This window comes from Accipiter gentilis, chromosome 36 (assembly GCF_929443795.1).
Source record: "Accipiter gentilis chromosome 36, bAccGen1.1, whole genome shotgun sequence".
NCBI lineage: Eukaryota > Metazoa > Chordata > Aves > Accipitriformes > Accipitridae > Astur > Astur gentilis.
This window is the reverse complement of record NC_064915.1, coordinates 505,912-609,644: the sequence shown is the minus strand read 5'-3', so window position 1 is coordinate 609,644 and position 103,733 is coordinate 505,912. Positions and strand designations below refer to the sequence as shown.

The 103,733-nt window shown below is 47.7% G+C and overlaps 2 protein-coding genes across 2 annotated transcripts; both read left to right on the top strand.

Moving 5' to 3' along the window:
* The first annotated feature begins 2,657 nt into the window (after positions 1–2,657).
* LOC126034831 (uncharacterized) lies at positions 2,658–75,302 on the top strand. The gene is made up of 8 exons (XM_049792687.1): positions 2,658–2,734; positions 3,218–4,344; positions 71,180–71,251; positions 71,717–71,788; positions 71,989–72,060; positions 73,671–73,778; positions 74,584–74,731; positions 74,918–75,302. The coding sequence occupies exons 4-8, from the start codon at positions 71,785–71,787 to the stop codon at positions 75,300–75,302; spliced, it is 717 nt and encodes a 238-aa protein (XP_049648644.1). The 5' UTR covers positions 2,658–2,734; positions 3,218–4,344; positions 71,180–71,251; positions 71,717–71,784.
* On the top strand, positions 15,990–27,751 carry LOC126034963 (uncharacterized). The gene is made up of 12 exons (XM_049792992.1): positions 15,990–16,397; positions 17,794–17,853; positions 18,327–18,398; positions 18,864–18,935; positions 19,136–19,207; positions 20,816–20,923; positions 21,729–21,876; positions 22,063–22,674; positions 23,164–24,171; positions 26,019–26,085; positions 26,173–26,230; positions 26,858–27,751. Exons 1-8 carry the CDS (start codon positions 16,235–16,237, stop codon positions 22,445–22,447), a joined length of 1,080 nt encoding a protein of 359 aa, XP_049648949.1. The 5' UTR covers positions 15,990–16,234; the 3' UTR covers positions 22,448–22,674; positions 23,164–24,171; positions 26,019–26,085; positions 26,173–26,230; positions 26,858–27,751.
* Positions 75,303–103,733: the final 28,431 nt, after the last annotated feature.

Here is a 103,733-nt window from a genome sequence, read left to right as displayed (position 1 = left end):
AGTGCAGGCCCCATGCCAGTCCCAGAAGAGTGCAACTCCTGGCTCCCCAGCACCAGGTTTTCATCTTTATTTTTGGCCCAAATTCTGTTGCCGAAAAGCTCGGAATAAAGAACTTATCAACACCAATTTAGTGTAGATAAGCAGACACTTCTTTATTGACGGCCGGGTGCGCGGGCGAGTCCCCCCACGAACCACGCACACCTGAACACCAAAATCATACACCTTATGTTAAACTTATTCATTCATATTCATTAGGTTTCCGAGAAAGGTTATGCATATTCATTAGATTTCTGGGAAGTTATTAGCATATACAAATGTCCTTCTATGCAGGCGTGGTGAAGCCTCTGGTGGTCTTCCGTAGTCTTCCTCACTTTGTCCGATAGTTGACCTCTCAGGTGATTCTGCGCAGTACGATTCTCACCATCACTTACATAAAAATGCATACTATGTCTATTCTTAAATATAACCTTTCTAATGATTGGTCCTTCAGTCACACCATCTTCTTAATATTCTTATGTTAAAACAATCATTGGTTAATCTCACTTAACTCTACTGATTGGAATCCTCGATAATTAGATCGAGGTGGGAAGGGTAAGGGGGTTCCAAGCAGCAAACTGGTGTCCATAACGGTTTCCTTAGTTTCTTAAAACAAAACACTACTGATCAACAAATCTTTGTCAAAGTTTCTGTGCTTAAATGATTTTAGACAATACTTGAATTCTTATGGTTACACATAGTACATTCTCTAAAGTTCCCAAGTTCCTATGACTATATATTTCAAAGTTAACACTCCCATACCTATGCTTCACAATTTTCTACTTCTTAATCAAACTGTTGGTTGTTGGTTAAATGTGTAAAATGCAATAGGTATATATAGGTTTTTGCTAAAATATTTCTTATAGTTCTACGTTCCTATTAAAATTAAATATGATTAATTCTAACTAATAACAAATCAATAACAAATCAGTAACATTCTGCCAAACAAGACACAAATCTTGGATCTGTTGGTAAAAATCCTGTTGGGGATGAGGGGGGGGGCAACAGGTGGTTGGTAGTAAAATAGGTGAAAAATCAGGTTTAACATTCACTGTCAATTTGTAAAAAAAGATTTTTAAAAATCGGTGTACAGAAAGTAACAACTTTTTGGATGTATTTTTATTAGAGCATATAGAAACCGAAGTTGTACATAAAGTAACAAACTTTTGGATGTATTTTGTTTTGGACATACAGAAATTGAGGTTTCATCCTGCCATGCTCCAAGGACTGTGTTCAGGCCCTAAACAGGAAGCTATGGACTGTGTGGTCCAGGGTCAGGAAAGGGGCAGGGGACCCCCAGACCCCTCGGGTCAGGTCTAGGACAGGGGCAGGACAACTGCAAACCCTGCAGGTCATGGACCAGACAGGGACAGGGCACCCCAAACCCCACGGGTCAGGGCCAGGACCGGTGCAGGGAAAGCCCAAACCCCGTGGGTCACAGCCATGGCAGGGCTAGAGAGCCCCAAACCCCACGAGTCAGTGCCTGGACAGGGGCAAGAAACCCCAAACCACACAGGTCAGGGCCAGGACTGGGGCAGGACACCCCCAAACCGCAGAGGTCAGGGCCAGGACTGGGGCAGGACACCCCCAAACCACACGGGTGGGTGATGGCCGTGACAGGGCACGGCACCACCAAACCCCAACGGAGAGGGTCGGAACAAGGGCCAAGAACCCCCAAACCCCACGCGTACCGGCCCAGAGAGCGGATCAGGTCCAGAACAGGAGCAGGGCACCCCCCGAGCCAAGTTGCTTTTGGGAAGGGAGCGGGCCAGGAAACCCCGAACCTCAAGGTTCAGGGCCAGGACAGGGGCAAGGGTCCCCCAAACACCGCAGATCAGGGCCAGGACAGGGGCAAGGGTCCCCCAAACACCGCAGATCAGGGCCAGGACAGGGGTAGGGTGCCCCCAAACTGCACCCGTCGTGGCCAAGTCAGGGGCGACCAACCCCACACCTCGCCCCTCAGGCCACAACAGGGACGAGGCAGCTTGAAATCCCCGCGGGCCACGGCCAGGGCGGGCAGGGAACCCCAAGCCTCACGGATCGCAGCCCATACAGGGGCCAGGCACCCCCAAAAGCCTGGATCGGGGCCAGGACAGAGGCAAAGCACCCCCAAACCTGCGGATCAGGGTGTGGTGGGTCGACACACCTGGGCAAGGGGCTGTCAAGATTTGGCTTTATTCCTCAGGGCCCTGCTCCGATTCGGTTGGCGCTAGATGACATTCATTTCCCCAGGTCGAGTCCCTTTTGCCCGCGACGGTAACTGCTGAGCGGTCTCCCCGTCCTCCTCTCGACCCACCGGCCCTTCGTTCTATTTTCTCTCCCGCTTCCAGCTGAGGGGGGGCAGCGACAGGGCGGCTCTGGGGGGCCCCTGGCGTCCTGCCAGGGTCAGCCCACCGCAGCCCCCCCGCCCCCTCTCCGGCCAGCCCACCGCCCTGTCCCCCCTCTCTCTGCCGCTCCGTCCCGCCTTCGTCTTCTCCTCCTCTTCTTCCTCCTCCTCCTCCCCCGGGGATGGTGTCCCTGCAGCGTCAGGCGGCAGGAAGGAGCGCCCCGGGGCATGCCGGGAGCTGTAGTCCTGGGCCCTGCGGGGCTGCCGGGGGCCCTGGTGGTGCCCGGGGCATGCCGGGAGCTGTAGTCCTGGGGGCTGCCGGGCGGCCATGTTGGTCTCTGCAGTCTCTGCTCCGGCTGCGGCCCGGCTGAGGTGAGGGCTGGGGCTGCCCGTGAGGCGAGCGAGGCCCTTGGGCGGGCGAGGGGTGTCTCCTGCCCGCTGCCCGCTCGGCTGGAGCCGGGCCCGGCCGGGGCAGCCCCGGCAGGGACCCGGGAGCTGGGGAGGGGAAGGAGCCGGAGACAGAGCCCCCCCCCGGGCACAGGCAGCGGGCGCCCCGACTGCCAGAGCCCCCCTGAGGCCTGTCCCGGCAGCAGCGAGCCGGGCCTCGGGGGCCCTCGGGCCTCGGGCGGGGAAGGAGTGTTACCGAAATCCGGAATAAAACTCCTTAACAGCAAGGAGAAGTTAAGGAGCGGGCACGCGGGGGATCGCTCCACCTATGGTGTGCACCTGTCTGGTCTAACCGTGCAGGTTAAATACACACCAGTTATACCTAGTCACTAAACTTCTGGAAAATGCTGTACCTAATCATCAACTTGCTGATAAATCATTAGCATATGTAAATGCCTCTTCACACAGGCGCAGTGAAGGTCTCTGGTGGTCTTCCGTAGTCTTCCTCACTGGTCCGCTTCTTGACCTCTCTTGGGCGATTCTGCGCGGTACGATTCTCACCATCATCTATATTAGTTTACATAAAAATGCATACTATGTCTGTTCTTAAATTTATCCTTTCCTAATAATTGGTCCTTCAGTCACACCATCTTCTTAATATTCTTATGTTAAAACAATCATTGGTTAATCTCACTTAACTCTACTGATTGGAATCCCTGATAATTAGGTCGAGGTGGGAAGGGTAAGGGGTTTCCAAGCAGCAAATTGGTGTCCATAACGCTTTCCTTAGTTTCTTAAAACAAAACACTACAAATCCACAAATCTTTGTCAAAGTTTCTGTGCTTAAATGATTTTAGACAATACTTGAATTCTTATGGTTACACATAGTACATTCTCTAAAGTTCCTATGACTACATTTCAAACTTAACACTCCCATACCTATGCTTCACAGTTTTCTACTTCTTAGTTAAATTTTAATTTCTTTATCAAGATATTTGCAACGGGAGAGGTGTCTGCAGGAGCTCCTGCAGCAGGAGGGACTCCAGCCTGGGGCCGGCTGCAGGAACCCAAGCTGCTGCTGCTTTCCCTCTCCCAGAGGCCACACTGAAGGCTCAGGTGTCCGTGGACTGCATCTGGCTGAGGTAGGCGTGGGCTGTCTCTGGCTGTGTTTTCCTGGCAGCGGGTGGACGCTTGCTGCCTTTGGCGAGGAGCTGCTGCGGCTGAAGCCAAAGAGATCAGAAGAAGGTGAAGCAGCTGGAGAATGAGGACGGCCGTCCCTCTGTCTCTCTCCAGCTGCAAGCAAGAGAGAGCCGACCTCTGCGGGGGAGGAGGGATCCCTCTGCGTAGTCCTCGGCAGACCAGATCACCAACGTGCACTGTGGGCTCTGTATGTGCAATGGCAAATATAGGGCGGCCCCGTAGTGGGTGGCTGCATATCTACGAAGCCTCATGTCAGACACCAACGCGTTCTCTTAGGTGGAGGACAGGCAAGTGACTGGAGCTGCAGAAGGGGAAGGCAGGAAAGGACACGCAGACGGAGAAGGAAGTGCCAGAACTGTAAAGTTTGCCTGGTCATGCAGAGAGTCAGAGCTCCGGTGAGTCCCAGGCCCTTGGGACCATGTCACCCCTCTTCTGTGCCCCTCACTACCTCCCTGTCCCCTCCCCTTTCTCTCTGTGTAACTCTTTCTCACTTCCCTGTACCTCTTCCTCTATCTCTATTTTTGTATCCTGCTCCCTGTCCCTCTCTTCAGGTCCCTCTTTCTCTTTTGCTCTACTTGTCCCTTTTGGTTCCTTGCTGTCCCTCTCCCCTCCTCCCTGCCCCTCTGGTTTTTTATTCCTCTCTCTCTGCCCTGCAGCCCATTGCTGTTGTTGTCTTCTCTGACTCTTTGTCCAGATCTGCATCGCGCTCTGATTTTCACAGTCTCTCTGGCCTGTTCCTTGTCCTTTGTCTCTCTCTGCTTGTATGTCTCACTCTGTGTCCTTATCTGCCTGCCCCACCCTCCGTCCTTCTGCTTCTCTTTCTTTCTCTCTGTCGCTCTGTCCTGCTCATCCCTGTCTTTTTTCATTCTCTATGCCACTGTCCCTGTCCTTCTTCCTGTCCATCTCTTATCTCTCTGTCCCTCTCTGCTGCTCCCTGACACTTTGGGTTTTTTCCCCTTCCTCCACCTCCCTGCAGGGCTCCTGATACCTCTTTTGCTTTCTCCATCCTTCCGTGCTGCTCACCGTCCCTGTCTTTCTCTTTGTTGTCATTCTCGTCTGTCACTCTGGCCTGCTCCCTGCCCCAGTGTTTCTCACTATATCCTTCTGTCCTGCCCCCTACCCCTATTCTTTTCTGCTCCCTCTCCATCTTGCTGCCCACACCAGGCTTTTTTTGCAATCTCTATCCTGCCCCCAGTCCTTATTTTTCTTTCTCTCTCCTGCCCACCCCATTTCTGCCTCTCTTCCTCTTCCCCTGCTGCTTCTTTTTCCATCTCTGTCCAGACCCCTGTCCCATTTTTTCCTCTTGCTGTCCCTCTGTCCTTTTTCTTGTCCCCATCTTGTCTGTTATTCTGTCCCGTTCCCTGGCCCATCCTTTCTCGCTATATCCCCCTGTCTGTCCCTTCTTTCCCCTCTCTCTTGCGCAGTATTTTTCTTTTCTCCATCTCTCTGTCCTGCTGCCCATCATGGTTGGTTTTTCCTCCCGTGCTGTCCTGCTCCCTGTTCCATTTTTCTGTCCCTGTCACTCTGGCCTGCCCCCTTTGTCTATTTTTTACTTCCTCCATCTCAGTCCTGCAGCACATCACTATTTGTTGCCTCTTCCACCCCTTTGTCCTGCTCCCTGCCCCTGTCCTTGTCTCTTTCCTTTTGTTCTGCCACCCATCTTTTCCCCCTGCTGCTCCATCTCTCTGTCCTGCTCCCTACTCCTCTCATTCTCTCTCTGGCTCTCTGTTCTTCTCCCCGAGTCTTCCCCCTGCCCTCTACCTTTGTGTCCTGCTCCCTCTTCAGGTTTTGCCCTCTCTTAGTCACTCTCTCCTGCTCCCTGTCACTGTTGTCTCACTCCATCTCTGTCCTGCAGCCCAATGCTCTTTTTTCCTTCTCCATCTCTCTGTCCTGCTGCCCAACCCCGGCTTTTTTGCCTCCGTGTCCTCCTCCCTGTCTCTTTTTTTGGCCTGTCTTTCTCTGTGTCCTTCCTCCCTGTCCCTTTTTTCTCTCTCTATCGCCTTGTCCTGCTCCCTGTCCCTGTCTTTCTCTGATGATCCATGTACGTACTGCTCCCTGTTACCGTCTTGCCCTGTCCCCCACCCTTCTTCTTGTCTTTTTCTTCTCTCTGTCCCTCTGTCCCTGCTGCTTCTCTCTCCACCTCTGTCCTGCTCCCTGCCCCCATCTGTTCTGTCTTTCTTTCTCTGTCCTGCTGCCTGTCCCATCCTTTCTTGCTATACACCACTGTCCAGCTGGCTCTCCCTTTTATTTGTCCCCTCTTCCTCTTTCCTGCTTCTCAGCCCTCTTGTCCTCTTCCCCTGTCTCTGTCCTCCAGCCCATTGCTGGTTTTGCCCCCTTCTCAGTCTCTTTGTCCAAATCTGACCCTCTCTTTATACTCTCAGTCCCTTTTTCTTTCTCCCTGTCCTTCGTTTTCTCTCTCCGTCTGTACGTCCTACTTCCTGTCCCTGTCTGTCTCCCCTTCCTTCTTCCTCTTTCTGTCCCCACCTCTCTGTCCTGCTCCTCACCCCTACTTTGTCTTCCTCCTCCTCTCTGCAGGGCACCTCGTCCCTGTTTGATTTCTCCATCTCTCTGGCCTTTCTTTCTCGGCTCCTCAGTCTTCTCCCTCGTCTTAGTGTTCTCCTTCTAGTCCTTTGTCCTCCCCATCAGCTTAAACTGAATGACCAGGTGTCCCTGTGCTCTGGTATTTCCTTAGCATTGCCCTAGGGAAGATCTGTGGTTTCAGGGCTAGGGATCATTAGGAGCTGGTCTCCTTGTGTAGGTGGCAGAGCTAGGTGTAGGTAAAGCAGAGGTTGTTCTCAGCCGGTGCTCTCTGCCTCTTGCTCAAACAGCAGGCTGCGGGCCTTCACTTGAAGGAAGGTTTCTTGTTCTGCGCTTCTTGCTCCTCGGGATGCTGCACAGGAGTTGGTGGCAAGTCAAAGCACTTGCAGTTGGCTTTTTTATGCAGTCTTCCTATTGTTGCCGAAATCCGGAATAAAACTCCTTAACAGCAATGAGAAGTTAAGAAGCAGGCACTCCTTTATTGCAGCGCTGGGCACACAGGGGATCGCTCCACCTAGTGTGTGCACCGGTCTGATTTAATCATGCAGGTTAAATATACACCTGTCATACATATTCACTAGATTTCTGGGAAATATCATACATAATCATCAATTGTCCGAAAGATCATTAGCATATGTAAATGTCCTTTTACGCAGGCGTAGTGAAGTCTCTGGTGGTCTTCATAAGCCCTCTGGTGGTCTTCCATAGTCTTCCTCACCTTGTCCGATAGTTGACCTTTCTTATACGATTCTGCGCAGTACAATTTTACCACTTACATAAAAGTACATTCAATGTTAATTCTTAAATTTATCGTTTCTAGTGATTGGTCCCCAGTTACATCACCTCATCAATATTCTTATACTATGACATCCATTGGTTAATCTTACTTATCCCATTAACTGGTCTTTTGATCAAAGTAGGGTTTGTAAACCACAGAGCTAAGGTCCATAACGATCTCTCTCTTTGCTCTTTAAAGCAAAACACTACAATCTAACAAATCTATCTAAATTTCTATGGTTAACCGATCTAAGACAATACTTATTCTTTTATAATTCCTTACTGGACATTTTGTATGTTCCTAGGTTTCTATAACTATTGGAAGCTTCAAACTCCTATTCTACAGTCTTTTTCCTTTTAACTAAGCCTGACTCATGTTAAATTCTAATTTTTATCAAATATTGGTAACATTTCCCCCCTTTGAAAGTTTTGAAAATTATTTTCAATGCTTTCACATTAACTACATAACATTTCTCTACTAGTATTTTGAAAATCAATATTCGTTTCAGCATATTGTGGTGGTGGACTATATTCTGGTGGAATAGTTGGAATCTCTCTCATGATCATGCGATTGACTGCAATTTTATTAGTAAATTGTCTCTTTAGACAAACATATGTCAGCACGATCATCAAAAAGACAATTAGCAACAGAAACAAAGTTTTAATCATGGATTTTAACCAAGAACTCAGATTCCACCCTAATCCGCTAAAAATTGTTCCTAGCCAATCTTCTGACATATTCTCTCGAATGGTCTCGGTTTCTTTTTCAGCTTTGCTCAATAGCTCCAGATCATGTTCTACGTCTTGAGTAACATTAGGAATATGAATACAACAATGATCCAATCTACCCTTGAGGTATCCACACACTCCATGTTCTTTAAGTAGGAGTAGGTCTAAGGCCATTCTATTTTGAAGAGTCATCCTGGAAGTTGCCTGCAGCTGAATATTTAATTCCTTAAACCCTCTCTTTGTAATGTTTGCCAATTTTTCTACCTGACTTGTTAAATGATAAAGCCATTCTCTATTTCTATATGAAGCTATTGGGTTCAAAAGGGATTCAAGAGCCCAGACAATTTTTACTCCTGTTGATGGTTCGTTCCATATTTCGTCATCTGTTTCAGATCTCTTGGTCCGTTTTAACTTTAAATTCTCTAAGGGTCCTTTAAATGGTGATTTCTTCCAAATCGGGCACAATGTTGGCATGCCTAAAATAATTTGTTTTACCGTACCATCTAGTGATAACTGAGTAGTCCAGGTTCCATCACTTAATGCCCAAACCAAATGTCCTGGACTCTCAATGGTAGTTTTTCTGCAACTGAAAAAGGTTCCCCTTTTAGGCATGAATGTCTCAGTTAATTTGAGATCATTTTTAAGTCCCCTACACAAGCAGCCGTATTTCAAGGCCGCAGCTAAAGGGGGAATTCTTTCTATTGCTGGGTCTGTAGTACTACAATCGTAAATTTTTTCACATTTCCACCAAGATACTATTTTCTCTTTTATCCGCAATGTACTTTTTCTGTCATTTACAGATGGCCAAACTGTAAAAACTGATCCGTCCCAAATGATACACCACGAAGTTTTGGCCATATATTGAAATTGAGATATTATGGCCATAGACCATATTGAATCCCAACTTTCTGTGTTTTCTGGGATAGTCTGATTAGTCTCATCACATTTCCATTCCATAATGCTCCGACTCCTGTTAGTTTTGACTTGTACATCATACGAACACCAACCCCTCAGACTACCTACAACAAACGTCCCCTATAGAAGAGGCCGGTGTAAACTTATGATTCAATAATTTCAAACAATCTTCTTCTCTGCCCATCCATTTCCATTGTTTTCTGATGACCTTTACCTGCTCGGACCATTGTGTCACTGGCACTTGTTTACAATGAGTGGTTCCGTTTTTATGTTCCAGGGTGGTTAAATTCATAGTTAGAATTCCCCAAGGGATAGTTTCCCCCACTGCTCTTGGTATTGGTAAACAAGCAGTGATCTGAGTAACATTTTGTAAGTGGGCAAATCCTTTAATCAATCCTAACATCAAATTTTCCTCAGCCGATTTTTTTGGAATGCCAATCAATTGTTCTGTTTCTATTTGTCTTTTGTTCCTATTCATCGGTTCCGTCCAGGTTTCCACCAACATCATCTACCAAACCAATATAAAAAGAACAATCACAAACTGATATGAAAAATTAGACATGTTTCAGAGTCAGTTTCAAAGTCTCTGGGTCACGGCTAATCATTTTCCATGTAACAGGTGCCTTCTTTACTCGGGTGTAGTGTATCCAAGCATCTGATTCGGCAATCTTAACAGCAGTGAAGGTAGTCAACAATATTTGAAAGGGTCCTTTCCAGCGCTCTCGTAGAGGTTCAGAAGCCCATGTCTTCACATAGACATAATCACCTGGCTGGAAGTCATGTACTGGATTTTCCAAAGACAGAGGTCTGCTCCAAACAACCGCACTCCACAGCGCAGTTAAAATTTTCCCTAAAGAAAGTAAATAGTTATACACATCTTGTTTTCCTTTTAAATGTGTGCTCAAATTTGGTTCGGGAGATTCATAAGGTTTTCCATATAATAATTCCTAAGGACTAATTAGTGTCCCACTCTTTGGTTGGATCCGAACTCATAAAAGAGCTAATGGGAGTGCCTGAGGCCATTTCAAATTGGTTTCTTGACAGATTTTACTAATTTGTCTTTTTAGTGTTTGATTCATTCTTTCCACCTTTCCGCTAGATTGTGGTCTCCAAGGTGTATGTAGATCCCACGTAATTCCCAAAATTCTACTAACACTCTGGACCACTTCTGCAACAAAGTGGGAGCCTCTATCAGAAGAGATTCCAATAGGTACTCCAAATCTCGGGATGATTTCTTGTAATAACCATTTTATGACTTCCTTTGATTGATTGGTCCGACAGGGAAAAGCTTCTGGCCATCCTGTAAAAGTTATCAACCCCCACCAAAATGTATCGATACCCATTTTGTCGAGGTAACTCTGAAAAATCTATTTGCCAGTAGTCCCCTGGTTCCATTCCTGATTTCACTATCCCCATTTGGACCTTTTTCTTTACTACTGGATTGTTTTTCAAACATATTTCACACTTAGCAGTTGTCATTTTAGCTATTTCTAGCATTTTTACTGATACCACTTGCCTTCTCAAAAAGGTTACTAATGCTTCTGCTCCCCAATGGCACTCTTTATGTTTTGTCTGTACTATTTCCCTCATCACAAATGGTGGGACTACTACTTGTCCTTTTGATGTCACCCACCATCCTTCCAAACTTTTCTTTGCATTTAATAGTTTCCCCAATTTCTCATCCTCTTCCGAATATTTAGGCTTTTCCTTTGGTAGTGCAACAGTTTTTGTGGGGATTAACGCCAATTGTAAAGTTTTCCTTTTGGCTGCTTCTCTAGCTGTTTTATCTGCTAATCTATTCCCTGTAATTTCTTTTGTGTTCCCTGTTTGATGTGCTTTACAGTGCATGATTGCTACTGCAGTAGGTTTCTGTACTGCTTGTAGTAAATGCAAAATCTCCTCTTTATATTTAATGTTGGACCCCTGAGAGGATAATAATCCTCTTTCTTTCCATAAAATCCCATGGACATGGACCACACCAAATGCGTATTTTGAATCAGTCCAGATGTTTACTTTCTTTCCTGTACTCAATTCTAGAGCCCTTGTCAAAGCCACTAATTCCGCCTTCTGGGCTGAAGTTGTGCTAGGCAAGGTATTGGCTTCTATGACTGATTTTTCAGTTGTTACCGCATATCCTGCGTAGCAAACTCCACTTTCAACGAAACTGCTACCATCTGTGTACAACTCCCAGTCTGGGTTGTCCATAGGTACATCCTTTAGATCCTCTCGACTGGAATACACATATTCAGTAGTAGTCAGGCAATCATGTTCCAGTTGTCCTTCCTCCTGTACAGAACTTAGAAAGACTGCAGGATTAGTCAGGTTAGTAGTTCTCAAAATCACATCATCTTGCTCCATTAAAATTACTTGATATTTCATCATTCTGCTTGGGGATAGCCAATGGCCCCCCTTTTGCTCCAACACTGATATCACCATATGTGGCACATATACCACCATCGTTCTTCCCAGAGTCAATTTTCGAGCTTCCTGTATTATCATCATGGTGGCTGCTACCGCTCTCAAACAAGCAGGCCAACCTTTACTTATGAAGTCCAATTGTTTGGAAAAATATCCAACCGGTCGCTTTCAACTTCCCATCTTCTGGGTCAACACCCCCAGTGCCATGTGTTGTTTCTCATGTACAAATAACTGGAAATCTTTAGTCAAATCCGGAAGTCCCAAGGCTGGTGCTGTCATCAAGGACTGTTTTAAACTCTTGAAAGCTCCTTGCTGATCTGGACCCCATTCGAATGGTGGGCCTTTAAGAGCTTCATACAATGGCTTAACCAACAGACCATAATTCATTATCCATAGCCGACACCACCCAGCCATTCCCAAAAAGGTTCTCAATTCATGGGTATTTCTTGGCTCCGGAATACTGCAGATTGCTTCTTTCCGCTCCATTCCCAACTGTCTTTGTCCTTGGGAGATTTCAAAACCCAGATATATCACAGTCTGTTTTGCTATCTGGGCCTTAGTTCTAGAGACTTTATATCCTCTTAGCCCCAAAAAATTCAAAAGATCAGTTGTTACCTTTATACACGCTGATCTCTCTTCCGTAGCTATCAGTATGTCATCTACGTACTGAAGGAGCAAATGTCCAGATTTGGGACCATCTTGTTTCCACACCTCAAGTTCTTTTGCTAATTGGCTTCCAAAATTGTTGGGCTGTTCTTAAATCCTTGAGGCGGTCTTGTCCATGTCAGTTGCGTTTTTTGCCCTGTGTCCGGATTTTCCCACTCGAAAACAAATAATTTTCGACTTCCTTCTTCCAGGGGTATACAAAAGAAAGCATCTTTCAAATCAAGCACTGTAAACCACTGATGATTCTCCCCTAGAGCCGTTAACAGTGTATATGGATTAGCCACTACAGGGTGTGTATCTTTCACTATCTGATTTATTGCCCTCAGATCCTGTACTAATCTGTATTCTCCTGATGGCTTTTTCACTGGTAAAATTGGAGTATTATATTCAGATTCACATTCCTCTAAAATTCCGTATTTCAAAAATTTATCAATTAATTTCTTGATTCCCAGTCTAGCCTCCAGTTTAATTGGATATTGCTTTAATCTCACTGGCCTCACATTCTCTTTCAGTTCCACCTTAACAGGTTGTGCCATTTTAGATTTTCCAGGTATCTCTGTGTTCCAAACTGTAGGAATCACCGCATCATCAATTTCTTGTGGCACCTCCTGAATCTTAACCTTTTCCTGTATCATCAATATTTCTCCTGTCTTTGATTCCGGGATCTTTAAAAGAATTTCTCCTCCTTCAAAAACTATTTGTGCATTTAATTTGGATAACAAATCTCGACCCAACAAGGGTATCGGACATTCTGGCACATACAAAAATTCATGCGTAATCGCCTTATTTCCAAATTTTAGATCAAGGGGTTGAAAGAATGGCCTATTTTCCTGTTTCCCTGTCGCTCCAATTATGGTTGCTGTTTTATCTCCTAATTTTCCTTTACGAGTATTTAAAACAGAATATGCAGCTCCTGTATCTACTAGGAATTCAACTTTATCATTTCCCAGCTTAATTGTAACCAGAGGTTCAGCTGGGCTCCCCTCCGGTCCCCTTCATTCATCCAGGGTCATCATTTTCACGACCTCTTGCTGATTTGTTTGCAGCTGAGGACAATCCTTTTTCCAATGTCCGTTCTCTCTGCAATAAGCACACTGGTTTATTCCTAAAGGTGCATTAAGATCCCGGTTACCAAAGTTTTTAAAACCTCCTCTTCCTCGGGTTCGTCCCCTTCCTCTTGCTGTACCCCCTGTTAAAACAGCTATTAACCTACTTTCTCTAACTTTTTCTTTCTTTTCTCTTCTTTGTTCCTCCTCCTTTTCCCGATTATTATAAACTTTCCATGCTGTTTCTAACATTTTATTCAGATTTCTTGAATCCTCCCCCTCCAATTTTTGGAGCTTTCTCCTTATATCAGGTGCCGACTGTCCCATAAAAATCGAGGCCAGCTGTTGCTGTTCTGCCTCTGTTTCCAGTTTTAAATCAGTATATTTTCGGGCAGTTTCCTTCAATTTCTCCAAGAACACAGAAGGAGATTCATTTTTGTCTTGTTTTATCTCATATAATTTGGACCAATTCAAAGCTTTTGGCATTGCATGTTTTACTCCACACAATACCCACCTTTGGTACCGAGTTAACCTTCTCCTATCTACAGGGTCATTTGGATCCCACTGAGGGTCTCCTGAAGGAAAACTCTGTTCCAAAGTTCCAGAGAGTGTTTCATTCATATGTGCTGCCTCTGCTTGAGCTTTTCCGGTTTTTAATACCATCTGTTTCTCAGTGCTGTCCAATAAATTATCCAGTATTACTTGCAAATCATTCCAATCAGGATCCTGGGTTCTAATAATTGTTTCTACAACCCTTCCTACTCTCTCCGGATCTTCCCTATAGACCCCTGCTGCCTGTTTCCACGCCATCAAATCCGTAATAGAAGACGGCACCTTAACATATACTGGTCCATGCTCTCCCACTCCCTGTCTTAAAGGAGCCAACAAATGAGATTGCTGCCGAGTTCTCCGAGACACTGGAGTGTGGACTATTACCTCTGGTGTTTCATTAACTTCTTCCCCTGTCCTAGTACTATCTGGTTCTATTATTCTCCCTGATTCAATACTCCTTTCCCATACATGTGAGGAAGAGGGATCCCGATCCTCCCTTGGTGGGGCTATTTCTAACTCTAGTTCTATTTCATCCTCTTTTGGTACCGTACATTTAATGCACCTTCTTCCAATATCACAAGCCGAACAGCAACTCTTAGTTTTCTTATTTTCTGCAGTCAATGACATCACCAAATTGTCTCGACTAATTAACTTGCATTCCTTTTGCCAATCCGTCCTCTGTCTCAAGTAAAAGAACAAATCTACATATGGCACTTCATTTACCTTCTCTTCTACAAAATAACATTAACTGTAATATAGTATTATAACTTAAATTTCCAGTTGTTGGCCATTTTTCCTGATCTTCCAAAACATACAAGGACCACCAGTGATTACAATATTCAGTCATTTGATTTTTACGTAAATCATCATGCAGTTCACCCCAATATGCCAACAAACATCCCAACGGGGATGTTTTCGGTATCTTTCCATCAGTGGATAAATTTCCCATACTCTTACTCTTAAATAATTTGGTCAATGCCATTATGTTTATATCCAATACCGAATATCTACTGAATATGTCTAATATCAAATACCGACCCAAATATCAAATGCCAAGTATCAGATACGAAGTTTCAAATACCGAATGCATGCATCAAATACCAGGTATCAAACGAATACAAATAACAATTGTTGCCAGGTAATGGAGTCCACCTACTTGTCTAGGGCACGGACAGAGCCGAGTTCCGTAGGCAAGAGTCATAACCAATATCCCCTGGCAAGATTATTAACCAACAAAATATACTCCACACTTTAAAACTTCCAACCTCAGTTGGAGGTACTACCTTCGAGAACTCTATAGCATATAGGTTCCCTTGTTTCCCAAAATTGTCCAATCCTGCAATAGCTTTCGCTTATGACTTACGGGCAGATGCCTAGGCTTCTACACAAACGGGTACCCTCTCAGCCCCAACCCTGCGAAGCTTTCGCCGCGCCTTACAGGCAGGCTATCCAAACAAGTTTCAAAGAAGAAGTGCCTTACCCTTTTTTTCCAGAGAACGTTGCGAGGAGCTTTATGAGTCGAGAGCGGTGGTTCTCCCCGAGAATCCCTTGGTGCCGGTCGGAGATCGATCAACACTCGATCTCGTCCAGTCTCACTCGCAAGGTCCCATCTGGGTCGCCAAAACTGTTGCCGAAATCCGGAATAAAACTCCTTAACAGCAATGAGAAGTTAAGAAGCAGGCACTCCTTTATTGCAGCGCTGGGCACACAGGGGATCGCTCCACCTAGTGTGTGCACCGGTCTGATTTAATCATGCAGGTTAAATATACACCTGTCATACATATTCACTAGATTTCTGGGAAATATCATACATAATCATCAATTGTCCGAAAGATCATTAGCATATGTAAATGTCCTTTTACGCAGGCGTAGTGAAGTCTCTGGTGGTCTTCATAAGCCCTCTGGTGGTCTTCCATAGTCTTCCTCACCTTGTCCGATAGTTGACCTTTCTTATACGATTCTGCGCAGTACAATTTTACCACTTACATAAAAGTACATTCAATGTTAATTCTTAAATTTATCGTTTCTAGTGATTGGTCCCCAGTTACATCACCTCATCAATATTCTTATACTATGACATCCATTGGTTAATCTTACTTATCCCATTAACTGGTCTTTTGATCAAAGTAGGGTTTGTAAACCACAGAGCTAAGGTCCATAACGATCTCTCTCTTTGCTCTTTAAAGCAAAACACTACAATCTAACAAATCTATCTAAATTTCTATGGTTAACCGATCTAAGACAATACTTATTCTTTTATAATTCCTTACTGGACATTTTGTATGTTCCTAGGTTTCTATAACTATTGGAAGCTTCAAACTCCTATTCTACAGTCTTTTTCCTTTTAACTAAGCCTGACTCATGTTAAATTCTAATTTTTATCAAATATTGGTAACACTATGGAGCTCTTGGTCTTGACCGGTTTCTGGGAAGCAAGACCTGAGTGCCTGTGTGCTCCTAGACGCTGTGCTGCCTCCCCAGATAGGTGCACCCTCCTCCACTGCTGCTTCTTCCACACTTGTTTAGAACCAGGAGATGCCATAGTGTGCCGATTCAGTAATGCCCTGGCAGTGGGGCTGCGCTGGGGAGGCCTGGTGGAGGGGGTGGCCGACAGGGCTGTGAGGTCACAGAGCCCCGCTTTGACATGCTGTGCTGTGCCAGCTGCGGGCAACACTGCGGCTGCGGCGGCGGCGGCGGCGGCAGCAGCATGGTGCGAGCCTCGGGGGCCATGGTCCTCACCTTCCTCCTCCTGCTGGCCCTACAAGCCTGGGACGCCCAGGCTGCTCCAAGGCGAGCGCAGAGAGCAGGTAGGCAGGCGGGCAGGGGTCCAGCAGCCAGCTCCGAGCAGGGCAGCGTGGCATCCACCGCACCGCAGTGGGGCCAGGGCTAGGGCTGGGGCTGGGAGAGCAGCTGGGCCAGGCTGAGCGAGCCAGGCAGACACCCTGTGGGGAGGCATAGAGGGGCTGCAGCTGCTTCGGGGGCATTTTCTGGGCGAGCAGGGGAGCTGGGAGCGGCGGTGCGGGGTAAGAAACCTGGCGCTGAGTCCCTGCCGCCCGGCCCAGTCTGCCCCCTGTATGTGTGTTGGGCCGGGGGTGGCGAGTAAGTGGTGCTGCGGGAGCCAGGCGACAGCCCGTGGCAACACTTCTCCCTGGGCTGGCTGCAGCCGTGCCCAGAGCTGTGGGTCTGGCCTTCAGCCTCGGGGACGTCCCGGAGGGGCGTGCTCAGGACTCGTCCGCTCGGGAAAATGGGAGCATTTCTGCTCTAGTCCTGCAGCCCTGCTCCCCTTGGATGACCCGCAGGTCCCCGGCCCGGAGGAACACGCAGGGGTAGCGCTGGCGCAGCCTTTCACAGGCTCTTGTCCCCAAGAAGCGTGGGCAATCGCTTTTTCCTCCAGTTCGTTGGTGTTGGCTTCCTCAGCCAGTTTAACAGAGTGATTCAATGGAATTTGTTACAATGAAATCTGTGACTTAAAGATTCAAAAATGGCAAGGATCGCCTGAAACTTGCAGCAGGGTTGTGCACAGGTGGAGGTTAAATCAAATCACACATGGGCACAGACGGAGAAGACGGTTCTGAACCACACACAGACAGGCGAAATAGTTCCGAACCAAACTCCAAATGCACACGCACAGATACAACAGTTCTGAACCAAATTTTACGTCCCCCCTGCCCCCCCCAGAGGTTAACCTATGATTAAAATTTCCTTTTCATGAGTTTCATGAATTACTCGCATTTATGTGCCAGCATTTGTCAATGGACGGTCAGTAAAGCTCGCGCAATCAGGCCCTTAAGTCCTCGCGAAACCGTCGATGGACGACAATCTTTCAATCCTCGCAAAATCTACCCTGGGCGGCGTCCCAGCTCAGGGGGGATGCTGGGTCACACAGCCCGCTGCAGTCCCAGAGAGCTCCAAAGGTCTCGCCTTGGATCGCTGTTTATAGGGTCTCGAGGTGATTGGCTCTGGTTATTATTTTACATTCTGGCCACAATTTGTGCCGAGTCATTCTGATACATAGTTCGGGCAGCAGATGGCCCAGGGGTGGCCAGGGGCTGCCTGGTGCCCTAAAGGCGCTGCACTTCCAACCAAGATAACAGCACAACAGGGGGGTTCCCAAAGCATCCGTGGTTTATCCTGAGGTCTCAGAGTGGCTCGGGGGCAGCAGCACCACACACGTGTGTTTGATTACCTGTTTGGTTCCCGCAGTCCTTGTTGATCAAGATGCTCAGTGGAATCCTGTTCCTGAGGTTGGGGGCAATCCCAGAGGTAAGAAGTATTCAGTCTTCATTTGTTATTGGCCGTTTGTATTTTTTAATATTTGGTTTGTTATTTGTTAATGTTTTGTTGTGGTAGTTCAGCCTTCCAGGCTGAAGGCTCTTCTCTGTAAGAAGGCCAGCAGGCTCTTCTCAGTAAGAATGGTGAATGATCATTTTTTCCTCTGGGGCTACATGCTCCCACTTTAGTGTGGGCTCCATTTGTGTGTGTGAGAGGTCTGGTGAGAAGGCCCTGAGAGGCCGTATGTTTGTCCATCTGGTCCTTGAGGGGTGTTGCACATGGGCTGGAGACAGGGATTTGAAAGCTTCCAGGTCCCAGCCAGGTCCCTCTGCAGCTTTGGACATCTCAGCCCGCGTCTGGGTCCCGTGTTGTTGCCTGAACCCCTTCCAGTCCCTGCGGATCACTGAGGAAGAGGAAGATCACAACATGCGATGGGAACGTTTTTCGTCTCTGCTTGGTTACAGCTGTCCGTGGAGACAGGGGCTACTTCACTTCTCAGCTTGAGCCTGTCCGTGAGCCTTGGGGCGATCCCACAGGTAAGGCCCTTCAGTGAATGAGCATTTACATTTTAATTTTCTGTTCCTGTGAAATGTAGCTTACTACTTTCTTGGCTGATGCTCAGGCACACAGAAGAGCAGAGAGGGAATGGGTCTGGCTCAGTGATGTGCCCCAGGGCGCTCTGCCTTGCTAAACTGTCTTTGACAGCCTCTCCGCCCCTGCACTGCTTCTAGGGCTGGCCGCAAAGCCAGCGGGCACATCGGGGTTGAGCTTTGGAGCTGGTGTGAGCTCCAGGGAGTCGTGTCGTGTCTCCTGACAGTTCCATGCCTGGTTAGTGGCCACTGCAGGCACCTGGTAAATGTTTGCAAGATGCTCCTGAGTGGAAGGGAGAGAGGAGTGCTCTGGAGGAATCCTGTGTTTGAATTGCATTCACTGTCATTCAGATCTGAAGAAGTATGTTGAAGTATTTCACGGGAGCTGCTCTGTCCTATGTTCATTTACAGATGTGGCTGCAGGCGATGGTTATCCAGCTTCCTGGCTGGGTTCCAGGGCTGACCCACAGGCAGGTCGCATGGGTACGTCATGGCTTTTCACTTCTTTGAGAGCTGCCAGCTCAAAGTCCGAATGTCAGCCAGGTGCCTCTGCAGGTGTGAGAATACAGACCTGCACGTGCGTGCCGTGACATTACGTGATCCCCTTGCATGTTCTGCTACTCGGTTATGACGATGTAGATCAGAACACGTGATGGTAACCTCTCATGGGTGTTTGCTTGCAGGTGTGGCTGGATGGAGGGCTTTTCCAGCTCCTTGGCTGAATCCTGGGCTGAATCCCAGGTGGCATCCCAGGGGTGAGTAGTCAGTCTTTATTGACTTGACAGAATAAGCGCTCATTTTCCATATTTTATTCATGTGACATTTACCTTCATACTTCCTGTTAATGTCCTCAAAGACAAAAGTATAAAGCTAAAATAGGGAACTATTCCCAAAAGATATCTGCAGTTCCAAAGGAAATCCCAAAAGACTTGGAGAAAGCAGCACCTGGTTAATGTATTTCACTCTGTTAACCGTACAGCTCGGGAAGCTGAGGTTTTCGATTCATGTGTGGACGTGCTGTAGCCTGCACAGCAGGAAGGGATCAGTCAGAGCCTCGCTGCAATGGCACTCGATTTCATGCCTTGCCTGGGCTGATGAGCCACAGAGATGGCCCAGCACAGCGTCTGCTACCCGTTGTGGTTCTGGCTGAGTCCCAGAGGCAGCTGCTGCCCCAGTTGTACCATTACTGGTCAGAGCTGCTTTGTGCAGATGCTGGTATCCAGATGTCAGGAACCAGTGTGTGCTGAATTTGTGTTCAAAATTTGTGTTCAACACAGCCCAGTTTGCGGCTGGGCAAGTTCAAAGCAGGAATGATGTCCCAGGAAATCTTGGCCGCCCTTTCCTAATGTTGGAAGTCAGGTGCAGACGCTGATTCTGCAGGCGTTTGTTTGTGATTGACATTCAGCCTGCAGACTGACAGCTGTGGTAGGATGAGTGTGACTGTTGATGCTGCTCCTGGAGTGTGTGAGGCACGTGCGGAGGAGCTAATTGCTCATGAGCCATGAGAGGGCCAGCACCCTGCCAGTTGCTGGAGGGGAGAGGGCCCTTGGCTTGTGGAGCCAAAGCGCAGGCAGATTTCAATCGCTGGGACCAGCAGGCTTTGCCTGGGCTGCAGGCAGGATTGATCCTCCAGCCGGGATTGGAGCAGCCCAGGCTTCACAGCCTGATCCAGCCCCTTTGCTCTCCCTGATGTCTGAGGACTCTCGGTGACACCTTGGAGTCAGGGGTGGGTCGCAGCCGGACACCCAGCTTGAGGCCGGACACCTCACTTGAAGGTGTCCTTAAGTGGATTGTTCAGTTAATTCAGTCTTGGGTGGTTTAGCTCTCCATTTCTAGTTGTGTTTCAGAAAACTAGGCTGTGGTTTCCCTCTTGTTTTGGGGGACTTCACTGCCACTTGTCAGAGTGCCCAGAACATGGTTGCAAGAGCTTGGGGTTCAGTCCACCATGTGTGTCTGTTCCCCTTCCCGTGTGCTGGAGTTGGCATGGTGGGATGTGCTGCTCAGAAGGCCTCTTTCCCCAGCTGAGCTGGGTGCGGCTTTTTCCCATCCTCTTTGAGGAAGCAATTTAGCATCATCTTGCAGTTTGCCAAAAATGCAGTACATGTAATGTGAACAAGAAGATCACATGTGCAATTTCCCGTTTTCCCAGCAGGTCAGGTTTTGCTGTCTATCGGTAGAGTGAAAAGTGTCATGTGCTTAATTTTTTCTCTGTGAACGTCACATTCTTGGGACTAGATGCACTCCCAAAAGCCCAGGGTTTGTTTCTCAGCTTTATTAATGTATTTGGAGAGTATTGCCTCCTGAAGGTATCATCTTCCTGATGAGGAATGGTTGCTTCTAATTGTCCCGCTTTCTTTCTACAGAGACCAGCCGTGAGACTGTGCAGAAGGAGGCCTTTCAGAAGGGAAGCAGGCACACCGTGCCAGTCTCCGATGAAGAAAGAGAGGCAATGCAAGAGACTGGCGTGCCAGGTAATTGCTGTCCCGTGGTCATCCGGTGTCACCAGTCAGAATCACTGTGTGCCTGCAGCCTCTTCCCCCGGAGCCCGCTCTTGCACATCATGTCAGCAGCCAAACCTGGAAGTGTTAGTGCAGAGAAGGCGTTGTCAAAGAAGCCAGGAGTGGCTCTCTGACGACGACTGTCGTCTCTGGTGTGTGGAGGTTATTGCCAGCAGCGTACCAGAGAGATGCTTTTAGACCTCTCTGGATGTGGTTAGAGATTGCTCACCTCCTGCCGCACCCAGTTCCCAGGAATTTAGGAACTTTGCCCTTTGGGGCATGAGGCCATTTGAGGGCTACAACCCAGCCCTGCACCACGCTCTCCCGGGGCCAGCCTTCCTGCAATGTGTGCATCGGGGCCGGGGGTGACAAGCAGGTGGCACTGCAGAAGCCAGGCCATAGCCCGTGGGCTGGATCCCATCTTTCAGCCTCTGGGACGTCCTGAAGGGGAGTGCTCAGGAGATGTCCACTTGGGAAAGCAGGAGCATTTCTGCTTTACCCCTGCAGTGCCGTTGGTTGGTTGAACTGCAGGCCCCCAGCACACAGCCCTGGCCTGCAGCCCGGAGGAACAGACAGGTAGTGCTGGTGCAACTGCTCGCTGGCACGTGGGCTCTTCTCCCCGAGAAGTTTAAGCGATCCTTCTTGTCCTCTGGCGCTAAGACACCAGAGCCGAGGCACCAACCCCTGAAAAAAAAATCTCTTGGGCATGTGAAGCACACTGTGAGACTATCCATAGCGCAGAGCACAGTAATGTGTGGCGTTGTCCTTTCTCCTGCAGGGGCAGATGCTGGGAGAAGGTCTGAGGCTGCTGATCACGAATTGCTGCGCAAGTACTATATCCCAGTGACCGCAGTAGCCTTGGCTGTGGTGCTGTCTGGGCTAGTTGGATCTTGCGTAGTCATTTCACGGCTGAGGAAGAGAGACCCGTGAGTTGGCTTTTCCCCAGAGTTAGTTATTGCAGCAGTTGGGAATGGGGTATTTGCAGTTAGAGTATCCTGGAGTGCCAAGGCAGTTGCTGGCAGTACTCTGCTGAGATTTCTGCTGTAAGATTTTTTTACCTGGCCTCTTAATTCATATCAATGAGTAGTCTTTTCTGAAACCCATTTCTACAGAAGGAGCCAGGGAGAGGAAGCAGCACTGGGACAAGCTGATACCGACTCTGCCAGGAAAAGCGAAGATCCAACTAGAGATAAAGGCAGAGCAGAGTCAGGAGAAGGAACAAGAAAAGCTGAGGTTGCTCAAGAAAATGGGACTTTCAACAACAGCTCCAGCCCATCACCACGGCCTTTTGTGGCAGAGCTCATGCAGCTGTACAGGAGCGCGAGCGCAGACCCATCACCTCTGCCCGCTTGTCCCAGCTGCTCTTTCACCGATGATACCACTTCACTGGACACTTCGATTTCTCTCGACTCACCTCTGCCTAACCCCTTCTGGTGTCCCTGTCACCAGTTCCAACAGGGATACTGTACCTCAGAAGATGAGTCTTTTTTAGAGTAAATAAAAAAACTATTTTGGCCAAAAGCAGTGCGTCCTTGGCTGTTTTGGCCGTTTCCGTCAGGGTATAATGCACAGAGCTGGGACCAGCGCTGGATCTGTGAGAGAAGCTGTCAGAGACCTGCGCTCCAGTGAGGGACCCTTTGTCCCAGCATCAGCCTGGTTTCCCAGCTGGGGCTGTCAAGAAGGGTTTCACCCACCAGAATGGGGACGTGCTGGTGGGATGTGAGGTGTGAAGGGTTGTCCTTGAGCTGACTGGGGATGCTGCCCTGAATGAGGATGGACTGGGCAGAGAGGGAAGGGGGTGCCAAGAGGAAAGGATGGCCAACTAGCGCTGAGCGCATCAAGGAGGGCTGACGGGGTGGCAGAGGCTGCGGGGCTGGAGCAGTGTTGGGATGATAAATGAGCGGAAAGCTGGAGTGGGGCTGGGTGGGAGAAGGAGTGGAAGGAATGTGATATTGGTAACCAGGCTGGCATTAAAAATGGGACAGAGTATAGCGAAATATTAATAAAACTGTAAAAAGAAATGGGTTAAGCTTTGCAGACTGTCAGCAACGGGGAGGAACACCTTTGGAGTACATCTAAAGTCACGCTGGCCAAATACACAGATCCCGTTAAGGCTGACGTGGAGGCCTGGCTCGCGAGGGTCTTCTTTGAGCGTGTCAGATGATGCACAGGACGGACCTCAAACCCAGTCTTACCACAATTCAGCTCTGCAGTTGCGACTGAATGGTACAGCAGCCAGGCAGAACATCGTTCTAGGCTGCCTTGCTGGGCAGTACGAGCACCTCCTCCCAGCGCTCCTCCCCCTGTGCAGAGCAACGAATGGCCAGCCCCAGGGAAGCCCACCACGCCGGGATGTATGATTTTTTTCAAAAGAATCCAGGTACTGAGCAGTCTTGCAGGGAGCCATAAGTGGGAGACAAGTCCTGAAAACTGGGGGTGTGCAAGCGGTGCCCGTGCTGGAGAAAAGGCAAAGGGGGAGAGCGAGGTTCAGGTGTCTCCTGAGAGGGCCTGACTCTGTCCCCTCGGGGCGTGGGTGCTGGGCTTGGGGGGAGAGCTGCGGGTGGCACTCTCTGATGCAGGGATGGTTTTTGTCGGTGTGGTTCAAAGGAGCGATTGGTCAAAAGAGCTGCGCTCCCCTACGTGCTGTCCATCTGGCCTCCTGAGTTCTGTTCAGAGGGACAGCTTGTCCCAACGGGTCAGTGAGAGCCTCCAGGCAGCAGCACTAGCGAGCCTCGGAGAGTGAACGTGGGCGAGCGGAAAAGAAATTGCACGCAAATGTGAAGGGTGGCCGAGAAGGGGGAGCAAAGCCATGATGCTGGGAAAACTGGATTACGGCCGTCCCAGGGTGATAGCAAAGCTGACAGGAGAAAGAGAGGCTCCAGAGTGCATTGATTTGCAATGGCTTTGCAAGGTTCCTTTGTTTCTGCTGAAACCAAGGAAATGTTGCAGCCCCAGGATGTTCGCTCATTTGGAGATGCTAACAAAGTGAGAAAGAACATTTCCTGGCAAGGTCAGACCTCCTGTGAGATCACCAGTAGTGCGCAGGACCCACTAACGTGCAGAATTGTTCCTCCAGGTGTGGATGGCAAGAGAAACGCAAATGCCGCAGACGCTAAGGATTTCCAGAAGTACTGCACAGAAGGTGCCACGGTGGTCTTGGGCTCCGTGCTGCTTGGCATGGTCTTGTGTTGCGTGGTCCGTCTGTGGAGGAAAGGAAGACGGTGAGTTGAGGGGAGTGTCTTTTGCTAAACTTGTGTGTTAGATGGCTGAGATGTATTAGACATGAAGCATTTAGAGGTAAGGTATTCCGGAGCACTGAGTTATTTACTGGCCAGACTCGACTGAGTCGGTTTCTACTGTATCATGTTTCAAGTGACCTCTCAATTCATGGGCATTCTTTTCTGAAACGCCTTCTTTCTGTGGGAATTGTTAGTTAAAAGTGACCCTGCCTGGACAAGAGCAGACCCAGCAACAGACGTAGGCAGAGCAAGGTCAGAAAGTAAAACCAGCAAGGGATGAGAGGGCCATAGAAAGTGAGACCTGCAAGAGTGCCATCTCCCTACCATGCCCAGCTTTGGTCCCCTCGGTCTGCAGGGTCAGGTCTCCTTCCCGGCACGTGTAGAGCAGGCTGGTCAGGATGGCCAGGGCCGAGAGGAGACGAGCCGTGGGCAGGCGAGCAGAGCCCCAGCCGAGGGGTGCGGGGCGTCCCGTTTTCTGCACGAGCTCTCCGTGCCCACAGCTCCCACGTGCAGCCGGGTGCCCGCACCCCACAGCGCACCCAGCGCTGCCCCGCACCCTCGCACCCACCCGGCACCACAGACACACTGGGGCCTCAGCAGCCCCTTCTCTCCACAGGCACCTTGCCGCAGCGCAGTTTGGGGGTGTCCTGCCCCAGTCCTGGCCTTGACCTCTGCGGTTTGGGGGTGTCCTGCCCCAGTCCTGGCCCTGACCTGTGTGGTTTGGGGTTTCTTGCCCCTGTCCAGGCACTGACTCGTGGGGTTTGGGGCTCTCTAGCCCTGCCATGGCTGTGACCCACGGGGTTTGGGCTTTCCCTGCACCGGTCCTGGCCCTGACCCGTGGGGTTTGGGGTGCCCTGTCCCTGTCTGGTCCATGACCTGCAGGGTTTGCAGTTGTCCTGCCCCTGTCCTAGACCTGACCCGAGGGGTCTGGGGGTCCCCTGCCCCTTTCCTGACCCTGGACCACACAGTCCATAGCTTCCTGTTTAGGGCCTGAACACAATCCTTGGAGCATGGCAGGATGAAACCTCAATTTCTGTATGTCCAAAACAAAATACATCCAAAAGTTTGTTACTTTATGTACAACTTCGGTTTCTATATGCTCAAATAAAAATACATCCAAAAAGTTGTTACTTTCTGTACACCAATTTTTAAAAATCTTTTTTTCCAAATTGGCAGTGAATTTTAAACCTGATTTTTCACCTATTTTACTACCAACCACCTGTTGCCCCCCCCTCATCCCCAACAGGATTTTTACCAACAGATCCAAGATTTGTGTCTTGTTTGGCAGAATTTGGGCCAAAAATGAGGATGAAAACCTGGTGCTGGGGAGCCAGGAGTTGCACTCTTCTGGGACTGGCATGGGGCCTGCACTGAGGCTTTGCTGCTTGACTTGTAATTAAAGCTCTGAAATTTAAGGACAATCTTTTAACCGCTCGCTGCCCACCACCGAACATTAATTTTACTGTTTTTCAACAGCAAACCCCAGCAGTTTTAAGTCAGAGCTGACCCCAGTTGTCAGAGCAGGGCTGCAGGCTATTAGTTAAAGAAAAAACAGCCTCTAGGGATATGTGTATATAGCTGTGTCTGTATATACACACGCCCCTCCAGGCATTTTTTCTTTTAAGATCCTCCTCTGTGTAAGTGTATACACATACACACACCTACAGTTTTTATTCTTTAACTATATATCCTACTACCTACTCTGTGTATGTCTATATGTACATATGTGTTTATATATGTATGTGTGTGTGTATATCTCTATACATATATATATTTGAAGTAATTCTGGGAAAAAATAATTTTATTATTTCTTTGCAATTTCTTTCTAGCTCTCTTTCCAGTCATCAGAGCAGCCTCTCCCCTTCCTCAGGGCTGTCTTCAAGCACATCACATGCAGTAAGTCCTATTTGCATTTCAACAGCTGTTTGGCATAATCATCAGATAAACTGACCCTCTCTTAATGCTCATTGTGTCCCAATACAGGAAGAACTGAAAGGAGCCTTATCTCAGGGAAGAAGGACTGCCAGCCCTCTCTCTTGTGGTAAAAAGAAATCTTTCCCACTTGTGATTTTTACTAAATCAGGAATAGCTATTACAGAGGCTGGCCAGTCACACAACTGCAGAGGAAACTTTCATGCCAGAAAGCGGGGGATGAACTAAAGAAGAAATTTCTTGTAACAAATGCATTAAAGAAAAAAAATTTACAAAAATATCTTTAGAAGTGGCTGTCTGAGACTGCTCCAAAACACGGACTGTTAGCAGCCTCTACTGGAGAGGTTAGCTGGCAAAATGCAGGTGATGGAGTGATACATGTCATGACCAATGCCTCATGACAGATGGCTTTACAGTTTACCATGTGGCATTGTTGTCACCTGTGTATTTAATGCATTTGAGAGAGCAAGGCAAATGGTAGTGAACACAGTGCTCTGGATGAGGGTTGCACAAACAAGTGTCAGAGACGCTGCCTTATTCTGTCCTGGGGTACTTCTGTACAATCCCAGTTGGGGGGTGCAGATAGGTCCCCGCCTTTCTTTATGCCTGTAGTTTGGTTTGTCATGCTCCATCCCTACTGGGTATGCAACTTAAAAATTCACACTTGCCCAACTGTCCTTCTTTTCTGTTGTCAGAGTTGTTTTGGCTTCTGTGTGTTGATGACACTGTTTTGCAGGTGTGATCGGCTTACGGCTGAGGCACTGTGTTGTGCTGGATTCAAACCGGGAACTCCTTCGTCCTCCTGTGGTCCTGTCCTACATCTATCTGGTCTGTGATTGAGTTGACCACGTTGACTCTGTTGTGGGGCACTACAGTTTAAATCTTTTAAATTGCACAAGTGCATTGAGGAAATCACTGTAGCAGTGTCCTGTCTTTTGTAAACAAATGCTGTCTTTTGGAAGGATGTAGGAGTTTATTTAACAGAACAAGTACTAGCTTAAAGGAGCGTACAAGCAAAGGGGAAGAAATAATGCAACGGAGTGAGATTCAAATTACTAGGGTATAATGTTGTGATGATATAGTGGTTTGAATTGAACTCATAATAATTTTCTTTGAATACTTAAAAATCACAAACATGCTGAGACAAGGGGAGCCAAAGAATCTCAGCAGACATAATAAAGGGGGGTGAAAGATGATGTTTAGTGCTTACATTGTTGAAATTAGCTGAGGTAGAGACAGTCCTTGATAAGAAGGAGGAGCAGGCCCCAAGAGCCAGCTAAGACTGGTCTTGCGGCTTGGGTGAATACCAAGAAATCACTGAGCCTGCGCAAGGAAAGAGGTTACTAGCAGTGACGAAGAGGAGTCATCTATGTTCATCTCTGCAACCACGAGACGACCACCATAAAGAGGCCCTGCGCAGGCGCAGTTGAGAGGGGACTATGAAAATGACCTCTCGGAGCTAATTTTAATATGAGGAGGGGATAGGTCATGCATATGTATAGGCGTATTGTAAATATGAAATACCTGACTGTATAAACTTGAGACGAACTGCTCGGTCGCGCGCGCACGACTTTGGTGGGACTACCCCCTGTGCTGCCCAGCCCTGAATGAACATACCTACTTTACAATCTCACTGACTGTGGAGTCTGTTTTCTGCACATCACAGTGAGCCTTTAGCCATAAAACTGTGGGGTATGGAGCCTAAAGAGGCTTTATAAGGCAAGAGTAAGACTTTGGAAAGTAAAAATGAGGCTCTGGACACTAGAAATTTAGGTTTGAACTATATGTAGCAGCTTTGCTCCTTCCACATCAGGTTTAAGGGCTTAAAAATGATGCTCTGGGCCCTTGAAAAGCATCTTTGAACCTTATATGTGCAAACCCGGAACCTTAGACCCTCCAAATGAGGGCTTGGACCCTCCAGAGGCAGCTTGGACACAAAGGATGCCTGTCTGGATGCTAAAAAAAGAGGCTTTGTAAGAGAAGAGTAAGACTTTGGAAAGTAAAAATGAGGCTCTGGACCCTAGAAATTTAGATTTGAACTATACATAGCAGCATTGGTCCTTCCAAAGCAGGTTTTAAGGCTTAAAAATGATGATCTGGGCCCTTGAAATCCATATTTGAACCTCAAAATGCATCTTTAGACCTCAAAAAGCGCAAACCCTGGAACTGTGGACCCTCCAAAGAGGGCTTGGACCCTCCAGAGGTGGCTCGGACCCTAAGGATGCCTGTCTGGATGCTAAAAAAAGAGGCTTTGGAGCCTGAAATGAGACACTGCACACTAACAGTGAGCCTTTGGCCGTTAAAGGGTGGGGTTTGGAGCCTAAAATGAGGCGTTGTAAGACAAGAGAAAGACTTTGGAAAGTAAAAATGAGGCTCTGGACCCTAGAAATTTAGATTTGAACTCTATAAGGTGTCTTTGGGGCTTCCAAATCAGGTTTTAGGGCTTAAAATTAATTCTCTGAGCCCTTGAAATGCATCTTTGGTCCTAAAAGAACAGACCCTGGAACTGTGGAAACCCCCCAAATGAGGGCTTGGACCCTCCAGAGGCGGCTTGGAACTTAAGGATGCCTGTCTGGATGCTAAAAAAAGAGGCTATGGAGCCTGTAATGAGACATTGCAAACTAACAGTGAGCCTTTGGATGTAAAACGGTGGGGTTTGGAGCCTAAAATGAGGCTTTGTAAGACAAGAGAAAGACTTTGGAAAGTAAAAATGAGGCTCTGGACACTAGAAATTTACATTGGGACTCTATAAAGTGGCTTTGGGGCTTCCAAATCAGGTTTTAGGGCTTAAAAATGATGCTCTGAGCCCTTGAATTGCATATTTGGACCTTTAAAGTGTGAACCGTGGAACTTTGGACACCGCCAAATGAGGGCTTGGACCCTCCAGAGGTGGCTCGGACCCTTCGTATACCTGTCTGGATGCTAAAAAAAGAGGCTTGGAGCCTGAAATGAGACTAGGAAAACTACCAGTGAGCCTTTGGCCGTAAAACTGTGGGGTTTGGAGCCTAAAATGAGGCGTTGTAAGACAAGAGAAAGACTTTGGAAAGTAAAAATGAGGCTCTGGACACTAGAAATTTAGATTTGAACTCTATAAGGTGTCTTTAGGGCTTCCAAATCAGGTTTTAGGGCTTAAAAATGATGCTCTGGGCCCTTGAAATGCATCTTTGGTCCTAAAAGAACAAACCCTGGAAATATGGACACGCCCAAATGAGGGCTTGGACCCTCCAGAGGCGGCTCGGACCTTAAAAATGCATGTCTGGATGCTAAAAGAAGAGGCTTTGGAGCCTGAAATGAGACTATGCAAACTAACAGTGAGCCTTTGCCCGTAAAACGGTGGGGTTTGGAGCCTAAAATGAGGCATTGTAAGACAAGAGTAAGACTTTGGAAAGTAAAAATGAGGCTCTGGACCCTAGAAATTTTGATTTAAACTTTGTAAAGTGTCTTTGAGGCTTCCAAATCAGGTTTTAGGGCTTCAAATTAATTCTCTGAGCCCTTGAAATGCATCTTTGGTCCTAAAAGAACAGACCCTGGAACTGTGGAAACCCCCCAAATGAGGGCTTGGACGCTCCAGAGGCGGCTTGGAACTTAAGGATGCCTGTCTGGATGCTAAAAAAAGAGGATTTGGAGCCTGAAATGAGACTATGCAAACTAACAGTGAGCCTTTGGCCGTAAAACGGTGGGGTTTGGAGCCTAAAATGAGGTGTTGTAAGACAAGAGAAAGACTTTGGAAAGTAAAAATGAGGCTCTGGACCCTAGAAATTTTGATTTGAACTCTATAGAGTGGCTTTGGGGCTTCCAAATCAGGTTTTAGGGCTTAAAAATGATGCTCTGAGCCCTTGAATTGCATCTTTGGTCCTAAAAGAACAAACCCTGGAAATATGGACACGCCCAAATGAGGGCTTGGACCCTCCAGAGGCGGCTTGGACCCTAAGGATGCCTGTCTGGATGCTAAAAAAAGAGGCTTTGGAGCCTGAAATGAGACTATGCAAACTAACAGTGAGCTTTTAGCCATAAAACTGTGGGTTTGGAGCCTAAAATGAGGCATCGTAAGACAAGAGTAAGACTTTGGAAAGTAAAAATGAGGCTCTGGACACTAGAAATTTAGATTTGAACTCTATAAAGCGAATTTGGGGCTTACAAATCAGGTTTTGGGTCTTAAAAATGATGCTCTGAGCCCTTGAAATGCATCTTTGGTCCTAAAAGAACAAACCCTGGAACTGTGGACACCCCCAAATGAGGGCTTGGACACTCCAGAGGTGGCTCGGACCTTAAGGATGCCTGTCTGGATGCTAAAAAAGGAGGCTTTGGACCCTGTAATGAGACTAGGAAAACAGTGAGCCTTTGGATGTAAAACGGTGGGGTTTGGAGCCTAAAATGAGGCTTTGTAAGACAAGAGAAAGACTTTGGAAAGTAAAAATGAGGCTCTGGACAGTAGAAATTCAGATTTGAACTCTATAAGGTGTCTTTGGGGCTTCCAAATCAGGTTTTAGGGCTTAAAAATGATGCTCTGAGCCCTTGAAATGCATCTTTGAATCTTAAAAGCACAAACCCGGGAAATATGGACACGCCCAAATGAGGGCTTGGACCCTCCAGAGGCGGCTCGGACCCTAAAAATGCATGTCTGGATGCTAAAAAAAGAGGCTTTGGAGCCTGAAATGAGACTATGCACACTAACAGTGAGCCTTTACCCGTAAAACTGTGGGTTTGGAGCCTAAAATGAGGCTTTGTAAGACAAGAGAAAGACTTTGGAAAGTAAAAATGAGGCTCTGGACCCTAGAAATTTTGATTTAAACTTCGTAAAGTGTCTTTGGGGATTGCAAATCAGGTTTTAGGGCTTAAAATTAATTCTCTGAGCCCTTGAAATGCATCTTTGGTCCTAAAAGAACAGACCCTGGAACTGTGGAAACCCCCCAAATGAGGGCTTGGACCCTCCAGAGGCGGCTTGGAACTTAAGGATGCCTGTCTGGATGCTAAAAAAAGAGGCTTTGGAGCCTGAAATGAGACTAGGAAAACTACCAGTGAGCCTTTGGCCGTAAAACGGTGGGGTTTGGAGCCTAAAATGAGGCTTTGTAAGAAAAGAGTAAGACTTTGGAAAGTAAATATGAGGCTCTGGACCCTAGAAATTTACATTTGAACTCTATAAGGTGTCTTTGGGGCTTCCAAATCAGGTTTTAGGGCTTAAAAATGATGCTCTGAGCCCTTGAAATGCATCTTTGGTCCTAAAAGAACAAACCTTGGAAATATGGTCACGCCCAAATGAGGGCTTGGACCCTCCAGAGGTGGGTCGGACCTTAAGGATGCCTGTCTGGATGCTAAAAAAAGAGGCTTTGTAAGAGAAGAGTAAGACTTTGGAAAGTAAAAATGAGGCTCTGGACCCTAGAAATTTAGATTTGAACTATACATAGCAGCATTGGTCCTTCCAAATCAGGTTTTAAGGCTTAAAAATGATGATCTGGGCCCTTGAAATACATATTTGAACCTCAAAATGCATTTTTAGACCTCAAAAAGCGCAAACCCTGGAACTGTGGACCCTCCAAAGAGGGCTTGGACCCTCCAGAGGTGGCTCGGACCCTAAGGATGCCTGTCTGGATGCTAAAAAAAGAGGCTTTGGAGCCTGAAATGAGACACTGCACACTAACAGTGAGCCTTTGGCCGTTAAAGGGTGGGGTTTGGAGCCTAAAATGAGGCGTTGTAAGACAAGAGTAAGACTTTGGAAAGTAAAAATGAGGCTCTGGACCCTAGAAATTTAGATTTGAACTCTATAAGGTGTCTTTGGGGCTTCCAAATCAGGTTTTAGGGCTTAAAATTAATTCTCTGAGCCCTTGAAATGCATCTTTGGTCCTAAAAGAACAGACCCTGGAACTGTGGAAACCCCCCAAATGAGGGCTTGGACCCTCCAGAGGCGGCTTGGAACTTAAGGATGCCTGTCTGGATGCTAAAAAAAGAGGCTTTGGAGCCTGAAATGAGACTAGGAAAACTACCAGTGAGCCTTTGGCCGTAAAACGGTGGGGTTTGGAGCCTAAAATGAGGTGTTGTAAGACAAGAGAAAGACTTTGGAAAGTAAAAATGAGGCTCTGGACCCTAGAAATTTAGATTTGAACTCTATAAGGTGTCTTTGGGGCTTGCAAATCAGGTTTTAGGGCTTAAAATTAATTCTCTGAGCCCTTGAAATGCATCTTTGGTCCTAAAAGAACAGACCCTGGAACTGTGGAAACCCCCCAAATGAGGGCTTGGACCCTCCAGAGGCGGCTTGGAACTTAAGGATGCCTGTCTGGATGCTAAAAAAAGAGGCTATGGAGCCTGTAATGAGACATTGCAAACTAACAGTGAGCCTTTGGATGTAAAACGGTGGGGTTTGGAGCCTAAAATGAGGCTTTGTAAGACAAGAGAAAGACTTTGGAAAGTAAAAATGAGGCTCTGGACACTAGAAATTTACATTGGGACTCTATAAAGTGGCTTTGGGGCTTCCAAATCAGGTTTTAGGGCTTAAAAATGATGCTCTGAGCCCTTGAATTGCATATTTGGACCTTTAAAGTGTGAACCGTGGAACTTTGGACACCGCCAAATGAGGGCTTGGACCCTCCAGAGGTGGCTCGGACCCTTCGTATACCTGTCTGGATGCTAAAAAAAGAGGCTTGGACCCTGAAATGAGACTAGGAAAACTACCAGTGAGCCTTTGGATGTAAAACGGTGGGGTTTGGAGCCTAAAATGAGGCGTTGTAAGACAAGAGAAAGACTTTGGAAAGTAAAAATGAGGCTCTGGACAATAGAAATTTAGAGTTGAAGTATATACAGTGGCTTTGGGGCTTCCAAATCAGGTTTTAGGGCTTAAAAATGATGCTCTGAGCACTTGAAATGCATCTTTGGTCCTAAAAGAAAAAACCCTGGAAATATGGACACGCCCAAATGAGGGCTTGGACCCTCCAGAGGCGGCTCGGACCTTAAAAATGCATGTCTGGATGCTAAAAAAAGAGGCTTTGGAGCCTGAAATGAGACTATGCAAACTAACAGTGAGCCTTTGGCCGTAAAACTGTGGGGTTTAGAGCCTAAAATGAGGCGTTGTAAGACAAGAGAAAGACTTTGGAAAGTAAAAATGAGGCTCTGGACACTAGAAATTTAGATTTGAACTCTATAAGGTGTCTTTAGGGCTTCCAAATCAGGTTTTAGGGCTTAAAAATGATGCTCTGGGCCCTTGAAATGCATCTTTGGTCCTAAAAGAACAAACCCTGGAAATATGGACACGCCCAAATGAGGGCTTGGACCCTCCAGAGGCGGCTCGGACCTTAAAAATGCATGTCTGGATGCTAAAAGAAGAGGCTTTGGAGCCTGAAATGAGACTATGCAAACTAACAGTGAGCCTTTGCCCGTAAAACGGTGGGGTTTGGAGCCTAAAATGAGGCTTTGTAAGACAAGAGAAAGACTTTGGAAAGTAAAAATGAGGCTCTGGACCCTAGAAATTTTGATTTAAACTTTGTAAAGTGTCTTTGAGGCTTTCAAATCAGGTTTTAGGGCTTAAAATTAATTCTCTGAGCCCTTGAAATGCATCTTTGGTCCTAAAAGAACAGACCCTGGAACTGTGGAAACCCCCCAAATGAGGGCTTGGACGCTCCAGAGGCGGCTTGGAACTTAAGGATGCCTGTCTGGATGCTAAAAAAAGAGGATTTGGAGCCTGAAATGAGACTATGCAAACTAACAGTGAGCCTTTGTCCGTAAAACGGTGGGGTTTGGAGCCTAAAATGAGGTGTTGTAAGACAAGAGAAAGACTTTGGAAAGTAAAAATGAGGCTCTGGACCCTAGAAATTTAGATTTGAACTCTATAAAGTGGATTTGGGGCTTCCAAATCAGGTTTTAGGGCTTAAAAATGATGCTCTGAGCCCTTGAAATGCATCTTTGGTCCTAAAAGAACAAACCCTGGAAATATGGACACGCCCAAATGAGGGCTTGGACCCTACAGAGGCGGCTTGGACCTTAAGGATGCCTGTCTGGATGCTAAAAAAAGAGGCTTTGGACCCTGAAATGAGACTAGGAAAACTAACAGTGAGCCTTTGGCCGGAAAACGGTGGGGTTTGGAGACTAAAATGAGGCTTTGTAAGACAAGAGAAAGACTTTGGAAAGTAAAAATGAGGCTCTGGACCCTAGAAATTTTGATTTGAACTCTATAGAGTGGCTTTGGGGCTTCCAAATCAGGTTTTAGGGCTTAAAAATGATGCTCTGAGCCCTTGAATTGCATCTTTGGTCCTAAAAGAAAAAACCCTGGAACTGTGGACACCCCCAAATGAGGGCTTGGACCCTCCAGAGGCGGCTCGGACCCTAAGGATGCCTGTCTGGATGCTAAAAAAAGAGGCTTTGGAGCCTGAAATGAGACACTGCAAACTAACAGTGAGCTTTTAGCCATAAAACTGTGGGTTTGGAGCCTAAAATGAGGCTTTGTAAGACAAGAGTAAGACTTTGGAAAGTAAAAATGAGGCTCTGGACACTAGAAATTTAGATTTGAACTCTATAAAGCGAATTTGGGGCTTACAAATCAGGTTTTGGGTCTTAAAAATGATGCTCTGAGCCCTTGAAATGCATCTTTGGTCCTAAAAGAACAAACCGTGGAACTGTGGACACCCCCAAATGAGGGCTTGGACACTCCAGAGGTGGCTCGGACCTTAAGGATGCCTGTCTGGATGCTAAAAAAGGAGGCTTTGGACCCTGTAATGAGACTAGGAAAACAGTGAGACTTTGGATGTAAAACGGTGGGGTTTGGAGCCTAAAATGAGGCGTTGTAAGACAAGAGAAAGACTTTGGAAAGTAAAAATGAGGCTCTGGACAGTAGAAATTCAGATTTGAACTCTATAAGGTGTCTTTGGGGCTTCCAAATCAGGTTTTAGGGCTTAAAAATGATGCTCTGGGCCCTTGAAATGCATCTTTGAATCTTAAAAGCACAAACCCGGGAAATATGGACACGCCCAAATGAGGGCTTGGACCCTCCAGAGGCGGCTCGGACCCTAAAAATCCATGTCTGGATGCTAAAAAAAGAGGCTTTGGAGCCTGAAATGAGACTATGCACACTAACAGTGAGCCTTTACCCGTAAAACTGTGGGTTTGGAGCCTAAAATGAGGCTTTGTAAGACAAGAGAAAGACTTTGGAAAGTAAAAATGAGGCTCTGGACCCTAGAAATTTTGATTTAAACTTCGTAAAGTGTCTTTGGGGATTGCAAATCAGGTTTTAGGGCTTAAAATTAATTCTCTGAGCCCTTGAAATGCATCTTTGGTCCTAAAAGAACAGACCCTGGAACTGTGGAAACCCCCCAAATGAGGGCTTGGACCCTCCAGAGGCGGCTTGGAACTTAAGGATGCCTGTCTGGATGCTAAAAAAAGAGGCTTTGGAGCCTGAAATGAGACTAGGAAAACTACCAGTGAGCCTTTGGCCGTACAACGGTGGGGTTTGGAGCCTAAAATGAGGCTTTGTAAGAAAAGAGTAAGACTTTGGAAAGTAAATATGAGGCTCTGGACCCTAGAAATTTAGATTTGAACTCTATAAGGTGTCTTTGGGGCTTCCAAATCAGGTTTTAGGGCTTAAAAATGATGCTCTGAGCCCTTGAAATGCATCTTTGGTCCTAAAAGAACAAACCCTGGAAATATGGTCACGCCCAAATGAGGGCTTGGACCCTCCAGATGTGGGTCGGACCTTAAGGATGCCTGTCTGGATGCTAAAAAAAGAGGCTTTGTAAGAGAAGAGTAAGACTTTGGAAAGTAAAAATGAGGCTCTGGACCCTAGAAATTTAGATTTGAACTATACATAGCAGCATTGGTCCTTCCAAAGCAGGTTTTAAGGCTTAAAAATGATGATCTGGGCCCTTGAAATACATATTTGAACCTCAAAATGCATTTTTAGACCTCACAATGCACAAACCCTGGAACTGTGGACCCTCCAAAGAGGGCTTGGACCCTCCAGAGGTGGCTCGGACCCTAAGGATGCCTGTCTGGATGCTAAAAAAAGAGGCTTTGGAGCCTGAAATGAGACACTGCACACTAACAGTGAGCCTTTGGCCGTTAAAGGGTGGGGTTTGGAGCCTAAAATGAGGCGTTGTAAGACAAGAGTAAGACTTTGGAAAGTAAAAATGAGGCTCTGGACCCTAGAAATTTAGATTTGAACTCTATAAGGTGTCTTTGGGGCTTCCAAATCAGGTTTTAGGGCTTAAAATTAATTCTCTGAGCCCTTGAAATGCATCTTTGGTCCTAAAAGAACAGACCCTGGAACTGTGGAAACCCCCCAAATGAGGGCTTGGACCCTCCAGAGGCGGCTTGGAACTTAAGGATGCCTGTCTGGATGCTAAAAAAAGAGGCTTTGGAGCCTGAAATGAGACTAGGAAAACTACCAGTGAGCCTTTGGCCGTAAAACGGTGGGGTTTGGAGCCTAAAATGAGGTGTTGTAAGACAAGAGAAAGACTTTGGAAAGTAAAAATGAGGCTCTGGACCCTAGAAAATTAGATTTAAACTCTATAAAGTGGCTTTGGGTCTTCCAAATGAGGTTTTAGGGCTTAAAAATGATACTCTGAGCCAATGAAATGCATCTTTGGTCCTAAAAGAACAAACCCTGGAAATATGGACACGCCCAAATGAGGGCTTGGACCCTCCAGAGGCGGCTTGGACCTTAAGGATGCCTGTCTGGATGCTAAAAAAAGAGGCTTTGGAGCCTGAAATGAGACTATGCAAACTAACAGTGAGCCTTTGGCCGTAAAACGGTGGGGTTTGGAGCCTACAATGAGGCTTTGTAAGACAAGAGTAAGACTTTGGAAAGTAAAAATGAGGCTCTGGACCCTAGAAATTTTGATTTGAACTCTATAGAGTGGCTTTGGGGCTTCCAAATCAGGTTTTAGGGCTTAAAAATGATGCTCTGAGCCCTTGAATTGCATCTTTGGTCCTAAAAGAAAAAACCCTGGAACTCTGGACACCCCCAAATGAGGGCTTGGACCCTCCAGAGGCGGCTCGGACCCTAAGGATGCCTGTCTGGATGCTAAAAAAAGAGGCTTTGGAGCCTGAAATGAGACACTGCAAACTAACAGTGAGCTTTTAGCCATAAAACTGTGGGTTTGGAGCCTAAAATGAGGCATCGTAAGACAAGAGTAAGACTTTGGAAAGTAAAAATGAGGCTCTGGACACTAGAAATTTAGATTTGAACTCTATAAAGCGAATTTGGGGCTTACAAATCAGGTTTTGGGTCTTAAAAATGATGCTCTGAGCCCTTGAAATGCATCTTTGGTCCTAAAAGAACAGACCCTGGAACTGTGGAAACCCCCCAAATGAGGGCTTGGACCCTCCAGAGGCGGCTTGGAACTTAAGGATGCCTGTCTGGATGCTAAAAAAAGAGGCTTTGGAGCCTGAAATGAGACTAGGAAAACTACCAGTGAGCCTTTGGCCGTACAACGGTGGGGTTTGGAGCCTAAAATGAGGCTTTGTAAGAAAAGAGTAAGACTTTGGAAAGTAAAAATGAGGCTCTGGACCCTAGAAATTTAGATTTGAACTCTATAAGGTGTCTTTGGGGCTTCCAAATCAGGTTTTAGGGCTTAAAATTAATTCTCTGAGCCCTTGAAATGCATCTTTGGTCCTAAAAGAACAGACCCTGGAACTGTGGAAACCCCCCAAATGAGGGCTTGGACCCTCCAGAGGCGGCTTGGAACTTAAGGATGCCTGTCTGGATGCTAAAAAAAGAGGCTATGGAGCCTGTAATGAGACATTGCAAACTAACAGTGAGCCTTTGGATGTAAAACGGTGGGGTTTGGAGCCTAAAATGAGGCTTTGTAAGACAAGAGAAAGACTTTGGAAAGTAAAAATGAGGCTCTGGACCCTAGAAATTTAGATTTGAACTCTATAAGGTGTCTTTGGGGCTTCCAAATCAGGTTTTAGGGCTTAAAAATGATGCTCTGAGCCCTTGAAATGCATCTTTGGTCCTAAAAGAACAAACCCTGGAAATATGGTCACGCCCAAATGAGGGCTTGGACCCTCCAGAGGTGGGTCGGACCTTAAGGATGCCTGTCTGGATGCTAAAAAAAGAGGCTTTGTAAGAGAAGAGTAAGACTTTGGAAAGTAAAAATGAGGCTCTGGACCCTAGAAATTTAGATTTGAACTATACATAGCAGCATTGGTCCTTCCAAAGCAGGTTTTAAGGCTTAAAAATGATGATCTGGGCCCTTGAAATACATATTTGAACCTCAAAATGCATTTTTAGACCTCACAATGCACAAACCCTGGAACTGTGGACCCTCCAAAGAGGGCTTGGACCCTCCAGAGGTGGCTCGGACCCTAAGGATGCCTGTCTGGATGCTAAAAAAAGAGGCTTTGGAGCCTGAAATGAGACACTGCACACTAACAGTGAGCCTTTGGCCGTTAAAGGGTGGGGTTTGGAGCCTAAAATGAGGCGTTGTAAGACAAGAGTAAGACTTTGGAAAGTAAAAATGAGGCTCTGGACCCTAGAAATTTAGATTTGAACTCTATAAGGTGTCTTTGGGGCTTCCAAATCAGGTTTTAGGGCTTAAAAATGATGCTCTGAGCCCTTGAAATGCATCTTTGGTCCTAAAAGAACAAACCCTGGAAATATGGACACGCCCAAATGAGGGCTTGGACCCTACAGAGGCGGCTTGGACCTTAAGGATGCCTGTCTGGATGCTAAAAAAAGAGGCTTTGGACCCTGAAATGAGACTAGGAAAACTAACAGTGAGCCTTTGGCCGTAAAACGGTGGGGTTTGGAGACTAAAATGAGGCTTTGTAAGACAAGAGAAAGACTTTGGAAAGTAAAAATGAGGCTCTGGACCCTAGAAATTTTGATTTGAACTCTATAGAGTGGCTTTGGGGCTTCCAAATCAGGTTTTAGGGCTTAAAAATGATGCTCTGAGCCCTTGAATTGCATCTTTGGTCCTAAAAGAAAAAACCCTGGAACTGTGGACACCCCCAAATGAGGGCTTGGACCCTCCAGAGGCGGCTCGGACCCTAAGGATGCCTGTCTGGATGCTAAAAAAAGAGGCTTTGGAGCCTGAAATGAGACACTGCAAACTAACAGTGAGCTTTTAGCCATAAAACTGTGGGTTTGGAGCCTAAAATGAGGCATCGTAAGACAAGAGTAAGACTTTGGAAAGTAAAAATGAGGCTCTGGACACTAGAAATTTAGATTTGAACTCTATAAAGCGAATTTGGGGCTTACAAATCAGGTTTTGGGTCTTAAAAATGATGCTCTGAGCCCTTGAAATGCATCTTTGGTCCTAAAAGAACAAACCCTGGAACTGTGGACACCCCCAAATGAGGGCTTGGACACTCCAGAGGTGGCTCGGACCTTAAGGATGCCTGTCTGGATGCTAAAAAAGGAGGCTTTGGACCCTGTAATGAGACTAGGAAAACAGTGAGCCTTTGGATGTAAAACGGTGGGGTTTGGAGCCTAAAATGAGGCGTTGTAAGACAAGAGAAAGACTTTGGAAAGTAAAAATGAGGCTCTGGACCCTAGAAATTTTGATTTAAACTTCGTAAAGTGTCTTTGGGGATTGCAAATCAGGTTTTAGGGCTTAAAATTAATTCTCTGAGCCCTTGAAATGCATCTTTGGTCCTAAAAGAACAGACCCTGGAACTGTGGAAACCCCCCAAATGAGGGCTTGGACCCTCCAGAGGCGGCTTGGAACTTAAGGATGCCTGTCTGGATGCTAAAAAAAGAGGCTTTGGAGCCTGAAATGAGACTAGGAAAACTACCAGTGAGCCTTTGGCCGTACAACGGTGGGGTTTGGAGCCTAAAATGAGGCTTTGTAAGAAAAGAGTAAGACTTTGGAAAGTAAAAATGAGGCTCTGGACCCTAGAAATTTAGATTTGAACTCTATAAGGTGTCTTTGGGGCTTGCAAATCAGGTTTTAGGGCTTAAAATTAATTCTCTGAGCCCTTGAAATGCATCTTTGGTCCTAAAAGAACAGACCCTGGAACTGTGGAAACCCCCCAAATGAGGGCTTGGACCCTCCAGAGGCGGCTTGGAACTTAAGGATGCCTGTCTGGATGCTAAAAAAAGAGGCTATGGAGCCTGTAATGAGACATTGCAAACTAACAGTGAGCCTTTGGATGTAAAACGGTGGGGTTTGGAGCCTAAAATGAGGCTTTGTAAGACAAGAGAAAGACTTTGGAAAGTAAAAATGAGGCTCTGGACACTAGAAATTTACATTGGGACTCTATAAAGTGGCTTTGGGGCTTCCAAATCAGGTTTTAGGGCTTAAAAATGATGCTCTGAGCCCTTGAATTGCATATTTGGACCTTTAAAGTGTGAACCGTGGAACTTTGGACACCGCCAAATGAGGGCTTGGACCCTCCAGAGGTGGCTCGGACCCTTCGTATACCTGTCTGGATGCTAAAAAAAGAGGCTTGGACCCTGAAATGAGACTAGGAAAACTACCAGTGAGCCTTTGGATGTAAAACGGTGGGGTTTGGAGCCTAAAATGAGGCGTTGTAAGACAAGAGAAAGACTTTGGAAAGTAAAAATGAGGCTTTGGACAATAGAAATTTAGAGTTGAAGTATATACAGTGGCTTTGGGGCTTCCAAATCAGGTTTTAGGGCTTAAAAATGATGCTCTGAGCACTTGAAATGCATCTTTGGTCCTAAAAGAAAAAACCCTGGAAATATGGACACGCCCAAATGAGGGCTTGGACCCTCCAGAGGCGGCTCGGACCTTAAAAATGCATGTCTGGATGCTAAAAAAAGAGGCTTTGGAGCCTGAAATGAGACTATGCAAACTAACAGTGAGCCTTTGGCCGTAAAACTGTGGGGTTTGGAGCCTAAAATGAGGCGTTGTAAGACAAGAGAAAGACTTTGGAAAGTAAAAATGAGGCTCTGGACACTAGAAATTTAGATTTGAACTCTATAAGGTGTCTTTAGGGCTTCCAAATCAGGTTTTAGGGCTTAAAAATGATGCTCTGGGCCCTTGAAATGCATCTTTGGTCCTAAAAGAACAAACCCTGGAAATATGGACACGCCCAAATGAGGGCTTGGACCCTCCAGAGGCGGCTCGGACCTTAAAAATGCATGTCTGGATGCTAAAAGAAGAGGCTTTGGAGCCTGAAATGAGACTATGCAAACTAACAGTGAGCCTTTGCCCGTAAAACGGTGGGGTTTGGAGCCTAAAATGAGGCTTTGTAAGACAAGAGAAAGACTTTGGAAAGTAAAAATGAGGCTCTGGACCCTAGAAATTTTGATTTAAACTTTGTAAAGTGTCTTTGAGGCTTTCAAATCAGGTTTTAGGGCTTAAAATTAATTCTCTGAGCCCTTGAAATGCATCTTTGGTCCTAAAAGAACAGACCCTGGAACTGTGGAAACCCCCCAAATGAGGGCTTGGACGCTCCAGAGGCGGCTTGGAACTTAAGGATGCCTGTCTGGATGCTAAAAAAAGAGGATTTGGAGCCTGAAATGAGACTATGCAAACTAACAGTGAGCCTTTGTCCGTAAAACGGTGGGGTTTGGAGCCTAAAATGAGGTGTTGTAAGACAAGAGAAAGACTTTGGAAAGTAAAAATGAGGCTCTGGACCCTAGAAATTTAGATTTGAACTCTATAAAGTGGATTTGGGGCTTCCAAATCAGGTTTTAGGGCTTAAAAATGATGCTCTGAGCCCTTGAAATGCATCTTTGGTCCTAAAAGAACAAACCCTGGAAATATGGACACGCCCAAATGAGGGCTTGGACCCTACAGAGGCGGCTTGGACCTTAAGGATGCCTGTCTGGATGCTAAAAAAAGAGGCTTTGGACCCTGAAATGAGACTAGGAAAACTAACAGTGAGCCTTTGGCCGGAAAACGGTGGGGTTTGGAGACTAAAATGAGGCTTTGTAAGACAAGAGAAAGACTTTGGAAAGTAAAAATGAGGCTCTGGACCCTAGAAATTTTGATTTGAACTCTATAGAGTGGCTTTGGGGCTTCCAAATCAGGTTTTAGGGCTTAAAAATGATGCTCTGAGCCCTTGAATTGCATCTTTGGTCCTAAAAGAAAAAACCCTGGAACTGTGGACACCCCCAAATGAGGGCTTGGACCCTCCAGAGGCGGCTCGGACCCTAAGGATGCCTGTCTGGATGCTAAAAAAAGAGGCTTTGGAGCCTGAAATGAGACACTGCAAACTAACAGTGAGCTTTTAGCCATAAAACTGTGGGTTTGGAGCCTAAAATGAGGCTTTGTAAGACAAGAGTAAGACTTTGGAAAGTAAAAATGAGGCTCTGGACACTAGAAATTTAGATTTGAACTCTATAAAGCGAATTTGGGGCTTACAAATCAGGTTTTGGGTCTTAAAAATGATGCTCTGAGCCCTTGAAATGCATCTTTGGTCCTAAAAGAACAAACCGTGGAACTGTGGACACCCCCAAATGAGGGCTTGGACACTCCAGAGGTGGCTCGGACCTTAAGGATGCCTGTCTGGATGCTAAAAAAGGAGGCTTTGGACCCTGTAATGAGACTAGGAAAACAGTGAGACTTTGGATGTAAAACGGTGGGGTTTGGAGCCTAAAATGAGGCGTTGTAAGACAAGAGAAAGACTTTGGAAAGTAAAAATGAGGCTCTGGACAGTAGAAATTCAGATTTGAACTCTATAAGGTGTCTTTGGGGCTTCCAAATCAGGTTTTAGGGCTTAAAAATGATGCTCTGGGCCCTTGAAATGCATCTTTGAATCTTAAAAGCACAAACCCGGGAAATATGGACACGCCCAAATGAGGGCTTGGACCCTCCAGAGGCGGCTCGGACCCTAAAAATCCATGTCTGGATGCTAAAAAAAGAGGCTTTGGAGCCTGAAATGAGACTATGCACACTAACAGTGAGCCTTTACCCGTAAAACTGTGGGTTTGGAGCCTAAAATGAGGCTTTGTAAGACAAGAGAAAGACTTTGGAAAGTAAAAATGAGGCTCTGGACCCTAGAAATTTTGATTTAAACTTCGTAAAGTGTCTTTGGGGATTGCAAATCAGGTTTTAGGGCTTAAAATTAATTCTCTGAGCCCTTGAAATGCATCTTTGGTCCTAAAAGAACAGACCCTGGAACTGTGGAAACCCCCCAAATGAGGGCTTGGACCCTCCAGAGGCGGCTTGGAACTTAAGGATGCCTGTCTGGATGCTAAAAAAAGAGGCTTTGGAGCCTGAAATGAGACTAGGAAAACTACCAGTGAGCCTTTGGCCGTACAACGGTGGGGTTTGGAGCCTAAAATGAGGCTTTGTAAGAAAAGAGTAAGACTTTGGAAAGTAAATATGAGGCTCTGGACCCTAGAAATTTAGATTTGAACTCTATAAGGTGTCTTTGGGGCTTCCAAATCAGGTTTTAGGGCTTAAAAATGATGCTCTGAGCCCTTGAAATGCATCTTTGGTCCTAAAAGAACAAACCCTGGAAATATGGTCACGCCCAAATGAGGGCTTGGACCCTCCAGAGGTGGGTCGGACCTTAAGGATGCCTGTCTGGATGCTAAAAAAAGAGGCTTTGTAAGAGAAGAGTAAGACTTTGGAAAGTAAAAATGAGGCTCTGGACCCTAGAAATTTAGATTTGAACTATACATAGCAGCATTGGTCCTTCCAAAGCAGGTTTTAAGGCTTAAAAATGATGATCTGGGCCCTTGAAATACATATTTGAACCTCAAAATGCATTTTTAGACCTCACAATGCACAAACCCTGGAACTGTGGACCCTCCAAAGAGGGCTTGGACCCTCCAGAGGTGGCTCGGACCCTAAGGATGCCTGTCTGGATGCTAAAAAAAGAGGCTTTGGAGCCTGAAATGAGACACTGCACACTAACAGTGAGCCTTTGGCCGTTAAAGGGTGGGGTTTGGAGCCTAAAATGAGGCGTTGTAAGACAAGAGTAAGACTTTGGAAAGTAAAAATGAGGCTCTGGACCCTAGAAATTTAGATTTGAACTCTATAAGGTGTCTTTGGGGCTTCCAAATCAGGTTTTAGGGCTTAAAATTAATTCTCTGAGCCCTTGAAATGCATCTTTGGTCCTAAAAGAACAGACCCTGGAACTGTGGAAACCCCCCAAATGAGGGCTTGGACCCTCCAGAGGCGGCTTGGAACTTAAGGATGCCTGTCTGGATGCTAAAAAAAGAGGCTTTGGAGCCTGAAATGAGACTAGGAAAACTACCAGTGAGCCTTTGGCCGTAAAACGGTGGGGTTTGGAGCCTAAAATGAGGTGTTGTAAGACAAGAGAAAGACTTTGGAAAGTAAAAATGAGGCTCTGGACCCTAGAAATTTAGATTTGAACTCTATAAAGTGGATTTGGGGCTTCCAAATCAGGTTTTAGGGCTTAAAAATGATGCTCTGAGCCCTTGAAATGCATCTTTGGTCCTAAAAGAAAAAACCCTGGAACTGTGGACACCCCCAAATGAGGGCTTGGACCCTCCAGAGGCGGCTCGGACCCTAAGGATGCCTGTCTGGATGCTAAAAAAAGAGGCTTTGGAGCCTGAAATGAGACACTGCAAACTAACAGTGAGCTTTTAGCCATAAAACTGTGGGTTTGGAGCCTAAAATGAGGCATCGTAAGACAAGAGTAAGACTTTGGAAAGTAAAAATGAGGCTCTGGACACTAGAAATTTAGATTTGAACTCTATAAAGCGAATTTGGGGCTTACAAATCAGGTTTTGGGTCTTAAAAATGATGCTCTGAGCCCTTGAAATGCATCTTTGGTCCTAAAAGAACAAACCCTGGAACTGTGGACACCCCCAAATGAGGGCTTGGACACTCCAGAGGTGGCTCGGACCTTAAGGATGCCTGTCTGGATGCTAAAAAAGGAGGCTTTGGACCCTGTAATGAGACTAGGAAAACAGTGAGCCTTTGGATGTAAAACGGTGGGGTTTGGAGCCTAAAATGAGGCGTTGTAAGACAAGAGAAAGACTTTGGAAAGTAAAAATGAGGCTCTGGACCCTAGAAATTTTGATTTAAACTTCGTAAAGTGTCTTTGGGGATTGCAAATCAGGTTTTAGGGCTTAAAATTAATTCTCTGAGCCCTTGAAATGCATCTTTGGTCCTAAAAGAACAGACCCTGGAACTGTGGAAACCCCCCAAATGAGGGCTTGGACCCTCCAGAGGCGGCTTGGAACTTAAGGATGCCTGTCTGGATGCTAAAAAAAGAGGCTTTGGAGCCTGAAATGAGACTAGGAAAACTACCAGTGAGCCTTTGGCCGTACAACGGTGGGGTTTGGAGCCTAAAATGAGGCTTTGTAAGAAAAGAGTAAGACTTTGGAAAGTAAAAATGAGGCTCTGGACCCTAGAAATTTAGATTTGAACTCTATAAGGTGTCTTTGGGGCTTGCAAATCAGGTTTTAGGGCTTAAAATTAATTCTCTGAGCCCTTGAAATGCATCTTTGGTCCTAAAAGAACAGACCCTGGAACTGTGGAAACCCCCCAAATGAGGGCTTGGACCCTCCAGAGGCGGCTTGGAACTTAAGGATGCCTGTCTGGATGCTAAAAAAAGAGGCTATGGAGCCTGTAATGAGACATTGCAAACTAACAGTGAGCCTTTGGATGTAAAACGGTGGGGTTTGGAGCCTAAAATGAGGCTTTGTAAGACAAGAGAAAGACTTTGGAAAGTAAAAATGAGGCTCTGGACACTAGAAATTTACATTGGGACTCTATAAAGTGGCTTTGGGGCTTCCAAATCAGGTTTTAGGGCTTAAAAATGATGCTCTGAGCCCTTGAATTGCATATTTGGACCTTTAAAGTGTGAACCGTGGAACTTTGGACACCGCCAAATGAGGGCTTGGACCCTCCAGAGGTGGCTCGGACCCTTCGTATACCTGTCTGGATGCTAAAAAAAGAGGCTTGGACCCTGAAATGAGACTAGGAAAACTACCAGTGAGCCTTTGGATGTAAAACGGTGGGGTTTGGAGCCTAAAATGAGGCGTTGTAAGACAAGAGAAAGACTTTGGAAAGTAAAAATGAGGCTCTGGACAATAGAAATTTAGAGTTGAAGTATATACAGTGGCTTTGGGGCTTCCAAATCAGGTTTTAGGGCTTAAAAATGATGCTCTGAGCACTTGAAATGCATCTTTGGTCCTAAAAGAAAAAACCCTGGAAATATGGACACGCCCAAATGAGGGCTTGGACCCTCCAGAGGCGGCTCGGACCTTAAAAATGCATGTCTGGATGCTAAAAAAAGAGGCTTTGGAGCCTGAAATGAGACTATGCAAACTAACAGTGAGCCTTTGGCCGTAAAACTGTGGGGTTTAGAGCCTAAAATGAGGCGTTGTAAGACAAGAGAAAGACTTTGGAAAGTAAAAATGAGGCTCTGGACACTAGAAATTTAGATTTGAACTCTATAAGGTGTCTTTAGGGCTTCCAAATCAGGTTTTAGGGCTTAAAAATGATGCTCTGGGCCCTTGAAATGCATCTTTGGTCCTAAAAGAACAAACCCTGGAAATATGGACACGCCCAAATGAGGGCTTGGACCCTCCAGAGGCGGCTCGGACCTTAAAAATGCATGTCTGGATGCTAAAAGAAGAGGCTTTGGAGCCTGAAATGAGACTATGCAAACTAACAGTGAGCCTTTGCCCGTAAAACGGTGGGGTTTGGAGCCTAAAATGAGGCTTTGTAAGACAAGAGAAAGACTTTGGAAAGTAAAAATGAGGCTCTGGACCCTAGAAATTTTGATTTAAACTTTGTAAAGTGTCTTTGAGGCTTTCAAATCAGGTTTTAGGGCTTAAAATTAATTCTCTGAGCCCTTGAAATGCATCTTTGGTCCTAAAAGAACAGACCCTGGAACTGTGGAAACCCCCCAAATGAGGGCTTGGACGCTCCAGAGGCGGCTTGGAACTTAAGGATGCCTGTCTGGATGCTAAAAAAAGAGGATTTGGAGCCTGAAATGAGACTATGCAAACTAACAGTGAGCCTTTGTCCGTAAAACGGTGGGGTTTGGAGCCTAAAATGAGGTGTTGTAAGACAAGAGAAAGACTTTGGAAAGTAAAAATGAGGCTCTGGACCCTAGAAATTTAGATTTGAACTCTATAAAGTGGATTTGGGGCTTCCAAATCAGGTTTTAGGGCTTAAAAATGATGCTCTGAGCCCTTGAAATGCATCTTTGGTCCTAAAAGAACAAACCCTGGAAATATGGACACGCCCAAATGAGGGCTTGGACCCTACAGAGGCGGCTTGGACCTTAAGGATGCCTGTCTGGATGCTAAAAAAAGAGGCTTTGGAGCCTGAAATGAGACTATGCAAACTAACAGTGAGCCTTTGGCCGTAAAACGGTGGGGTTTGGAGACTAAAATGAGGCTTTGTAAGACAAGAGAAAGACTTTGGAAAGTAAAAATGAGGCTCTGGACCCTAGAAATTTTGATTTGAACTCTATAGAGTGGCTTTGGGGCTTCCAAATCAGGTTTTAGGGCTTAAAAATGATGCTCTGAGCCCTTGAATTGCATCTTTGGTCCTAAAAGAAAAAACCCTGGAACTGTGGACACCCCCAAATGAGGGCTTGGACCCTCCAGAGGCGGCTCGGACCCTAAGGATGCCTGTCTGGATGCTAAAAAAAGAGGCTTTGGAGCCTGAAATGAGACACTGCAAACTAACAGTGAGCTTTTAGCCATAAAACTGTGGGTTTGGAGCCTAAAATGAGGCTTTGTAAGACAAGAGTAAGACTTTGGAAAGTAAAAATGAGGCTCTGGACACTAGAAATTTAGATTTGAACTCTATAAAGCGAATTTGGGGCTTACAAATCAGGTTTTGGGTCTTAAAAATGATGCTCTGAGCCCTTGAAATGCATCTTTGGTCCTAAAAGAACAAACCCTGGAACTGTGGACACCCCCAAATGAGGGCTTGGACACTCCAGAGGTGGCTCGGACCTTAAGGATGCCTGTCTGGATGCTAAAAAAGGAGGCTTTGGACCCTGTAATGAGACTAGGAAAACAGTGAGCCTTTGGATGTAAAACGGTGGGGTTTGGAGCCTAAAATGAGGCGTTGTAAGACAAGAGAAAGACTTTGGAAAGTAAAAATGAGGCTCTGGACAGTAGAAATTCAGATTTGAACTCTATAAGGTGTCTTTGGGGCTTCCAAATCAGGTTTTAGGGCTTAAAAATGATGCTCTGGGCCCTTGAAATGCATCTTTGGTCCTAAAAGAACAAAACCTGGAAATATGGATGCACCCAAATGAGGGCTTGGACCCTCCAGAGGCGGCTTGGACCTTAAGGATGCCTGTCTGGATGCTAAAAAAAGAGGCTTTGGAGCCTGAAATGAGACTATGCAAACTAACAGTGAGCCTTGGGGCCCTAATCTGTGGGGTTTGGAGCCTAAAATGAGGCGTTGTAAGACAAGAGCAAGACTTTGTAAAGTAAAAATGAGGCTCTGGACCCTAGAAATTTTGATTTAAACTTCGTAAAGTGTCTTTGGGGATTGCAAATCAGGTTTTAGGGCTTAAAATTAATTCTCTGAGCCCTTGAAATGCATCTTTGGTCCTAAAAGAACAGACCCTGGAACTGTGGAAACCCCCCAAATGAGGGCTTGGACCCTCCAGAGGCGGCTTGGAACTTAAGGATGCCTGTCTGGATGCTAAAAAAAGAGGCTTTGGAGCCTGAAATGAGACTAGGAAAACTACCAGTGAGCCTTTGGCCGTACAACGGTGGGGTTTGGAGCCTAAAATGAGGCTTTGTAAGAAAAGAGTAAGACTTTGGAAAGTAAATATGAGGCTCTGGACCCTAGAAATTTACATTTGAACTCTATAAGGTGTCTTTGGGGCTTCCAAATCAGGTTTTAGGGCTTAAAAATGATGCTCTGAGCCCTTGAAATGCATCTTTGGTCCTAAAAGAACAAACCCTGGAAATATGGTCACGCCCAAATGAGGGCTTGGACCCTCCAGAGGTGGGTCGGACCTTAAGGATGCCTGTCTGGATGCTAAAAAAAGAGGCTTTGTAAGAGAAGAGTAAGACTTTGGAAAGTAAAAATGAGGCTCTGGACCCTAGAAATTTAGATTTGAACTATACATAGCAGCATTGGTCCTTCCAAAGCAGGTTTTAAGGCTTAAAAATGATGATCTGGGCCCTTGAAATACATATTTGAACCTCAAAATGCATTTTTAGACCTCACAATGCACAAACCCTGGAACTGTGGACCCTCCAAAGAGGGCTTGGACCCTCCAGAGGTGGCTCGGACCCTAAGGATGCCTGTCTGGATGCTAAAAAAAGAGGCTTTGGAGCCTGAAATGAGACACTGCACACTAACAGTGAGCCTTTGGCCGTTAAAGGGTGGGGTTTGGAGCCTAAAATGAGGCGTTGTAAGACAAGAGTAAGACTTTGGAAAGTAAAAATGAGGCTCTGGACCCTAGAAATTTAGATTTGAACTCTATAAGGTGTCTTTGGGGCTTCCAAATCAGGTTTTAGGGCTTAAAATTAATTCTCTGAGCCCTTGAAATGCATCTTTGGTCCTAAAAGAACAGACCCTGGAACTGTGGAAACCCCCCAAATGAGGGCTTGGACCCTCCAGAGGCGGCTTGGAACTTAAGGATGCCTGTCTGGATGCTAAAAAAAGAGGCTTTGGAGCCTGAAATGAGACTAGGAAAACTACCAGTGAGCCTTTGGCCGTAAAACGGTGGGGTTTGGAGCCTAAAATGAGGTGTTGTAAGACAAGAGAAAGACTTTGGAAAGTAAAAATGAGGCTCTGGACCCTAGAAATTTAGATTTGAACTCTATAAAGTGGATTTGGGGCTTCCAAATCAGGTTTTAGGGCTTAAAAATGATGCTCTGAGCCCTTGAAATGCATCTTTGGTCCTAAAAGAACAAACCCTGGAAATGTGGACACCCCCAAATGAGGGCTTGGACCCTCCAGAGGCGGCTTGGACCTTAAGGATGCCTGTCTGGATGCTAAAAAAAGAGGCTTTGGAGCCTGAAATGAGACTATGCAAACTAACAGTGAGCCTTTGGCCGTAAAACGGTGGGGTTTGGAGCCTAAAATGAGGCTTTGTAAGACAAGAGAAAGACTTTGGAAAGTAAAAATGAGGCTCTGGACCCTAGAAATTTTGATTTGAACTCTATAGAGTGGCTTTGGGGCTTCCAAATCAGGTTTTAGGGCTTAAAAATGATGCTCTGAGCCCTTGAATTGCATCTTTGGTCCTAAAAGAAAAAACCCTGGAACTGTGGACACCCCCAAATGAGGGCTTGGACCCTCCAGAGGCGGCTCGGACCCTAAGGATGCCTGTCTGGATGCTAAAAAAAGAGGCTTTGGAGCCTGAAATGAGACACTGCAAACTAACAGTGAGCTTTTAGCCATAAAACTGTGGGTTTGGAGCCTAAAATGAGGCATCGTAAGACAAGAGTAAGACTTTGGAAAGTAAAAATGAGGCTCTGGACACTAGAAATTTAGATTTGAACTCTATAAAGCGAATTTGGGGCTTACAAATCAGGTTTTGGGTCTTAAAAATGATGCTCTGAGCCCTTGAAATGCATCTTTGGTCCTAAAAGAACAGACCCTGGAACTGTGGAAACCCCCCAAATGAGGGCTTGGACCCTCCAGAGGCGGCTTGGAACTTAAGGATGCCTGTCTGGATGCTAAAAAAAGAGGCTTTGGAGCCTGAAATGAGACTAGGAAAACTACCAGTGAGCCTTTGGCCGTACAACGGTGGGGTTTGGAGCCTAAAATGAGGCTTTGTAAGAAAAGAGTAAGACTTTGGAAAGTAAAAATGAGGCTCTGGACCCTAGAAATTTAGATTTGAACTCTATAAGGTGTCTTTGGGGCTTCCAAATCAGGTTTTAGGGCTTAAAATTAATTCTCTGAGCCCTTGAAATGCATATTTGGTCCTAAAAGAACAGACCCTGGAACTGTGGAAACCCCCCAAATGAGGGCTTGGACCCTCCAGAGGCGGCTCGGACCCTAAGGATGCCTGTCTGGATGCTAAAAAAAGAGGCTATGGAGCCTGTAATGAGACATTGCAAACTAACAGTGAGCCTTTGGATGTAAAACGGTGGGGTTTGGAGCCTAAAATGAGGCTTTGTAAGACAAGAGAAAGACTTTGGAAAGTAAAAATGAGGCTCTGGACCCTAGAAATTTAGATTTGAACTCTATAAGGTGTCTTTGGGGCTTCCAAATCAGGTTTTAGGGCTTAAAAATGATGCTCTGAGCCCTTGAAATGCATCTTTGGTCCTAAAAGAACAAACCCTGGAAATATGGTCACGCCCAAATGAGGGCTTGGACCCTCCAGAGGTGGGTCGGACCTTAAGGATGCCTGTCTGGATGCTAAAAAAAGAGGCTTTGTAAGAGAAGAGTAAGACTTTGGAAAGTAAAAATGAGGCTCTGGACCCTAGAAATTTAGATTTGAACTATACATAGCAGCATTGGTCCTTCCAAAGCAGGTTTTAAGGCTTAAAAATGATGATCTGGGCCCTTGAAATACATATTTGAACCTCAAAATGCATTTTTAGACCTCACAATGCACAAACCCTGGAACTGTGGACCCTCCAAAGAGGGCTTGGACCCTCCAGAGGTGGCTCGGACCCTAAGGATGCCTGTCTGGATGCTAAAAAAAGAGGCTTTGGAGCCTGAAATGAGACACTGCACACTAACAGTGAGCCTTTGGCCGTTAAAGGGTGGGGTTTGGAGCCTAAAATGAGGCGTTGTAAGACAAGAGTAAGACTTTGGAAAGTAAAAATGAGGCTCTGGACCCTAGAAATTTAGATTTGAACTCTATAAGGTGTCTTTGGGGCTTCCAAATCAGGTTTTAGGGCTTAAAATTAATTCTCTGAGCCCTTGAAATGCATCTTTGGTCCTAAAAGAACAGACCCTGGAACTGTGGAAACCCCCCAAATGAGGGCTTGGACCCTCCAGAGGCGGCTTGGAACTTAAGGATGCCTGTCTGGATGCTAAAAAAAGAGGCTTTGGAGCCTGAAATGAGACTAGGAAAACTACCAGTGAGCCTTTGGCCGTAAAACGGTGGGGTTTGGAGCCTAAAATGAGGTGTTGTAAGACAAGAGACAGACTTTGGAAAGTAAAAATGAGGCTCTGGACCCTAGAAATTTAGATTTGAACTCTATAAAGTGGCTTTGGGGCTTCCAAATCAGGTTTTAGGGCTTAAAAATGATGCTCTGAGCCCTTGAAATGCATCTTTGGTCCTAAAAGAACAAACCCTGGAAATATGGACACGCCCAAATGAGGGCTTGGACCCTACAGAGGCGGCTTGGACCTTAAGGATGCCTGTCTGGATGCTAAAAAAAGAGGCTTTGGACCCTGAAATGAGACTAGGAAAACTAACAGTGAGCCTTTGGCCGGAAAACGGTGGGGTTTGGAGACTAAAATGAGGCTTTGTAAGACAAGAGAAAGACTTTGGAAAGTAAAAATGAGGCTCTGGACCCTAGAAATTTTGATTTGAACTCTATAGAGTGGCTTTGGGGCTTCCAAATCAGGTTTTAGGGCTTAAAAATGATGCTCTGAGCCCTTGAATTGCATCTTTGGTCCTAAAAGAAAAAACCCTGGAACTGTGGACACCCCCAAATGAGGGCTTGGACCCTCCAGAGGCGGCTCGGACCCTAAGGATGCCTGTCTGGATGCTAAAAAAAGAGGCTTTGGAGCCTGAAATGAGACACTGCAAACTAACAGTGAGCTTTTAGCCATAAAACTGTGGGTTTGGAGCCTAAAATGAGGCATCGTAAGACAAGAGTAAGACTTTGGAAAGTAAAAATGAGGCTCTGGACACTAGAAATTTAGATTTGAACTCTATAAAGCGAATTTGGGGCTTACAAATCAGGTTTTGGGTCTTAAAAATGATGCTCTGAGCCCTTGAAATGCATCTTTGGTCCTAAAAGAACAAACCCTGGAACTGTGGACACCCCCAAATGAGGGCTTGGACACTCCAGAGGTGGCTCGGACCTTAAGGATGCCTGTCTGGATGCTAAAAAAGGAGGCTTTGGACCCTGTAATGAGACTAGGAAAACAGTGAGCCTTTGGATGTAAAACGGTGGGGTTTGGAGCCTAAAATGAGGCGTTGTAAGACAAGAGAAAGACTTTGGAAAGTAAAAATGAGGCTCTGGACCCTAGAAATTTTGATTTGAACTCTATAGAGTGGCTTTGGGGCTTCCAAATCAGGTTTTAGGGCTTAAAAATGATGCTCTGAGCCCTTGAATTGCATCTTTGGTCCTAAAAGAAAAAACCCTGGAACTGTGGACACCCCCAAATGAGGGCTTGGACCCTCCAGAGGCGGCTCGGACCCTAAGGATGCCTGTCTGGATGCTAAAAAAAGAGGCTTTGGAGCCTGAAATGAGACACTGCAAACTAACAGTGAGCTTTTAGCCATAAAACTGTGGGTTTGGAGCCTAAAATGAGGCATCGTAAGACAAGAGTAAGACTTTGGAAAGTAAAAATGAGGCTCTGGACACTAGAAATTTAGATTTGAACTCTATAAAGCGAATTTGGGGCTTACAAATCAGGTTTTGGGTCTTAAAAATGATGCTCTGAGCCCTTGAAATGCATCTTTGGTCCTAAAAGAACAAACCCTGGAACTGTGGACACCCCCAAATGAGGGCTTGGACACTCCAGAGGTGGCTCGGACCTTAAGGATGCCTGTCTGGATGCTAAAAAAGGAGGCTTTGGACCCTGTAATGAGACTAGGAAAACAGTGAGCCTTTGGATGTAAAACGGTGGGGTTTGGAGCCTAAAATGAGGCGTTGTAAGACAAGAGAAAGACTTTGGAAAGTAAAAATGAGGCTCTGGACAGTAGAAATTCAGATTTGAACTCTATAAGGTGTCTTTGGGGCTTCCAAATCAGGTTTTAGGGCTTAAAAATGATGCTCTGGGCCCTTGAAATGCATCTTTGGTCCTAAAAGAACAAAACCTGGAAATATGGATGCACCCAAATGAGGGCTTGGACCCTCCAGAGGCGGCTTGGACCTTAAGGATGCCTGTCTGGATGCTAAAAAAAGAGGCTTTGGAGCCTGAAATGAGACTATGCAAACTAACAGTGAGCCTTGGGGCCCTAATCTGTGGGGTTTGGAGCCTAAAATGAGGCGTTGTAAGACAAGAGCAAGACTTTGTAAAGTAAAAATGAGGCTCTGGACCCTAGAAATTTTGATTTAAACTTCGTAAAGTGTCTTTGGGGATTGCAAATCAGGTTTTAGGGCTTAAAATTAATTCTCTGAGCCCTTGAAATGCATCTTTGGTCCTAAAAGAACAGACCCTGGAACTGTGGACACCCCCCAAATGAGGGCTTGGACCCTCCAGAGGCGGCTTGGACCTTAAGGATGCCTGTCTGGATGCTAAAAAAAGAGGCTTTGGAGCCTGAAATGAGACTAGGAAAACTACCAGTGAGCCTTTGGCCGTACAACGGTGGGGTTTGGAGCCTAAAATGAGGCTTTGTAAGAAAAGAGTAAGACTTTGGAAAGTAAATATGAGGCTCTGGACCCTAGAAATTTACATTTGAACTCTATAAGGTGTCTTTGGGGCTTCCAAATCAGGTTTTAGGGCTTAAAAATGATGCTCTGAGCCCTTGAAATGCATCTTTGGTCCTAAAAGAACAAACCCTGGAAATATGGTCACGCCCAAATGAGGGCTTGGACCCTCCAGAGGTGGGTCAGACCTTAAGGATGCCTGTCTGGATGCTAAAAAAAGAGGCTTTGTAAGAGAAGAGTAAGACTTTGGAAAGTAAAAATGAGGCTCTGGACCCTAGAAATTTAGATTTGAACTATACATAGCAGCATTGGTCCTTCCAAAGCAGGTTTTAAGGCTTAAAAATGATGATCTGGGCCCTTGAAATACATATTTGAACCTCAAAATGCATTTTTAGACCTCACAATGCACAAACCCTGGAACTGTGGACCCTCCAAAGAGGGCTTGGACCCTCCAGAGGTGGCTCGGACCCTAAGGATGCCTGTCTGGATGCTAAAAAAAGAGGCTTTGGAGCCTGAAATGAGACACTGCACACTAACAGTGAGCCTTTGGCCGTTAAAGGGTGGGGTTTGGAGCCTAAAATGAGGCGTTGTAAGACAAGAGTAAGACTTTGGAAAGTAAAAATGAGGCTCTGGACCCTAGAAATTTAGATTTGAACTCTATAAGGTGTCTTTGGGGCTTCCAAATCAGGTTTTAGGGCTTAAAATTAATTCTCTGAGCCCTTGAAATGCATCTTTGGTCCTAAAAGAACAGACCCTGGAACTGTGGAAACCCCCCAAATGAGGGCTTGGACCCTCCAGAGGCGGCTTGGAACTTAAGGATGCCTGTCTGGATGCTAAAAAAAGAGGCTTTGGAGCCTGAAATGAGACTAGGAAAACTACCAGTGAGCCTTTGGCCGTAAAACGGTGGGGTTTGGAGCCTAAAATGAGGTGTTGTAAGACAAGAGAAAGACTTTGGAAAGTAAAAATGAGGCTCTGGACCCTAGAAATTTAGATTTGAACTCTATAAAGTGGATTTGGGGCTTCCAAATCAGGTTTTAGGGCTTAAAAATGATGCTCTGAGCCCTTGAAATGCATCTTTGGTCCTAAAAGAACAAACCCTGGAAATATGGACACGCCCAAATGAGGGCTTGGACCCTCCAGAGGCGGCTTGGACCTTAAGGATGACTGTCTGGATGCTAAAAAAAGAGGCTTTGGAGCCTGAAGTGAGACTATGTAAACTAACAGTGAGCCTTTGGACGTAAAACGGTGGGGTTTGGAGCCTACAATGAGGCGTTGTAAGACAAGAGTAAGACTTTGGAAAGTAAAAATGAGGCTCTGGACCCTAGAAATTTTGATTTGAACTCTATAGAGTGGCTTTGGGGCTTCCAAATCAGGTTTTAGGGCTTAAAAATGATGCTCTGAGCCCTTGAATTGCATCTTTGGTCCTAAAAGAAAAAACCCTGGAACTGTGGACACCCCCAAATGAGGGCTTGGACCCTCCAGAGGCGGCTCGGACCCTAAGGATGCCTGTCTGGATGCTAAAAAAAGAGGCTTTGGAGCCTGAAATGAGACACTGCAAACTAACAGTGAGCTTTTAGCCATAAAACTGTGGGTTTGGAGCCTAAAATGAGGCATCGTAAGACAAGAGTAAGACTTTGGAAAGTAAAAATGAGGCTCTGGACACTAGAAATTTAGATTTGAACTCTATAAAGCGAATTTGGGGCTTACAAATCAGGTTTTGGGTCTTAAAAATGATGCTCTGAGCCCTTGAAATGCATCTTTGGTCCTAAAAGAACAGACCCTGGAACTGTGGAAACCCCCCAAATGAGGGCTTGGACCCTCCAGAGGCGGCTTGGAACTTAAGGATGCCTGTCTGGATGCTAAAAAAAGAGGCTTTGGAGCCTGAAATGAGACTAGGAAAACTACCAGTGAGCCTTTGGCCGTACAACGGTGGGGTTTGGAGCCTAAAATGAGGCTTTGTAAGAAAAGAGTAAGACTTTGGAAAGTAAAAATGAGGCTCTGGACCCTAGAAATTTAGATTTGAACTCTATAAGGTGTCTTTGGGGCTTCCAAATCAGGTTTTAGGGCTTAAAATTAATTCTCTGAGCCCTTGAAATGCATATTTGGTCCTAAAAGAACAGACCCTGGAACTGTGGAAACCCCCCAAATGAGGGCTTGGACCCTCCAGAGGCGGCTTGGAACTTAAGGATGCCTGTCTGGATGCTAAAAAAAGAGGCTATGGAGCCTGTAATGAGACATTGCAAACTAACAGTGAGCCTTTGGATGTAAAACGGTGGGGTTTGGAGCCTAAAATGAGGCTTTGTAAGACAAGAGAAAGACTTTGGAAAGTAAAAATGAGGCTCTGGACCCTAGAAATTTAGATTTGAACTCTATAAGGTGTCTTTGGGGCTTCCAAATCAGGTTTTAGGGCTTAAAAATGATGCTCTGAGCCCTTGAAATGCATCTTTGGTCCTAAAAGAACAAACCCTGGAAATATGGTCACGCCCAAATGAGGGCTTGGACCCTCCAGAGGTGGGTCGGACCTTAAGGATGCCTGTCTGGATGCTAAAAAAAGAGGCTTTGTAAGAGAAGAGTAAGACTTTGGAAAGTAAAAATGAGGCTCTGGACCCTAGAAATTTAGATTTGAACTATACATAGCAGCATTGGTCCTTCCAAAGCAGGTTTTAAGGCTTAAAAATGATGATCTGGGCCCTTGAAATACATATTTGAACCTCAAAATGCATTTTTAGACCTCACAATGCACAAACCCTGGAACTGTGGACCCTCCAAAGAGGGCTTGGACCCTCCAGAGGTGGCTCGGACCCTAAGGATGCCTGTCTGGATGCTAAAAAAAGAGGCTTTGGTGCCTGAAATGAGACTATGCAAACTAACAGTGAGCCTTTGGCCGTAAAACGGTGGGGTTTGGAGCCTAAAATGAGGCGTTGTAAGACAAGAGTAAGACTTTGGAAAGTAAAAATGAGGCTCTGGACCCTAGAAATTTAGATTTGAACTCTATAAGGTGTCTTTGGGGCTTCCAAATCAGGTTTTAGGGCTTAAAATTAATTCTCTGAGCCCTTGAAATGCATCTTTGGTCCTAAAAGAACAGACCCTGGAACTGTGGAAACCCCCCAAATGAGGGCTTGGACCCTCCAGAGGCGGCTTGGAACTTAAGGATGCCTGTCTGGATGCTAAAAAAAGAGGCTTTGGAGCCTGAAATGAGACTAGGAAAACTACCAGTGAGCCTTTGGCCGTAAAACGGTGGGGTTTGGAGCCTAAAATGAGGTGTTGTAAGACAAGAGACAGACTTTGGAAAGTAAAAATGAGGCTCTGGACCCTAGAAATTTAGATTTGAACTCTATAAAGTGGATTTGGGGCTTCCAAATCAGGTTTTAGGGCTTAAAAATGATGCTCTGAGCCCTTGAAATGCATCTTTGGTCCTAAAAGAACAAACCCTGGAAATATGGACACGCCCAAATGAGGGCTTGGACCCTACAGAGGCGGCTTGGACCTTAAGGATGCCTGTCTGGATGCTAAAAAAAGAGGCTTTGGACCCTGAAATGAGACTAGGAAAACTAACAGTGAGCCTTTGGCCGGAAAACGGTGGGGTTTGGAGACTAAAATGAGGCTTTGTAAGACAAGAGAAAGACTTTGGAAAGTAAAAATGAGGCTCTGGACCCTAGAAATTTTGATTTGAACTCTATAGAGTGGCTTTGGGGCTTCCAAATCAGGTTTTAGGGCTTAAAAATGATGCTCTGAGCCCTTGAATTGCATCTTTGGTCCTAAAAGAAAAAACCCTGGAACTGTGGACACCCCCAAATGAGGGCTTGGACCCTCCAGAGGCGGCTCGGACCCTAAGGATGCCTGTCTGGATGCTAAAAAAAGAGGCTTTGGAGCCTGAAATGAGACACTGCAAACTAACAGTGAGCTTTTAGCCATAAAACTGTGGGTTTGGAGCCTAAAATGAGGCATCGTAAGACAAGAGTAAGACTTTGGAAAGTAAAAATGAGGCTCTGGACACTAGAAATTTAGATTTGAACTCTATAAAGCGAATTTGGGGCTTACAAATCAGGTTTTGGGTCTTAAAAATGATGCTCTGAGCCCTTGAAATGCATCTTTGGTCCTAAAAGAACAAACCCTGGAACTGTGGACACCCCCAAATGAGGGCTTGGACACTCCAGAGGTGGCTCGGACCTTAAGGATGCCTGTCTGGATGCTAAAAAAGGAGGCTTTGGACCCTGTAATGAGACTAGGAAAACAGTGAGCCTTTGGATGTAAAACGGTGGGGTTTGGAGCCTAAAATGAGGCGTTGTAAGACAAGAGAAAGACTTTGGAAAGTAAAAATGAGGCTCTGGACCCTAGAAATTTTGATTTAAACTTCGTAAAGTGTCTTTGGGGATTGCAAATCAGGTTTTAGGGCTTAAAATTAATTCTCTGAGCCCTTGAAATGCATCTTTGGTCCTAAAAGAACAGACCCTGGAACTGTGGAAACCCCCCAAATGAGGGCTTGGACCCTCCAGAGGCGGCTTGGAACTTAAGGATGCCTGTCTGGATGCTAAAAAAAGAGGCTTTGGAGCCTGAAATGAGACTAGGAAAACTACCAGTGAGCCTTTGGCCGTACAACGGTGGGGTTTGGAGCCTAAAATGAGGCTTTGTAAGAAAAGAGTAAGACTTTGGAAAGTAAAAATGAGGCTCTGGACCCTAGAAATTTAGATTTGAACTCTATAAGGTGTCTTTGGGGCTTCCAAATCAGGTTTTAGGGCTTAAAATTAATTCTCTGAGCCCTTGAAATGCATCTTTGGTCCTAAAAGAACAGACCCTGGAACTGTGGAAACCCCCCAAATGAGGGCTTGGACCCTCCAGAGGCGGCATGGAACTTAAGGATGCCTGTCTGGATGCTAAAAAAAGAGGCTATGGAGCCTGTAATGAGACATTGCAAACTAACAGTGAGCCTTTGGATGTAAAACGGTGGGGTTTGGAGCCTAAAATGAGGCTTTGTAAGACAAGAGAAAGACTTTGGAAAGTAAAAATGAGGCTCTGGACACTAGAAATTTACATTGGGACTCTATAAAGTGGCTTTGGGGCTTCCAAATCAGGTTTTAGGGCTTAAAAATGATGCTCTGAGCCCTTGAATTGCATATTTGGACCTTTAAAGTGTGAACCGTGGAACTTTGGACACCGCCAAATGAGTGCTTGGACCCTCCAGAGGTGGCTCGGACCCTTCGTATACCTGTCTGGATGCTAAAAAAAGAGGCTTGGACCCTGAAATGAGACTAGGAAAACTACCAGTGAGCCTTTGGATGTAAAACGGTGGGGTTTGGAGCCTAAAATGAGGCGTTGTAAGACAAGAGAAAGACTTTGGAAAGTAAAAATGAGGCTCTGGACAATAGAAATTTAGAGTTGAAGTATATACAGTGGCTTTGGGGCTTCCAAATCAGGTTTTAGGGCTTAAAAATGATGCTCTGAGCACTTGAAATGCATCTTTGGTCCTAAAAGAAAAAACCCTGGAAATATGGACACGCCCAAATGAGGGCTTGGACCCTCCAGAGGCGGCTCGGACCTTAAAAATGCATGTCTGGATGCTAAAAAAAGAGGCTTTGGAGCCTGAAATGAGACTATGCAAACTACCAGTGAGCCTTTGGCCGTAAAACTGTGGGGTTTGGAGCCTAAAATGAGGCGTTGTAAGACAAGAGAAAGACTTTGGAAAGTAAAAATGAGGCTCTGGACACTAGAAATTTAGATTTGAACTCTATAAGGTGTCTTTAGGGCTTCCAAATCAGGTTTTAGGGCTTAAAAATGATGCTCTGGGCCCTTGAAATGCATCTTTGGTCCTAAAAGAACAAACCCTGGAAATATGGACACGCCCAAATGAGGGCTTGGACCCTCCAGAGGCGGCTCGGACCTTAAAAATGCATGTCTGGATGCTAAAAGAAGAGGCTTTGGAGCCTGAAATGAGACTATGCAAACTAACAGTGAGCCTTTGCCCGTAAAACGGTGGGGTTTGGAGCCTAAAATGAGGCTTTGTAAGACAAGAGTAAGACTTTGGAAAGTAAAAATGAGGCTCTGGACCCTAGAAATTTTGATTTAAACTTTGTAAAGTGTCTTTGAGGCTTTCAAATCAGGTTTTAGGGCTTAAAATTAATTCTCTGAGCCCTTGAAATGCATCTTTGGTCCTAAAAGAACAGACCCTGGAACTGTGGAAACCCCCCAAATGAGGGCTTGGACGCTCCAGAGGCGGCTTGGAACTTAAGGATGCCTGTCTGGATGCTAAAAAAAGAGGATTTGGAGCCTGAAATGAGACTATGCAAACTAACAGTGAGCCTTTGTCCGTAAAACGGTGGGGTTTGGAGCCTAAAATGAGGTGTTGTAAGACAAGAGAAAGACTTTGGAAAGTAAAAATGAGGCTCTGGACCCTAGAAATTTAGATTTGAACTCTATAAAGTGGATTTGGGGCTTCCAAATCAGGTTTTAGGGCTTAAAAATGATGCTCTGAGCCCTTGAAATGCATCTTTGGTCCTAAAAGAACAAACCCTGGAAATATGGACACGCCCAAATGAGGGCTTGGACCCTCCAGAGGCGGCCTGAACCCTAAGGATGCCTGTCTGGATGCTAAAAAAAGAGGCTTTGGACCCTGAAATGAGACTAGGAAAACTAACAGTGAGCCTTTGGCCGGAAAACGGTGGGGTTTGGAGACTAAAATGAGGCTTTGTAAGACAAGAGAAAGACTTTGGAAAGTAAAAATGAGGCTCTGGACCCTAGAAATTTTGATTTGAACTCTATAGAGTGGCTTTGGGGCTTCCAAATCAGGTTTTAGGGCTTAAAAATGATGCTCTGAGCCCTTGAATTGCATCTTTGGTCCTAAAAGAAAAAACCCTGGAACTGTGGACACCCCCAAATGAGGGCTTGGACCCTCCAGAGGCGGCTCGGACCCTAAGGATGCCTGTCTGGATGCTAAAAAAAGAGGCTTTGGAGCCTGAAATGAGACACTGCAAACTAACAGTGAGCTTTTAGCCATAAAACTGTGGGTTTGGAGCCTAAAATGAGGCATCGTAAGACAAGAGTAAGACTTTGGAAAGTAAAAATGAGGCTCTGGACACTAGAAATTTAGATTTGAACTCTATAAAGCGAATTTGGGGCTTACAAATCAGGTTTTGGGTCTTAAAAATGATGCTCTGAGCCCTTGAAATGCATCTTTGGTCCTAAAAGAACAAACCCTGGAACTGTGGACACCCCCAAATGAGGGCTTGGACACTCCAGAGGTGGCTCGGACCTTAAGGATGCCTGTCTGGATGCTAAAAAAGGAGGCTTTGGACCCTGTAATGAGACTAGGAAAACAGTGAGCCTTTGGATGTAAAACGGTGGGGTTTGGAGCCTAAAATGAGGCGTTGTAAGACAAGAGAAAGACTTTGGAAAGTAAAAATGAGGCTCTGGACAGTAGAAATTCAGATTTGAACTCTATAAGGTGTCTTTGGGGCTTCCAAATCAGGTTTTAGGGCTTAAAAATGATGCTCTGGGCCCTTGAAATGCATCTTTGGTCCTAAAAGAACAAAACCTGGAAATATGGATGCACCCAAATGAGGGCTTGGACCCTCCAGAGGCGGCTTGGACCTTAAGGATGCCTGTCTGGATGCTAAAAAAAGAGGCTTTGGAGCCTGAAATGAGACTATGCAAACTAACAGTGAGCCTTGGGGCCCTAATCTGTGGGGTTTGGAGCCTAAAATGAGGCGTTGTAAGACAAGAGCAAGACTTTGTAAAGTAAAAATGAGGCTCTGGACCCTAGAAATTTACATTGGGACTCTATAAAGTGGCTTTGGGGCTTCCAAATCAGGTTTTAGGGCTTAAAAATGATGCTCTGAGCCCTTGAAATGCATCTTTGGACCTTGAAAGTGTGAACCCTGGAACTTTGGACACCCCCAAATGAGGGCTTGGACCCTCCAGAGGCGGCTTGGACCTTAAGGATGCCTGTCTGGATGCTAAAAAAAGAGGCTATGGAGCCTGTAATGAGACATTGCAAACTAACAGTGAGCCTTTGGATGTAAAACGGTGGGGTTTGGAGCCTAAAATGAGGCTTTGTAAGACAAGAGAAAGACTTTGGAAAGTAAAAATGAGGCTCTGGACACTAGAAATTTACATTGGGACTCTATAAAGTGGCTTTGGGGCTTCCAAATCAGGTTTTAGGGCTTAAAAATGATGCTCTGAGCCCTTGAAATGCATCTTTGGTCCTAAAAGAACAAACCCTGGAACTGTGGACAGCCCCAAATGAGAGCTTGGACCCTCCAGAGGCGGCTCGGTCCCTAAAAATGCATGTCTGGATGCTAATAAGAGAGGCTTTGGAGTCTGAAATGAGACACTGCAAACTAACAGTGAGCCGTGGGGCCCTAATTTGTGGGGTTTGGAGCCTAAAATGAGGCTTTGTAAGACAAGAGTAAGAGTTTGGAAAGGAAAAATGAGGCTCTGGACCCTAGAAATTCAGAGTTGGACTCTATAAAGCGGCTTTGGGGCTTCCAAATCAGGTTTTAGGGCTTAAAAATGATGCTCTGGGCCCTTGAAATCCATCTTTGAACCTCAACATGCGCAAACCCTGGAACTTTGGACCCCCCAAATGAGGGCTTGGACCCTCCAGAGGTGCATTGGACCCTAAGGATGCCTGTCTGGATGCTAAAAAAAGAGGCTTTGGGGCCTGAAATGAGACTATGCAAACTAACAGTGAGCCTTTGGCCGTAAAACTGTGGGGTTTGGAGCCTAAAATGAGGCTTTGTGTGACAAGAGTAAGACTTTGGAAAGTAAAAATGAGGCTCTGGACCCTAGAAATTTAGATTTGAACTCTATAAAGCGGCTTGGGGGCTTCCAAATCAGACTTTGGGCTTAAAAATAATGCTCTGGGCCATTAAAATGCATCTTTGCACCTTAAAAGCATAAACCCGGGAACTTTGCACCATCCAAATGAGGGCTTGGACCCTCCAGAGGGGGCCTGAACCCTAAAACTGCCTGTCTAGATGCTAAGAAAATAGGTTTTGGAGCCTGAAAAAAGGCATTTTGGGAGCCTAATATGAGGCTTTGGAATGCTAAGGCTTTGGTAGGCTAAGGCTTTGGAAGGTAAATATGGCTCTAGACCCTAGAAATGCGGCTGTGGATTCGACCAGTGAGGCTTTGGACCTTCCAAGTCAGACTTTGGGGCATAAAAATGATGCTCTGGGCCTTAAAATGCATCTCTGAACCTTAAAAGCATCAAGCCTGGAACTTAGGAATGAGGCTTTGGACCCTGACAGGCAGGGTTCGGACCCTCCAACTGAAACTCTGGGCCCTCAAAAAAGGCTGTGGGTATTAAAACATGGGCTTGGGCCCTAAAATCAAGGATTTGGGCCTGAAAAGGGGGCTTTCGGGCCTAGAAATGCATCTTTGGACACTCAGAATGAGGCCTTGGACATGAAGGAAACAAGGCTTTAAGCCCCAGGTGAGGAGTCTGTAGCCTGAAATGAGGGTTGGGCCCCTAGCATGGAGTCTTTCTACCCTGCAATCAAAGCTTTGGATCCTAGAAATGAGGCTTTGGGACCTAAACCTGAGGCTTTGAGCCCTAAAAGGGGGTTCTGGACCCTCCAAATGAGGGATTGGACCCTCCAGATGCAGCTTGGACCCTAAAAATGCCTGTCTGGAATCTAAAACCGATGCTTTGGACCTTGAAAATGAGACTGCTGAAAATGAAACTGAGCCTTTACACTCTAAAAATGAGTGGTTGTTGCCTAAAATGAGGCTTTGGGAAGTAAACACGAGATTCTGGACCCTAGAAATGCAACTTTGGACTCTGGAAATGAGGCTTTGGACCCTCCAAATCAGACTTTAGGGGTTCAAAATGATGCTCTGAACCCTTAAAATGCATCTTTGAACCTTAAAAATACAAACCTTTGAACTGTGGACCCTCCAAATGAGGGCTTGGACCCTCCAGAGGCGGCCTGAACCCTAAGGATCCCTGTCTGGATGCTAAAAAAAGAGGCTTTGGAGCCTGAAATGAGACAATGCAAACTAACAGTGAGCCTTGGGGCCCTAAACTGAGGGGTTTGGAGCCTAAAATGAGGCCTTGTAAGACAAGAGTAAGACTCTAGAAAGTAAAAATGAGGCTCTGGACCCTAGAAATTCAGAGTTGGACTCTATAAAGCGGCTTTGGGGCTTCCAAATCAGGTTTTAGGGCTTAAAAATGATGCTCTGGGCCCTTGAAATCCATCTTTGAACCTCAACATGCGCAAACCCTGGAAATTTGGACCCCCCAAATGAGGGCTTGGACCCTCCAGAGGTGGATTGGACCCTAAGGATGCCTGTCTGGATGCTAAAAAGAAGCTTTGGAGCCTGAAATGAGACACTGCAAACTAACAGTGAGCCTTGGGGCCGTAAACTGAGGGGTTTGGAGCCTAAAATGAGGCGTTGTAAGACAAGAGTAAGACTTTGGAAAGTAAAAAGGAGGCTCTGGACACTAGAAATTTAGATATGAACTCTATAAAGTGGCTTTGGGGCTTCCAAATCAGGATTTAGGGCTTAAAAATGATGCCCTGGGCCCTTGAAATCCATCTTTCAACATCAACATGCGCAAACCCTGGAACTTTGGACCCCCCAAATGAGGGCTTGGATCATCCAGAGGCGGATTGGACCCTAAGGATGCCTGTCTGGATGCTAAAAAAAGAGGCTTTGGAGCCTGAAATGAGACTATGCAAACTAACAGTGAGCCTTTGCCCGTAAAACTGTGGGGTTTGGAGCCTAAAATGAGGCTTTGTAAGACAAGAGTAAGACTTTGGAAAGTAAAAATGAGGCTCTGGACCCTAGAAATTCAGAGTTGGACTCTATAAAGCGGCTTTGGGGCTTCCAAATCAGGTTTTAGGGCTTAAAAATGATGCTCTGGGCCCTTGAAATCCATCTTTGAAACTCAACATGTGCAAACCCTGGAACTTTGGACCCCCAAATGAGGGCTTGGACCCTCCAGAGGTGCATTGGACCCTAAGGATGCCTGTCTGGATGCTAAAAAAAGAGGCTTTAGAGCCTGAAATGAGACACTGCAAACTAACAGTGAGCCTTGGGGCTCTAAATTGTGGGGTTTGGAGCCTAAAATGAGGCTTTGTAAGACAAGAGTAAGACTTTGGAAAGTAAAAATGAGGCTCTGGACACTAGAAATTTTGATTTCGACTCTATAAAGCGACTTTGGGATTTGAAATCAGACTTTGGGCTTAAAAATGATGCCCTGAGCCCTAGAAATGCATCTTTGGACCTTAAAAGAACAAACCCTGGAACTTTGGAAACTCCAGTTGAGGGCTTGGACCCTCCAGAGGTGGATTGGACCCTAAGCATGCCTGTCTGGATGCTAAAAAAGGCGGATTTGGAGCCTGAAATGAGACACTGCAAACTAACAGTGAGCCTTTAGCCGTAAAACTGTGGGGTTTGGAGCCTAAAATGAGGCTTTGTAAGACAAGAGTAAGACTTTGGAAAGTAAAAACGAGGCTCTGGAGCCTAGAAATTTAGATTTGAACTCTATAAAGTTGCTTTGGGGCTTCCAAATCAGACTTTGGGCTTAAAAATAATGCACTGGGCCATTAAAATGCATCTTTGCATCTTAAAAGCACAAACCCGGGAACTTTGCACCATCCAAATGAGGGCTTGGACCCTCCAGAGGGGGCCTGAACCCTAAAACTGCCTGTCTAGATGCTAAGAAAATAGGTTTTGGAGCCTGAAAAAAGGCATTTTGGGAGCCTAATATGAGGCTTTGGAATGCTAAGGCTTTGGTAGGCTAAGGCTTTGGAAGGTAAATATGGCTCTAGACCCTAGAAATGCGGCTGTGGATTCGACCAGTGAGGCTTTGGACCTTCCAAGTCAGACTTTGGGGCATAAAAATGATGCTCTGGGCCTTAAAATGCATCTCTGAACCTTAAAAGCATCAAGCCTGGAACTTAGGAATGAGGCTTTGGACCCTGACAGGCAGGGTTCGGACCCTCCAACTGAAACTCTGGGCCCTCAAAAAAGGCTGTGGGTATTAAAACATGGGCTTGGGCCCTAAAATCAAGGATTTGGGCCTGAAAAGGGGGCTTTCGGGCCTAGAAATGCATCTTTGGACACTCAGAATGAGGCCTTGGACATGAAGGAAACAAGGCTTTAAGCCCCAGGTGAGGAGTCTGTAGCCTGAAATGAGGGTTGGGCCCCTAGCATGGAGTCTTTCTACCCTGGAATCAAAGCTTTGGATCCTAGAAATGAGGCTTTGGGACCTAAACCTGAGGCTTTGAGCCCTAAAAGGGGGTTCTGGACCCTCCAAATGAGGGATTGGACCCTCCAGATGCAGCTTGGACCCTAAAAATGCCTGTCTGGAATCTAAAACCGATGCTTTGGACCTTGAAAATGAGACTGCTGAAAATGAAACTGAGCCTTTACACTCTAAGAATGAGTGGTTTGTTGCCTAAAATGAGGCTTTGGGAAGTAAACACGAGGTTCTGGACCCTAGAAATGCAACTTTGGACTCTGGAAATGAGGCTTTGGACCCTCCAAATCAGACTTTAGGGGTTCAAAATGATGCTCTGCACCCTTAAAATGCATCTTTGAGCCTTAAAAGCATAAACCCTGCAACTTAGGAATGAGGCTTTGGACTCTGAAAAGGAGGATTTGGACCCTAAAAGTGAAACTGTGGGTCCTGAAAAAAGGCTGTGGGTACTAAACAACAAGCTTGGACCCTAATCACAAGGATCTTAGTTCTCAAAGGAGGCACTGGACACTTACCATGAGGCTTTGGACGTGAAGTGAACATGCAGTTTTGCAGCCTAAAATGAGGCTTCGACAGCAGACTTTGGGCCTTCCAAATGATGGTCTGCGCCGTTAAAATGAGTCTTTGAACCTTTACGAAGCGTGTGATGGAATTATTCCTTCATTGTTTATAATGTTGAGTAGCTGCCTGGATTATTAATGTTTCATAGTATTAATTTAGCAGGCTCTCAGTCACTTACTGAGGATCTGTGATGGATAAGGGGTCTCTCTTCCTTGCGTAAGGATCTGAAACCTCGAGAGGTGTCCCTGCGCAAGTGGGCAGTCGCTGGCGTGCAGTCCAGCTGCACTTCAGGGAGAGCTCAAAGTGGGCACAACCTGATGAGCTAAGTGGCTGGCTGCTAGCCAACAGCCGAGACAGGCCAGATGTCTTCATTTCCTCTCTGGTATCTTGTTCTGTACTTTGGTTATCTTGCACTTTTGGGTGTCGAAACCACCTTTCAAAGTCTTCTCCGAGACACCTTCGCTCCCTCACCTGTGAGCCAGGGGCTTTCCAGCTTGCAAGCTCACCCCCAGGACGCCAAGGAGCCTGTCGCTCCTCAGTCACCCCGCACCAAAGCACGGCTAGGGCTCAAGTATATCCATCCCACACCGCCGGTGAAGGACCGTTGTGAACAATTAAAAAAACCGACGCTCTTTCGCAGCTTCCCGCCCCCTCAGAGCTTTCCCTGCCCTCAGGGCTTTCCGGCCTCTCTGCCGCCTCCCGAGAGCGGCGCTGGGATTGGGCAGTGCAGGCCCAGCTCTGATTGGCGGCGCTTCCCGCGGCAGCAGCCGATTGGCTGTCGCTCTGCCGGCCGGGGAAGGCTCTGGGCTGAAGGGGGGGAGCGGTTGTCATGGCAGCGGCTCGGCCCAGCCCCTGCCGCGGCCTGCGCTGTCAGGCGCTGGGGGGGCTCGGGGCCTGCCCTCAGGAGCAGCAGCGCGAGTTAACGCTGGGAAGTGTCAGGGAAATTACCTTCCCGAGCGATCCTGTCGGCCAGTCCTTGCAGTGGGAGGGCGTCGGAACTTTGTGGCTGTAGCTGTTAGTTCAGCGTAGGGGCTGCAGGGTAATGAGGTACTGGAATGTGGCCGCAGGCTCTGGGGTTGCTTATGCTGAAGGAAAACAAACAAAAGGCAGGATGCTAGCTGCAATCCAGCTTGCTTCGAAGAATGACCACTACATGCGACTAGCGTCAATCTTGAGACCGTGTCAGGATGGCTTTGTCCCCTCACAGCAAGTAGTGAGGCTTTAAAAACGAGGCTTGGGGTCCTAAAAATGAGGGTTTGGACCCCAGAAAGGAGGCTTTAAATCCTCAAAAATAATGAACGTTTGGGCCCTACAATGAGGCTTTCAGCCCTTCCAATTAGGCTTTAGGCCTGAAAGAGTTAGACCCCCAAATGAATTTCTGGACCATAAAAATTAGTATTTGGACACCCAATGTGCGGCTTTGGCCCTTAGAAATGAGTCCTTGTACGCCCCGAATAACCTTTGGACCATGAACCTGAGGATTTTCTTTTTAAGTGGGGGCTTAGACCCTACAAATGAGCATTTGGGCTGTCAAAATGAGGCTCGAGACCCTTAAAATGAGGAGAGGGATCCTACAAATGAGGCTTTGGGCCCTACAAATGAGACATGCAGGGAGAAATTGTGGCTGTAAAGATGAGGCTTTGGACCCTAAAAATTAAGATTTGGACCCTAGAAATGAGGTTTAGAACCCTAAAAATGAGGCATTGGACCCCGCAAATGAGACTTTGGAATCTCAAAATTTGGGACTAGAAACAAAAGACAAGAATTTGGACAATAAAATGAGATTTTGGACTCTAAAAGAAAGATCGGGGTCTTATAAACGAGGCTTTGGAGGCTCCAAATAAAGCTCTGGACCCTAAACCCGGTCCTTCATTCCCTAACAAGAGGGTTTAGACCCTACATATCAGTATTTGGCCACTCAAAATGAGGCTTTGGGCTGGGAAATCAGCTTGTGTCCTATAATAAGGATTTGAACCCTATAAATGCAGCTGTGGATCCTAATAACGAGGGATTGGGCCAGATAAATGGGAACTTTGACTCTCACCATCCCAGTAAACTAAAACTGAGGCTTTGGGCTCTAAAAATGAGGCTTGGTACCCTAAAATGAGGGCTAAGGCCCTACCAATGAAGCTTTGGATTCTAAAAATGAAGATTTTGATCTGAAACTGACTCTCTGAGCCTTAAAAATGAGGCTGTGGACAAAGAATGCCCCAAGCCTGTCAGTGTTTAAGAGGCATTTGGACAGTGCCCTCATTAAGATGCTTTAACTTTGTCAGCCCTGAATTGGTCAGGCAGTTGGACTAGATGATTGTTGTAGGTCCCTTGCAACTGAAATAGTCTATGCTGTTCTAGTCTAAAAAAATGAGGCTATGGGAGCTAAACTGAGGGTTTGGACCCTAAAAATGAAGCTTTGGACATTCAAAATCAGAACCTGGGGCATTAAAAGTGATGCTTTGGGCCCTTAAAAAGTCTTTGCACCTTTGAAGTGGGGTTCGGAACTTACAAATGAGGGTTTGTATCCCAAAAATGAGGGTTTGGACCTTAAAAATGGCTTTCTGGACCCCCAAAAGGAGGCTTTGAGCCCTAAAAATGAGGCTTGCATCTTGAAAAAGAGTGTTTGGATCTTAAAAATGAGTCTTTAGAGACTAAAATGAGGCTTTGGACCCTGAAAGTAATGGTTTAGGCTGTAAATTGAGGCTTTGGGGCCCTTAAATAGGTTTTTGTGCCTTTAAGATGCAGCTTTGGGCTCTCAAAAGGAGGCTTTGTACCCTAAACATGAGGGTTGGGCCTCAAAAATGATGATTTGGCCCTTAAAAAGGAGGGCTTTTTTACCCAAAGTGTGCACAGACCTTGTAGCCCAAGGGGCAAGACTTGGATGGTATTCATACCTCAACCAGGCATGTCCTTGAGCAGCCTGATGGGCCCTGCTCTGAGCATGGGGCTGGGCTGGAAACTGCTTGATGTCCTGATTTGACGAGCTCAGCTGGACAGGGTGACACTACAGACTCCCCTGTGAGACACATCTCACCCCAACACTGAGCTCCTGGTTCTAGGTAGATCTCTCAAGTTTGGCACTTAAACAACATATTCAAAGATATCCCAGCTCAGGGGGGATGCTGGGTCACACAGCCCGCTGCAGTCCCAGAGAGCTCCAAAGGTCTCGCCTTGGATCGCTGTTTATAGGGTCTCGAGGTGATTGGCTCTGGTTATTATTTTACATTCTGGCCACAATTTGTGCCGAGTCATTCTGATACATAGTTCGGGCAGCAGATGGCCCAGGGGTGGCCAGGGGCTGCCTGGTGCCCTAAAGGCGCTGCACTTCCAACCAAGATAACAGCACAACAGGGGGGTTCCCAAAGCATCCGTGGTTTATCCTGAGGTCTCAGAGTGGCTCAGGGGGCAGCAGCACCACACACGTGTGTTTGATTACCTGTTTGGTTCCCGCAGTCCTTGTTGATCAAGATGCTCAGTGGAATCCTGTTCCTGAGGTTGGGGGCAATCCCAGAGGTAAGAAGTATTCAGTCTTCATTTGTTATTGGCCGTTTGTATTTTTTAATATTTGGTTTGTTATTTGTTAATGTTTTGTTGTGGTAGTTCAGCCTTCCAGGCTGAAGGCTCTTCTCTGTAAGAAGGCCAGCAGGCTCTTCTCAGTAAGAATGGTGAATGATCATTTTTTCCTCTGGGGCTACATGCTCCCACTTTAGTGTGGGCTCCATTTGTGTGTGTGAGAGGTCTGGTGAGAAGGCCCTGAGAGGCCGTATGTTTGTCCATCTGGTCCTTGAGGGGTGTTGCACATGGGCTGGAGACAGGGATTTGAAAGCTTCCAGGTCCCAGCCAGGTCCCTCTGCAGCTTTGGACATCTCAGCCCGCGTCTGGGTCCCGTGTTGTTGCCTGAACCCCTTCCAGTCCCTGCGGATCACTGAGGAAGAGGAAGATCACAACATGCGATGGGAACGTTTTTCGTCTCTGCTTGGTTACAGCTGTCCGTGGAGACAGGGGCTACTTCACTTCTCAGCTTGAGCCTGTCCGTGAGCCTTGGGGCGATCCCACAGGTAAGGCCCTTCAGTGAATGAGCATTTACATTTTAATTTTCTGTTCCTGTGAAATGTAGCTTACTACTTTCTTGGCTGATGCTCAGGCACACAGAAGAGCAGAGAGGGAATGGGTCTGGCTCAGTGATGTGCCCCAGGGCGCTCTGCCTTGCTAAACTGTCTTTGACAGCCTCTCCGCCCCTGCACTGCTTCTAGGGCTGGCCGCAAAGCCAGCGGGCACATCGGGGTTGAGCTTTGGAGCTGGTGTGAGCTCCAGGGAGTCGTGTCGTGTCTCCTGACAGTTCCATGCCTGGTTAGTGGCCACTGCAGGCACCTGGTAAATGTTTGCAAGATGCTCCTGAGTGGAAGGGAGAGAGGAGTGCTCTGGAGGAATCCTGTGTTTGAATTGCATTCACTGTCATTCAGATCTGAAGAAGTATGTTGAAGTATTTCACGGGAGCTGCTCTGTCCTATGTTCATTTACAGATGTGGCTGCAGGCGATGGTTATCCAGCTTCCTGGCTGGGTTCCAGGGCTGACCCACAGGCAGGTCGCATGGGTACGTCATGGCTTTTCACTTCTTTGAGAGCTGCCAGCTCAAAGTCCGAATGTCAGCCAGGTGCCTCTGCAGGTGTGAGAATACAGACCTGCACGTGCGTGCCGTGACATTACGTGATCCCCTTGCATGTTCTGCTACTCGGTTATGACGATGTAGATCAGAACACGTGATGGTAACCTCTCATGGGTGTTTGCTTGCAGGTGTGGCTGGATGGAGGGCTTTTCCAGCTCCTTGGCTGAATCCTGGGCTGAATCCCAGGTGGCATCCCAGGGGTGAGTAGTCAGTCTTTATTGACTTGACAGAATAAGCGCTCATTTTCCATATTTTATTCATGTGACATTTACCTTCATACTTCCTGTTAATGTCCTCAAAGACAAAAGTATAAAGCTAAAATAGGGAACTATTCCCAAAAGATATCTGCAGTTCCAAAGGAAATCCCAAAAGACTTGGAGAAAGCAGCACCTGGTTAATGTATTTCACTCTGTTAACCGTACAGCTCGGGAAGCTGAGGTTTTCGATTCATGTGTGGACGTGCTGTAGCCTGCACAGCAGGAAGGGATCAGTCAGAGCCTCGCTGCAATGGCACTCGATTTCATGCCTTGCCTGGGCTGATGAGCCACAGAGATGGCCCAGCACAGCGTCTGCTACCCGTTGTGGTTCTGGCTGAGTCCCAGAGGCAGCTGCTGCCCCAGTTGTACCATTACTGGTCAGAGCTGCTTTGTGCAGATGCTGGTATCCAGATGTCAGGAACCAGTGTGTGCTGAATTTGTGTTCAAAATTTGTGTTCAACACAGCCCAGTTTGCGGCTGGGCAAGTTCAAAGCAGGAATGATGTCCCAGGAAATCTTGGCCGCCCTTTCCTAATGTTGGAAGTCAGGTGCAGACGCTGATTCTGCAGGCGTTTGTTTGTGATTGACATTCAGCCTGCAGACTGACAGCTGTGGTAGGATGAGTGTGACTGTTGATGCTGCTCCTGGAGTGTGTGAGGCACGTGCGGAGGAGCTAATTGCTCATGAGCCATGAGAGGGCCAGCACCCTGCCAGTTGCTGGAGGGGAGAGGGCCCTTGGCTTGTGGAGCCAAAGCGCAGGCAGATTTCAATCGCTGGGACCAGCAGGCTTTGCCTGGGCTGCAGGCAGGATTGATCCTCCGGCCGGGATTGGAGCAGCCCAGGCTTCACAGCCTGATCCAGCCCCTTTGCTCTCCCTGATGTCTGAGGACTCTCGGTGACACCTTGGAGTCAGGGGTGGGTCGCAGCCGGACACCCAGCTTGAGGCCGGACACCTCACTTGAAGGTGTCCTTAAGTGGATTGTTCAGTTAATTCAGTCTTGGGTGGTTTAGCTCTCCATTTCTAGTTGTGTTTCAGAAAACTAGGCTGTGGTTTCCCTCTTGTTTTGGGGGACTTCACTGCCACTTGTCAGAGTGCCCAGAACATGGTTGCAAGAGCTTGGGGTTCAGTCCACCATGTGTGTCTGTTCCCCTTCCCGTGTGCTGGAGTTGGCATGGTGGGATGTGCTGGTCAGAAGGCCTCTTTCCCCAGCTGAGCTGGGTGCGGCTTTTTCCCATCCTCTTTGAGGAAGCAATTTAGCATCATCTTGCAGTTTGCCAAAAATGCAGTACATGTAATGTGAACAAGAAGATCACATGTGCAATTTCCCGTTTTCCCAGCAGGTCAGGTTTTGCTGTCTGTATCGGTAGAGTGAAAAGTGTCATGTGCTTAATTTTTTCTCTGTGAACGTCACATTCTTGGGACTAGATGCACTCCCAAAAGCCCAGGGTTTGTTTCTCAGCTTTATTAATGTATTTGGAGAGTATTGCCTCCTGAAGGTATCATCTTCCTGATGAGGAATGGTTGCTTCTAATTGTCCCGCTTTCTTTCTACAGAGACCAGCCGTGAGACTGTGCAGAAGGAGGCCTTTCAGAAGGGAAGCAGGCACACCGTGCCAGTCTCCGATGAAGAAAGAGAGGCAATGCAAGAGACTGGCGTGCCAGGTAATTGCTGTCCCGTGGTCATCCGGTGTCACCAGTCAGAATCACTGTGTGCCTGCAGCCTCTTCCCCCGGAGCCCGCTCTTGCACATCATGTCAGCAGCCAAACCTGGAAGTGTTAGTGCAGAGAAGGCGTTGTCAAAGAAGCCAGGAGTGGCTCTCTGAGGACGACTGTCGTCTCTGGTGTGTGGAGGTTATTGCCAGCAGCGTACCAGAGAGATGCTCTTAGACCTCTCTGGACGTGGTTAGAGATTGCTCACCTCCTGCCGCACCCAGTTCCCAGGAATTTAGGAACTTTGCCCTTTGGGGCATGAGGCCATTTGAGGGCTACAACCCAGCCCTGCACCACGCTCTCCCGGGGCCAGCCTTCCTGCAATGTGTGCATCGGGGCCGGGGGTGACAAGCAGGTGGCACTGCAGAAGCCAGGCCATAGCCCGTGGGCTGGATCCCATCTTTCAGCCTCTGGGACGTCCTGAAGGGGAGTGCTCAGGAGATGTCCACTTGGGAAAGCAGGAGCATTTCTGCTCTACCCCTGCAGTGCCGTTGGTTGGTTGAACTGCAGGCCCCCAGCACACAGCCCTGGCCTGCAGCCCGGAGGAACAGACAGGTAGTGCTGGTGCAACTGCTCGCTGGCACGTGGGCTCTTCTCCCCGAGAAGTTTAAGCGATCCTTCTTGTCCTCTGGCGCTAAGACACCAGAGCCGAGGCACCAACCCCTGAAAAAAAAATCTCTTGGGCATGTGAAGCACACTGTGAGACTATCCATAGCGCAGAGCACAGTAATGTGTGGCGTTGTCCTTTCTCCTGCAGGGGCAGATGCTGGGAGAAGGTCTGAGGCTGCTGATCACGAATTGCTGCGCAAGTACTATATCCCAGTGACCGCAGTAGCCTTGGCTGTGGTGCTGTCTGGGCTAGCTGGATCTTGCGTAGTCATTTCACGGCTGAGGAAGAGAGACCCGTGAGTTGGCTTTTCCCCAGAGTTAGTTATTGCAGCAGTTGGGAATGGGGTATTTGCAGTTAGAGTATCCTGGAGTGCCAAGGCAGTTGCTGGCAGTACTCTGCTGAGATTTCTGCTGTAAGATTTTTTTACCTGGCCTCTTAATTCATATCAATGAGTAGTCTTTTCTGAAACCCATTTCTACAGAAGGAGCCAGGGAGAGGAAGCAGCACTGGGACAAGCTGATACCGACTCTGCCAGGAAAAGCGAAGATCCAACTAGAGATAAAGGCAGAGCAGAGTCAGGAGAAGGAACAAGAAAAGCTGAGGTTGCTCAAGAAAATGGGACTTTCAACAACAGCTCCAGCCCATCACCACGGCCTTTTGTGGCAGAGCTCATGCAGCTGTACAGGAGCGCGAGCGCAGACCCATCACCTCTGCCCGCTTGTCCCAGCTGCTCTTTCAGCGACGATACCTCTTCACTGGACACTTCGATTTCTCTCAGCTCACCTCAGCCTAACCCCTTCTGGTGTCCCTGTCACCAGTTCCAACAGGGATACTGTACCTCAGAAGATAAGTCCTTTTTAGAGTAAATGAAAAACCCATTTTGGCCAAAAGCAGTGCGTCCTTGGCTGTTTTGGCCGTTTCCGTCAGGGTATAATGCACAGAGCTGGGACCAGCGCTGGATCTGTGAGAGAAGCTGTCAGAGACCTGCGCTCCAGTGAGGGACCCTTTGTCCCAGCATCAGCCTGGTTTCCCAGCTGGGGCTGTCAAGAAGGGTTTCACCCACCAGAATGGGGACGTGCTGGTGGGATGTGAGGTGTGAAGGGTTGTCCTTGAGCTGACTGGGGATGCTGCCCTGAATGAGGATGGACTGGGCAGAGAGGGAAGGGGGTGCCAAGAGGAAAGGATGGCCAACTAGCGCTGAGCGCATCAAGGAGGGCTGACGGGGTGGCAGAGGCTGCGGGGCTGGAGCAGTGTTGGGATGATAAATGAGCGGAAAGCTGGAGTGGGGCTGGGTGGGAGAAGGAGTGGAAGGAATGTGATATTGGTAACCAGGCTGGCATTAAAAATGGGACAGAGTATAGCGAAATATTAATAAAACTGTAAAAAGAAATGGGTTAAGCTTTGCAGACTGTCAGCAACGGGGAGGAACACCTTTGGAGTACATCTAAAGTCACGCTGGCCAAATACACAGATCCCGTTAAGGCTGACGTGGAGGCCTGGCTCGCGAGGGTCTTCTTTGAGCGTGTCAGATGATGCACAGGACGGACCTCAAACCCAGTCTTACCACAATTCAGCTCTGCAGTTGCGACTGAATGGTACAGCAGCCAGGCAGAACATCGTTCTAGGCTGCCTTGCTGGGCAGTACGAGCACCTCCTCCCAGTGCTCCTCCCCCTGTGCAGAGCAACGAATGGCCAGCCCCAGGGAAGCCCACCACGCCGGGATGTATGATTTTTTTCAAAAGAATCCAGGTACTGAGCAGTCTTGCAGGGAGCCATAAGTGGGAGACAAGTCCTGAAAACTGGGGGTGTGCAAGCGGTGCCCGTGCTGGAGAAAAGGCAAAGGGGGAGAGCGAGGTTCAGGTGTCTCCTGAGAGGGCCTGACTGTCCCCTCGGGGCGTGGGTGCTGGGCTTGGGGGGAGAGCTGCGGGTGGCACTCTCTGATGCAGGGATGGTTTTTGTCGGTGTGGTTCAAAGGAGCGATTGGTCAAAAGAGCTGCGCTCCCCTACGTGCTGTCCATCTGGCCTCCTGAGTTCTGTTCAGAGGGACAGCTTGTCCCAACGGGTCAGTGAGAGCCTCCAGGCAGCAGCACTAGCGAGCCTCGGAGAGTGAACGTGGGCGAGCGGAAAAGAAATTGCACGCAAATGTGAAGGGTGGCCGAGAAGGGGGAGCAAAGCCATGATGCTGGGAAAACTGGATTACGGCCGTCCCAGGGTGATAGCAAAGCTGACAGGAGAAAGAGAGGCTCCAGAGTGCATTGATTTGCAATGGCTTTGCAAGGTTCCCTTGTTTCTGCTGAAACCAAGGAAATGTTGCAGCCCCAGGATGTTCGCTCATTTGGAGATGCTAACAAAGTGAGAAAGAACATTTCCTGGCAAGGTCAGACCTCCTGTGAGATCACCAGTAGTGCGCAGGACCCACTAACGTGCAGAATTGTTCCTCCAGGTGTGGATGGCAAGAGAAACGCAAATGCCGCAGACGCTAAGGATTTCCAGAAGTACTGCACAGAAGGTGCCATGGTGGTCTTGGGCTCCGTGCTGCTTGGCATGGTCTTGTGTTGCGTGGTCCGTCTGTGGAGGAAAGGAAGACGGTGAGTTGAGGGGAGTGTCTTTTGCTAAACTTGTGTGTTAGATGGCTGAGATGTATTAGACATGAAGCATTTAGAGGTAAGGTATTCCGGAGCACTGAGTTATTTACTGGCCAGACTCGACTGAGTCGGTTTCTACTGTATCATGTTTCAAGTGACCTCTCAATTCATGGGCATTCTTTTCTGAAACGCCTTCTTTCTGTGGGAATTGTTAGTTAAAAGTGACCCTGCCTGGACAAGAGCAGACCCAGCAACAGACGTAGGCAGAGCAAGGTCAGAAAGTAAAACCAGCAAGGGATGAGAGGGCCATAGAAAGTGAGACCTGCAAGAGTGCCATCTCCCTACCATGCCCAGCTTTGGTCCCCTCGGTCTGCAGGGTCAGGTCTCCTTCCCGGCACGTGTAGAGCAGGCTGGTCAGGATGGCCAGGGCCGAGAGGAGACGAGCCGTGGGCAGGCGAGCAGAGCCCCAGCCGAGGGGTGCGGGGCGTCCCGTTTTCTGCACGAGCTCTCCGTGCCCACAGCTCCCACGTGCAGCCGGGTGCCCGCACCCCACAGCGCACCCAGCGCTGCCCCGCACCCTCGCACCCACCCGGCACCACAGACACACTGGGGCCTCAGCAGCCCCTTCTCTCCACAGGCACCTTGCCGCAGCGCAGTTTGGGGGTGTCCTGCCCCAGTCCTGGCCTTGACCTCTGCGGTTTGGGGGTGTCCTGCCCCAGTCCTGGCCCTGACCTGTGTGGTTTGGGGTTTCTTGCCCCTGTCCAGGCACTGACTCGTGGGGTTTGGGGCTCTCTAGCCCTGCCATGGCTGTGACCCACGGGGTTTGGGCTTTCCCTGCACCGGTCCTGGCCCTGACCCGTGGGGTTTGGGGTGCCCTGTCCCTGTCTGGTCCATGACCTGCAGGGTTTGCAGTTGTCCTGCCCCTGTCCTAGACCTGACCCGAGGGGTCTGGGGGTCCCCTGCCCCTTTCCTGACCCTGGACCACACAGTCCATAGCTTCCTGTTTAGGGCCTGAACACAGTCCTTGGAGCATGGCAGGATGAAACCTCAATTTCTGTATGTCCAAAACAAAATACATCCAAAAGTTTGTTACTTTATGTACAACTTCGGTTTCTATATGCTCTAATAAAAATACATCCAAAAAGTTGTTACTTTCTGTACACCGATTTTTAAAAATCTTTTTTTACAAATTGACAGTGAATGTTAAACCTGATTTTTCACCTATTTTACTACCAACCACCTGTTGCCCCCCCCTCATCCCCAACAGGGTCTTTACCAACAGATCCAAGATTTGTGTCTTGTTTGGCAGAATTTGGGCCAAAAATAAGGATGAAAACCTGGTGCTGGAGAGCCAGGAGTTGCACTCTTCTGGGACTGGCATGGGGCCTGCACTGAGGCTTTGCTGCTTGACTTGTAATTAAAGCTCTGAAATTTAAGGACAATCTTTTAACCGCTCGCTGCCCACCACTGAGCATTAATTATAGTATTTTTCAACAGCAAACCCCAGCAGTTTCAAGTCAGAGCTGACCCCAGTTGTCAGAGCAGGGCTGCAGGCTATTAGTTAAAGAAAAAACAGCCTCTAGGGATATGTGTATATAGCTGTGTCTGTATATACACACGCCCCTCGAGGCATTTTTTCCTTTAAGATCCTCCTCTGTGTAAGTGTATACACATACACACACCTACAGTTTTTATTCTTTAACTATATATCCTACTACCTACTCTGTGTATGTCTATATGTACATATGTGTTTATATATGTATGTGTGTGTGTATATCTCTATACATATATATATTTGAAGTAATTCTGGGAAAAAATAATTTTATTATTTCTTTGCAATTTCTTTCTAGCTCTCTTTCCAGTCATCAGAGCAGCCTCTCCCCTTCCTCAGGGCTGTCTTCAAGCACATCACATGCAGTAAGTCCTATTTGCATTTCAACAGCTGTTTGGCATAATCATCAGATAAACTGACCCTCTCTTAATGCTCATTGTGTCCCAATACAGGAAGAACTGAAAGGAGCCTTATCTCAGGGAAGAAGGACTGCCAGCCCTCTCTCTTGTGGTAAAAAAAAATCTTTCCCACTTGTGATTTTTACTAAATCAGGAATAGCTATTACAGAGGCTGGCCAGTCACACAACTGCAGAGGAAACTTTCATGCCAGAAAGGGGGGGATGAACTAAAGAAGAAATTTCTTGTAACAAATGCATTAAAGAAAAAAAATTTACAAAAATATCTTTAGAAGTGGCTGTCTGAGACTGCTCCAAAACACGGACTGTTAGCAGCCTCTACTGGAGAGGTTAGCTGGCAAAATGCAGGTGATGGAGTGATACATGTCATGACCAATGCCTCATGACAGATGGCTTTACAGTTTACCATGTGGCATTGTTGTCACCTGTGTATTTAATGCATTTGAGAGAGCAAGGCAAATGGTAGTGAACACAGTGCTCTGGATGAGGGTTGCACAAACAAGTGTCAGAGACGCTGCCTTATTCTGTCCTGGGGTACTTCTGTACAATCCCAGTTGGGGGGTGCAGATAGGTCCCCGCCTTTCTTTATGCCTGTAGTTTGGTTTGTCATGCTCCATCCCTACTGGGTATGCAACTTAAAAATTCACACTTGCCCAGCTGTCCTTCTTTTCTGTTGTCAGAGTTGTTTTGGCTTCTGTGTGTTGATGACACTGTTTTGCAGGTGTGATCGGCTTACGGCTGAGGCACTGTGTTGTGCTGGATTCAAACCGGGAACTCCTTCGTCCTCCTGTGGTCCTGTCCTACATCTGGTCTGTGATTGAGTTGACCATGTTGACTCTGTTGTGGGGCACTACAGTTTAAATCTTTTAAATTGCACAAGTGCATTGAGGAAATCACTGTAGCGGTGTCCTGTCTTTTGTAAACAAATGCTGTCTTTTGGAAGGATGTAGGAGTTTATTTAACAGAACAAGTACTAGCTTAAAGGAGCGTACAAGCAAAGGGGAAGAAATAATGCAACGGAGTGAGATTCAAATTACTAGGGTATAATGTTGTGATGATATAGTGGTTTGAATTGAACTCATAATAATTTTCTTTGAATACTTAAAAATCACAAGCATGCAACTTAGTTGCTTGCTTGGTATATAGATAATGCCTATCTTTTGCATGTGCTGCCGTTACTTAAAAGATTGTTGTCTGGGGTTTTTCTGTTTGGTTTGTGTGTTTTTTCTTTCCCCCACTGTGCTTTATTTGCTCTGTGATTGTCATTCTTTTTGTCTCCTTTCTAGCACACCAGTGTTGAGAACACAACTTTGCTCCATCCCTCAAGAACCTTTTCAACTGCTTCAATCTCAGCCCCTAGCAGCACCTCTTTGGTTGTCAGCATGGCAAGCAGTACGAACTCTGCAAACAGCCTTGGCCTGAGTGTTACCAGTGTGTCTCTAGCAGGTGCTACCACAGGGTCAGCTCCCTTGGTGTCTTCAGGTTTGCAATATTAACTGGCAGAGGAGTTCTTTTTTTTTTCTAAAAATTGAGTAAATTGATAAATAGAAATGAATGGTGTTGTAGATATTTCTTGTTAGTAAGAGTTGTCTCTGTACTTCAGGGGTTTTCTTCATTAAAAGGTAGTAGGGTATTAGTTAAAGAAAAAATTGTCTGTAGGGGTGTGTGTATATATCTACACATGCACAGACATATATATATATGACACCACCCCCCCCCCCCCCGGCTTTTTTTTCCTTTTAATATCCTACTCTGTGAGTGTTTGTGCATACACCTACAATTTTTATTCTTTAATATCGTCCTATGTACTCTGTGACCGTGTGTGTATATATGTGTGTACATACATATATTTAAAATAGTGTGGGTGGGGTTTTTTTGGAAGCCACTTGGAACTTCCTTGGCTATTGAAACCCTTCTTGGTCTTAGTGCAGTGCTTCACTTTGTTTTATTTGTAGCTCCCTGGTCTAGATGTGATTTTTGTAGTTTCAGAATATTACTGTCTTTGCAGTACAGTACTACTGCAGGGTGTAGTATTCTGTACAAGGAGGTGTCAGACTGCAGGTGACAGAAGATCATAACAGTCTCACATAAAAATCAAGTACTTGAATTGTTAGTTCAGTAAGACTGTGTTGTGGGTTTTGGGGTTTTTTTTCCCCAAAACCCTAAAAGCTAATCCTGGAATTTGATTTTGAATTTAATATAAAAGTTGATCCTTGCAAGTCCCCAGCCCAACTATCTGCATTAAAAAAAACACATTGTCAGCTCCTAAGCTTGAAAAGAACAGCAGAGCTGATTACAGGTATGCAAGGGAAAAGGATAAAAATCCTGCAGCAGTGTATTTCAGCAGTCCGTAGGCATAAAATTAAGCTCTGGACTAAGCAGCCACAGCTGAGTTTGGTAAAACAACTGACCAAAATGTCCATTGTTCTTTGCATAATACTTGGCTTCAGCCTTTATCATCTCAGCTTGGTTCAGATAAGGCATCCCATCTCCTTCAGGTTTTTTTCTCTGGGTCAGGTTGTTGCTTTTCTCCTTTTAGCTGCGTTATGTTTTTATCACTGCAACTTCCTTGAACCTAGCTTACAGAAGTGTTCTATCACAGTATTCCTCAAGCAACCAAGAAACCAAATGTGAAAGCAACTCTGAAATCTAATGGTAGACAATATTAATGCTTTTATGATAACAAAATTGTACACTATCCAAATATTTCTGAACTTTGAAAAGTCTGAATTTTGCTTCTACTTCTTTTTTGTATTGCGTCTTAGTCTGTTTTACTTCATCTCAAAGCAAATCCAGTCTTTGTACCGCTGCTAATACTGTCTATTATTGCATTTTTCTCTGGGAACAGAAAAAAACCATGTTGTCTGCTCTGTGGTGTCATATTAGGAGTCTGTGCTGTGAGTAAATGCTTGCTTTGGAATTTTAAAGCCATGAGTGAGACTCTTAATTTTCAGTGTGAATTTATTTGCTTCAAATACACAAAAGCTCACTCTTTCAAAAGAAAAAGAAAAAAGCTTGCAGATTTGCGTGCTGTTTTCCTTTTCTGATGTGGATGCAGTATGTCCAATGGAACTTTACAGCAGGGTCAAGTGTGAGGGCTTGCAAGGTGCGTGGTCCCATAAGCTGCTTCTCTTAGCCTTTATTTTCAAACACGAGAAGGCACTGTGCTGTGATGCCCATTTTAAACCTTATGAATCCCAGACTACTAAATTGCAGTCCTTATTTAGCTGGGCTCTAGGCATCCATGTTTTCATCGGGCAAGTTATGAAAAGAGAATGCCTGTTGGCAAGGACTGGGAAAGTTTCATTGATGTGGTTACTGGAGTTTGAACAGTGCTGTCTAGATGAATGTCAGGGTCTGCTTCTTTCAGATGCGGGAGAAGTTTCTGTGATAGGAGAAAAAGTGCTTTGCCAGCTCGTGTTGTCACCTGCCCACCTTACCAGCTACAGCCCTTGTCTTGACCCGCTGTCAGTGAGGGCTCTGTGGAGGTCCTGACACTGTCACCCTTCGGTATCATAGGGAAGAAATACCAAGTTACTGGAGTGTCGTGACTGGTGGCTGAAAGCTGCTGTATGTGATCATCCCTGCTGGGGGGATGATCTATGTGTAGGTAGTATCTCTGGGGCATCTCCAGTTCATGTCTGGAGAAAGCCTTTGTTCAGTGCTGTTTTCTGCTCTGCGTCGTAGGCAGATCTCTTTTTTTTGGCATGGTGGAGGAGGCACTTAAGTAGTATTAATTCCCAAGATATCAAGTGTTTCAACTTTTCTCTTGCTCTCACTGGGACTTGGAGTGGTGCAGCACCTCTAGAAAGTAGGCTCTTTCCTGATTCGCAGACTAACATCTGGATTGACTTTTAAGTGCTTTGAAGTGTTACCTGAAAGCGCTTCCAGCTTCCAAATGTACCTGTTGAATGGGGTAAATCCCCATTAACTTCAGATCCTTAGTCTTGTATACAAAAGAAAGGCGGTTGCTTAGTTAGGACTGGGTTTTACCCAGTGTAAGCCTGTCTCTCTCCATGAGAAGGTAGCTAATGCTTTTTAGTGCACCTTTTAAGTGTTGCTTTTCTTTGCAGCTGTACAGGGAGGTGCAGGCCCTGGACACTAGCTCTTGATCTGCGAGAGCAATTGCTTTCTGCTCGACTGGCATGCATGCAGTGTAGTGTCGTGTGCCCTTGACTTTACATCCCAAAGGTAGCAGTGTTAATGTAGTGGACAGGGCTTGCACAGCACAGACTCTGTTTCTGCTCCTTGTGTAGGACACGCTACTGTGTCTTCCTTTCCTTCTGGAATTTGTAGAGCCTCCCTGCCTCTCAAGAGTAAGTCTCAATTTGTTGACCCAAGTAGTCCAGGTCCAGAGGTGGTAGAGTACTGGCTATGTTGGAGAGCTTACCGTGATGAGTTCTAGGCACAGGTTATGCTTTTTGTTTGATGGGAATGATGAACCTGAGGGACTTCAGCCCCTTAGGAGCCAATTTGAAGTGCTCTACTTGAAAGTCTGTTCTACACATCCTCTTAGTCATGAGTACATCAGGATACTTGAGTTAATTTTTTGGATTAGAGAAAGATTCACAGTTGTTCTGCATTTTATAGCTTTTTATTAATGAATGGCATTAAAAAGTATATGCCATTTGCTTTCATCCTCCATCACCTGTTTCTGTTAAGGAAGTGTTGTGCTGGGTTGCTTGTCAAGAGCAGTTTTGGAGCAAAAATAAGAGGACATCCCCTCTCGTCCCTTTCTCCTCTTAGGCAAGTGACTGCTCTTGCTGATGGCAGAGGGCTTGAAGCTTTCTGCATGTATTTGCCAGAGCCAGGCCTGTAGAATGGGGGGGAATGGCGGGGGGGGCATGTCTCCAACTTGCTCAGATGCCTTTGTAGTTCTCTGAATTAAAGTGGGAAATTCTTATCTAGAACTGGTAAATCTAATTCAGCAGGTGTGAGACTTGCACAGCTGTTTCCCACCTATTAAGCCTGCAGGCAAGACTTCACCTCACATCTGGAGTAGGACAGTGTGGCCTTGCCTGCTCGAAGTGTGTGTCACAGATGCGGGCGGCTGTGGATGCAACATCAGGAGGTTGTGGAAGCGAAGGATGAGGATGTGTTTCTGGTTAGGACTCTGTACAGAGGGGAAGGGGAAACTCCCTGGCTGCATCCACGCCTCTCGCATGTCTGCTGCCATGCGTACCGCTGGGTGTATTCCAGTAGGCTACAAGTTTTGTGGTGTTCAGTCTCACTTGGTATGGTGACAGCAGTTGGCACATGGATGTAGCTGGCATAAGGTCCTCTTTTCCCCTCCTGTTTGAATGCTTGTTTAGCTGTAATGCAGTGGTACTTTAAAGAGGGCTTAAAAAAGCCCTACGGTTTGTAACTTGGTGTTGTGGTGTGCAGGAAGGAAAAACATAGACATGGTGGGGTTCAATCTGCGTAAAAGAGTTGTTTGGGGTAGAATTCTTACACAGAACCAACCTTGTGTCCAATAAATAGAGATGAGATGACAGGACATTTTGCAAATTGCAAATTCCTACATAGACACACACCACCCCACCACCCCCCCCGCCCCCGACTATTTGCCAAAGATCCTTTTTTAGCTGAGGTTTCAGATGTAGATTTTGTGAAAGCAAAATGTACTCTTTTATGCAATCTCATGGCATAACTGAATGGTGCTAGAATGTTTTGTTTGGACTGGAAGCTTGCTGTAGCTTCCCATGTAGCGGTGGAACATGGTGTCGCTTCGGTTGCGGGATTCCTAGTCTGTTTTCGTGGCTGGGGGAAGTGCTAAAAGTGCCAGCTACAGAGAGTAAGGTGTGCTTGTGTGAGAATATTTGAGTGGAGAACTTCAAAATTGTTTAAGAGCCTGACCTATCTGAGCAGCAAAGTGACTAGTGATTATTATGGTTATACTTGCTTACAGCTAGCCTGTTGAACAGCAAAATGCACTTGGTGGCAGCTGGGACAGTAATTTCTCTCACATCATCAACTATTGCAGCTTGGCAGGTAGCTAGATGGGGTGTGAGCTTGATGGAGCCCTGCTTTCCTGGACATGGTTGAACACCTGCCTCGATGGGAAGTAGTAAATTAATTCCTTATTTTGCTTTGCTTGCGTGCGTGGCTTTTGCTTTACCTGTTAAACTGTCTTTATCTCAGCCCACAAGTTTTCTCACTTTCACCCCTCTGATTCTCTCCCCTATCCCACTGTGAGGGTGGTGAGTGAGCAGCTGCGTGGTGCTTAGTTGCTGCTGGGGTTAAACCACGACAGAGCTCATGGAGGAAACCAGTGCGACATTCTTTCCTCTGCCTGCTGCCACGTACTAGCTCATGGTGTGTTTCCTTAGGGGCTTGTGGAAGATGGAACAAAGCTGCTCCTGATCTGAAATGGCTTGTGATCTTTGCTTCTCTGGCAGAGCTGGGGCCTGCTGAGCATGAAGGTTCTGGCTGTGCACCATCAGTGGAGCTGACGGCCTCAGAGGAGGAGGGCAGCAGTGTATGGAATTGAAGCTGCTGTTCCAGTAGCATCCATGGGATTTGTCTGCATTGCACCCTAGCAGTGGGGAAGCTTCAGTGTTGTGGAGAATATGAGTAGATAGTTCCTCCTTGAGAAAATACTGGACATCAAGCAGCAGCACTGCAGAAGTAAAGCATCCATCTTCCTCACTGTGTTGTATGTCCCCCTCTGTTTGACATGTATTTGATGGGTGAGCTTCTACGAGCACATCATCACAGCGGGGATGGGGCTAGGTTCCTCCCTGTTTTACGGTATCAGAGCCCAGAGGTTCCTGGGTGAAAAGCCCCTCTGTGCCTGCTATGGACGGAAGCAGAAAATAGGAGGAAGTGGAATTTTGCGGTTGACTTCTGGGAAACACTAGCTGGTGAGTAGCTTGAGGCTGTAGGAGACCCTTTACACAGGAGTGATGTAGGGCTCAACAAGCAGTTCTTTTTATAGTACTGGGAGCTATTGTATGAAAGGCATCCCAGTGAAACAGTGATCATGTAACTGATAACTGTAATGATGCATGAAGAGCAAGTGCTACAGAATTGCTTTCTACATAAGCTTTATGAAAAAGTATTGAAGGTTGGTTGCTTGGGTGTACGACATACTGAGGCAATGCCATGGCAGGCACTTGAGTTCAATTTCCTGTATGATCTCATAAAGCATTTAATGGCTTTGTCTAGCTTGAGTTACTTCAGGAACTTTGTCTAATTGGATCCGCAGAGGGCTTAGCAAGGGCCTCTCCAGAGGAACCTTCAGGGGATCCTTCTGGGGACTCCCCACAGGACTGTCCTCTGAAGTCCCTGGAGAACTCTCCGCAGAGCTCTCCTCAGAAATCTCCAAGGGACTCAGTGGCCCTGGAAAGAAGGACTTTACTTCTAGGAAGCTTAGAGCTGTCCATGAAGGATAAAGGATATCCCGGGTCAATCAAGATAACGCCAGCAACCTAGTCCTTCTGACACATCTTTGAAATCCTCCCAGCAGTGTCTGGCATCATAGACCAGCAACTCTAGCAAGACTGAGTGCAGGGACATCTTGCTTAATAGGCAAGCAGCGAGAGCGCTGCAAAACTAGAGTTGCTTTGCAAAGTTTGACTATGATTATCAGTAGTGTGGGTGTTGGTGGTTAGTCAAGTCGTCTTGTAGCTGAACAATTGAAGGGTATGAGAACGTGCGTAAAGGCACATTCGGGGTGTCCCAATTAGGCTGGGACACAACATGAGCACGAAAAAAAACTTGCCCCTGTAATTCTATACTTTGCGTCCTGGCCTCTCGCCTCGGTCAGCATGGGCCCGTTGCAAGTGTCTCATGACGCTGCCTCAGGGCTCACGTGTGGGCAGAAGGTTTTGCTGGCTCAGGTCCACACAGTGCCAGACAAGTCTGCAGAGGGGGTGGAGCGAGCTGGGCAGTTTAGGGCCCCAAGGCTCACTGTTAGTTTGCATAGTCTCATTTCAGGCTCCAAAGCCTCTTTTTTTAGCATCCAGACAGGCATCCTTAGGGTCCAATCCACCTCTGGATGGTCCAGTCCCTCATTTGGGGGTGTCCAAAGTTCCAGGGTTCACACTTTTAAGGTCCAAAGATGCATTTCAAGGGCTGCGAGCATCATTTTTAAGCCCTAAAACCTGATTTGGAAGCCCCAAAGCCACTTTATAGTCCCAATGTAAATTTCTAGGGTCCAGAGCCTCATTTGTACTTTCCAAAGTCTTACTCTTGTCTTACAACGCCTCATTTTAGGCTCCAAACCCCTCAGTTTAGGGCCTTAAAGGCTCACTGTTAGTTTGCATAGTCTCATTTCAGGCTCCAAAGCCTATTTTGTTAGCATCCAGACATGCATTTTTAGGGACCGAGCCACCTCTGGAGGGTCCAAGCCCTCATTTGGGGGTGTCCACAGTTCCAGGGTTTGTTCTTTTAGGACCAAAGATGCATTTCAAGGGCTCAGTGCATCATTTTTAAGCCCTAAAAACTGATTTGGAAGCCCCAAAGCCACTTTATAGAGTTTAAATCTAAATTTCTAGGGTCCAGAGCCTCATTTTTACTTTCCAAAGTCTTACTCTTGTCTTACAAAGCCTCATTTTAGGCTCCAAACCCCACACTTTTACGGCTAAAGGCTCACTGTTAGTTTGCATAGTCTCATTTCAGGCTCCAAGCCTCATTTTTTAGCATGCAGACAGGCATCCTTAGAGACCGAGCCACCTCTGGAGGGTCAAAGCCCTCATTTGGGGGTGTCCAAAGTTCCGGGGTTCACACTTTCAAGGTCCAAAGATGCATTTCAAGGGCCCAGAGCATCATTTTTAAGCCCTAAAACCTGATTTGGAAGCCCCAAAGCTGCTACATATACTTCAAATCTAAATTTCTAGTGTCCAGAGCCTCATTTTTACTTTCTAGAGTCTTACTCTTGTCTTACAAAGCCTCATTTTAGGCTGCAAACCCCACAGTTTCGGGCCTTAAAGGCTCACTGTTAATTTGCAGAGTCTCATTTCAGGCTCCAAAGCCTCTTTTTTTAGCATCCAGACAGGTATACGAAGGGTCCGAGCCACCTCTGGAGGGTCCAAGCCCTCATTTGGGAGTGTCCGCAGTTCCAGGGTTTGTGCTTTTAAGTTTCAAAGCTGCATTTCAAGGGCCCAGAGCATCATTTTTAAGCCCTAAAACCTGATTTGGAAGCCCCAAAGCCACTTTATAGAGTTCAATTCTAAATTTCTAGGGTCCAGAGCCTCATTTTTACGTTCCAAAGTCTTACTCTTGTCTTACAATGCCTCATTTTAGGCTCCAAACCCCACAGTTTAGGGCCCCAAGGCTCACTGTTAGTTTGCAGTGTCTCATTTCAGGCTCCAAAGCCTCTTTTTTTACCATCCAGACAGGCATCCTTAGGGTTCAGGCTGCCTCTGGAGGGTCCAAGCCCTCATTTGGAGGGTCCACAGTTCAAAGGTTTGTGGTTTTAAGGTTCAAAGATGCATTTTAACGGTTCAGAGCATCATTTTTAACCCCTCAAGTCTGATTTGGAGGGTCCAAAGCCTCATTTCCAGAGTCCAAAGGTGCATTTCTAGGGTCCAGAGCCTCGTGTTTACTTCCCAAAGCCTCATTTTAGGCAACAAAGCACTCATTTTTAGAGTGTAAAGGCTCAGTTTCATTTTCAGCAGTCTCATTTTCAAGGTCCAAAGCATCAGTTTTAGATTCCAGACAGGCATTTTTAGGGTCCAAGCTGCATCTGGAGGGTCCAATCCCTCATTTGGAGGGTCCAGACCCCTCTTTTAGGGCTCAAAGCCTCAGGTTTAGGTCCCAAAGCCTCATTTCTAGGATCCAAAGCTTTGATTGCAGGGTAGAAAGACTCCATGCTAGGGGCCCAACCCTCATTTCAGGCTACAGACTCCTCACCTGGGGCTTAAAGCCTTGTTTCCTTCATGTCCAAGGCCTCATTCTGAGTGTCCAAAGATGCATTTCTAGGCCCAAAACCCCCCTTTTCAGGCCCAAATCCTTGATTTTAGGGCCCAAGCCCATGTTTTAATACCCACAGCCTTTTTTGAGGGCCCAGAGTTTCAGTTGGAGGGTCCGAACCCTGCCTGTCAGGGTCCAAAGCCTCATTCCTAAGTTCCAGGCTTGATGCTTTTAAGGTTCAGAGATGCATTTTAAGGCCCAGAGCATCATTTTTATGCCCCAAAGTCTGACTTGGAAGGTCCAAAGCCTCATTGGTCGAATCCACAGCCGCATTTCTAGGGTCTAGAGCCATATTTACCTTCCAAAGCCTTAGCCTACCAAAGCCTTAGCATTCCAAAGCCTCATATTAGGCTCCCAAAATGCTTTTCTCAGGATCCAAAGCCAATTTTTTGTATCCAGACAGGCATTTTTAGGGCCTGAGCCACATCCGGAGTGTACAAACCCTTAGTTGAGGGGTCCAAAGTTACAGGGTTTGTGCTTCTAAGGTTCAAAGATTCATTGCAAGGGCCCGGAGCATCATTTTTAAGCCCTAAAACCTGATTTGGAAGCCCCAACGCCACTTTATAGAGTCCCAATGTAAATTTCTAGTGTCCAGAGCCTCATTTTTACTTTCCAAAGTCTTACTCTTGTCTTACAACGCCTCATTTTAGGCTCCAAACCCAACAGTTTTACAGCCAAAGGCTCACTGTTAGTTTGCATAGTCTCATTTCAGGCTCCAAAGCCTCTTTTTTTAGCATCCAGACATGCATCCTTAGGGTCCGAGCCACCTCTGGAAGGTCCAAGCCCTCATTTTCCGGTGTCCAAATTTCCAGGGTTCACAGTTTTAAGGTCCAAAGATTCATTTCAAGGGCTCAGTGCATCATTTTTAAGCCCTAAAACCTGATTTGGAAGCCCCAAAGCTGTTACATATAGTTGAAATCTAAATTTCTAGGGTCCAGGGCCTCATTTTTACTTTCCAAAGTCTTAATCTTGTCTTACAAAGCCTCATTTTTGGCTCCAAACCCCTCAGTTTAGGGCCCCAAGGCTCACTGTTAGTTTGCAGTGTCTCATTTCAGGCACCAAAGCCTCTTTTTTTAGCATCCAGACAGGCATCCTTAGGGTCCGAGCCACCTCTGGAGGGTCCAAGCCCTTATTTGTAGGGTCTAAACTGCCAGGGTTTGTGCTTTATAGGTTTAAGGATTCATTTCAACGGCCAAGAGCATCATTTTTAGGCCGTAAAATCTGATTTAGAATGTCCAAAGCCTCATTGGTCGAGACCAAAGCTGCATTTCTTGGGTCCAGAGCCTCGTGTTTATTTCCAATGTCTTATCCTTCCAAAGCCTCATCTTACGCTCAAAAAATGCTTTTTTTCAGGGTCCAAAGCCTCTTTTTTTGCATCCAGACAGGTATTTTTAGGGTACAGGCCGTGTCTGGAGGGTCCAAGCCCTCATTTGGAGGGTCCACAGTTCCAGGGTTTGTGCTTTTAAGGTCCAAAGATTCATTTCAAGGGCCCAGAGCATCATTTTTAAGCGCTAAAACCTGATTTGGAAGCTCCAAAGCCACTTTATAGAGTTCAAATCTTATTTTTTTCTCCCAGTTGCCCCCAATTGCCACCCTCATGATCCCGGTTCCTCCCCGAGTGGTTCCAGTCACTCCCAGTTGCTCCAATCATGTTTTCATTTGCTCCTAGTCCCTCCCAATGTCACTCCCAACGTCATTCCGGTTGCCCCCAGATTCCCCCAACTTGATCCCAGTTCCTCCCATTGTCATTCCAGTCACTGCCAATTGCTGCCATTGTGTTCCCATTTGCTCCTCGTCCATCACAATGTCACTCCCAACGTCATCCCAGTTGCCCCCAGTTCCCCCCAACATGATCCTACTAACTGCCACTGTGGCTCCAGTCACTCCCAGTTGCTCCCAGCATGATCCCAGTTAATCCAACTCTGCTCTCAGTTGCTCCTAGTCACTTCCAGCCACTCCCAACGTCATTCCAGTTGCCCCAGTTGCCCCCAATATGATCCTACTTCCTCCCAGTGTGGTTCCAGTCACTCCCAGTTCCTCCCAGCATGCTCCAGGTTGCTCCTAGTTACTCCCAACGTCATTCCAATTGCCCCCAGTTGCCCCCAACATGATCCCAGTTCCTCCCAGTGTGGTTCTAGTCACTCCCAGTTGCTCCCAGCATGATCTTAGTTGCACCAATCATGTTCCCATTTGATTCTAGTCACTCCAATGTCACTCGCAACGTCATCCCAGTTGCACCCTATTTCCCACAACATGATCCCATTTCTTCCCAGTGTGGTTCCAGTCACTCCCAGTTCCTCCCAGCATGATCCCAGTTGCTCCTAGTTACTCCTAACGTCATTCCAATGGCCCCTCTTGCCCCCATCATGATCCCAGTTCCTCCCAGTGTGGTTCCAGTCACTCCCAGTTGCTCCCAGCATGATCCCAGTTGCTCCAGTCATGTTCCCATTTCCTCCTAGTCACTTTCAATGTCACTGCCAATGTCATCCCAGTTGCCCCGAGTTCCCCCCAACATGATCCCAGTCCCTCCCAGTGTGGTTCCAGTCACTCCCAGCATGATCCCAGTTGATCCAATCATGTTCGCATTTGCTCCTAGTCCTCCCAATGTCACTCCCAACGTCATCCCAGTTGCTCCCAGTTGCTCCCAGCATGATCCCAGTTCCTGCCAGGGTGGTTCCAGTCACTCACAGTTGCTCCCAGCATGATCCCAGTTGATCCTACTCACTCCAACATCATTCCAGTTGCCCTCAACATACTCCCACTTCCTCCCAGGGTGGTACCAGTCACTCCCACTTGACCCCAGCATGATCCCAATTGCTCCCAGTCTGCTCCCAGTTGCACCTAGTCACTTTGAGTCACTCCCAACTTCATTCCAATTGTCCCAGTTGCCCCCAACATGCATCCAGATTTTCCCAGTGTGGTTCCAGTCACTCCCAGTTGCTCCAGTCATGTTCCCATTTGATCCCAGCATGATCCCAATTCCTCCTAGTCACTCCCAATGTCACTCCCAACTTCATTCCAATTGCCCCAGTTACCCCCAACATGATCCCACATCCTCCCAGTGTGGTTCCAGTCACTCCCACTTGCTCCCAGCATGATCCCAGTTGCTCCCAGTCTGTTCCCAGTTGCTCCTACTCACTTTCAGTCACTCCCAACTTCGTTCATTTGCCCCACTTGCCCCCAACATGATCTCAGATCCTCCCAGTGTGGTTCCAGTTACTCCCAGTTGATCCCAGCAAGTTCCTAGTTGCTCCTAGTCACTCCGAATGTCACTTCCAACATCACTGCAATTGCGCCCAGGTGCCACCAACATGATCCCAGTTCCTCCCAGTGTGGTTCCAGTCACTCCCAGTTGCTCCCAGCATGCTCCTGGTTGCTCGTAGTTACTCCTAACGTCATTCCAATTGCCCCCACTTGCCGCCATCATGATCCCAGTTCCTCCTGGTGTGGTTCCAGTCGCTCCCACTTGCTCACAGCATAATCCCAGTTGCTCCCAGTCTATTCCCAGTTCCTTCTAGTCACGTCGAGTCACTCCCAACTTCATTCCAATTGCCCCAGTTGCCCCCAACATGATCCCAGATCCTCCCAGTGTGGTTCCAGTTACTCCCAGTTCATCCCAGCACGTTCCCAGTTTCTTCTAGTCACTCCCAATGTCACTTCCAACATCATTCCAATTGCCCCCAGTTGCCACCAACATGATCCCGGTTCCTCCCAGTGTGCTTCCGGTCACTCCCAGTTCCTCCCAGGATGCTCCTGGTTGCTCCTAGTAACTCCTAACATCATTCCAATTGCCCCCACTTGCCCCCATCATGATTCCAGTTCCTCCCAGTGTGGTTCCAGTCACTCCCAGTTGCTCCCAGCATGATCCTAGTTGCTCCAGTCATGTTCCCATTTGATCCTAGTCATTCCCAATGTCACTCCCAACGTCATCCCAGTTGCCCACAATTGCCTCCATCATGATCCCAGTTCCTCCCTAGAGGTTCCTGTCACTCCCAGTTGCTGCCAGCATGATCCGAATTCCTCCTAGCATGATCCCAGTTCCTCCTAGCCACCCCCAACATCATCCTAGTTGCTCCCAGTTCCCCCCAACATGATCCCAGTTCCTCCCAGTGTGGTTCCAGTCACTCCCAGTTGCTCCCAGCATTATCCCAGTTGCTACAATCATGTTCCAATTTCTTCCTAGTCACTCCCAACATCACTCCCAACATCATTCTAGTTGCCCCCAGTTCCCCCCAACATGATCCCACTTCCTCCCAGTGTGGTTCCAACCACTCCCAGTTGCTCTCAAAATGATCCCAGTTGCTCCCAGTCTGCTCTCAGTTGCTCCTAGTCACTTCCAGCCACTCCCAACTTCAATCCAGTTGTCCTCAGTTGCCCCCAAGATGATCCCACTTCCTCCCAGTGTGGTTCCAGTCACTCCCAGTTCCTCCCAGCATGATCCCAGTTGCTCCTAGTTACTCCTAAAGTCATTACAATTGCCCACACTTGCCTCCATCATGATCCCAGTTCCTCCCAGAGTGGTTCCAGTCACTTTCAGTGCTACCAGCATGATCCCAGTTGCTCCCAGCATGTTCCCAGTTCCTCCTAGTCACTCCCAATGTCAGTCCCAAAGTCATTCCAGTTGCACCCAATTGCCTCCATCATGATCCCAGTTCCTCCCAGAGCGGTTCCAGTCACTCCAACTTGCTGCCAGCATGATCCCAATTGCTCCCAGCATGATCCCAGTTGATCCTAGTCACTCCCAACATCATCCCAGTTGCCCTCAGTTCCCCACAACATGATCCCAGTTCCTCCCAGTGTGGTACCAGTCACTCCCACTTGCTCCCAGCATGATCCCAGTTGCTCCCAGTCTGCTCCCAGTTGCTCCTAGTCAAGCCGAGTCACTCCCAACTTCATTCCAATTGCCCCAGTTACCCCCAACATGATCCCAGATCCTCCCAGTGTGGTTCCAGTTACTCCCAGTTGCTCCCAGCATGATCCCAGTTGCTCCCAGTTTGCTCTCAGTTGCTCCTACTCACTTCCAGTCACTCCCAATGTCATTCCAGTTGCCCTCAGTTGCCCCCAACATGATCCCACTTCCTCCCAGTGTGTTTCCAGTTACTCCCAGTTGCTCCAATCATATTCCCATTTGCTCCTAGTCCCTCCCAATGTCACTCCCAACGTCATTCCAGTTGCTCCCTCTTGCTCCCACCGTGATCCCAATTCTTCCCACTGTGGTTCCAGTCACTCCCAGTTGCTCCCAGTATGATCCCAGTTGCTCCCAGCATGTTCCCAGTTGGTCCTGGTCACTCCCAATGTCACTCCCAACGTCATTCCAGTTGCCCCCAGTTGCTCCCTGCATGATCCCAGTTTCCCCCAGTGTGGTTCCAGTCACTCCCAGCAGTTTTCCTGTTGATCCCAGCCTGCTCCCAGTTGCTCCTAGTCCCCCTCAGTCACTCACAAGGTCATCCCAGCTGTCCCCAGCTTGAGCCGAATTGCTGCCAGTGTGGCCGGAGATCCGGGAAGGCTGACACCCGCAGGGAGGGAGAAGCGGCTCCCCAGAGGGACCCCCCCGCGCCCAGCCACCCGCTTCCTGAAGGCTCCGGACGCACCAACCAGTCACTCCCAGTACGATCCTAGTTTCCCTCAGCGTAGTCCCAATTGCTCCCAGTATATCCCTGATGCCTCCAGTGTGCTCCTAGACACTCCCAGTTGCCCTCAACATGATCGCAGCTCCTCCCAGTGTGATTCCAATCACCCCCAGTTGCTCCCAGCATGATCCCAGTTGCCCCCAGCGTGATTCCAACTGCTCCCAGTCCCCCCCGATGCACAGAACCCGGTGACCTTCGCCTTCTTTCCTCCCTGGAATCGGGGGACACGGTGACCTCGGGTGACGCGGGTCCTGCCGACTCCTGTCGGGAGAAACCCCGCCGCCGACGTTTCCACCTCCCGAGCTCAGGGTGCTGCTGCCGGGAAGAAAGCATTTCGCCGACCCTCGGCCGCCGGCTTCACCCAGATCCTGCCCGCAGGAATTCCGAACTCGGCGCGACTCCCTGGTCTCTGCAGCCCGGGTCATGACACTCCCTGACCCCTGGGACCCACCGTGACCCCCAACCCCTGCCGCCCCCTGACCCCTCCACCCCTTTGGCACCCCTAGACCGCCGTGACCCCCCTCAGCCCCCTACCCCATCACCCTCTGGGTCACTGGGGAGCACTAGGATGGACTGGGAGGCACTGGGATGGGACTGGGGGGCACTGGGATGGAGTGGAGGGGAGGCTGGAAGAAGACTGGTCCATACTGGGCGCACTGGTGCCGCTGGGCAGGAAGGGAGGTGACGCTGGCGGTGGTGACCTTCCTGACCAACACGGTGGTGGAGGAGCGGCTGCAGGAGATGTGCCGTGTCCATTGTGCCCTGGTCAGCACCCCAAAACCGGGGGGGACCGCAAAACACACCCAGGACCGCCAAAACACTATGGTGAGACCCCAAAAGCTCTCCAGGACCCCAAAAGCCCCTGGTAGGACCCCAAAAAGTCCCCGCAGGCCCCCAAAGCCACTGTGGGGATCCCAAACTCCCCCAGTGGGATCCCCAAACCCTTCCAGGACCTCCAAAACTCCTTGGTGGGAACCAAAATCCCCCCCAGACCCGCAAAAGCTCTTGATGGGATCCTCAAAGCCCCCAAGAACCAACCCTAAACCCTTTGGTGGGACCCCCAAAACCCCCAGGATCCTGAGGAGTTGGAGGGAGGGATTTGGGGAGGGGTCCTATGGGGTTTGGGGTGTCCCTGGGTATTTCGGGGGTGCCTGGGGCTTTGGGGTCAGACACTGGCGGGTGTTTTGGGGTGCATCACCCCCCCAGCACACGCTGGCCCTGCAGCCCCCCCGGGACTCACCGTGCCCCCCCAGCAGCCCCAGGGGACCCCGCCCCCCGCCCCCGCGCCCGGCCACGCCCCCGCCTCCGCCCCTTTCCGCTCTGGATCCGCCTACCTCCTGCCCCCTTCCGCGGCTGCCACGCCCCCTCATCCTCTCCGCCCATTTTAACCATGGCTCCACCCCTTTCGTCCGTGGCCACGCCCCCTTCCGCGGTCACCCCGCCCCCTCAATCTTCCCGCCCTTTTTAACGGTCCTTTCCTCTCCTCAGGCTTCCCGCCCTTTTTAACGGCCATTCCCCTTTCCGTTTCCTAACAGACTGAGACGCGCAGGGGTCCTGGTGCCGCCACAGCCGGCAGGCAACGGTGGGAAAGGGGGGGACGGGGACACGGACACCCTAGCAGGCGGCTGACCGCCCCAGCATGGACTGGTTCCAGTACAACCGCTGCTTATGCCAAGAGGGAGCCTGCTTTGCCGTCACCAGGTGTGGCCATGTCCTCCACACAGTGTGCAGGGGCGCAGGTAGGAGCCCCTTCACCACTACAAAATGGAGGGGCACACCCCTACTTCCCCCTCACCTTGAACCCCTAAAATGGCGGAAGGAGGGATCCCCCTCACCTTATATCCATAAAATGGTGGAAGGGAGGCCCCCCCCACCTTCCACCTCACCAAATAGTCCACTCTCCCATCTTGCAAACCTTTTTTCCCTCATAACCTCTGTTATAAATCTACAGAGCCAATTCTATATAAAATTCATATATGTATTGAGAATAGCAAGCAAGCAGCGCTGGGCAGCCAGGGAGTCTGCGCTCCACCAACGGCTTGCAACTTTCTGTTATAGTTACATTCCTTTTATACAGTTCATGCACCCCTTTCTTGTAAATGTCCGCCTTGTCATGCTTCTTCTTTCTTCACTCATGTAGGTTTGTTATTGGGCGGATTCGGTCAATCTTCTCAAGGGGGAGTTTCTTTTGATGTAGAATGTCTTTTGATGTGGAGAAGTGCAGTCCTGGTAGAGTTAATCCCCTTATCTGGTAAATTATAGCTGTTGTCTTTTCCCTCCTTATCTCTTAAGTTATAGTTGTTGTCTTTTTCCCTCCTTATCTAGTAAGTTATAGCCGTTGCCCTTTTCTTGTGACCTTTACGCAACATTTAAGCAAGCCTTGCTATTTACACAAAGCATTTGTTCAATCACAATGTGTGTCTTCCCCCTTCCTGATTGGTATGTAAAGCCTTATTGTCTTCTTTTAATTCAAGACAAATTACACAATGTCAGGGAACAACTTGGTTCCCTGTCGAGTACAACCGCCATTTTGGAGGGGTGCTCGTGTCTGTTTTCTGACGCAGGTCCGTGCCCTGTCTGCACCGCCAACTGCTGCTACCTCCCCATCTCTGACAAGGTGAGTTGCTGCCCTGTGCTGGCTGCCATTTTGAACCCTTCTCCTCCTTTGTCCCTGGTCACCATTGTGAACCTTCCTCATCTTCCATCACTGGTGGCCATCTCCTTTCCTCCACACAGGTGTGCCTGCAGGAGAAGCTCTTCTTCAAGAGCCCAGCTGACATGGCCCTCAAGCATTTGATCCACAACTCCCAGGCAAGGAGGAGGAGGAGGATGGAGGGCAGCCCACCTGACACCAGCCATGGGGCCAGCCCCACAAACTCCGCCCCACAGGTCTGGTGTTTCCAGCGGGTGCAGTCCGACCTTCTGCTGGCCTCTCACAAGGAAGCTGCCCACCACATCCTGGATACCTGCAATAGGTGACATCCTTCTCCCTTAAGGGCTGCCGTCTTGGGAGGGGTCCACCCTCCTGGCCGCCATCTTGGGAAGGTCTGTCCCTCCACCATCCTGGCCGCCATCTTGGGAGTGTCTGTCCCCCCCCCCCCACTTCTCCCGGCCGCCATCTTGGGAGTGTGTGTGTCACCACCACTTCTCCTGGCCGCCATCGTGGGAGGGTCTGCCCCACATCACAGCCCCACTCCAGCAGGGTGCTGGAGGCGCTGCGGTGGGAGAACGGGGAGCTGCACTGCTCTCAGGTGATCCCCCCGTTCCCCCCACCCTCCTTGTTCAGTCCCCCCATCTCTTCCCCGCCCATACTCACCCCCCATTTTCTCCCACCACAGCTCTCCCCTGGCTGGCGAGGGGGCAGCAGGTGAGACCCCTCTGTGGGGTTTTGGAGGGGGGTCTGTGGCAGCATTGGTGGTGGCACTCCTGTATATCTCTATGCAAAAGGAGCACAGCGCGGCTGATTGGCATCACCTCCCTAGTGCAGACAGGTAGGTCCCCCCCCCAAAAAATTTTTAGGGGTCTCCCTACCCCCTGTTCCCTCCTCTTCCTTTTGGGGACCACTGGGACCACTCTGGAAACATCTGGGATCATACTGGGTACGACTGGGACCACCCTGGGGGCAACTGTGACCATGCTGGGGCAACTGGGACCACACTGGAAATGATTGGGACTATGTTAGGGTGCAACTGGGACCATGGTGGGACAACTGGGAGATAATGGGATCATGCTAGGGGCAACTGGGATCATACTGGGAGCAACTGGGACCACCCTGGGGATGACTGGAAGCAGCTGCGAGCAACTGGGTTCATGCTGAGAGCAACTGGGAGTGACTGGAACCACACTGGGAGGAACTGGGATCATGTTGGGACAAGTGGGAGTGTCTAGGAGCACATTGGGTCCGATTGGGATATACTAGGTGTAACGAACTATGCTGAGGGCAACTTGGATCATACTGGGGGACACTGGGATATACTGGGAGCAACTGGAACTATGTTGAGGGTAACTGTGATCATACTGGGGGAACTGGGAGTAACTGGGACTATGCTGGGGTGTAACTGGGATCACTGTGGGAGGAATTGGGCCCATGCTGGGGGCAACTGGGAGCAACTGGGTTTATATTGGGAGTGACTAAGAGCAACTGGGATCATACTGGGAACCACTGCGGCCACCCTGTGGGCAACTGGGATCATACTGGGAGCAAGTGGGACCACAGTGAGGATGACTGGATGTGACTAGGAGTAACTGGGAGCAGAAAGGGAGTAACTGGGATCATACTGGGAGTGACTAGGAGCATGCTGGTGGCAAATGGGACCATGCTGGGACAATGTTAGGGGGCAACTGGGTTTATGTTGGGGTGTAACTGGGACAATGCTGGAGCAACGGGGAGCTACTGGAATCATGCTGAGGGCAACTGGGATCATGCTGGGAGCAGGTGGGACCACACTGAGGGCAACTGGGATCATACTGGGAGTGACTAGGAGCATGCTGGCGGCGACTGGGATCATACTGTGAGCAACTGGGACCATGCTGAGGGCAACTGGGAGCGACTGGGATCACACTGGCTGGAACTGGGACCAACTGGTACCACGCTGCAGGCGACTGGGATCATGCTGGCAGAGACTGGGATCATACTGGGAGCAAGTGGGACCACACTGAGGGCAACTGGGATCATACTGGGAGCATCTAGGAGCACAGTGGCAGCAACTGGGATCGTACTGCGAGTAACTGGGATCACACGGAGGGCAACTGGGATCATGCTGGCTGAGACTGGGATCATACAGGGAGCAACTGGGACCACACTGGGGGTGACTGGAAGTGAGTAGGAGCAACTGGAATCACACTGGGAGCAACTGGGAGTGACTGGGACCATGCTGGGAGGAACTGGGATCATGTTGGGGGCATTTGGGATATACTGACAGCAACTGGAATCATACTGGGAGTGACTAGGAGCATGCTGGGGGCAACTGGGATATACTGGGAGCAACTGGAATTATGAGGGTAAGTGGGACCATACGGGGGGCAACTGGGAGTGACTGGGACTATGCTGGGGTGCAACTGGGATCATGGTGGGAGTAATTGGGTCCATGCTGCATGCAGCTGGGATCATACTGGGAGCGACTGGAACTACAGTGCTGGCAACTGGGATCATACTGGGAGCAACTGGGGCGGAACCCTGGCCCCCCCTCCCCTGGCCAATAAAGGGTGAGCTGCGTGCCTGGGTCCCCCGTGGTGCCCTGTGGCTGGGGGAGGGGCGATGCAAATTTATGCTAATGAGCCCTGCAGCTTCTCTCCCCCCTCCCACCCCCTGTCCCTGCCGCTGCGGCACCATCGAGAGGCGGCTGGGTGGGCACCTATTGGTCGGAAGGTGGGCGGGTGGTCGGCCGCACCATCAGCAGGAGGGCGGTGCGGTGGGAGGTGTGAATCTGAGCCAGGTTTGGGGGGGTCTGGGGTGTGATGTCACGCTGGGGGGGGCTGTGAGGTCAGGGAGGGGGGAGATAGGGCGGGTCAGGGGGCGACAGCCCAGGGCCGGGCTGCAGCCATGGTCTCGGTGCCTCTGATGAAGAGATCAACCAGGGCCATGTGGAGGCGGGGGGGGGAGCTCAGGGGACCTGCCCTGGGTGTCCCCCCCCCCCCCGATGCCTGGGTCCCCTCCAGCCCCACCCTGGACAGTGCAGTGGGCGTGGCCTCGCTATGCCCTGCCCCAAGCCCGCCACCCCCCCGGTGCTGCAACCAGACCCTATAGACCCCCCAGACCCCATGTACCCTTCCCTGACCCTCGGCCCTACAGACCACCGTCAGCCCCTGTACACCCTTCCCTGACCCCCCCCCCCCCCCCCCCCCCCCCCCCCCCAGACCCTAGAGACCCCCTCTGGATCCTATAGATCCCTCTGTTCCCTCTAGTCCTATAGATCCCCCTGAACCCTATAAATTCCCCATTCCCTCCCAGTCCTGTAGATCCCATGGGACCCTATGGATCCCTCTTTACTCTACTGTATCCTATAGACACTCTCAAACCCTATAGGTCACTCCCAGACCCTCTGGGTCCCTCCCTTTCCCCCCTTTCCCCTATAGACCCTGACTCAATAGACTTATCCCTCCCCATGTCTGTACTGATCCCCCAGACCCTGCAGACCACTCTCTTTCCCCCTGGACCCTGTAGATTCCTCCCCCCCACACACACACCTTATAGTTCCCTCCTTTCACCAAACCCAGCCCCTACAGATTCCCCCAGACCCCATGGATCCCACCACCCTCTCCCCCTCCAGGCCCTAAAGATCTCTCCTGGAAGCTATATACACACACACACACCCCAGGACCCCCTATGGATCCCTGCCTCCCCCCAAGCCTGGACCGTAAACTCCAAAACTCCCCCTCACCTTGACTGCCCCCAAACCCCCCAGGAATACCTCTTGGGGACCCCAAAACCCCACAGGACTCCCAAACCTTCTCCCCCTCTGCATTTGTGTGTCCCCCCAGCCCTGCCCTCCCACGCCAGACCTGCTGGTGCTGAGCTCAGTGGGCACCATCCAGGAGGTGCTGGTCTGGCACTGGGGGGACTGGCTGGAGGCCCCCCCAAGTTACCTTGGGGGGGTGGTGGTGCCTATGGGGCTGTAGGGGGTTACGGGGTGGGGGAGGTCCCTATGGGTTGGGGGGTGGAGAATCTATGGGGTTGGGGCCATGGGTGCTGAGGGCTCCCTGGGGTGTCATTCCCCCCCTTCCCTCCCCCCCCAAGGAAGGTAAAAGCAAGATCATGGTCTTCCAGCCATATCTGTTCCTTTCAGAGCAGTAACTCGTCTTTAGAGCCTCCTGGAACAACTTTTTGCCTCTTCTTGCAGCTAGCCAGTCGCAGAGAGCAGTTTACACAAGCACCACAGTTTAGTGCCAGACAAGGAGGGAGAGGAAAGGACCTGGCGAAGCGCAGAACAGACAGAACTCAACTGGACAGAGTCATTCTCCCCTAGGACAGAAAGCAAAACCCACCGGAGGAGAACAGCAACCCCAAGATCAGTAACAGGAGAGGGAGTGCATGCTTGAACACCCTTTCACACTTGTTCCTACTTGGCATAGAAGAGTAAATATGCACGCTGGCAGAGGGCCATCTTGATGTCACAGAGAACCACAGAGGCATCGTTCATCTTGTACCAACGTGCATCGCTGGCCTGCAAAGAAAGGCAATGCTATCTTCAGATGAACTGCAGGGGTTTTAAAAGAACAACACAGACAGGACACCACTGAAGGACACAATCCACCAACGGGAATCACAAAGCTGACTTTTACCTTTACAGAGCAGTAGTAGTGTCCTGTCTGACAGCTGGGACCTACATGTACCACGGCATGCAAGGAATAGAGGAGAGGTTCTCCAGCCGCTTGAGACACATGTGCGCCAAGGTCCGTATGTTGTGGATATGGCACAAGCTAAAGAGAGGCCAAGAAGACTCCAAAGTTATCCTGAGAGTCATTAGGAAGCAGCCTGAGAAGACCTTGTCACCAAACACAGGCTAGAGGTATAGAAATAGATCTTCTGGCTTCATCAAAAACAGCTGTTGCCACTTCATCCCTGAAGTGGCAGAAAACTGTTCTCAGCCAAGCCAGCTTTTTACGCCCACAGTAAGTGCTTACCTTCACATTGGAACTTTCCTCTTACCATAAGGCAAAGAGCAAGGCAGAGCTATTGCACTGATTTTTCGTAGACAGCTTCATCCGATAGCCATCATGGGCAGACATTAAGGACCTCCAAAATAGGATTCTCCTTTGGGAACGATCTCCTTCCAAGCTGACAATGTTGCTGTGCACTTGTATACATACCTGGCTAATCTGCCAGAGAAAGCATCGAATCTCTTCAAGCACAGCGTCAGGACATTGGAGGAAAAATGTACCGTGAGCCTCTTGGACACGGTGGCCAGCTGTTCACACCTTGAAAACAAGCACAGACCCAACTGTTGCACCTATCTTCTCTCCACTCCCCCCGCCCCCCTTCCATGTAGGGCTGAGTTAAGGCTTGTTTTGCCCAACTACCATGTGCACGTGTTTGCATTTCAGATGCCTTAAGTCCATAGGCTCTCCCTGAAGGTAGCTTTGGTCTCGGGTGGCTCCCTTTGGAGAGCAGCAGTCTGCAGCCCTTGCAATACAAGAGCGAGGCATGACACTGCTCAGAGAGCCAGCAGGAGCCCCTACTGCTCCGAGGACTGAGGTCTCCTGGACTGAGATTCAAGTATCCAAAAAAGTTGTGGAGATGAAACTGTGGATTGTTGTCAAATCACTGTCCAGAGGTCCTCCTTGCTTTGGCTCACCACTGCAGAAGGGACATGTCTTTTTGCCTTCTGGCCATAAGGGTAGTTCAGTAGGCAGCTTCATAGCTGGGAAGGTTGACCACCTCCAGCGCAGACAAGGCCAGGAATAAAATTCTCATCAGCTTTGCAAATATTCAGGCAGAAGGGGAAAAAAAATGACCTGCTTTAGAAACAAATTCATTCTTTTCCAAGTTCTGGATGGTTCCTGTGGGTTAGTTGTATGGGGAAGGAAAAAAAAAAAAAAGAAAAAAACCCCCAAGCTGCCTCATGACTGGCTTTCTCAATTAAGTCCACACCTAACTAGTGCTCCCAGGCATGCAATACTGTAACCCAGGATCTACTAGGAAGATGTCCTTAGCAATAACCTTACTTGCTACATTTATAGCCTTTTTTGCCATTCAGCTGCTCAGGTTTGACAAAGTCTTCCAGAGCTGCAGTGACAGATGAGGCTGCCTGGATGAGAGAGAGAGGAGAGCACTAAGCTCCTGGAAACTCAAGATCTCAAGAAGGAGCTACCTGTGTGGTACCAGCCTTGTCCCAGTAAACAGCTCCCCCTGGGCGGTACCAGATTTGCCTGTGGGACGCATGGTCCAAAAGAGCAAAAGCAATCCAAGCCGTCTGCCCAGCAACCAGAGGTGCGCTGAGGGAGTCCAAAGCAGAGTGGTATGACAGTGTCATCACGGCTGTAGATACCATCCTTGCTCTGCCCAGCTGACACCCAGCACAGGGACACCATTTACAGAGCTTCCACAGCAGAAGCACACAAGCACAGTTCCCTTCCCATCTGGCACCAAGCTCTTGTGTGGTAACAGCCACAGGTTGAATTCCACGGAGCTTCCTGGAGATAAACTAGGTGCCCTGCAGGGGCCTGGAAACATTTTCCACCACAATTTCAAAACATCTTA

Coding starts and splice junctions, on each gene's coding strand:
- LOC126034831 (XM_049792687.1), top strand. Junction 73,779..74,583: donor GCAAGAGACTGGCGTGCCAG/GTAATTGCTGTC, acceptor TTTCTCCTGCAG/GGGCAGATGCTGGGAGAAGG. Junction 74,732..74,917: donor CGGCTGAGGAAGAGAGACCC/GTGAGTTGGCTT, acceptor CCATTTCTACAG/AAGGAGCCAGGGAGAGGAAG.
- LOC126034963 (XM_049792992.1), top strand. CDS start 16,235: ATGCTGTGCTGTGCCAGCTGCGGGCAACACTGCGGCTGCGGCGGCGGC. Junction 18,936..19,135: donor CCCACAGGCAGGTCGCATGG/GTACGTCATGGC, acceptor GTTTGCTTGCAG/GTGTGGCTGGATGGAGGGCT. Junction 21,877..22,062: donor CGGCTGAGGAAGAGAGACCC/GTGAGTTGGCTT, acceptor CCATTTCTACAG/AAGGAGCCAGGGAGAGGAAG.